We start from the raw sequence: 120494 nt of genomic DNA on the forward strand, positions 1-120494 counted from the left end.
ATGTGAAATTCAAAGCTGATAAATTAATCATACCCCATGGATTTTCATATTCAGGAATAAGAGATTTAATATTTTAGAACATTTAACCACTTTTTACCAGTGTCTTTCATTTGAACAAACATGGAAGCCAGTCATCCAACATTGCTACTGACCGAACATATCAGTTTGCCTCCTGTTGTTCTAGTCTAATTCCGCCGCCGGAATGTAACAACATAGACACACTTCCGGGATATTTCCTCAAAAGCGAGACAAAAACAACAACTTAAATTATAAACTATGGCGTCACTTTTTAACTGTGAAGGCAACCTCTTACCTCAGGGGTAATTTCGTAATACCTTAAATCCATCAGATTTTCGGAATTAGACCGATCATCTAGACCCTAGTATAACCGTTTATGATCTGTAACTTGTTGTTTTATATACTGATTAATATGGTCTGTAAGTTATTTTAGCTACATGTAACCAATCATCTTGACCCTAGTATAATTGTACTTGGTATGTTAGTTTTTTGTTTAGCTATTGACCAATCACCTCTACTCCAGTATCGTCGAATAATGTTTTGTGAGTTGGTTTATTGGGCAATATGGTCTGTAAGTTGTTTTAGATGTTGACCAATCACCTCAACCCTAGTATAATCGTCGTGGTCTGCGAGTTGTTTTAGATATTGACCAATCACCTCGACCCTAGTATAATCGTCGTGGTCTGTGAGTTGTTTTAGATATTGTCCAATCACCTCGACCCTAGTATAATCGTACGTGGTCTGTGAGTTGTTTTAGATATTGACCAATCACCTCGACCCTAGTATAATCGTATTTGGTCTGTAAGTTGTTTTAGATATTGACCAATCCTCTCGACCCTAGTATAATCGTCGTGGTCTGCGAGTTGTTTTAGATATTGACCAATCACCTCGACCCTAGTATAATCGTAGTTCTTTTAGCTCGTGAGTAATCATCTCGCTTAGTATTGTCGAATATTCTTTGTAAGATGGTTTATAATTAGCCAATATATATTAATTGTTTTAGCTACTGACCAATCATCTCGACCCTAGTATAATCGTCGTGGTCTGTGAGTTGTTTTAGATATTGACCAATCACCTCGACCCTAGTATAATCGTATTTGGTCTGTAAGTTGTTTTAGCTACTGACCAATCACCTCGACCCTAGTATAATCGTACGTGGTCTGTGAGTTGTTTTAGATATTGACCAATCACCTCGACCCTAGTATAATCGTATTTGGTCTGTAAGTTGTTTTAGATATTGACCAATCCTCTCGACCCTAGTATAATCGTCGTGGTCTGCGAGTTGTTTTAGATATTGACCAATCACCTCGACCCTAGTATAATCGTAGTTCTTTTAGCTCGTGAGCAATCATCTCGCTTAGTATTGTCGAATATTCTTTGTAAGTTGGTTTATAATTAGGCAATATATATTAATTGTTTTAGATATTGACCAATCATCTCGACCCTAGTATAATCGTCGTGGTCTGCGAGTTGTTTTAGATATTGACCAATCACCTCGACCCTAGTATAATCGTAGTTCTTTTAGCTCGTGAGCAATCATCTCGCTTAGTATTGTCGAATATTTTTTGTAAGTTGGTTTATAATTAGGCAATATATATTAATTGTTTTAGATATTGACCAATCATCTCGACCCTAGTATAATCGTACGTGGTCTGTGAGTTGTTTTAGATATTGACCAATCACCTCGACCCTAGTATAATCGTACGTGGTATGTGAGTTGTTTTAGATATTCACGTGCACCTCGACCCTAGTATAATCGTACATGGTCTCGATCTGTAAGTGTTTTTAGCTCGTGAGCAATCATCTCGTTTAGTATTGTCGAATGTGCTTTGTAAGTTGGTTAATTAGGCAATATATATTCTGAATTGTTTTAGCTGTGACCAATCACCTCGACCCTTGAGTAAAGGCGTATACGTTCTTGAGTTGGTTAGCTATTGTAGTAATAGTAATGATGTACTTGAAATATAAGGATATATTAACTGATATCCATAAAATTTAAATTAATTGAACAACTTCCGGTAAATGCATTAACAAATAACTATAATCGCTTTAATTAGATTTCAAAATCCGTTCACCTTTTACCACTGAAAGTCGTTGACAGAATACTCCAGACGTGCTACTTTGTAGATCCCCTGAAGTGTTTTGAAAGCTTTTAAGACTCGATGTTATTCATCTTAATATTTCTGTCATGTAGGCGTTGCCCTTTGACCCCACGTTAATTGTACTTGGTATGCAGCATAATGTTCAGACTCGTAGGTAGCAGAAATTGTTTACATCGTTTAAACATATTTAGCACCAGTGACCTTGATAATGTTCCAGGTATTTTTTTTCCAGTATTTAACCCCAGGGTTTAATGTTTCTAAGAAAAAGCTGAGCACGAGTTGATCATCACATCATATATGCACACCAATTCATTCCATGCCTAGGGCAAATAAACACAAACTGATGCTTGAATTAGTTGTCGATGATTAATCATTCTCTGCTACTGAAGTATGTAGAGTATGACGAGTCCTGAGGGACGAAACAGCTGTATGATTCCCCTAGCGTCATTGACGATTCCTGAGGGACGAAGCAGCTGTATGGTGTCCCTAGCATCACTGACGAGTCCTGAATGACGGAGCAGTTGTATTATTCCCCTAACGTCACTGACGAGTCCTGAATGACAAAATAGCTGTATGATATCCCTAACATCACTGACGAACCTTAAGTAAAACAGCTGAATGATGTCCCTAACATCATCACTGACAAGTCCTGAAGGATGAAACATTTATTGATGTCCTTAGCATCACTGACGAGTCATGAATGATAAAACAGCTGTATGATGTCCCTAACATCACTGACGAATCTTTATGGAAAACAGCTGTATGTTGTTAATAGCACCACTGACAAGTCCTGAATGACGAAATAGCTGAATGATGTCCCTAACATCACTTTTAATTACGAGTCCTAAATCACGAAACAGCTGTATTATGTCCCCAAAAATAATTGACAAGTCTTTGAATGAGGAAACGGCTGTATGGTCTCCCTTACCACAAGGGCTCGGTTTTGGGATTTTGACATATCACTCAAGCATACATTAAATGAAGTCATGGTCAGATGATTTTAACCAGACTTTGGTTCATTTTTAATGAAAAATAATGGCACAGAATTTCATGTTTGAGTATTAACAGAAACAAGAGGCCCATGGGGCCTGTATCGCTCACCTGGTTGGATTTGACCAAATGTCAAAATAATGTTCATGTTCAATTTGTTAATACATATACAAAAATGTACTCTCTGAAAGACCATATGGATTATTTTTACACCATAATGGTGTTTAAAGAAACTAAGTCCCTTAGGGTGGGGAAAACCCTTTGGCCTATTTTTACATAAGAATTGTGTTTATCCCTTAATGCCCAGCGATACTATACATAGTTATGGGATTGAGGGTCACAGTAACCATTTATGCAAAATCTGTTCCCCCATCACCACGGATGTTTCTGACCAAATTGAGTTCAAATCCATTTAAAACTCAAATCTCTATGTCCCCTATTTGGCTCCTCCCTTCAGGACCCTTGGGGGTCAGAGTCAATATTTATATAAACTTTCTTTTCCCCTTCCCCTAAGGATATTCCAGACCAAATTTGGTTCAAATCCATTCATAACTTTATGAAAAATAGCGATTTAAAGGATAAACCCCTATTTCCCTATTTGGCCCCGCCCCTCAGGCCCCTCAGGGTACAGAGTAAAAATTTATCCAAACTCGGTTCCCCTTCTCTCAAGGATGTTTTTGACCAAATTTGGTTAAAATCCATTTAAAACTTTATGGCAAATAGCAATTCAAAGACTAATCTCTATTTTCCCTATTTGGCCCCGCCCCTCAGGCCCCTCAATATTTATACAAACTCTTTCCCCCCTTCCTCTCTGGATGTTCCTGACCAAATTTAGTTAAAATCCATTCGTAACTTAATAATTAATAGCGATTTAAAGGATTAACCCCTATTTTCTCTATCGGACCCCACTCCTCAGTCCCCTGGGGATTCAGAGTAAAAATGTATACCAACTCAGTTCCCTTTCTGCCAAGGATGTTCCTGACCAAATTTGGTTCAAATTCATTCATAACTGTATGACTAGTAGCGATTTAAAGGAGTAACCCTATTCCCCTATTTGGCCCCGCCCCTCAGGCCCCTGGGGGTTCAGAGTACAAATTCATATAAACTCTGTTCCCCCTCCCCTTAAGGATGTTCCTGACCAAATTTAGTTAAAATCCATTCGTAACTTAATAATTAATAGCGATTTAAAGGATTAACCCCTATTTTCTCTATCGGACCCCACTCCTCAGTCCCCTGGGGATTCAGAGTAAAAATGTATACCAACTCAGTTCCCCTTCTCCAATGAATATTCCTGACCATATTTGGTTAAAATCCATTTAAAACTTTATGACTAGTAGCAATTCAAAGACTAATCTCTATTTCCCCTACTTGGCCCCGCCCTTAGGCCCCTAGGGGTACAGAGTACAAATTCATATAAACTCTGTTCCCCCTCCCCTCAAGGATGTTCCTGACCAAATTTGGTGAAAAGCTATTCAATACTTTAGGACTAGTAGCGATTTAAAGGAGTAACCCTATTCCCCCTATTTGGCCCCGCCCCTCAGGCCCCTGGGGGTTGAGAATAAAGATTTAAACAAACTCTGTTCCTCTTCCCCCAAGGATGTTCCTGACCAAATTTGGTTCAAATTCATTAATAACTGTATGACTAGTAGCGATTTAAAGGATTAACCCTATTTCCCCTATTTGGCCCCGCCCCTCAGGCCCCTGGGGGTTCAGGGTAAAAATTTATACAAACTCTGTTCACCTTCTGCCAAGGATGTTACTGACCAAATTTGGTTCAAATTCATTCATAACTTTATGACTAGTAGCGATTTAAAGGAGTAACCCTATTTCCCCTATTTGGCCCCACCCCTCAGGCCCCTGGGGGTTCAGAGTAAAAATTTATACAAACTCTGTTCACCTTCTGCCAAGGATATTCCTGACCAAATTTGGTTCAAATTCATTCATAACTTTATGACAAGTAGCGATTTAAAGGAGTAACCCTATTTCCCCTATTTGGCCCCGTCCCTCAGGCCCCTGGGGGTTCAGAGTAAAAATTTATACAAACTCTGTTCCCTTTCTGCCAAGGATGTTACTGACCAAATTTGGTTCAAATTCATTTATAACTTTATGACTAGTAGTGATTTAAAGGAGTAACCCTATTTCCCCTATTTGGCCCCGCCCCTCAGGCCCCTGGGGGTTCAGAGTAAAAATTTATACAAACTCTGTTTCCTTTCTGCCAAGGATGTTCCTGACCAAATTTGGTTCAAATTCATTCATAACTTTATGACTAGTAGCGATTTAAATGAGTAACCCTATTTCCCCTAATAGGCCCCACCCCTCAGGTCCCTGGGGGTTCAGAGTAAAAATTTATACAAACTCTGTTCCCCTTCTGACAAGGATGTTCCTGACCAAATTTGGTTCAAATTCATTCATAACTTTATGACTAGTAGCGATTTAAAGGAGTAACCCTATTTCCCCTAATAGGCCCCACCCCTCAGGTCCCTGGGGGTTCAGAGTAAAAATTTATACAAACTCTGTTCCCCTTCTGACAAGGATGTTCCTGACCAAATTTGGTTCAAATTCATTCATAACTTTATGACTAGTAGCGATTTAAATGAGTAACCCTATTTCCCCTATTTGGCCCCGCCCCTCAGGTCCCTGGGGGTTCAGAGTAAAAATTTATACAAACTCTGTTCACCTTCTGCCAAGGATGTTACTGACCAAATTTGGTTCAAATTCATTCATAACTTTATGACTAGTAGCGATTTAAAGGAGTAACCCTATTTCCCCTATTTGGCCCCGCCCCTCAGGCCCCTGGGGGTTCAGAGTAAAAATTTATACAAACTCTGTTCACCTTCTGCCAAGGATGTTACTGACCAAATTTGGTTCAAATTCATTCATAACTTTATGACTAGTAGCGATTTAAAGGAGTAACCCTATTTCCCCTATTAGGCCCCGCCCCTCAGGTCCCTGGGGGTTCAGAGTAAAAATTTATACAAACTCTGTTCCCTTTCTGCCAAGGATGTTCCTGACCAAATTTGGTTCAAATTCATTCATAACTGTATGACTAGTAGCGATTTAAAGGAGTAACCCTATTCCCCTATTTGGCCCCGCCCCTCAGGCCCCTGGGGGTTCAGAGTACAAATTCATATAAACTCTGTTCCCCCTCCCCTTAAGGATGTTCCTGACCAAATTTGGTTCAAATTCATTCATAACTTTATGACTAGTAGCGATTTAAAGGATTAACCCTATTTCCCCTATTTGGCCCCGCCCCTCAGGCCCCTGGGGGTTCAGAGTAAAAATGTATACAAACTCTGTTCCCCTTCCCCCAAGGATGTTCCTGACCAAATTTTGTGAAAATCCAGTCAATACTTTAGGACTAGTAGTAATTTAAAGAAAAAGTTGACGGACGCCGGACGCCGGACGCTGCACCATGGCATAAGCTCACCGGCCCTTCGAGCCAGGTGAGCTAAAAAAGCACACAGAAAGTTATGGTTGTTTTTGTACATTTTATTTTGTTTATATATATTTTATTCTCCATTTTGTGCATTTAAAGTTAACATTAAGTACTCCCAACATTCATAACACACAATGCCCCTTCCCATTAGAGTTGTTGTAGACCTCTGATCAGTGTTTAACACAGACTGAACCCATCTCAACAGACTACAGTTTTAAGTGTCGTATCAATTTTCAAAGGGTTAACCTCTAGGAAAAGAATTTCTCTAAAGCCAAATAGCACTGGTCATAAACCTGTACCTGGCGTTTCATTCTGTCAAGATTTACATCAAATACTATCATAAGAATATGTTCTATCTACTTCATCCCAAACTTCTTAACATTTATAATTTACTATACACCTTTCTTATGTTTATCTACATGTATGTTAGATACCGTAAAGTGTGTAATATTCGTGGGAAATCATTTTCACTATTTTCAAGGTAATAGAAAAGAGCTTGAAAATAGATACCCAGCAAATATTTGAATATACAAACAAATGTAAAGTGTTTACTGGAGAAATAAGCAAAATTTTATATCACAAAATAGATACGACTATGACAACCGTGAAATATTTGCCCCATGAAATTTAACAACTATACAGTAGTTTATTGACCTCAAATAAATCATCAAAAGAAAAAGAAAATGTACAGTAAAACATTTTTTTTAAAGAATTTTCTGTAACACTTTTAAGTTTTTAACAGCCATTTCCTAATCAAACTGGTACCTCTTAATCAATGTTGCATATTCTCTAGAGCTTATAATCATTTTTAAAGAAATTTAGTATTTTTTGATAAAAACAAACAATGTGCCTTTAAAATTAAGACCAAATTTCCAAGAATTAAACATACAATCCAATGAAGGTGTATGAACCAGAAAGCATATGTCAAGAGTAATTTGGATTTCACAGAGTGTTAATCCTAAAGTGTATCCACACGTTAAAATTGTTGGACTTCTACAATTCGGACAGTGGAGCTAAATGCAAATTCGAACCAACCTAGGTTACAAAAAGATGAAAGATCAACTGATAAAAAAGGCAAACACTTGATGTTCTACCTAAATGCTAAGGTGACATTTACATAGTAGTATCTTATAGAATTATTACCCCCTCCCAATTAACATTGTCTAATTTTATCTAATTAATTGTACCGCAAATGTACATATTTTAGCGGTGATCTTATTTTAGTGATTTTTCTTGCTGGAAGATTTCCATTAAATTATGATTGCGCTACTTGTAGTTTATCTACCTTAAGCTTATCAGGCTTATGTCTTGTACCACACAGCCATTTTAATCTCAGTCTCAAACATAGCTTATCACAAATTTTCTTCAGGTTCCATTCAACATAGATCGACTGAAATTCCTCAAATTGAAAGTTTGAAAAAAAATTTAAAAAAAAAATCATTTTTAAGCAATATCGTACTTAATTTACTCCATGTTAGCATCTTATGTAAATATAACAACCACAGGTTTGTTGTTGAGATATGTAAAACAATGGCTGTGGTCTATCTTTGTTTGGTGATTAACGTTCCAGTGGGCATCTGTAGGTAAATTGTAGGGAAAACATATATTGGACGGTCATGGGACAAAAAAGTGTATTCATTTCCATAAAGCAGACATTCTTTTAACTGTCCATGACTATATATATTGAGAAAGAGTTTGTGGTTTACTAGTGATGTATTGGTAACACGTCATCAGTATACAGGTGCTTGTACACCTCCTGACAAACGTGCTCTCTGTGTGTATATATCTAACAACACTCCCATACAGAGATAGGCCTCCTTGTATCTACTACTAAAACTAGTCACCTAGGTACTTTTCATAATTTTTTCATTAGTCCCCTAGTTCCTTATTAAATTAAGGTATATATCTCTACAGATATAATAAAATTGGATCATTAAGTCCATCCAAATTTAGGACAATAGAAAGTTCTCATCTGACAGAAGACTAGAGTTTTGAATGCTTGTGGAGTTATATCCCCTGATAAAAGATTGTAATTAATAGTTGTACAAAAGTAACAGCATTACTCTGAAGGTTTTTATAGTCAAAGAAAGACAAATTTTACTCTAATCAAGAGTTATGTCCACTTAAAAAAAACAAGTTCTCCTCTGAGTTTTCCTGTAGAGTTATGTCCCCTGACAGATGACTGAAGTTATCCCTAAGAGTTATGACCCCTGACAGAGAACTGAAGTTATCCCTAAGAGTTATGTCCCCTGACAGAGGAGTGAAGTTATCCCTAAGAGTTATGACCCCTGACAGAGGAGTGAAGTTCTACTCTACTCAAAGTTTCCCTGTAGGTTTATGTCCCCTGATAACAAACTGAAGTTATCCCTAACAGTGACGTCCCCTTACAGAGGACAGCAGTTAATCTCCTCAGGGATTCCTTGAAGAGTTATTTCCCCTTACAGAGGACAGTAGTTCTACTCTCCTCAGGGTTTCCCAGTAGAGTTAGGTCCACTGACAGCAAACTGAAACTATCCCTAATAAGGGTTATGTTCACTTACAGCGGACAGTAGTTTTACTCTCCTCAGGGTTTCAATGTAGAGTTTTGTCCAAGAAAACCCTGAAGAACTATACAACAGCCACTGAGAGAAAACTATTCTTAAACCCCAAAACCTATTATAATAGTGGAATATATTACATCAAATGGCAGCATACCTCTTGCTGTATAAAGAACATCTACACAATTCCTATAGGGCACATTATGTGATAGTTGATTTCATTTTCCAGATGTACACAATCTCATCTGTTATACAGATCTACAATTACATTGACATAAACAGCACACAGGTATAACAGTAAAAAAATAAATAACTTATAGTATCGTACATATCACCAATTCAACACTGTGACAATACCATTATACATATACTACTAGGTAACAATGACATTCCAGACTCAGCAACACATCTGTGTATGCATGTATCTAGTATTATAAAGAAATTAATTAGCTGATGCTTTTGAAACTTTGAAGATGCACCTTAAATGGAGGGTCCAGAGATACAGAAATAAATGCAGATAATAAACCATTTTTTATGATTATGACTATTGTATTTCCATAGATTTATATATCCATACATGCATATCTAAGTCTGTGGTATTTCATTTCCCAATTTAAGTATATCTTAAACCACTGGTTTGGATGTGATCTTTTTTTTCTAGATTCATTATAAATTTGCATGTTATATATTTTTTTTTTTTTTTTTTTTTCAAAATACAGTATGGGAATCATCTTTAATACTGTAATAATAATTTAGCTAGAACAACTAAGTTAAGGAATTATGTTTCATTCCGTAGAAATTGAATTTGTAAAATAACACCTTTTTAGTATAAAGTCTATAAGTTCAGAATTTAAGATAAAATAAACATATTAATATTTCTTTTTTGGTAAGCTTTTACTTCAAATAAACATATTACTTAATTTAATTCTTTATCATAAAACTGTATATGTGCCTCTCCTGCATTATAAAAATACATAACATAAAAATATCTAGAATTGAAATGTGGAAATATATGGGTATGGAGATTTCCCCAACATCACTGACCTACATAGTGTGAGCTGATAGGGAACACAACAATCGCAGAATGATTTTTTTATACAGCAGTGTAATTTTGAGCATTACACATATTAAAAACTAAGTACGAAAACACAAGCAAGTAAGCAAATCCTAAAGGTGTAATGTAAAGGAAGAACAGATCAGGAAGTGTGAACTGTTCTGATTGACTTAACACACGGAGGAGACTGATCATCTTTAAATGAAAAACACAGGCATTAATTCCATGCATGGTTACTTCACCAGCTTAAATATGCAGTATGTTTATACAGACTGAATGGAAAAGCAACACGAAAACAGTCCATCAAAGTTGATTGTTTTGTTAAACGAAGTACCGAGATATCAATCATGGCCCCTCCTAAAGAACACCGTCACAGGTAAACATGGTAAAAATAGGTCAACGAAAAAGAAAACCCCAAAAACAAAGGTGCAAAGAAATGACAATTAACTTAAGATTAATTTTCCTATCTATACAAAGTTATTACACATAATTAACTACAGTGATTCAAAACATATCTCCTTACTTTCCAAGTACATACATGCACTCCTGAAATGTCTTCTAATTGAAGCACAGATCAAACACTCGGTCACCTTTCTTCCTCGTATTAATACTGGTTCTCATAACACACCTGTAAATGTCACTCTTAGCCCTCCCCCAAAATCAACAACAAACAACACACCAATAACATCTCTTCAGAGTACAAATACCAATGAATACATGTATTGTTTCTCAATTGTTTTAAAATAAATCAAGTTTATTATAATTAATGCAATCACCGTTATTACTAACAATATATGCAGAATGCTGCATTTCCAAACTGCTTCTGTGATACTGAATATGATTATGCAAATGATCGGAGATATGATTTCGTAACAGGAAAACATTATGTAGGCCAGAAAAATGGAGAAAGTTTGGATAATAGAAGGCTTGGATAAGCAGCATTCTTACTATTTACTGTTAACATATTGTTTCATAACATACATTGTATCACATTTAATCTTAAAAGGGAAATTTTACTTATTATGAATAAATATTAACACTTTTAACTGAACCAACCAAATGAAAATCAAGGTCATATTTACGGAGGGAATGACAGCAGCTTTACAAAACCTTCAGATCCGGCAGAACAGCCTTATAAGTCGTATCAAGGTGTTATAACCAAAGAAAGATGAGTATGTATGAGTAATTCCAGCATTAGTCAATCAAGCTGGAACCGAACACTAAATAAATTATAATATTAATAATATTCAAATAACACAGATAATACTGGAATAGCCATATTTTTAAAAAACACCTACATTAACAAATAAGGTTAACAGTTAAAAAAAAATAAAAAATTCATGGACGGATATCAAATTTTATATATCTGGACGGAATGTAATGTGGTATTTCAGATAGCTGTTGAACAACTGTTAGCACAAATAAATAAACATATATATTAAGTATTCAGCAGATTTTATATCCTATCACAGTACTTACTAGATATCTATATGTATGTGGTAACGGTCGACCTTTGTGGTAACTGTCAACCTTTGTGGTAACTGTTGACCTTTCTGGTAACCCTCGACCTTTGAGGTAATTACCGACCTTTGTAGTAACCGACCTTTGTAGTAACCAAACTTTGTGGTAACCAACCTTTGTGGTAACCGTTGACCTTTGTATTAACTGTCGACCTTTGTGGTAACCGTCGACCTTTGTGGTAACCGACCCTGGTGGTAACCGACCTTTGTGGTAACCGACCTTTGTGGTAACCGACCTTTGTGGTAACCAACCTTTGTGGTAACTGACCTTTATTATGATATCAAACTTCAAGCATAGCATTGGTATTAGGACCGATCAAGATAGCAGAGAATGCCAAATTTCCTACACATGTATAATGTTGCTTCTACATATAAGCTATGAACTTCAATAAAAACTACTGACTAGCTTTGGGATGTGGATATCGTTCACCACCAATTTACAGGTGCATTAACTAATTACTACCGGGCATTTCAACTTAAATCAATGATCATCGCAGTTACACCACAGTGTAAATATATATATTGTACTACCTACAAATTACATCACACAGATACAAGTAAAAAGTTCTAGTCATATGATCTAATGGCAGTTGATAACATTATACAAGTTTAAATTGTTTAATGATCAGTTGATACACTTGTAGTTGATCATGGATACTCAGAGGACACAATGAAACAGTTTTTTTTGATAATCAGAAAAATGTTATCGCTCCGGTTGTAAAAAAAAATGTCATCAGTGTTCCACTCTCAAGACTACACAATGCTTAATATTACCTACAAAATGTATATGTAAATCGAAAGTACAATGTAATTATTGAAATATGTAGTCCTCTGTTGTTGTGAATATGTAGGAAGTCTCAGACTAAATGAATCTTTGCCCTATAGTTACCCATACCTAGCACTCACTGGTGTCAAAGGCAAGCCCGCCAATCATATCACACATGTACATCTCATTGGCAATCTGTATAATCTATCACAAAATGCTTAAAGGTACTTCAGAATCATACACATATAACGTACAGGTACCCCAGACTCTTACATGTAACTCTTACAGGTACCCCAGACTCTTACATGTACCTCTTACAGGTACCCCAGACTCTTACATGTACCTCTTACAGGTACCCCAGACTCTTACATGAACACCAGACTCTTACAGTTACCTCTTACAGGTACCCCAGACTCTTACATGTAACTCTTACAGGTACCCCAGACTCTTACATGTACCTCTTACAGATACCCCAGACTCTTACATGTACACCTTACAGATACCCCAGACTCTTACATGTACACCTTACAGATACCCCAGACTCTTACATGTACCTCTTACAGGTACCCCAGACTCTTATATGTACCTCTTACAGGTACCCCAGACTCTTATATGTACCTCTTACAGGTACCCCAGACTCTTACATGTACCTCTTACAGGTATCCCAGACTCTTACATGTACACCTTACAGGTACCCCAGACTCTTATATGTACCTCTTACAGGTACCCCAGACTCTTACATGTACCTCTTACAGGTACCCCAGACTCTTACATGTACCTCTTACAGGTACCCCAGACTCTTACATGTACACCTTACAGGTACCCCAGACTCTTACATGTACACCTTACAGGTACCTCAGACTCGTAGAGGTATATTTTACAGGTACATCAGATTCGTACAAGTACACCTTACAGGTACCCCAGACTCTTACAGGTACCTCAGACTCGTACAAGTACACTTTACAGGTACCTCAGATTCTTACAGGTACCTCAGACTCGTACAAGTACACCTTACAGGTACCTCAGATTCTTACAGGTACCTCAGACTCGTACAAGTACACCTTACAGGTACCTCAGATTCTTATAGGTACCTCAGACTCGTACAAGTACACCTTACAGGTACTGTATCTTTGAATCTTACATGTAAACTTTACATGCTACAGTAACTCTTACTTGACAGAAATCACAGGTAAAATAGCCAGTCAGGTGACACTCAGATTGAGTCCTCAGTGAGCCTTTCTGTTGAAACATGTATGACTTACATACAATCGAAGGTGTCTGTGTCTTGCCACAAACTACTTCTAATATATGAGTGGTCCAACGATGTGTATTTTGTTGAAGTTTGGGTATGGTTCAATCTGAGTGTGAAGATTATTTGTGAGTCTGTAAATCAGAAACAGTACAAATCAGACGTTGTCTAGATCTGTACACAGTGTGCACAATAACTACAAATCTGGGTGTCTTCATCAGACCTGCTCCAGGTATCACACAGACTCATACTCTCTCTGCCAGGCATTGTATTTCTCCTTTAGTTTGGAGGCAGAGGGTTTAGTCCGATCAACTGCCTTTAAAACATCAGAGGTTGTTATCGTGTCCAAACGGAAATGGAGCTGGTCACCTGTAATAATAAGATATATGGTACAATTTTCCTCAATTCTTGTTGGCTAAAACATGGTCTGTGGGGTCAGTATTTTGAGATACTATCCTCAGATTAAACAGATATTTCTAATTTTAGTCAATATTGCTTTATGCTGTCATACTCATTATGATGTCACAATATCCCAGTTCAGTCCTTTTGCAAACATGTTTCATGTCTAATATCAATGCCAATTTTAAATGATGAAGCTATTTTTTTTAGCTTGTGCAGGCAATCTGACAGAACGCGTAACACACAGGAAATTATGGTAATCTAGAGATTTATAGAGAAAGTAATTACCCGGTATTATCAATAATAATTTAATTTAATAATAAAGTTCATAATAACACCTTGTAAATGAGATATGGAAAACAACAAGACTATTCAATCAGACGAGGGTAGTCTATATTAAGAGCATAGTAATTACCATCTTTGTCGTTTTTCTCCAGAGCATCAAATATTTTTCGAACTGGTCTCATGGCTGCCTCTTTACACACCAACCTTAAGTCAGAGCCGGAGTAGCTTTCTGTTTTCTGTAATAATAGGAATTCACTGATTGACAGATACACAATCAAAATAACAATCTTCAAATTAAAGATTTTATCTCTCAAATGACCCTTGTTATCAAATTTTTTTCTAGAAATATCTTATATTCAATATGTTTTCCATCTGCATAAAAGATTTTGTAAAATTGACCCTGTAGAATGTTTTGAATTTTTAGAATATGACATAAAATTCAGACTTTTTGTATGTTATAGTTGTACAATTTCATGAAATTTAGACATTTTGTATGTTGTAGTTGCACAATATCATAAAATTTGAACAAATAAGATAGAAAACCAGGTGCCAGATACATAATGGTTGAGATCAAATGTAAAATGTGAAGAAATAGCAGAGAAAATTACAAATAGACCAACATCGGTAAACCAAGGCCCATAACTCTTTGAATAGTCAACACAAGACTAAATTCGGTGTTGAACAAAACTGTCTAAAGATATATTGATATACATATAAGACTAGCGTGCAAAGCATTGGAAATTATCAATTTGGTAAATATTGGTAAAACTGTAAGGAAGTTAACCTCATGATAATCTTTTGTGTCAAAGTAAATTTTAATGAAGACCAATCCAGTTCAAAAGGACCAAAACCGTCATCCCCCATTTCATGTCAGAATAAACAGGTTCCACTCAAGTATGGTATCACATCTATTTTTAATATGTTAAACATTGCTTAAAAAAACTCTATCTCCAGCAAGCTAGGTGACCTGGCAGAGACAGGAGACCAGTGACAAGGAGATTAAATGGACCGATGACCAAGGTATATTGTTAAATATCTAATCACCAACAAGCACTCCAAGCTAAGTTACATACATTTGCCAACAAGTCGTAGTCGAGGTGTGACAGGAGTTCCAGCCCGCCTTCCTTAGGACACACTATATGTGGTAGATAATACCTAAACATGGCTCTCCGCGCCTCATATGTCGGCAGATCAACAATTATTCTCTTCTCCAGTCGCCGCAGCATGGCCTGGTCCAACTCCCTGTACACACAAACCATTATCATTTTATAGGTATATACCAATGATAATAAATTACATAATATAGCATTTTTGTCTAAAATGAATATTCAACTTCAGGTCAATTTCTAAAATCAACTCTGAATTCCTGAATAACTATAGAAAGGTTCAATATGATCTTTGCCTGAGGATATCCTATTGGGCTGATTAGTGAGGGAGAGATTAGATACAGCAATGACTTGAAGAACATATTGATAGGAAATGACACACAAAACATACCTGGACTGATATTGTGGTAAAAGTGCCTACAGGAATTATTTCTAAAATTGACTCGTTTATGAAATTTACATGTGGTGGAAAAAAATCTAAGACTTATGAAATAATTAAAATTAACCGGTTTGTTACTAACGAAGCCAAAGTGGACTTTTGTATATGGGACCTGTTGTCTTGCTACATGTATAACTAAAAAAATTGACTGCTTCTATCAAAATGGCAAATATCGAAATCGCACATATTAAATTACTAAATATACAGTTGAATGACTGATTCCGTACCAAGGTAAGTTGGAGGCAGCCAGTAAGAATACGAGATCGTCTGTCTTAGCTAGACCGTCCATCTGCACCAATAGTTCAGTTTTCATACGTCTGCTTCCTTCATGTTCTCTGGAGAAAAAATTGTCACATTTACTCTGGAGGTACATCACTAGTAACTTATTCAAACTGACATGATGAGAAAATAACCAAACTCACTGTAAATTCACTTGCAATAAAATTTGATGAAATAAAATTGTGGCCGTTCATTACTGAAAACATACAGAATTACCTCCCTTCTCAAATGAAACAAATGAGGTATTAGACTTACCCTCCTCCACCGCTTGAACCTCTTTGGCTCATAATAGCTTCTAATTCATCCAGGAATATTGTGGAGGGCGCATAGTATCTAGCCATTTCAAATAGCACCTGTATAGTAAAGGAAAATATGTTTAATTGAAAAAGTTGAAAGGTCAATAATATAGTCAATGTATAGATATTTAATATGTAGGTCTTTGCTTCCAATTACTTTCATCTACTGAAAGTCACTTTACAAAATTACTAACTTGCAGGTACAGAGTGCAATGTATTACGCTGAGTCACCTCTCCACAAACTGACTGTAGTATCTTACCCTGACTAGCTTCTCTGAGTCACCTCTCTACACACTGTAATATCTTACCCTGACTAGCTTCTCTGAGTCACCTCTCCACACACTGTAGTGTCTTACCCTGACAAGCTTCTCTGAGTCACCTCTCCACACACTGTAATATCTTACCCTGACTAGCTTCTCTGAGTCACCTCTCCACACACTGTAGTATCTTACCCCGACTAGCTTCTCTGAGTCACCCCTCCACACACTGTAGTATCTTACCATGACTTGCTTATCTGAGTCACCTCTCCACACACTGTAATATCTTACCCTGACTAGCTTCTCTGAGTCACCTCTCCACACACTATAGTACCTTACCCTGACTAGCTTCTCTGAGTCACCTCTCCTCACACTGTTATATCTTATCCTGACTAGCTTCTCTGAGTCACCTCTCCTCACACTGTAGTATCTCACCCTGACTAACTTCTCTGAGTCACCTCTCTACACACTGTAGTATCTTACCCTGACTAGCTTCTCTGAGTCACCTCTCTACACACTGTAGTATCTTACCCTGACTAGCTTCTCTGAGTCACCTCTCCACACACTGTAGTATCTTACCCTGACTAGCTTCTCTGAGTCACCTCTCCTCACACGATAATATCTTATCCTGACTAGCTTCTCTGAGTCACCTCTCCACACACTGTAGTATCTTACCATGACTAGCTTCTCTGAGTCACCTCTCTACACTGTAGTATCTTACCCTGACTAGCTTCTCTGAGTCACCTCTCTACACTGTAGTATCTTACCCTGACTAGCTTCTCTGAGTCACCTCTCCTCACACTGTAGTATCTTACCCTGACTAGCTTCTCTGAGTCACCTCTCTACACTGTAGTATCTTACCCTGACTAACTTCTCTGAGTCACCTCTCTACACACTGTAGTATCTTACCCTGACTAGCTTCTTTGAGTCACCTCTCCTCACACTGTAGTATCTTACCCTGACTAACTTCTCTGAGTCACCTCTCCACACACTGTAGTATCTTACCCTGACTAGCTTCTCTGAGTCACCTCTCCACACACTGTAGTATCTTACCCTGACTAGCTTCTCTGAGTCACCTCTCCACACACTGTAATATCTTACCCTGACTAACTTCTCTGAGTCACCTCTCCACACACTGTAATATCTTACCCTGACTAGCTTCTCTGAGTCACCTCTCCACACACTGTAATATCTTACCCTGACTAGCTTCTGAGTCACCTCTCCACACACTGTAATATCTTATCCTGACTAACTTCTCTGAGTCACCTCTCCACACACTGTAGAATCTTACCCTGACTAACTTCTCTGAGTCACCTCTCCACACACTGTAATATCTTACCCTGACTAGCTTCTCTGAGTCACCTCTCCACACACTGTAGTATCTTACCATGACTAGCTTCTCTGAGTCACCTCTCCACACACTGTAGTATCTTACCCTGACTAGCTTCTCTGAGTCACCTCTCCACACACTGTAGTATCTTACCCTGACTAGCTTCTCTGAGTCACCTCTCCACACACTATATTATCTTACCCTGACTAACTTCTCTGAGTCACCTCTCTACACACTGTAATATCTTACCCTGACTAACTTCTCTGAGTCACCTCTCCACACAGTGTAATATCTTACCCTGACTAGCTTCTCTGAGTCACCTCTCCACACACTGTAGTATCTTACCCTGACTAGCTTCTCTGAGTCACCTCTCCACACACTGTAGTATCTTACCCTGACTAACTTCTCTGAGTCACCTCTCCACACACTGTAATATCTTACCCTGACTAGCTTCTCTGAGTCACCTCTCCACACACTGTAGTATCTTACCCTGACTAACTTCTCTGAGTCACCTCTCCACACACTGTAATATCTTACCCTGACTAACTTCTCTGAGTCACCTCTCCACACACTGACTATAGTATCTTACCCTGACTAGCTTCTCTGAGTCACCTCTCCACACACTATATTATCTTACCCTGACTAGCTTCTCTGAGTCACCTCTCCACACACTGTAATATCTTACCCTGACTAGCTTCTCTGAGTCTCCTCTCCACACACTGTAGTATCTTACCCTGACTAGCTTCTCTGAGTCACCTCTCCACACACTGTAGTATCTTACCCTGACTAGCTTCTCTGACTCACCTCTCCACACACTGTAGTATCTTACCCTGACTAGCTTCTCTGAGTCACCTCTCAACACTGTAGTATCTCACCCTGACTAACTTCTCTGAGTCACCTCTCCACACACTGTAGTATCTTACCCTGACTAACTTCTCTGAGTCACCCCTCCACACACTGTAATATCTTACCCTGACTAGCTTCTCTGAGTCACCTCTCCATACACTGTAGTATCTTACCCTGACTAGCTTCTCTGAGTCACCTCTCCTCACACGATAATATCTTACCCTGACTAGCTTCTCTGAGTCACCTCTCCACACACTGTAGTATCTTACCCTGACTAGCTTCTCTGAGTCACCTCTCTACACACTGTAGTATCTTACCCTGACTAGCTTCTCTGAGTCACCTCTCCACACACTGTAATATCTTACCCTGACTAGCTTCTCTGAGTCACCTCTCCACACACTGTAATATCTTACCCTGACTAGCTTCTCTGAGTCACCTCTCCACACACTGTAGTATCTTACCCTGACAACTTCTCTGATTCACCTCTCTACACACTGTAGTATCTTACCCTGACTAGCTTCTCTGAGTCACCTCTCTACACACTGTAGTATCTTATCCTGACTAGCTTCTCTGAGTCACCTCTCTACACACTCTAGTATCTTACCCTGACTAACTTCTCTGAGTCACCTCTCTACACACTGTAATATCTTACCCTGACTAGCTTCTCTGAGTCACCTCTCCACACACTGTAGTATCTTACCCTGACTAGCTTCTCTGAGTCACCTCTCCACACACTGTAGTATCTTACCCTGACTAACTTCTCTGAGTCACCTCTCTACACACTGTAGTATCTTACCCTGACTAGCTTCTCTGAGTCACCTCTCTACACACTGTAGTATCTTACCCTGACTAGCTTCTCTGAGTCACCTCTCCACACACTGTAGTATCTTACCCTGACTAACTTCTCTGAGTCACCTCTCTACACACTGTAGTATCTTACCCTGACTAGCTTCTCTGAGTCACCTCTCTACACACTGTAGTATCTTACCCTGACTAGCTTCTCTGAGTCACCTCTCCTCACACTGTAGTATCTTACCCTGACTAGCTTCTCTGAGTCACCTCTCTACACTGTAGTATCTTACCCTGACTAACTTCTCTGAGTCACCTCTCTACACACTGTAGTATCTTACCCTGACTAGCTTCTTTGAGTCACCTCTCCTCACACTGTAGTATCTTACCCTGACTAACTTCTCTGAGTCACCTCTCCACACACTGTAGTATCTTACCCTGACTAGCTTCTCTGAGTCACCTCTCCACACACTGTAGTATCTTACCCTGACTAGCTTCTCTGAGTCACCTCTCCACACACTGTAATATCTTACCCTGACTAACTTCTCCGAGTCACCTCTCCACACACTGTAATATCTTACCCTGACTAGCTTCTCTGAGTCACCTCTCCACACACTGTAATATCTTACCCTGACTAGCTTCTGAGTCACCTCTCCACACACTGTAATATCTTATCCTGACTAACTTCTCTGAGTCACCTCTCCACACACTGTAGAATCTTACCCTGACTAACTTCTCTGAGTCACCTCTCCACACACTGTAATATCTTACCCTGACTAGCTTCTCTGAGTCACCTCTCCACACACTGTAGTATCTTACCCTGACTAGCTTCTCTGAGTCACCTCTCCACACACTGTAGTATCTTACCCTGACTAGCTTCTCTGAGTCACCTCTCCACACACTGTAGTATCTTACCCTGACTAGCTTCTCTGAGTCACCTCTCCACACACTATATTATCTTACCCTGACTAACTTCTCTGAGTCACCTCTCTACACACTGTAATATCTTACCCTGACTAACTTCTCTGAGTCACCTCTCCACACAGTGTAATATCTTACCCTGACTAGCTTCTCTGAGTCACCTCTCCACACACTGTAGTATCTTACCCTGACTAGCTTCTCTGAGTCACCTCTCCACACACTGTAGTATCTTACCCTGACTAACTTCTCTGAGTCACCTCTCCACACACTGTAATATCTTACCCTGACTAGCTTCTCTGAGTCACCTCTCCACACACTGTAGTATCTTACCCTGACTAACTTCTCTGAGTCACCTCTCCACACACTGTAATATCTTACCCTGACTAACTTCTCTGAGTCACCTCTCCACACACTGACTATAGTATCTTACCCTGACTAGCTTCTCTGAGTCACCTCTCCACACACTATATTATCTTACCCTGACTAGCTTCTCTGAGTCACCTCTCCACACACTGTAATATCTTACCCTGACTAGCTTCTCTGAGTCTCCTCTCCACACACTGTAGTATCTTACCCTGACTAGCTTCTCTGAGTCACCTCTCCACACACTGTAGTATCTTACCCTGACTAGCTTCTCTGACTCACCTCTCCACACACTGTAGTATCTTACCCTGACTAGCTTCTCTGAGTCACCTCTCAACACTGTAGTATCTCACCCTGACTAACTTCTCTGAGTCACCTCTCCACACACTGTAGTATCTTACCCTGACTAACTTCTCTGAGTCACCCCTCCACACACTGTAATATCTTACCCTGACTAGCTTCTCTGAGTCACCTCTCCATACACTGTAGTATCTTACCCTGACTAGCTTCTCTGAGTCACCTCTCCTCACACGATAATATCTTACCCTGACTAGCTTCTCTGAGTCACCTCTCCACACACTGTAGTATCTTACCCTGACTAGCTTCTCTGAGTCACCTCTCTACACACTGTAGTATCTTACCCTGACTAGCTTCTCTGAGTCACCTCTCCACACACTGTAATATCTTACCCTGACTAGCTTCTCTGAGTCACCTCTCCACACACTGTAATATCTTACCCTGACTAGCTTCTCTGAGTCACCTCTCCACACACTGTAGTATCTTACCCTGACAACTTCTCTGATTCACCTCTCTACACACTGTAGTATCTTACCCTGACTAGCTTCTCTGAGTCACCTCTCTACACACTGTAGTATCTTATCCTGACTAGCTTCTCTGAGTCACCTCTCTACACACTCTAGTATCTTACCCTGACTAACTTCTCTGAGTCACCTCTCTACACACTGTAATATCTTACCCTGACTAGCTTCTCTGAGTCACCTCTCCACACACTGTAGTATCTTACCCTGACTAGCTTCTCTGAGTCACCTCTCCACACACTGTAGTATCTTACCCTGACTAACTTCTCTGAGTCACCTCTCTACACACTGTAGTATCTTACCCTGACTAGCTTCTCTGAGTCACCTCTCTACACACTGTAGTATCTTACCCTGACTAGCTTCTCTGAGTCACCTCTCCACACACTGTAGTATCTTACCCTGACTAACTTCTCTGAGTCACCTCTCTACACACTGTAGTATCTTACCCTGACTAGCTTCTCTGAGTCACCTCTCTACACACTGTAGTATCTTATCCTGACTAGCTTCTCTGAGTCACCTCTCTACACACTGTAGTATCTTACCCTGACTAGCTTCTCCGAGTCACCTCTCCACACACTATAATATCTTACCCTGACTAGCTTCTCTGAGTCACCTCTCTTCACACTGTAGTATCTTACCCTGACTAACTTCTCTGAGTCACCTCTCTACACACTGTAATATCTTACCCTGACTAGCTTCTCTGAGTCACCTCTCCACACACTATAGTATCTTACCCTGACTAGCTTCTCTGAGTCACCTCTCCACACACTGTAGTATCTTACCCTGACTAGCTTCTCTGAGTCACCTCTCCTCACACTGTAGTATCTTACCCTGACTAGCTTCTCTGAGTCACCTCTCAACACTGTAATATCTTACCCTGACTAACTTCTCTGAGTCACCTCTCTACACTGTAATATCTTATCCTGACTAGCTTCTCTGAGTCACCTCTCAACACTGTAGTATCTTACCCTGACTAACTTCTCTGAGTCACCTCTCCACACACTGTAGTATCTTACCCTGACTAGCTTCTCTGAGTCACCTCTCCTCACACTGTAGTATCTTACCCTGACTAGCTTCTCTGAGTCACCTCTCCACACACTGTAGTAATTACCCTGACTAACTTCTCTGAGTCACCTCTCCACACACTATAGTATCTTACCCTGACTAGCTTCTCTGAGTCACCTCTCCACACACTGTAGTATCTTACCCTGACTAGCTTCTCTGAGTCACCTCTCCACACACTATAGTATCTTACCCTGACTAACTTCTCTGAGTCACCTCTCCACACACTATAGTATCTTACCCTGACTTAAGCTTCTCTGAGTCACCTCTCCACATACTGTAGTATCTTACCCTGACTAACTTCTCTGAGTCACCTCTCCACACACTGTAATATCTTACCCTGACTAGCTTCTCTGAGTCACCTCTCCACACACTGTAGTATCTTACCCTGACTAACTTCTCTGAGTCACCTCTCCACACACTGTAGTATCTTACCCTGACTAGCTTCTCTGAGTCACCTCTCCACACACTATAGTATCTTACCCTGACTAGCTTCTCTGAGTCACCTCTCCACACACTGTAATATCTTACCATGACTAACTTCTCTGAGTCACCTCTCCACACACTGTAGTATCTTACCCTGACTAGCTTCTCTGAGTCACCTCTCCACACACTGTAGTATCTTACCCTGACTAGCTTCTCTGAGTCACCTCTCCACACACTGTAATATCTTACCCTGACTAGCTTCTCTGAGTCACTTCTCCACACACTGTAGTATCTTACCCTGACTAGCTTCTCTGAGTCACCTCTCCACACACTGTAATATCTTACCATGACTAACTTCTCTGAGTCACCTCTCCACACACTGTAGTATCTTACCCTGACTAGCTTCTCTGAGTCACCTCTCCACACACTGTAGTATCTTACCCTGACTAGCTTCTCTGAGTCACCTCTCCACACACTGTAGTATCTTACCCTGACAAGCTTCTCTGAGTCACCTCTCCACACACTGTAGTATCTTACCCTGACAAGCTTCTCTGAGTCACCTCTCCACACACTGTAATATCTTACCTTGACTAGCTTCTCTGAGTCACCTCTCTACACACTGTAATATCTTACCCTGACTAACTTCTCTGAGTCACCTCTCCACACACTGTAATATTTTACCCTGACTAGCTTCTCTGAGTCACCCCTCCATACACTGTAGTATCTTACCCTGACTAGCTTCTCTGAGTCACCTCTCCACACACTGTAATATCTTACCCTGACTAACTTCTCTGAGTCACCTCTCCACACACTGTAGTATCTTACCCTGACTAGCTTCTCTGAGTCACCTCTCTACACACTGTAATATCTTACCCTGACTAGCTTCTCTGAGTCAACTTTCCACACACTGTAGTATCTTACCCTGACTAGCTTCTCTGAGTCACCTCTCTACACACTGTAGTATCTTACCCTGACTAACTTCTCTGAGTCACCTCTCTACACACTGTAATATCTTACCCTGACTAGCTTCTCTGAGTCAACTTTCCACACACTGTAGTATCTTACCCTGACAAGCTTCTCTGAGTCACCTCTCCATACACTGTAATATCTTACCCTGACTAGCTTCTCTGAGTCACCTCTCCATACACTGTAGTATCTTACCCTGACTAGCTTCTCTGAGTCACCTCTCCTCACACGATAATATCTTACCCTGACTAGCTTCTCTGAGTCACCTCTCCACACACTGTAGTATCTTACCCTGACTAGCTTCTCTGAGTCACCTCTCTACACACTGTAGTATCTTACCCTGACTAGCTTCTCTGAGTCACCTCTCCACACACTGTAGTATCTTACCCTGATTAGCATCTCTGAGTCACCTCTCCACACACTGTAATATCTTACCCTGACTAGCTTCTCTGAGTCACCTCTCTACACACTGTAGTATCTTACCCTGACTAGCTTCTCTGAGTCACCTCTCCACACACTGTAGTATCTTACCCTGATTAGCATCTCTGAGTCACCTCTCCACACACTGTAATATCTTACCCTGACAAGCTTCTCTGAGTCACCTCTCCACACACTGTAGTATCTTACCCTGACTAGCTTCTCTGAGTCACCTCTCTACACACTGTAGTATCTTACCCTGACTAGCTTCTCTGAGTCACCTCTCCACACACTGTAGTATCTTACCCTGATTAGCATCTCTGAGTCACCTCTCCACACACTGTAATATCTTACCCTGACTAGCTTCTCTGAGTCACCTCTCTACACACTGTAGTATCTTACCCTGACTAGCTTCTCTGAGTCACCTCTCCTCACACTGTAGTATCTTACCCTGACTAACTTCTCTGAGTCACCTCTCCATACACTGTAGTATCTTACCCTGACTAGCTTCTCTGAGTCACCTCTCCACACACTGTAGTATCTTACCGTGACTAGCTTCTCTGAGTCACCTCTCCACATACTGTAGTATCTTACGCTGACTAACTTCTCTGAGTCACCTCTCCACACACTGTAATATCTTTCTCTGACTATCTTCTCTGAGTCACCTCTCCACACACTGTAATATCTTACCCTGACTAGCTTCTCTGAGTCACCTCTCCACACACTGTAATATCTTACCCTGACTAGCTTCTCTGAGTCACCTCTCCACACACTGTGGTATCTTACCCTGACTAGCTTCTCTGAGTCACCTCTCTACACACTGTAATATCTTACCCTGACTAGCTTCTCTGAGTCACCTCTCTACACACTGTAGTATCTTACCATGACTAGCTTCTCTGAGTCTCCCCTCCACACACTATAGTATCGTACCCTGACTAGCTTCTCTGAGTCACCTCTCCACACACTGTAGTATCTTACCCTGACTAGCTTCTCTGAGTCACCTCTCTACACACTGTAATATCTTACCCTGACTAGCTTCTCTGAGTCACCTCTCTACACACTGTAGTATCTTACCATGACTAGCTTCTCTGAGTCACCCCTCTACACACTGTAGTATCTTACCATGACTAACTTCTCTGAGTCACCTCTCTACACACTGTAGTATCTTACCCTGACAAGCTTCTCTGAGTCACCTCTCCACACACTGTAATATCTTACCCTGACTAGCTTCTCTGAGTCACCTCTCCACACACTGTAGTATCTTACCCTGACAAGCTTCTCTGAGTCACCTCTCCACACACTGTAGTATCTTACCCTGACTAGCTTCTCTGAGTCACCTCTCCACACACTGTGGTATCTTACCCTGACTAGCTTCTCTGAGTCACCTTTCCACACACTGTAATATCTTACCCTGACTAGCTTCTCTGAGTCACCTCTCCACACACTATAGTATCTTACCCTGACTAGCTTCTCTGAGTCACCTCTCCACACACTGTAGTATCTTACCCTGACTAACTTCTCTGAGTCACCTCTCCTCACACTGTAGTATCTTACCCTGACTAGCTTCTCTGAGTCACCTCTCCACACACTGTAGTATCTTACCCTGACAAGCTTCTCTGAGTCACCTCTCCACACACTGTAGTATCTTACCCTGACTAGCTTCTCTGAGTCACCTCTCTACACACTGTAGTATCTTACCCTGACTAGCTACTCTGAGCCACCTCTCCACACACTGTAGTATCTTACCCTAACTAGCTTCTCTGAGTCACCTCTCCACACACTGTAATATCTTACTATGACTAGCTTCTCTGAGTCACCCCTCCACACACTGTAGCATCTTACCCTGACTAGCTTCTCTGAGTCACCTCTCTACACACTGTAGTATCTTACCCTGACTTAAGCTTCTCTGAGTCACCTCTCCACACTGTAATATCTTACCCTGACTAGCTTCTCTGAGTCACCTCTCCACACACTGTGGTATCTTACCCTGACTAGCTTCTCTGAGTCACCTCTCCACACACTATAGTATCTTACCCTGACTAGCTTCTCTGAGTCACCTCTCTACACACTGTAGTATCTTACCATGACTAGCTTCTCTGAGTCTCCCCTCCACACACTGTAGTATCTTACCCTGACTAACTTCTCTGAGTCACCTCTCCACACACTATAGTATCTTACCCTGACTAGCTTCTCTGAGTCACCTCTCCTCACACTGTAATATCTTACCCTGACTAGCTTCTCTAAGTCTCCCCTCCATACACTGTAGTATCTTACCCTGACTAGCTTCTCTGAGTCACCTCTCCACACACTGTAGTATCTTACCCTGACTAGCTTCTCTGAGTCTCCCCTCCATACACTGTAGTATCTTACCCTGACTAGCTTCTCTGAGTCTCCCCTCCATACACTGTAGTATCTTACCCTGACTAGCTTCTCTGAGTCACCTCTCCTCACACTGTAATATCTGACCCTGACTGGCTTCTCTGAGTTACCTCTCCACACACTGTAATATTTTACCCTGACTAGCTTCTCTGTGTCATCCCCTCCACACACTGTAGTATCTTTCCCTGACAAGCTTCTCTGAGTCACCCCTCCATACACTGTAGTATCTTACCCTGACTAGCTTCTCTGAGTCACCTCTCCACACACTGTAATATCTTATCCTGACTAGCTTCTCTGAGTCACCTCTCCTCACACTGTAGTATCTTACCCTGACTAGCTTCTCTTAGTCACCTCTCCACACACTATAATATCTTACCCTGACTAGCTTCTCTGAGTCTCCCCTCCACACACTATAGTATCTTACCCTGACTAACCTCTCTGAGTCACCTCTCCACACACTATAATATCTTACCCTGACTAGCTTCTCTGAGTCACCCCTCCACACACTATAATATCTTACCCTGACTAGCTTCTCTGAGTCTCCCCTCCACACACTATAGTATCTTACCCTGACTAACTTCTCTGAGTCACCTCTCCACACACTGTAGTATCTTACCCTGACTAGCTTCTCTGAGTCACCTCTCCTCACACTGTAGTATCTTACCCTGACTAGCTTCTCTGAGTCACCTCTCCATACACTGTAATATCTTACCCTGACTAGCTTCTCTGAGTCACCTCTCCACACACTGTAGTATCTTACCCTGACTAGCCTCTCTGAGTCACCTCTCCACACACTGTAGTATCTTACCCTGACTAGCTTCTCTGAGTCACCTCTCCATACACTGTAGTATCTTACCCTGACTAGCTTCTCTGAGTCACCTCTCCACACACTGTAGTATCTTACCCTGACTAGCTTCTCTGAGTCACCTCTCCACACATTGTAGTATCTTACCCTGACTAGCTTCTCTGAGTCACCTCTCCACACATTGTAGTATCTTACCCTGACTAGCTTCTCTGAGTCACCTCTCCACACACTGTAATATCTTACCCTGTCTAGCTTCTCTGAGTCACCTCTCCACACATTGTAATATCTTACCCTGACTAGCTTCTCTGAGTCACCTCTCTACACACTGTAGTATCTTACCCTGACTAGCTTCTCTGAGTCTCCCCTCCACACACTATATTATCTTACCCTGACTAGCTTCTCTGAGTCACCTCTCTACACACTGTAGTATCTTACCCTGACTAGCTTCTCTGAGTCACCTCTCTACACACTATATTATCTTACCCTGACTAGCTTCTCTGAGTCACCTCTCTACACACTGTAGTATCTTACCCTGACTAACTTCTCTGAGTCTCCCCTCCACACACTGTAATATCTTACCCTGACTAGCTTCTCTGAGTCACCCCTCCACACATTGTAATATCTTACCCTGTCTAGCTTCTCTGAGTCACCTCTCCACACACTGTAATATCTTACCCTGACTAACTTCTCTGAGTCACCTCTCCACACACTGTGGTATCTTACCCTGACTAGCTTCTCTGAGTCACCTCTCCACACACTGTGGTATCTTACCCTGACTAGCTTCTCTGAGTCACCTCTCTACACACTGTAATATCTTACCCTGACTAGCTTCTCTGAGTCACCTCTCCACACACTGTAGTATCTTACCCTGACAAGCTTCTCTGAGTCTCCCCTCCACACACTATATTATCTTACCCTGACTAGCTTCTCTGAGTCACCTCTCCACACACTGTAGTATCTTACCCTGACTAGCTTCTCTGAGTCACCTCTCCACACACTGTAATATCTTACCCTGACTAGCTTCTCTGAGTCACCTCTCTACACACTGTAGTATCTTATCCTGACAAACTTCTCTGAGTCACCTCTCCACACACTATATTATCTTACCCTGACTAGCTTCTCTGAGTCACCTCTCTACACACTGTAGTATCTTACCCTGACTAGCTTCTCTGAGTCACCTCTCCACACACTGTAATATCTTACCCTGACTAACTTCCCTGAGTCACCTCTACACACTGTAGTATCTTACCCTGACTAGCTTCTCTGAGTCTCCCCTCCACACACTGTAGTATCTTACCCTGACTAACTTCTCTGAGTCACTTCTCCTAAAACTGTAATATCTTACCCTGACTAGCTTCTCTGAGTCACCTCTCCACACACTGTAGTATCTTACCCTGACTAGCTTCTCTGAGTCTCCCCTCTACACACTGTAGTATCTTACCCTGACTAACTTCTCTGAGTCACCTCTCTACACACTGTGGTATCTTACCCTGACTAGCTTCTCTGAGTCTCCCCTCTACACACTGTAGTATCTTACCCTGACTAGCTTCTCTGAGTCACCTCTCCACACACTGTGGTATCTTACCCTGACTAGCTTCTCTGAGTCTCCCCTCCACTTGCTGACTATAGTAGATGCAGATATGTTGAAGAATGTTGTCTTACACTCTGTGGCGATTGCCTTTGCTAATAATGTCTTTCCTGTCCCTGAAAGTAACACACATGTTATTAACACTGATTTAAGGAGACATATTGTAGAGTTTATACATACATGTAGGTATATCACGGGAGTGGAGGACAATATTTACATCATGTATTACCTACCTGGGGGTCCATATAGTAGGAGTCCCTTCCATGGAGACAGTATCCCTTTGAATAATTGTGGATACTGAAAAGAAAAGTCATAATTAAATTATCATTGGATATTATTACATTTTTACCAATGAAATATAAAAAAATATTCATTCTACAAAAGTGATATTTTTCACTAGCGAAAAATATCACTTTTTCTGATTTGACCAATCAAAGCACTGCTTACAAATGACAATGGGAGAACTTTAAATCTGCCCTGGTAAATTTTGCTAATATAAAATTCTATAAACAATATACAACAGTATCTTCAGTAATACCAAATATATTTCACTCATGTGGCTAACATTTTAATAACAAAATATTAGCCTCATTGTGAAATATTTTTGGTATTACATACACTGAAAATACTTTTAGATATCCTCTATATTTGCCATATTTTTCTACAGACCCAAAATGCGTTTGTGCAACAAAATTGACATGATTGAAATGTACAACAAAAATCATTTTTCTCAGTAACAAAACAATAGAATGGCAATGTATTTTGTACTAATTAACAATTAACCTACCTTAATTGGATACACTACGGCTTCCTTTGATAACCGCTTAGCTTCATCTAGACCTATAATATCGTCCCACTTTACGTTGGGGTCTTGTGAGTAAATGTCCTGTACAAAAATAAAATTACTTATGCATTATATATACATTCTGAATTGTATGCATATATATATATATGTGTATAACAACTTGCAGTTTAAAGTTTAAAACAGCAATGTCAAAGAGGTGAAAGGTCATGACAAAGTCACTCAAAGAAGCACAAGGTCACAGTGGCATCACACAAAGAAGCGCAAGGTCACAGTAAGGTCATACAAAGAAGCACAAGGTCACAGTAAGGTCACACAAAGAAGCACAAGGTCACAGTATGGTTACAAAACAAAGCACAAGGTCACAGTAAGGTCATACAAAGAAGCACAAGGTTACAAAAAGAAGCACAAGGTCACAGTCATGTCTCACAAAGAAGCACAAGGTCAGAGTATGATCACAAATCAAAGCACAAGGTTATGGACCTACAGTGTGTACAATCTTTTTGAAAACTTATCTCAGAAACGTTGAACTTTTCATAAGAAAACCACTGCAATCTGAAATACTTACCCTACTAATAACCTGGGCGAGTTCCCTCCATTCAGAATTGTACCCTACGTATCCTCCTAGAGGCTTCAATAGTCGGTCCTGTCACAGGCAAAACAAAATCAATCACAAAATCACAAACACAAAAACAGAAACACTAATAAATCATTGAAAACAAGACATTAGAATACAGTATAATGTAGTAGGCAGTCTGCTAGCTGATATTGTAGGTTTTGCCTAAAATACAATTCTGAGCAAAGACATACATAATCTATTATCAATAATGCAGGATTACAAAGCATCAATGGCAGACTAAGATATTTATGATATCTGCTAATTAGATAGCTAATATCTGCTAACATCTGCTAATATCTGCTAAGATAGCTAATATCTGAGTGCTAAGATATGATTTTCAGGCTTAGCATGGAAGGATGTGGATCACACAGCACTATTAACAATACATTGTGCTGAATATATTATATAGTGTACAATGTATGTGGTAATCAGCTTAAATCTACAGTCTGATATAGACATTATAATATACATATTACATGTATATGCTTTTTATGTCACCATCTTATACAGTAATTATAGTTACATAATTGAAAAGTCAATGCACCAACATGAAGGCAGTCATATATCAAATGTGTCATTATAAGTGGTAAACAAATATAAATGAATAAATAAATAAATGAATAAAAAAATCTTAACAAGCCTACAGGGTATTGCTCAAGCAATATATGTCCCCTACTGGCCTCCGCTAAAAATACAACAGTGACCTAATTAACCTTTACCAAAAAACCCCGAAACTCAAACTTGTCCAAGATATTATGGTCCTTTATCAATGTGTGAAATTTGATCAAAATTCCTCAAGGCATTATATGTCCTTTGGCATTATATGTACATTAATATAAGATGGACGAAAAGGTAGAGTCGAAATCTTTCCTACAAATGTCATTTCATAAGATGTGCTGACTGATTAATACTTCACTTTCAAAACTTGCTAGTTCCTTATAACTAAGCTGTCAAACACGTATTTTGTCCAACAAAACTCAATATTCTAATTCCTCTTGTTGATTATAATTATTTATAAGGCTCTAGCTCTGTACTGAACACTCGATCACCAGCCAAATAACTTACCCTACGTGACTGTCAAGTGAGAAAAAAATCACACTTAACTACTTACATCAGAATGTATAAACCAAAGTTCCAAACAGGATTATCAGACAGAAAAAAAAATCTTTTATACTGTAAACGTGGAAATTTACGCTAATAAATTAAAAATTTTTGATCGTGAAAAAATTCCCCCCACGCATATTATTTTTATATCAATTTGCATAATCTTGAACTACAAACAAATGTGGATCGATCGCGAAAATTACCCCATCGCGTATAGTTTACATATACATTGTATATCAAAATCGCGAAATTAACCCCCTGTGAAAATAACCACATATAGCCTTATATATCACCCATTCGGAAAAATAACATTTACATTTGAATTGTTAAATATTCTCATTAGAATAAATTTTGCACTCTGTGTATATATTCAAAATAGTGAGTTCTCTGCCATGATCAACATTGATTTAAGTAACGTTACAAGGGTTTGCCCCGTAAATAGAGACTTAATTATATAAGCCCGGGTGTACTGCCCCGCCCCAGGGGTTTATATTATATAGTCCAGAGGTTATAACTGACCTATTGAAGTCACATGTTCCCTATAACTACATCATACGTATATATACATATAGACCTCATTATTAGTACAAAAATCATCAATTTCTACCAAATGCTAAAATAAATATAATATAAATCATCCTCAAGAGCTAGGAATCAAATCTTCTATTGTAACAGGACAGAAAATTTATAAAAAGAAAGGCCTTCAAGCTAGCTCCAGCCCAAATTTGGAATTTAAAGGATGATACAGTGGACTAGATATACATTTTGTATGATTATAATTAGCTGTTGACTGAAATAATTAAAAGCATTATGTAATATCATTTGGCTATTATATACACCAGGACTGTCTTATAAAATATTTTAGCATATTTCTCTTACTCCTCAATGAGATATTATTTAGATACACACATTTAATGGGGCTTGACCTCACCATTTGGTAGTACATAAAACAGGACTTACATTCTGGTCAGTACCTTCCTCTGCGGACATCCTAGTGGCCTCATTAATCATTGACCTGATGTCTATAATCTGACCTGGCTGTAAAATCAACATTCATCAGTAAACACAGCGATTCTGTAACGGATGATACTAAGGATCACAATTAAAAGTCACGTTTCCACTATTATCAAGTATTGCTATGAATTTCCCCTTGTTGACATCATTTGATCTGCCAAAACCATTATATAAAGACATCATGCAACATATAGCCTCATTATGGGGGAAGAGATATACATCTTCTGGAATCAAAGAAAGTTGAAATAAATCTTCATAATCTAATGACATTCAGCATATACTTTCAATTTGTTTGTTTGCTGGGTTTATTGCCACTTGAACAGCCAGGGTCATTTTAAGGTGAGGTCTCCTTGTAGTAGTTGGTGACTACCTCTCTGAACAATATACCGGAGGCCCGTTGTATGCCCTCCAGAGCAATTAGGGTAAAGTGACTTGAACAAGGACACAACCATGACAGCACAGACCGGCCCGTTTCTCAGCTTCCTAAGAAACACAAACCGATACAGGTAGGAAGCGTCGAACCACCCACCTCGATCGGATCAACACCTGAGGTTATGTGGCTGGTTCTCTAACTGACTGAGCTATCGAGGCTACCATATATACTTTCAGTCAGATAATCATCATAAGTACAGATTGTACCTACAGCGACTAATATAGCTAGAACAGTTTTGTTTTCAATAACTTTATAAGTATTTTGAGAAAATCAACCTTCACTGAATGAAAGCCTGGACTCTGATTTGCATGTTATAATTTGATACATGTATTATATTTATAATTTATAATTTGAATTATCTAGGGATCGACTCACCGCTCTCACTTTTTTGGAAGGTTCTTCTACAATCCTGTTGTCTGGGTTACTGTTTGACCCCTGGACAGTGAGACCCTGTAAAGCTAGACCCATATCTCCGTTAGCCATTCCATTCACCTGTATCAAAAATGGTATATTTATGTGTATTGAATTAATTCATGAACTTATTATTGACATGTAACATAAGCTAAATTTGAATGTTATTTATTTCATTATCTTATATAATAAATGGCCATGGATCACCTTAAAAATCATCTATCAACAGAATACTGATATCATATTCAGTAATATATTTAAAGATTTATTTCTAAGGATAAAATAATAGTATTTTAACAATGATTTAAACTACATCATATAACTTATTAGATACTTCAATTAGACTAAAATGCGTTTCTTTAAAAACAATGAACCATTGGGTTAAATATAACGATATCAACTTTAATGTAGAACAAAATTATATTTATATTATAATATTGAACAATAAATATGACATCAACAGAACAATCAGAGGAATACATGTAAAATTAGACTTTAGTAACAATGAGATTTCTCCAGTGATCAGATGATAATTTTTTATATGTATATGATTTTTTAATGAGAATATATTACATACGGCCTTGTCAGAACGGTCGTGTCCATTAGCACGTGGCCTTGTGGATGACTGTACAGCTCTCTGGCGATTTGCACCGGATTTAGGACGTCCAGATGTTGGAGGACTTGGCGGACGGACATTCTGTGGAATCCTGGGAAGGGATGGTGTTGTGGATGCTGATTTGTTGCTGTATAAGGGAAAGTTAAAACTTATTACACTGACCTAGGATTGCTGTATAAGGGAAAGTTAAAACTTATTACACTGACCTAGGATTGCTGTATAAGGGAAAGTTGAAACTTATTACACCGACCTAGGATTGCTGTATAAGGGAAAGTTGAAACTTATTACACTGACCTAGGATTGCTGTATAAGGGAAAGTTGAAACTTATTACACCGACCTAGGATTGCTGTATAAGGGAAAGTTAAAACTTATTACACCGACCTAGGATTGCTGTATAAGGGAAAGTTGAAACTTATTACACTGACCTAGGATTGCTGTATAAGGGAAAGTTAAAACTTATTACACTGACCTAGGATTGCTGTATAAGGGAAAGTTAAAACTTATTACACTGACCTAGGATTGCTGTATAAGGGAAAGTTAAAACTTATTACACCAACCTAGGATTGCTGTATAAGGGAAAGTTAAAACTTATTACACCGACCTAGGATTGCTGTATAAGGGAAAGTTAAAACTTATTACACTGACCTAGGATTGCTGTATAAGGGAAAGTTAAAACTAATATTACACTGACCTAGGATTGCTGTATAAGGGAAAGTTAAAACTTATTACACTGACCTAGGATTGCTGTATAAGGGAAAGTTAAAACTTATTACACCGACCTAGGATTGCTGATGATGTTAGCCTTACTATGACAAGGATATGTATACCACAGCAAAGTGTAGAGGAATCAACTTATTAATCTCTTACAGCAAACCGTAAAGGGATCAACTTAAAAATGTCTTACAGTAAACTGTAGAAGGATCAACTGAAAGATATTTTACAGCAAACTGAAGAGGGATCAACTTCTAATTATCTCTTACAGCAAACTGTAGAAGGATCAACTGATAAATCTCTTACAGCAAACTGTAGATCAGGGATCAAATTCTATCTCTTACAGCAAAATGTATAGGAATAAACTTATAAGTCTCTTAATTTAAGCTGTGAATAGAAATGTTGCTCCTTATGATGTTGGTACCTTAATTACCCTGAAGTAAAAATAGTATTTATAAACTTAAGAAAATAAAATATTAAACTAAATTATCTTTAATTAAACCACATGGAATACAATAATGTTTTCCTTGATCTATTGCACTCTATGTGAGATAGGTGTAGATCTACAAGGTAATATTAAGTTAATATCTAAAGGCTACCGGCCACCACATTATACATATATATATACATGTAGGGGACTGGTTAATATACATGTACATGTACTTAATATGATTTAATCAATCATAGATGTAGCTAAGAACTATATATAGTGTTGCAAATTATTATATTCACACAGTATTATATACAATGTACTAACACTCAATATATGATATTGTATTCAGATTAATGTTCATTATTAGCTAGCATGAAAATATAAAATTAATAATCAAGATTTGGAAATATTAAAACAGGGAAATAATTTAAGACTAATGAACCACTCAATACATCATACCAGCTGATGATGTTTATCCATGATTTGACACAACAGAATTCTTAAGGTTTGTACACCCTAGTGTACAGTTTTTACTCCGAGCTGGCTGCTAACTACTACATGTATGTGGAATTCAATAGGACATGCACAGTATGTTGTCTATATATAAAGAGAGAGGACACCAATCTAGCGGTTTGTAAGATAATTGTCTTACTTTAATTATACTGATGAAATACAGGTAAATGTTGCGGAGTGCTTGGTGCATTGCAGACAATCTAACCACTCAGTGCAACATGATTGCCTGCCAATAGCAAGCCATGAAGTTGTGTAGTTTAGCATCCTTGTAATATAATGATCCCATTGACAATGTAAGGAAGAATTACTGATATATCTCTTTACAGTCTATAGCACTCTCGTTGATATTTTACCAGGCAGCTCTGATTTTTTATATAAAATGAAGAAGATATATGTCTGAAGAAGTTTCAATGCATGTGACATCTAATGTGTCATCTCGATAAAAAAAAAAAAAAGGCTCCATCAATTTTAAAGTTCATCAGATGTGCTTTTTAAACTATCAAGTTCAAGGTGCAACAAATAAAAACATCAGAAATACTTTCTACTTAAGAGAATGACAGATTTTTTTTTAAAGTTCAAAGTCACCAAATTCACAAATATATGTGACCATATCATAGTATCTCCTGACTCAATTCTCGTAAACTAATTTCCCCATTTTTTCTGTCACAGATAAAATAACTCCATGCAGTACCATCTGATTACAAAGTCATGATAAAATCTTGATTTTTTTTATACTCTTCTCACTTTACCTGGCAAATGAAAAGCTTGAACATGATGATAAAGTTTATCAACAATGACTATACTATGAGCACAAGTTCAGCCAGTATATTGCACAGGGGCATGACACGTTCCTTATATAATGACCCAGAACAAAATTCTAACCCTGTAGGGTCTACTCCCTAAATCCCTAAATTTGACCCTAAGGTCTGATCCCTAGATCTCTAAATTTAACCCTAAGGTCTGTCCCTACATCTCTAAATATAACCATAATGCCCAACCCTTTAGATCACCGAGTGACTTAAGATATAAAAAAACTTGGGTTGAATTTCCATTCTGAGCCATAGGAACATGTCAAGCATCTGTGGTATATTGCAGTTAAGCTTGAACCTCAGTGTCGGTGCTGGTAACTAAGTGTAGATAGGAACACACTGTTGGCAGGTATATATTAGGATGATTGCTACATGTATATATCATACAACTAGTTGAATTATCTAATTAGTACCTTCTATATTTCAGCTTTAAATAAACATCAGTCTTATTTCATTAATTTTAAATTGTGAATAATACATCATTTTTTTCAAACTTTTCGTCCATAATAAAAACCCTTGGCTTGTGTTAACTTGTAATATATGTACTGACATAAAATAACAATTATTTGACTTAATTGACTTGAATAAATTGTTAGTGATACTTTTGGTATTCTATTGTACCATCACCTGAATACTATTTCTCCACAATAATCTAGCCTTATTTGCATTGACATCAAGCTGTAACCAGTAATGTATTTCCATAATTAGTATTTAGGAGATATATATATATCATTGGCAAGTTTTGATATAAGGATCCAGTCATATATATAATAGGCGATATAATTCATTAATGGTTAAGTGTTCTGCATGATTGAAACAAGAAAATCAAGGGATATAGAGAACGAATTAGATAAATATAATTTTAAAATTTAAAGCCCATTATAGGAGTGTAAGCTTATCTTATTTTAGATGTTCAATATGTCTTTACATCCAGCTGTGATGTCTTATACATAGAACTTTATATTGTATTGTTAACCAAAAAATATCTGTTCCATGTTCTGGATGTGTGTTCCTGGTTGTTGATGCATGTTCAAAGTTCTGGATGCATGTTCCAGATTCTGGATGCATGTTCCAGATTCTGGATGCATGTTCTAAGTTCTGGATGCATGTTCTAAGTTCTTGATACATGTTCACAGTTCTGGATGCATGTTCCAAATTCTGGATGCATGGTCCAAGTTATGGATGCATGTTCCATGTTTTAGATGCATGTTCCATGTTTTGGATACAAAATAATCAAAGATTTAGACTGTACACACATTGATATACCTTAACAGTGGTATTTCATTGATCAATATATATATGAGATGATCTTCAATTAACTTATTATATATAAATGTTTGCCTCTTAATATATATGTATACCTTTATAACAGCCAATATTCATAGGTAGGTACCATGCTACATCGGTATTTTAAATATCGATCAGCCTAGAATGGTTTTATCCTTCTCATTGGATAATGCAAATTGTTTTAAACCTGTGATTGTATTTATAAACACAAAACATCATACATGGCCAAAAGACATTTAGGACAGTGATGGACACAACATGGACATCAATAGCACTGCTAGTCTACACCTGGCCAGTCACTGCCCACACAGGATTAATGCTAAGCTGCCAATTCTCCGCCGACACCCTTGTCCCTCCAACACGCCCCAGTACCTACCGACCATGCACCTGAAGGTCCGCTTTAAAACTATGGTGAGAGGACCGAGATGAACTGATGGTACCAAGAAAAAGGATTTAGAAAAATAGATATTTTAATTTTCAAGTATTTAAAATATTTTAATCGATATCAATGTATTATAATTGTACCAGAATAATGTATTTTTTATTTTTTTCTGCTAAATTTTATTGAATGGTATATTCTAATTAAAGAATTTTTGAAAGATTAAATTAAAGAAGTATAGTTGTGTTTAATAAAACTATGTAAATTTTCTTGTTAAATTATACTTATCTTCAAATTTTTATGAAAAAGAAAATTATCTCCCTTTAAAATTCAACAAGCTGGGTTAACCAATCAACAAACAGGACCCATCCCAGACAAGTTAACCAATAGGCAATCAGTGACAACACTGGACATACAAATGAACAGATGATGAACAATGATATTCAACACATATGGTGTCATGAAATTTACTGTATATGTGTATCTTATGTATGATACATCCGGAACTCCACGTAGAATCAACACATTACCAGTGTATTTCAGTGATAATACCCGATGAGTTCAGGATGATGCATGATACTCCAGAATTGTACCGATGTATTATGTATGCCTTGGTATATGGCTATGAATCAATTTATTGTTTTTGCATACATCATATTCTGATACAGCCCACAGATGTACCCTGTGTATCAGTATCTATATTTTTTTCTAAATTCTACAAACCACCAAATTCTCTACAGATAGGACAGTGCACCAGTCCCCTGTGTATTATAGGATGTGTACCAGTCCCCTGTGTAATATAGGATGTGTACCAGTCCCCTGTGTAATATAGGATGTGTATCAGTCCCCTGTGTATTATAGGATGTGTACCAGTCCCCTGTGTATTATAAGATGTGTTCCAGTCCCCTGTGTATTATAGGATGTGTACCAGTCCCCTGTGCAGTTGAGGATATATATACCAGTCCCCTGTGTATTATAAGATGTGTACCAGTCCCCTGTGTATTATAGGATGTGTACCAGTCCCCTGTGTATTATAGGGCGTGTACCAGTCCCCTGTGTATTATAAGATGTGTACCAGTCCCCTGTGTATTATAGGATGTGTACCAGTCCCCTGTGTATTATAGGGTGTGTACCAGTCCCCTGTGTATTATAAGACGGGTCACCAGTCCTCTGCCCTTGTTTTAGACCCCCAAGTATGATTTTTAATGATATTTTGTAGAACTGCAAAACATAATATTGATATTTTTTTCAAAACTTTGTATGATATATAATACATGGAAACAAGAAATGGAATACAACAAACAAAACAGATTTGTAATGCCAGAATAACAATGCAAACAAGTCAGTGCTCTATCTATACATACCCAGAGTGACCCGACTCGGTTCTCCGTCTAATGCTACAAAACGTAACAGTTCATGAAGAGATGTCTAAACCTCTACTCACAGTATTAGCCAGTATTATCTCAAACAACAGACCATGTACCAAGATGGTAGGGTTCATTTGATGTGTATAACTATAATATTAGATACATCTAACTATACTAGGCATTTGCTAAATATAAACAATATGTTATGTATGTAAATGTTGTAGCATCTATTTCCAGCAGTTGATAAGACATTGTTGTGATGTTAGATTGATTTTTGATGATCTAAATCTGAAAAGAATACTGAAAAAACCTGCCAATTCTCAATTAAAATTATTGTACAAGGGAGACAACTCTGCCAGATATACTGTGCGCACCACCACAGTGCGTTTTTTGTTTAGCATTGTCTCATCATCAAATTACTAAAATAATTAACAGAGTTTGGATTAAACTTAAACAAAAATATCTTATAATAGCTTATATCAATTTGCTTTTTAATTACCTATTATATATAATTAATCTGATTGGTAAGTGAGATATACTTAATAATTGGTCTTTAAACTACATTCTGAATGGGAAACTCAGATAATCCAACACAACTAATCAGTTTTAAACACTAATATTATAACAGCACTGCTAAAGTGTTACGGACAGTTGACCAATGTAACTACAGCCATTCATCATTCCACTGCATCAAAAATCTAATATGATTAGTATAGTTCTCTGAAACATGGCACTAATCAGTGACGAAAATAAAAAAAATACATTTCAATTAAATTATAACTGGAGAAATCGAAGAGTCTATATGGCTCACAGCTTGGTTTGATATTAACAATTTAATAAGATGGACCCTAAAAGCAAAAAAAATGTAAAAATTGGTGAACTTAGTCAATCTGAGAAAGCTTTTATGTCGCATAATATTCAGGTATTTAAGATTATGTTAATTAACATATTCATGCATATGTATAAGGACATTGGGTCTCATTATTCACATTCATGCACATCCATGACAAAAAACTTTAAAAATTAAGGCCTGAATTTCTCAATAATTAAACCATAGGCAATAATCATAGCAATAGATTAATCATATTTCACATTGACTAACAACCAAATAAAATAAATTTAATAACCTTTTGTTTACAGTAAAGATCAATCAATATTTGACCTGGACATTGATTCCTCAGATAACAGAACTACATTGTATATATATATATACACATGTATATATAGGATCTTAAATGAGCTAGTACTCAACTATTTTATATGACTAAGAAATTTTACGAAAAGAGTTTTTTGCGAATGAGGATGGCGAAAAAAAACTAAAACTTCAAATCAGAGAGTCCTAAAATCCGGAAATGACACCAAACTTAAGATACACATTTTATTAAATTTTTTCATGATGTACATGTACGTAACATCATTGTACATTGATTATGACATCTGACATCTGACACAACGAATTTCTGACTGGCACAGACGAAGCAAAACGTTCAGTTTATCTTACACCTAGTGACAAATACAAAAATATTATTATATTATTTACATGGGTGAATTAATCACATGACAAGACAACTATTTGATAAGGAATGCCAATACAATATCTAAAAGTAGCACGTACATGTACACTTGTATGTAAAGTTTGGGGAGTGAATTATGTTGTACATACTAGAAAAATGTTAATTATCACAAGAGATTAACCTAATCAATCTACTGTCTGTGTATTTTGTTGGAAGAATGTGCAATAACAAAAGAAGGTTTATAAACAAACTGTAACAAAAGGTGTAATCGTGTAATTATTGTTTATATATATATGTAAACAACCAGGTGAAAGCTGTGATTTTACTACGTGATCATCAAGATATTTTCTTAATGTTAAAATATATTTAATTATAAGACTGTTAAATAATGAAGTAAACCATGTGTAGAAGGCTCTATATACGTCTAATTTGTAAATTTCTCACATCTAGGGTTAGGAACAAAAACAGGTAGCAAACTGGTGAGAGAGAGGCCACTTACGTAAAGTCATAGAGCGGTTAATTAACATTCATCACTTTCCACAGGTAAAACAGACAAAGGACTAGTATACATATTCATGAATCTGCATTTCAGCTTTTATCTTCCACCACATTTTATTTACAGATGAAGAAAGATATTAAATTCTTTATCAAAATATTGATTTTTTTTTTTTTTTTTTTTTGGAAAAAGTACAGAGTTCTACTTTTTATCCTGTACTTAACTTATAGAGCAATTAACTCATCAAGTTTAACTGAAAATAAGGGAGAGTGTGTTTATTGTACAGTTATGTATGATAATTTATTTAGAGTTTTTCATTTCTTTTACAGGATTGTAATACACATCCATGATCCTGTTTCCAGACATGGGCTTATTGTTGGATTCTGTTACAGTATATGTATGCTAAACTATTGGTATATATATAGTACGTAGATGACTGAAATGCATATTCATTACAACGATAGATACTATAGGGTATCTCATTCAGACCGACAGGAAAACAGGACACAGTCGGGGTTATTTACACGGACAGTCAATCAAACAACAAGTTTTTACCTGTCTTTATTGTTTCTATTGTCAAAAAGGTAACACACAAATTATACAAAATGTGCATGAAAAGATTACCACGGTTTTAGTGGGATTACCACATAACAGTTTAAATTTGTACCAAGTCAGAATTACACTCTCGCAGTCTGTTGTTATAATATAGTTTTATGATGTATGTCTGACATTTTAATATCAAATAAATTACAACTGTTACGAATGTTCTTACATAAATATCCTTGTGTCTAGAATCACTCTCATACAACTGTTCCATAGACTTTATTTATGGATTAAAACAATGTTACTAATGTGTTGGATATGTTACTATAATTAAACGTGGAAATGTTAAAATAAATTGACCCACCTGTTGGCTCGTGTCATCTTATGAGGCGCCCTCCCTCGGCCATCACCTGCTGGAGAAAACATGATGTGATATTATATTACAGGTGAAAGGACAAGAACTCCAAAAGATGACAATTCGATGATTTTTTTTCTTAGTAGCCGAATATATAACCTATATTGCAAGTACTGTCCTACAGAAGTAAAATGAAATAATATTGTCAAATTTTTTTTTCAATTTTTTTTTGTTGGAAATATGCATTGTATACATCAGTTAATTCAATTTGTCAATGTTCTTTTTTGCAATAAATAGAGAATAATACATACCTTTTTCCATATCGGACCCAATATTGGCCCCGAGACCCCAATATTGGCCCTCGGGCCAATATTGGGGTCTCGGGGCCAATATTGGGTCCGATATGGAAAAAGGTATGTTTTATTCAATTTATTGTATTCTTAGTAATAAATCACAGAACATTAATCAAAACAACAATTAAAACTTGACAAGAAAAATCAGATTCAAATTTTTAATGTATTGAATTATAAACACTTTATAATATTGAAGTTTTTTAAGTCTTTATGAAGTTCATATCTGTCAAATTTATAATGATTTCTAAATAAGTTCCTTTCCAAAGGTGTTTCTACCATGTCACTGATCAAGGATCAAGAATAAACATTGATTTGAATCAGTCAGAATCACTGTCAATTATCATCCTTGCTCTTTTCCTGCCCCTACATGCCGAAGCGAATTTAAAAGCTTCTCTCCCATGTCCTCATTCCTTCGTCTACTCAACGCCACGTTGTTTGTTTTGGTTTCGCTGACAACAAAGCACCTACGTCAAAACCCGAGAGACCCGAATAGTTTGTTGAGACGCAAAATTTAGAGGTGTTCCGCGAAGAGGGCCAATACAGGGTTTGGGGTGCATTACTGAATCAATAATGCATGGGTAAGGATTACGGATCGGGATATTTGGCGCCATAATCCATATGCAAAAAAACCTGTATTTATTACTAAGTATACAATAAATGGCCATATATTCCCATTCATAATGTTTTTAGACTTAAAACGCTAATAATAGTTGTCATTCACATAAAGGATTATGGAGTTAAGATTGCAATGGGATTGTATACCAGAATTGAATAATATAAGCAAATCCAAAATACATGTATTTATATATTTACTGTATTGTTCTTAGAGCTTTGTGTCTAACAAACTTTTTGAAACTGCACGACAATGGAATATATCAGTACAAATATTTACGAAACAAAGTTACCAGGTAAGTGTGGTTTGATTTTTTCTGAATTATTACACAAACTATACACAGTACCAATCATCCCATATTTGTATGTAATATAAAATACTAAATATAGTATAAAAGTTATATATAAAATATATTGACAACATTTAATATACATTATTATATAAAAGATATGAAACAAGTGTCCTATGTGGCAGTGATAACAATTAGAGAACAGATTGTGGAGACGGTGTTAATTAACTAGAGATTTGTATATAATTTATTATATAAATAACACAAGTATATATTATCAAACCACACACTTTCATATTAATCACACATATATTGTTGGGGATAGTTTTATTCTTCATTCAGTGACCATCACCATTAATGCTGTGAAGAAATAAAATTCCAATACACCTAACCTCTAGAGATAGTAGGATACACGTAATAATTTAATTACCTGTACTGATTGTAAAAAAACAGCTTTATAGATGTATATTGTACCTACCATGACTAAGAATTCAAAGAACTTTTAAATATATATTTTATAAAAAAAAATAATATAAATCATACTTCATGCTCAAATTCATTTAAATAATCAACTACCGTACAATGTACATGATGATTGTATGATATTTTAAACTAAATGTATCATCTTATTAAATAGGAGTAATTTATTCACACAATTATACATAATTTTATCATGCCTATGATGTATTCAAATGAATTATGTTTCTATTGCCACCCACAAATTTATACTGAAGATGATGTCAATGATGTCACTTCACAAACCATTAGTTAATAAACTTCAGATAAACAAATAATGCATCAAAATATATGTTAGGTATTCAAATATCACACAAATTCATGATGTCATACCAGAAATAGTACATATCATGTATGTAAAATTGTTATGTGTTTTCAGGTTGGCTGTCAAGTATGGTTTTTAAAATCTAAAAAACAGAATAAGAAGTTTAAAAAAAAAAAATAAAAAAATAATAAAATTGGACATTATCAATGATATAATTTAAGATGGCACATCCAATGTGTCTTTAACTGTTATATGATTTTTCCTGGGTTTAATATCATATAAATATATGATGGACCATTTAAATATCTTCCTTCTTTTATTGTCAAGTATGACTTAAAAATACTTTTAAGCGAAAAAAATTGCAAGTAACCATATTTCTGGTATGTTTGTGTTAATGTGTTAGTATTAATAAAGGGGGATAACTCAGGCCAAATAGGGTTTCGCATGACGATCTACCTGGATGTCCTGTGGAAAGAATGTAGGTAATATGGTTATATCTCAGACTCGAAGGAATAACATTGTATACACTGGAATAGCTATCATACATTTCTCACAAACACTCAAAAAGATATTGGCATTACAAGCAAGCATAGAACCATGCAGTATAAATCTCTAATCACAGCGAAGTATGACATATAAATGGTGATTAGTTTCTTTTTACTACGAAGCCTGTGTCAAGGTCATTGTCACAATGATGGTGGCATATGAACATGCTACACAATATGGCTGTTATAATTATGAAGATATTTTTAGAAAAAAAAAACTTAAATCGGAACAAACGAATCTAAGTGAGATCTATACTAAATACACAAGCATGCATAAGTTAAGAGTTTTACATACATTCTTAGTATACATAGTACTAGTGACACCCTAGTTCTAACCAATTATCACAAGCATGCTTGATGGTATTAACTTGATAATTTTTTTTGATTTTTTTTTGTGATTTACTTCCAAAACGGAGTGCATAGCATGCACAATTGGTTGAAAATTGGCTCCCATTTGGGTTGAAAGGAAGACCATATATGCACAGAATTGAACAATGGTGCAGCTACCTTTCAATGTGAGATATATTTGTACAGTGCAAGATATTTACGTCTACAATGCAACTATGTTTACAACGCGAGACGCTGTACTTGTCTTATCAACACCAGCACAATGCATGAAGAAACCTCACCAGTTAATTAATATAACCCTTCCATATACACTAGTTCACTAGAATAAGATTTAATCAGTTTTGGTGAAAATATGATTTAGAAAGCTGTTTATCTTAAACAAAAACAGCGACTGAAAACTATCTTTGCGAGTGTCCATTCATAAACATCCGTTTTCCTTTGTCAACCAACAAGTGCTATCCCTGTCCATCAACTTACCACTCTGTGTGAGTTTCTTGGTGATCTTTGGATACTTGGCAAATTTGACATAGTAGTATGACTCATACTCCATGAGGATGGTCTCCAGGTCGATGTTATCACACACTTCATATTTACTTAGGTCTATGTTCGTCTCCTTGGCTAAACTTTGTGCAGAATCCAGGTAGCTGTAAAACCAATAGTGATTATATTATCAACAATTCAACCATATATCAATGTTCAAAAGGACTCTATGAGGATGGTATTCTGTCAATTTAACTGACTTAACTTTTTTAAGAAAAATAAATTTCAATACAATTATTGTTTTTTCCACTTGAACAAGACTTAAGGCAAAAAATGATGAATGAAAACACTGCCTGGGAAGAGTTTCTTTAAGAATTATATTAAATTGTATTTCTAGAGAAAAAAGGAAAATTTACATTTTTAACACAATCTACCATCAAATTATCTAAATTTTTGCTTCTGTATATTCATCTTTGAAATTCAATGTGTTTGCTTTCAGTTGTCAGAAACCTAGCTTTTACCCAATTATGCTTACCTGTGACATTTTTTATAACGTAAAAATAACCATTCACCTTTAGCTTAGATATATAGTTTATTTGTAATCTCAAAAAAAAAAACAGACAATAGTCTAGCAATTTGTCAGATTTTTAAAGTCTGGAACTTATATAAATTAATAATAAATAAATTATCTAGCTGAGATCTAGCTTTCAATTTTGTCATGACATATGTTCCAAAATGCAAAGAGAAGATACCAGATCAAAAACAGATCCAGAATTCTGAGAAAATCAACTATATCCTGTAAATGATTATAATACTATTAACTATTATTATGAAACTGGAAACAGAAGCCTAGCTATCAATATGCCCTTTAAATATATATATATTCCTTTAGTATTAAAGATATGTAGGAATTAATGGTGAAATCAAATACACAAACATGCAGATAACAATACTTACCCTTCTTCATGCATGTAATTCAGGACTAAAATAAGCAGGTTCTTCTTCCTACTTTCAGTCCTAAGCTCATCCTGTAATGAAAATTTAACTACAATATACCAATTGTGTTTCCCAAAATTTGCAGGTTACTTCTAAACAGTTCCTTGCTCAATTCTCCAGCATTCCTCCCCAAAAAAGGCCCCATGACAAACCATTGGAAAACCTCTTGATATCAAAGCAAATGCTATATTTATTCATGATGGACATACAGTAAACTAAGAGCATATAAGCTCATGCCAGTGTATTTTTAAATATACCTCCTTCCTATTACAGATTTTATGTTTTTGACGTACTCTCCAAGTGTAAGCTAGCTATTAAAACAGACTGAGATGCTTCTTGAGCCAAAGAATCTGGGTTGTGGTGGTCTTCTGGGACAAAATCTTTGTCAAGAAGGGAACAGTGTAAAAGTGGAGAGTATCAGATCAATCTAAGATACTAGATCAGGCAAACAGGCATTTCCCTTCTGTTTAGTTGTTTGATTTTCGCTCAGAGATAGAAAGGTTGCTAGCTTGAAACCCAGCATAGGCAGGGTATTTTTTATTACTCCTTTCTATTACAGATTGCAGACATTTCGTGCCCTGCTATACCAGATTGAGAGGCTTCTTTGTGGTGAAAGAACCCCAGGGTTGTGGTTGTTTTCATGGCAAAGACTGTGTATGGTTAATTAGTAGTGTGCCGATCAAATAATAGTCATGGGGCTATACGGACAGAATAAACCTTTGATATAGGACTAAATGGATGTTTTGGGGTAAATAAACAAATCATTTATCCATATTTGTAAGGTAGGTGCTATGTCACGCCCGATTTTATTGTATTTGCACCAAAATCTTAGTATCATAGTTCGCAAGATCGTAGCCTGATCGCTTTTTAACGACCATGTTACGCAAAAATGAGGTTATGTGTGCGAAATACATTTGTATTTGAGTATGTTTTTGTGTATTTGAGTGTATTTGAGTAAAAAGTCAAGCCGAAATCTTAGAGACACCAAGCGTTTTCATATAGTTAGCGCGCTCTGGCCCTACATGTACACCAGACAAGGTGTCAGGGCCAGGGGAAACTCAGGCTATATTTTAGTATCCTGCTTCTCGGTATCAAAATAGTCAGCATACTGACAGTACCTTATAATTACTAGTGTGTAATACAAAAATGCCGGTATGAATTTCAGAAGTTCATTTAGATCTAGTGCAGCTAGCACACAAATTGATGGCTACACCACAATATGAGAATGTGTATTTATTACTTATAGGAGCCAGCACATATCATAAATATTCTCATATTGCAACTGCAGTGTGCCCCCTCACCTGCCCAGTAAGTAGACCTCCGTAAATTTTAATGGGTACTACCTTCAGGACCAGATGCAACTAAAATGATAAAATCACTGACAGCATTGACTCTGATTGAGTCTGTAACAACAGGTGTTCATTACGGTACAGTGTTAACATACACGACATAAATCATATATACAAGCTCATTAATTAAAATACCTACCGCCTCCCGAGCCTGGTTGGCTGTGCGGATAGCTTGATAACTTAGTTCCGTCATCGGAGGATTCATAACATTTTACCCATACATGTTGGTCCAGTCGCTAGAGAAAACAAATATGGCTGACAAGTCTCGTCAGATCTCGCCTAAAAATAAATCGTCCTAAGTCGTTTTAATTTACAAGAAGAAACCATAATTCAATATATGGTATATATCTTATTTTATAGATTTATTTCATTCAATCAAAAACAAATTGTTTAACGACTGAAAATATATTAATATTTACGAATATTGGTGACTGCAAAATGTTTAAATAGCACGGACAAGGACAAAGGACGGAGAAAGCATCGCAGCGACGTTGATTAGCATAAAAAATTGTCTGCAACTAACGATGAATGTAAATTCATACCGAGATATAGATCTACAGGAGATTAACGTATAAAGCACTCCATAATTGGGTAACCATCACGCACTGGCATGCGAGTGTCCGTCAAAAAATAAAATCGAGAAGATTTAGGTAAGTATTCGCGTACAGAGCAAGCATATTCTACTTCCTAATTACCGCGACAGTCTTTCAATCCTGTCATTCATGATCATGATCAGCTGTGAGACAGATATGGCCGCTTTGGCATGTTGGTCAGATAGTTTTAACGGATAGGTTTCTAGTGTGGATAAACATGTGCCCGCTAAAATGTCAAAGATTTGGTGTCGATAGGTGAAAAACAATCAAAGCAACGCTATAAAAATGGGTTAAATGCATGCTTTTGTTGTATTATTTTCCTGTCGAAACATATAGCATTCTTGATCAGCATTTAGATTTGCAGAGTTCAGTTGATTTCCGTCGGTTCCTGATTTAGACATGTGTTCGCTTTAAATGGTATATATATGTTCTTCACTGAAAGTGCAGTGTATGATATTTGAATAATAATTTGGAAATACTGTAATTACATGAAAACAATTCTGTTTATAACTTTAAAATTATAGGATATTAGGAATATATTAATGCAATATAGATTTTGATTAATTAATGTTGCTTTTTGTTGTAGACTTAAAGAATTCTAATGAACTACAGTATGAGGAAACCATCTTAATTTTCAATATTCATTAAGAAATGGAAATGAAACTTCCTTCTGCTTCATATGAATCCAAACGGAAAGCTCAGAAAGAAGAATCGAATGACTCAAACAGTGTTTTTAAGAAAGCACGACATGAATGGCAAATTAAGGGCGATTCCAGCAAAGGTAATAAAGCGTGTCAAAGCCAGACAAGGACAAGCCAAGACCTTGTGACACACAGCAAACTTCAAGAGGATACATCCTCCCAAGCTATTCGCTCCACATCTAGTGACAGGGCATCATATCAAATCAGTCATGTTAGTGGCCCAGGTTTTCCTTCACATGGTCAATCCTCAAATGAAACCGCACAGAGAAGATTTAATGGGCACCCTGCAGGTACTTTTGGGACTCCAAAATCTAAAGAAACTTCAAGCTGTGTTAATCCTGTAGTTAATGACAGGACAAAATCTGATTGCTCCTTAGAGACTTGTGATATAACAGGAACAAATAGCAGTCAACCTGCATCTGAATTCCATTTAACAGATCGATCAGATATTGATACAAATTCAGAAAGTGCAGGTGCATTCTTTGGACTTCCCTCTGTCAGTGTACCTTCAAATAGTAGCAGAAGAGGATACAATCCTCATTCTTCAACAAATTCAACAGATTCAAATGAGTTTAACAGTTTTCTCGCCAAGCGCCAAAACAGTCATATAGCTAAAGCAGTGGTAGACAATGCCATCAATAAGACTTTGGAGGACATGGGGGTTTCTCCAGACACCAATACCGATAATTTTGTGACTGGAAAGTGTAATGTAGAGGATGCTGGGATATCTCAGGCTATACAGAGTCAAGGCCTCATCCCCCAGCACCAGGCTTTACGGAGCCGGGACATCATCTCCCAGCAACAGGCAGTGTGTAATGCTAGGCTAGCACCTATTCTTTCCCATGTTACACACTTATCCGACATGGTTTTCTCCGAACGTCATTTTCAGCCAGGTTGTTTGGCAGAAACTCGAGACATCATTCTTGATCAGAATTTGACTTTTGCCAATAATTCTGCTGCAACATCTGTATCCATGTCCAGTTCAGACCTTCTTGACCAGGCGGTATCAATGGCAATATCATCCCAAGGTTTAGCTCTACAAAGAGATATTTCATAGCCTTTTAGTTTGTCTGCAATAATTTATTTCAGTTGCAATTCAGTAATTCAATGCCTTTTCTTGCTGATATATGTATTGTCTTGAATATATATATACATGTATATGTCATAACATACTGGATTTTAAAGATGATCATGAATTACCAGATTGAAATTGTGATAATTATTTTACAATACCATTGGTTTGCCAGTAGTTTACATGTTTTATATGTATGAATATGCATGAGCAGTTCTAAATAGGTAAATACATATACATATATGCTATAGTCAAAGAACCGTGATAAATCATTGTTTTCCATATTAATGAAGCGGTTTATTTGAAAATGGATAATGATTGGTTTGAAAAAGAAAAAAGAAACATGCAGTCATCTGTTTTTTCACCAATAAAATGATAAATAGAATTAACTCCCTCCCTCATCGCTTTTAGAAAAATTAGCCAGCTGAGAATCAAGTAAATTATATAAATTAATGTTATTTAATTAGCCTTACCTACCGGGGTATTCAGTTTTAAATGAGATTACTAATTATGAAATGACATATAGGCATAAGTGTAAGAATGTTTTGAACGTAATATAATTTACCAATTGACCCATGTCGTATTGTTGCGATTGCAATTAACTTCAATTTAATGTAAACGCTACAGTAATTAATCAAAGTGTGTTATTCTGGACATAGGGTTAATTATTATTACATGACAAAGTAGACTAGTTAAGAATACCTGATTTTGGATATTGTCAGTAAAAAATACCTTGTTCATATTAGATTTTTAAAATCCAATTATTCCATAGAAGAAAGAATTATAAGCTTCACAGGTGTAGTTTTAAGGTACATGTATTATATAATTAGTTTGTCTAAGGAAATTCTATAAAATTAATTCACTTTTCCTTAGTAAATTTTGAAAAATGGCAAGCATATCATGATCATGTACATTAGTTATTTTGATTGCAAAATTATTTTCATGAACATGTATACATATTGGTTTGCAGCTGTTTAACAGCATTTGAAAGATAGCCGGAAATGTATATTTTGACTAGTGAAATATGTTTTATATATAGAGATTAGTTTAAATTCTCCCCTTTGAATTAGTAAGATGCATGTAATTTTGTTTTTGAAGAATTTTTTGGTTATTCTTCGATTCCAAATTATAATTGTTTGCTTGGGATCATGATTGGTATATAATTATTTATTTATGATCTTCTCGTCTAGTTAACGTTGTTGAATGTTTTTCTTCATAATGATTTAGGATATTTTAGCAATTACATACCTAGTTTAATGAATTGTACTTAATTAATCAAAGTTCTATATATCAATGTAGTCATATGTTCGTTGATATTGTAACTTGTGATGTACATGTTTTGCATGTATGTATTAAATATTATACAGGACATTTTGTACATTAACAATAGGTTGCCTTATAATTAACATTAAATTCTAGCAATATACACCTTTCTTTTGATTTTAAATTATATTTATTTTAAATTGGTCAATCTTTGTTTTAGATAAAATTATTATAAAATTTAACATTTCAGATTATATTAATCTTAATTAGTTCTTATTATAGCAAAATGCTAAATCTGTTGCTACCAATTTCCTTTTAGAATGTTGCAAACTGTAATATTACATTTTAAAATATGTATGTTTAATTATCCTTGTGTTTTCGGTAACCTGAGGTGAAGTCTCATATGATCTATATTGTGATGGCCTTTTGTCCTTCATTGTCCATTGTCGTTTGTCATAAACAATTTATATTTTCAATTTCTTCTCAATAACTAATTATAAGAGCTCCAGGCCTAGGGTCATGATATTGGACCAGTATTAGTCATGCTGGGATGAAGGTGTATGAAGTTTATACAAAAGAACGACCTTGACCTACTTTCAGGGTCACAGGACTGATCATGAGATGTGTTTAATAATGGTTTAAAAGCAAAATATCTATCAAAAAACACATCAGAACTCAGTTGACTGTTAAGGCCCCTGGGCCTCTTGTATAGGAGTAATGCATCTACATGTACATGTTTTTCTGAGATGTATTTCATTTATATATGTACACCAATAAACATATGTTATGGCGAACAAATCATCACTAGGCTTTAAAATTAAAGTTAATATACATGTTTTTCTGCTAAGTGCTTAAGCTTGCTTGTATTATATTGCACATTATTTGGTTCTCATGATATGTATACTTAACAAGAAAATGTTTGCCCTTCACATGTTCCTCTAAAAAAATGATGAATCTTTGTGGTTGTCTCATGATCAGCAGCATTACTGTACATGTGAAGCCCCCAGTTTCAGCTCCCTCCTTGCAGGTAGGGCCTTAGAATTGTACCTCCTCAGGAGGCTTCTGCGCATGCCGCCACTTCATAATTGTAAGAGGCAATTAAATTTAGGATCTGATTTTTTCTGGGTTTTTTTTTTTTCATTAATTTTTGTCTCCCAAACATCTGCCTTGACACTGCCACGAGCATTTGCCCGTGTGATGAAGTCTTTGAGTTCGGACGGCTTATACTCCTGCTTTGATTATAAAGCGCTCAGCATTTAGGGAGTGGGACGATTGGTTTACCTGTTCTCATGATCAGTATGATGTGACCGGTTGGGGTGTCCTGCTGGATGTCTTTTGCAGTACAATGTATATGGTTCAGTGAGGTAGCACTAAAAAGTCAACAACATACTTCACACTCCCAAAAGGAGACAAACACAAATATACTGCAACATTTCTAGTTTCTAACTGAACCCCAGATTTATGTAAATTAGGCAACCTCCAGATGGTGCAAAAGTTTGGTCTGAAGATTAAATTTATAACAAGAAAGATGTTTTAAAACTGAACACTTACAGTTTTCCCATTTTTATCCCTTTGGCAATTATGAATTAGCAGTCTGTAGAGGGGATCTCTTTCTATAATAGTAATAGCTCAGGGGCAGGGCCTTGATTTAGCTCTCGGTTAGGGTGTTTTCCTGTTTATATCTGAGGTTTCAAGTTGGCAGGTACCCAAACTCAGAGACATATAGATCTATATATGTCTCTGCCAAACTTAAATGATTTCTTGCAAAAGTTCAGTATTTACCATTAGATTTAGGTAAATCTATAACTTGACTGTCTGATTTTTCCTTTTTTTTTGTCTCCTTTAAAAAGCAGAAGACATATAGGTATCACTACATGTATGTCAGCATTGGTGTTGGCGATGGCCTCTGCACAGAGGTTTCCATGCGATAACTTAAGTTCCCTTGAGCTGATCAAAACCAAACTTTATGCAGATCATTCTTACCACAAGTGCTTTCTTGAGATTGCTTTTCAGGTCAAGATCACTGATACTAAAAATAATCCTTTGGATCCATCAAGCTCAATATTCATGCTGTTTTCCTTATCACAAGTGCTTGCATTGGATTGGGTTTTTTTTTTTGCCGACGATTAAAGGTCAATTTTGTTTGTTTGTTTTTGTTTAACGTCCTATTAACAGCCAGGGTTATTTAAGGACGTGCCAGGTTTTGGAGGTGGAGGAAAGACGGAGTACCCGGAGAAAAACCACCGGCCTACGGTCAGTACCTGGCAACTGCCCCACGTAGGTTTCGAACTCGCAACCCAGTGGTGGAGGGCTAGTGATAAAGTGTCGGTACACCTTAACCACTCGGCCACCGCGGCCCCTTAAAGGTCAATGTCACTGTTACTCTAAATAGAAAATGACGTTACTTAAAAGTTTATTATTTTATGGCTCAAAACCATCCTCTGCAACTTCTTTATCTTATAAACCTTATTTTTAACTACAAGATAATTTATTGGAAATGTATAACATATACACCACCTGTTACGACAATATTGTGTTCTCTTACTATTCTCTGCTGGGTGGTGTACATAAAAGCATTATACTTCATACTATATACATAGGTCCTATTAATAGTAAATCTGTATTGAGATTCCAATCCCAATTTGAAGTCCTTTTTGTGTTATTATATGTTCTATTTAAATTTCATACTGTCATGTATATGTAACTTTAAGTATGTGGAAATGATATATTGAAAAAGTGATTAAAGTTCCTCTCTGTTCAATACGTTTTATTTGTTAATTTCAAATATCTTTCTTAAACAGGAGCCCCACAGAGCTTTAATCGCTCACAATGCTGGCACAAGTACCATGTTTCAAGAATGGTGTACAATACATTGTATTTCTAACAGCACTGATCCGATTCACAGGTGAATCATAATGTAGGGTTTTGCATTTATGCAATGTTAGTGAATTAATATTATTGAAATGCCAAATAATTACTGCTGCTGGTGTTTTGATAGACACATACCGGGTACTACCCATATGAATCCCATTTTCATTGAGCAATAAGTGTGCTGTTGATCCTGTGTAGTGCAAGTTTTTGCACAAGTGCTATATACTTCAAAGAAAGAGTCATCGGAATAATTGATCCCTCGTACCCTTGAACATTGGTGGGAGGAAACTTCATAGCATCCCATAGCAAGTATCTACTGGTCAACGATAAATACCAATCAACATCATCCCCCGGTGTCTGATTTGCTAGATTACCTTAAAAAAAATGTGTCAATCCTTGGAAAGAATTTGGATTTAACTGTTGTTGCAAAAGTTATCACCCTTCTTTATATTTTAGAATTTTAATCGTGTCTAGAATTCTTTAGACTTATAAGTTTTAAAGCGATCTTTATAAAACATATGGTTTCCTTTCTCCGCATTTGGATAATAAGTAATTCATGATAGCCTAGCTAGCCGTTTCCATATTTTTATGCATTTTGCCACAAGAATCTAAAGACATTTTAATTGGCAGAGCGCAAAGATTTGTCTGCTCAGCAGTATTTTTGATGGAAATGATGGACGAATTCCAATATTGGCAAGTATATGAACATATTATATTGCATACTGAACAGTTTTGACGCAATCAAAAATTATTCTGTTAATAATACAGGCCCTTTCGTCCTCTTGGGTTGGTCCTGTCCTGTATTTTGACAAGGCCTGCTGCATTAAAATCTAATTTGGTATTAAGAAAAGACAAAATCACAGACATTCCTTTTTCATATGAATTTAATGGTAAAATGCATAGTAAATTTGGTACATTTTAAAAGTGCATTGTAACAAATATGATTTATCAAATATAAACAAAAACTCTTCAATATAATTCAAAACCAGCACATCAGATCATGAATTGAAATGTTAAATATTCATGTAATAATGAAAGCCACACTGTGAAAGACAAAACCATTCAACCATCAAACTGTTTTTTTAAATTATCAATTTAGAAAATGCTTGATTTTACGCTCATATCATATGCACCTTTGTCAGGAAAATACATAACAAAAACATGATTGATATGGAGTAAAAATGAGTAATAGTGTACAAAGCATTTAGGCCAAAGATAGTTATATCTTAACTTAAGATATTTTAGCGTTCATCATGGAATGTATATGTTACATTGAGTATTCTATCTGAAACATATATATACATATTCAAGGATTTTTCAGGACTGTTAAAATACAGTTTGTCTAACATCGATAAGTCTTCTTGCTATCACTATTTCTCAAGTTGAGGATGGATCTTTCCCTAGTTTCGTTTTTAAGGTCATCTAGTATAATGATCTTAAATTAGTTTGGTATATATATACATGTATCTTTTGAGACTTGTTTGGAATTTTGACATTTGACCCTTTGACCTCTAAAGTTTGTCAATACCAATTTGAAAGCACTTCTTAGTATACAATACTTGAATGTTCCAACTGTATACAAAATACTAACTGTTTCAAAGATATTTAGCCAAAACTGTTCACTTACGTGACATCAAGGGCCATAACTCTGGTAAAAAATGGATGGAGCTTAATCTTAATATGGCATTGTGGGAGACACAAGAACAAGTCATGTATAACATATGAGTAAATTTAATCTTTGCTGAAATTGATACATAATCCTGGGAGAGGTAAACAGTACAAAATTGTGTCTACAGACAGACAGACATGTCGATTTAAATATACAATGTACCCCCACCTGAACTTTGTTGCAGGGAATATTACAAAGAGGGAAAGCAACAAGTGCAATGAATGATTGTGAAGCTCATCAGTGGCAGCCATCACAAAATGCTAATTATACTACAATTTCAGTAGTGTAACTTAATTATCAGGATGTAATTAATTTTTTAAATGCCGAATTAATGCATCTGATACACAAACATAACATATTTTTTTGTGAATTTTATTCAAATTCTAAAAAGTAATCACACAAAACTTTAATTTGATGAACAATCAAATTCAAAATATGTGAAAATTAAAAAAAAAAAAATCTTCCTACATCCAATTGTCGTTTTATAACATCTAGTCTTATAATGATTATATACACATGTACACCAAATGAGAAGGGTATTGGATGTATCATTATGGACTTGTAAGAATTTTAGAGTAATTTTTCTATGCAAAAAAAAACTAAGACAAAAACATGGTAAAATTTGAAAAAATTACAATGTAATTTTGCCAAAACACCACTAATAGATCTCTAATGAATTATAATGTAGATAGCAAATTGGAAGGGTGTGGGGTGTATTCTTATAGAATTATAAGCTTTTCAAAAACTTGCCCCAGGAGCTTAAACGTAATTTGTGGTGAGATGCTAATACAGAGGCCAGGGCAACAGCTTACTCATAATTAACCAATGAGCTAAAAACATATGTGATCAGCTATACTGTAATGATTATTCTGAGGACCATGACACTTTTTAAAATGATTTCTTCATTAATTCTGATGTAGTCTTGGTTTATCCGATTGGTTCCTACTTTCATCAGAGATATACAGGCAGGAGTACTTGTTTTACAACCGTTACAGTAGATACTATACATTATGTAGAACAACCATTTAACATGTTGTATACCCAAATCGTCTAACTTAATATTGTAATGCAAAATCATTCAAAATAATTTTGCATTTTCCAATATATAAAAAAATCAATATATACATTTAAAGAAAGATACAACAGCATTTGATTGTCTTAAGTTTGACATATAATTGTGCATATATACACTATCTATACACAGACAATACATACTGTAAAACATGTGATAACTCAATTTATAATTTTATATCTAGACAAATGCAATGGGAATTGGCACTCAATGCCGTTACCAAAAAGGAAGAAAATGGCATTGGCCATTAGGGTGTATTAAACTTGCTACTTTGTGAGATCATGATAGGAGCTGATCATTAACTATAATTTATCTGGCTGTCTACCACTAGTATATGGATGTAGGAAATTTGCTACACCAAGAACACAGGGGCTTGGTACGATTTTACAAATGATAGTCCATATACATTGTATATACATGTATATGTATTATTATAATAGTGATTATTATAATAATATATATATACATTGTATATGGACTATCATTTGTAAAATCGTGTCAAGCCCCTGTGATTGTAAGGTTATGATAGAAGCTGATCAGTAGTAATCTGGCTGTCCACCATTTTAGTAACAATTGAGACAGGACAATTGAGTCACCATTTGGCTTATGATTCTAGTAATTGAATAAATATATACAAGTCAAATATTGACTAACTCCCACTGGTTGTGATAATGTTTTAAATAAAATGTTGACAACTACAAAATGTAGATGGACGACACCTCGGTACAGCATTAATATCATCACATAATGAAATGTGCAGTATAGCAAAAATTCTAGATAATATACAAATTTAATAAGGCCACATTTCAAAAATAAATTCCAAACAAAAGAGTCCATATTATGTGTTATATGCATCCTGGGGACAAGTCCATTATTTGTTCTGCTTTCTGTTGATCAATGTTCAAGTGAATAGTTATATAATTTATTTTTAAAAGTTACTATATTAAAAGTTTAAATGTAGGAATACAATTATATCAAATTCACAAGAAATATCAAAATGTCTTATTTTTGTACTATTACGTAAAACTTAAGATCTGCCACACCAAATACTGTTATAAAAAAACAGCAAATCAAAATTAAATACATGAATATAATTAAATTTTCTTTGTTTTCATGGTAAATACTCAAATGTGATTGTTCGAAAAATTCTTTTCATTCTTCTACGAAAGAAATTCCGAGAATGGCGCGAAAAATGTGACGTCACAATATGACAATTGACGTTGTGTATTGATTTGAGAAAAAGAATCCCATTTAAAACCAGTAAAATTGTACATAAAACATGTTTTAAATTAGAAAATCATTTTCAAAAATTAATTATAAGCGTTCATGTCAATTTTTTTTAGTTTCATCGGGGTATGAAACAAATTTTGTTTGCAAACTTCTGTAAGAATCCGCTACACAGATTCATAGTTTGCAAACAAAATTTGTTTACGCGGATTCTTACAGAAGTTTGCAAACAAAATTTGTTTCATACCCCGATGAAACTAAAAAAAAATGACATCAATGCTTAAATAAATTTTGTTCTTGTAGATTTTGGAAAAAATATCACAGAAATACACAGCACTTAATAATAGTCACTATAGCCACACATGTTCTGGATAGACAATACAAGAACTGCTCCTTACGCAGGAACTCATTGGATTATTTCCAAAACATTTTCAAATCATTTGCTTAATATTATCTAGGACAGGTGAACCTCTGACAAGAGAGATCTGCTATATGACAGTTGGAGGTCCCAGGTTCAAATCCCGTTCTGGTCATTGCATTTTTCCGCTTCTGTTACACAGAACATGTATAAAGAGAACTGTTCTCGAGACAAAACAATCTCAAACTATCAGGTGGACATAATCATAGCAATCTGACATTGCAATTCATATTGTCAACTGCTCCTAGCTAGCTAAGATAGGGACAGAGGCATTAGGAGCTTATTCCTAAGGTAGACATTTTGTAGATTGTCTTACTGACACTTATATAACTCAGGGTGAAGGTCAAATATACTGATAATTGTTACTATATACATATATCAGGTACATTTAAGGATTAAACTGTCTTTTTTTGGTGTCTATGGTCGATATAGATGCCAGAGCTTTGCAAACAAACATCATATTGTACGTGCGCTACTGTTTAATGCTTATATTTACATTCTCGACATATTTTTTTGTTTTTTGTGAAAATTGAAATTGAGTTAGCATGAAAAATGCCAATATTCAGCGACTTCGTCAATGGGGTTCAACAAATGGAACAGCCGATTTTTTCAAAATTCATTTGTCGGGTGCAGATTGGCAAACACAGTCTGTTCAATTCTTTTTATTATTTGTGTAATAATATTTTATAAAATTTCTTTTTGATACTTTTTAACTAACATAAAAAAAAACGGCGTAGTCCTAGGCTTTTTTCATAGAGCCATGTGATTGTTTACATCCGTTACAAGTAGTTCCGCTGGGTGAATATATTCATGAGCGGCATGGATTGATGTCACGTTTTGGGTGTCAATTATACTCACATAGACTGCAAATCTTTTTACTTAGTTTATATGGTGGCTTTACCACCAAAATGTAAATATAATATCATGAATCGGAATATTAATGGCAAAATATGTTAATCAATGATTAGGTATATTTCATAAAAAAATACATATCTGTGGTCCAGTAGCTTTAATGTAAAGTCTCCTCAGGTCATCCACGTGACCCTTGATTTTTAGCAACATCAGATGTCAAATCATGATTTCTCAGAAATCTGAATGGTCAAAACATAATATTATTATATATATATGTCAAAAAGACCTATCCCTTCAATCCAAAGAGTAAATTAAAAACATACTTTCAATGGTCTACTTGATGCCCTGCTCTTAAAAGCTATTTTTCACTTCACCAAAAACTTTCTTTCTGAGTTCAAGATGAACCGCCTTCAAAAAGTCCAACGACTATATATGTCTAAAATGCTTATTAGATTTCAAACTGGTTTCAAACAACCTGATAGTTTTTTATCTGTTAATTATCAATCATCATTGTTTCCAGTTTTCATGTGCTTGCTTGTCCCAAGAAGATATCACATTTACATAGAAAAATCATGAAAATAAAACTTGAAGATATAAATAATAGTTAGATTCCAATATTGGGTTATGATATTGCGTTCAGTACTGCTTGAGCATGGATGCCTGATAATTAGATTATTTGGCCCACATTTCCTGAAGTTCTCGAAGACTCTCTGCATCAGCCTCTATAACAAAAACAATAAACAAAATTAATGTTAGTATAAAATGAGTACACATAATTACAAAGTTATCATCAATTAAATTACTTTCTTTAAAAAAGTCTACTATTCTGTGTAAAGAATAATATCTTTTATCTTGCATAAAGAATTTATTTTAAAACTGACTAGACAATAGAGAAACTAAAAATTGATATTTAAGAGCATCATGATCACTTACCAATTCTACGAACTTTTCTTATTTTCTTTTTATTGCGATTATTTCTTTGTTCCATGCTTTGGAATACAACTCGTTCACTGAAAACAAATTAAAAAAACATCAGACATTCTATTAATAATCAATTAATAGCCATTATTCAGAAAGATAGCATTTAAATTATCATATATTGTGATATTAGTATCTGTATTATATACAGTGGAGGAGACATTGGTTAGTGTCCAGGACCCTATTTCTTTCATGTTTTAGAGCTTTCAAAATATTTTTGTACAAGCTGTCCTAATTAACCCATATAACAATAATTTAACAATAGTTATATAACAAAAAATCAACATATAACAAATATTTACAACACATCCATAAGTAACCACGGAAACAACTTAAGTTTAAACACGTAACCCTGGTAAATACTAGCCGCAATATATATATCACTTGGCATATGTAAAGAGAATTTTCTCCGAGCTGGATCTATCGAGCATAAGACTGTAGCTATATTAAGCCAAAAGTCCCAATAGTTAGATTCCCTAGCAAATTAGGCAGTGATTTAGATTTAATTAATCAAGCACTCAAGACTGCTGAAAACACAGAAGACATTTCATACTATAAAATTTCTGAAAAATTTAACAGCGAGTTAGAACATTCTTACTAACTTCTCGTGGTATTGTATTATTTGATGTAACAAGGTTTACTGTTACACCCTGCAGTGAACTTTAAATCAAATTAAGCTGAGAGCTAAGATAACAAAAAAAAGTCTCATGAAAATACCTAAATTACATGTTTCATAATTTCTACCACAGAATGTAAATAAATTGTCCCATATATGATCATAATCAGTACAATAAATGACACATTGCCTCATTGTCCAGTGTGCCAGTATCCAGACAGGGTTTTCGAGAACTTTTAAATTTACAATATTTTCTCAGTAAAGCAGCTCCTTGAGCGGTGACTGGACTATCACAGTTTGTCGGGAGATACTTACAACTGTCCATCCATCTCAATGATAACTGTCCCCTTCTCCCGACGTTTTAGGTAGGTCCCTTCCAGTTGTTTCTGTATCTCTGGCGTATAGTTTTTCCAGTCTCCTTGATCACTGACGTACTGCCATACAAAACAGCCTGCAAACATACATACCAATTTCTGAGTTTCAGATCACAGAGTAAAAAAGACTTTTCCACTAAAAATCCAAGAATAAAATATAATTTTGTGAAGTCAAAGATGAAACATAACTTATAAAATGGTTGAAAAGATACAAAAATAACTTTTTTGATTTTTAAATGTATTTATTTGGGCAGCTATAGTAATTATAACAGGTGGTGGGGTCTTTTGTTTATATAATCAGGTCAGGGTTGAAGTGTCCGAGTTTTTAGGGGTTTTATGAGGAATCACTGCACATGCATACTGAGAGCAGGAGTTGGCTGACAGAAATTGGTTGCTATAGAAAACAAATGAGCGACTGCCGTTCCAAAATCACCAGTTGTTAGTCATATTAGAAAGGTGATCGCTATACAGATATATAGAGGACTGTTCTATACAATAAAATCTCACAGGAAATCTGAAAATTGATTGTTATAGAAAGTTTGATTGTAATTATCTGTTAACTCTCTTATTAGAGGAATGTCTTATATAAGCATAAAAAATTGGTAATATTTTTCCATAATTTCAACATTCAGATTGAACACACATGATTTTTGAAGTAATTTCAGTCTGAAAATTGATCCCTGATCCCCTCCGTAGAAATTCCAATACATCAGAAAGTATTCATCATCAAGTTCTTTTTATAATCACAGCTAGATTCAGCTAACTCTAAAAGAATTATCACTGTTGGAATATGAACTTTACTTAAATGTACTCCATGATGAACCATAGACGGTATATTGCGTCACTTATTTACGACAGACGTCGGAAAAAAAATCAATGTTTTAGGTTTTGCATTTAGCTCTTACATATCAGAATGTTTCTGACAAACCATAAAAGCTACAGCAACCACACTTAGGTTATAGGTGTATGTGTATCAGGAATATTTAACTGAATGCATTTATATACTCTCCACTAGCGTTTCTACAATTTCTTTGTTTTTGGGTAAAACCCCCAAATTTCTCGATCAGAAAATCAACATTAAGATTTTGAGTTTAGGTCTGTTTCTGACAAAGCATAAAAGCTAGACCAACCAAACCTAAACCATAGATGTATCAGAGGTAGTAGAGCCTACTGCACTGAAAGCATTTGATGGGCACCCATGTAAAATGCTTATGGTATTGTTAAAGTGGGACATGCGACATATATATAATTACAGTAAAACTCGGATAAGTCGAAGTCGACGGGACCAAGCAAAATATTCGACTTATCCGATGATTCGACTTATCCGTGTTTTTATACGGAGACAAAATACCCGACTATCATCGGTTGTATGCAGAACAAGTGCTTGCATGATAACAAAGTCGAAAATAAGCAATAAATAATAACAAAGAAATTGATTAATTGTACACGATAACAATTATTCCTTTATCTAATAAACAATATTGTGCACAGTTACAGATAAAAACAAACTTCATGCGTAAAATAGTCTTTGACATAGACACGATTTACACACGGGAGTCGTAAATGGCAGCTTAATATTCTATGAAACGTTACATACATTATAAGAATATAAATGTACATGTATATATTGTACTCATATTATTTATCTTAAAATCCGTTTATATTGTTCTCCAATTTAACAATATTAAACAATAAACAGTCCGGGAAAATTGATCGACCGTACGCGTGCTGATTTTGTATCAAAGGTGAAGGCCGCGGTCAGTGTTTATCGGCTACATAATCATGCATTGCCACAATCTTTTGAACAGAGTAAAAACATCCCGCATATCATTGTTACTATTTCATCGTCGTATTCAGAATTTAGGCATATATAAATAAATCAATGACAGACAGGTATTTTTTCTTTGCATTTTTCGATGGAAGATATGTAATTTATCGTTTACTTTTTCCTTATTTTTTTCGGCGGCCGTGTGCATCAAAACAGTAAACAGAACACATATTGGTTTGTAGACTAAAACGTGCACATTTTATTCATAGTTATGTATACCTGAATGTTTTACTTCACCTGAGCACCTGTATAAACAATGGGATGATGCGTAACCGACAGCCGGAAACTAACAATAGGCTCTGGTAACACCGTTACGGCTGATCGGTCACACTCGGTCAATCAGGCGAGGCCAGCAAATTTTACCTGAGACAGCATGACGCCTCGATGTTCGACACAAAAATGGAAATTTTGGTATAGTTTAGAAGGGAGGGACCACAAAATATATTCGACATAACCGCAGTATTCGATTCAACAGTGTTCGAGTCATCCGTGCTTAATTTACTTAGATAAAGAAGGGAAAAAATCGGGACCGAACGAAACGTTCGACTCATCCGATGTATTCGATTCAACCGTGTTCGACACAAGTGAGTTTTACTGTACGCGTAAATCTTAAAATAATTGTATTTATTTACTTTCACTTGATTTTGCAGCACTGGGTGCTGGTGGAGTCTGGCCATTGTCTTTTGGAGCCTTTTCAGCTGTGGTATTAGTTGTGATTGTCGTTGATGCTGTTGATACATTTGGTATGGATGTCACCGTAGGAATGCGGGGTGGAAGTAGGGAGTCCTGTGGCCCCACCTGTGGTAGCCCTGCCTGTGGTGGCCCCGCCTGTGGTAGCCCTGCCTGTGGTAGCCCTGCCTGTAGTAGCCTGGCCTGTAGTAGCCCTACCTGTGATGGCCCTGCCCGCTGACCTGCCTGTTGGCTAAGTACAGTATTCTGAAGGTTGAGGGTGTTCACATCCTTAATAACAGGGTCAGACTTGGGTTTTTCTGTTGTCGGCTCCAAGGCAGATCTAGCTGCTGCTTCAGCCCTTACTTTTTCCCTTCTTGCCCTGGCCCTAAGACATATAAAATACAAGTTATCAGGTACCTAAATTGATTATAAAATTCTAAGCAAATAAATAAATTTTCAAATCAAACACTGTACAAAGCGTATCAAATCAAATCCGTCTTCAATTTCCTTACTTCAATCAAAATAAAATTGTTTTTGATAGATTATAATATCGTTTGTCTCATATTTCAACTCCATAAAATATGATGTCAGTGAGGAAATTAAAATCTTTAAGTTAATTAATTGATAAATGCAAAGTATTTATAAGTAATGCATACAACTTTCACATCTTAATTCACATTAATTTATCAACAAAATATGTAAGGAATAGGGGGAAAAGTATTTTTAAATCAGTAACAAAACTTACAATCTTCGAAGTCTTTCTTTCTGAAAATTAAACAAAGGTGGAACATTTTTATCATAATGAAGCCAGCTAGTTTATACCATGCAGTTTCATAACAAGTGGCATATCTACAGAACAACATATACAAATATATCTGTGTGGTTTGCATTTGTTTCAATGTTTGTACAGTTTACAAATGTCATTTATATCACTGATTCAGTCTATGGATTTATCAAATATTTGATATCTTATTATCATATAATTGTTTATCGGTTTCTGCCTTTTGCTGAGCGTCTACCTTCATTTCATACTGTTGTATCAGAAGTCATATCTGTAGTGTCAAGTTAAACTGTCAGTAGAATTAGATGAAGACAAGAAGTTGCTACTTATTAACATAGACTTGTAGACTTCACATACCACTTGTTTGGGTCCAAACTCATCTGCAATATCCTGTGTTGTTTTGATAATTCTCTCTAAAACACAAAAACATTGGATTAAATACATAACTGTATACATGCCTTTTTAATGCGAAAATATAATGAGATTTAAATTTTAAAAAAATATTATCATTTCATAATTCTAAGAATCTCTCTAAAAATCGCTATTGAATGATTTGTGTATTTAATGTAAAATATGTTCTGAAAAGTTTAAAACTCTTTATACAGCTAAGAGATATATATTTTGCTTTTTTTTCACTTGAATTTCACAGATTACTAATTTCCTTTAAGAGTTTATGGTGGTACATGCATACTGTATCTTAATATCTTGATCAATATCTAATAATAATCATAAATAATGATTTGCAGTTTTATATACCGATATATCAAAGTAATATAACCATCTAGCTCACAAATTATTACCCATGGATATATATTGGGCCTTTACCCATGGTTATTGGGCCTTTACCCATGGTTATTGGGCCTTTAGCAACCAGTAAGATTCATGTCTTTCTGAATTCCCTGCAGAGAGCAAACAGTCGGAGCTGCCATTTCAGCGCCAACAGGTTACACAAAACATTATTTGCACTGTCCTACCACTTTCTCATTTACAGCTGAGTTGACTTGAACGCATCAGAGTAGTTTTAGCATCTTAATTGTTAAAGGATACAACTAAGCGCCATGCCGGGGATGCAAACTAGCAACCCATCTGTCACGTTGCCCTATGTCTTACCACTAGACCATCGTAACTATACATTTTATTTTGAAATTATAATCCCCTAATACTACTGGAGTGTAAAAAACTGAGTCTCCTACTTGTTACAATGTATATTATATCATCTTGCTGCAAGAAAGGAAACTCTTCCACACTACGACAACTATCTATCCTGATCAGTACAAGAATGTCATACAAAACATTTCGTAATACAGACCTCTTCCCTCTGGCCAGCAGACAGCAGACATCCCACCCTCAATCGGTTCCACATCAAACTCATAGTCCAGTCCCCATCGATAATCCTCCTCTAGTCCATCATGTTTATCCCACCTCACACGGATCCATCCTGTAACGAGTTATCCATCTTTAACTACATTTACTATACAGAGTTATCTCCCTCTAAAGATGACAGTCGACACAGATCTTGATGACTTTCACACATTAACCCATGACAGGATACACTTGCAACTGTTTTTGAACTGTGTAAAATTTTTTTTTTTTTGAGTAGGAAGTGGGGTATGGCCTGTAGGGTGTGCGATAAGATCACTTGATAGATGGACAAAATCCATCAATTATGCCATATTACATACATTTCTCTTTATAGAGAACACAAAATACACTGTATAGTTACACACACTCACACATACCTGGTATATATATGTAAAAGGAAGGAGTAATGAAAAATATCCTGTCCACGCTGGTGTCTCAAACTATCGACCTATCACCCTATAGAGGCAAACATCCTACCACTCGGCTAAAGGGAAATTACTGCTAGTCTGAGCTAGTAAGGTGACCTTATACTCTCTACTATTTTTATATATACATTGTATATCATACTGACCTTCATCCTCCTTATCTATACCGATGACAGTGCCTTCCTCAAAGATACCAACACCATTACATCTCCACATCCAGTCAGGCCCTGGTTTAACTCTCAGCCCGATTCTCGGCATGATAGGAAGGTTGTTGATACTCGGAGGACCTCCTCCAAAATCGTCTAATAACTCGTTTACTCTTTCCTCTGTCAGGTCTCCGATGTCATCATCATCATCAGGGTGATGGAGGTCTGGGTGAGTCTCACAAACCTTCTCAAATTTTTCATATAGTAATTTCTGCTTTGCTTTCTCCTCCCTTCTTAATACGGCCTCCTCGTCATCACCTATAATAATACCGTTACTATCCTGCTCAATCTTGGTTCCATTTTTCCTGATCAGCAAAAATTCTTGAAGACATGGAGAATCCCACGGCTTTGGAGCGTCTTTTCCAGCAGCCAGATCTCTTTTCATCTCCTCAATGATTTCCTCTGTAAGTGTCCTTGTCCGTTTCCTAGTTTCCTCTAGCTCTGGAGGAACTTCCATAGTCTGTAATATTCTGGCTTTAATGGCGGTCTCCGTGTCCTCATCGTCATATCTCTTCGCACCTTCCCCGCCTATCAATGCACTCGGCAAACCAGGAGGGAGGGGGCCACTCAGGTCAAAAACTGGGAATTTAGTACCTGCTATCTCAACTGTCTTTGTTGCGGAGGCCTCACTTGTTGGTAAGTGCTGACTAAAAAACTCCATGCCAAGAAAGGAACTGTCCTGTTTGGACTTAATATTGGACTGTGGTTGGTTAGAGGGTAGAGGAGCTGGATTCCCTGCACCAGAAAAGTATATTAGTGTACACTGTGTGACAAATAGATACACCCTTAATCAAATAATGACATAAATTCATTAATTAGTTTATGTTGTGAAGTACGTGGAGAGGCAAATGTTGAGATTTAAATTTTGCTCTTAATATTTATAATTCATATCAACCACTATGTGGATATTAACCTCTAGAGGAAGGATCTCCATTGAATATGCCGGGTGGTAGGCTACCAGGGGGAGCTCCAGATCCCTGGCTAGGTAGCTGTGAGGACATCTGGCCAGGATCTGGTCCCATTCTCTGTCCCAATGTCTGATTCCTACCAAGTCCCTGGCCCTGTGGGTTCCGGTCTTCTAGAATTAGTTTCATGACAGTGTCCTATAACAAACAAAACATGCCTTAACACTTATTTTATGTTTGATTCCAGTGGAACTTCCACACAAAAATATCATTAACTTATCAGCAAATTTTAAAAAACTTTTCATAAATCTCTGTGATATTTATAAAGCATAATTTCAAAATAACCTAGTTTATTTCTGGGCAATTGTGACATCAAAACAAACTACCAAACAACTTGTAAAAAATATTATTGTATACCACATATCATAATTTATGCTTTGCAAGTTGTGGACCCTCCACAAGGCCTTCGGGCATTATAATCAGACTCCAAAAGAGTCAGATACACTTTACATTAGTGTGTTTCGACTTCTTTGGAAAAAACAACCTAGAAAATGAACAAACAATGCACTCAATTAGAAGATTACTTGCACATAGCAAAATCATGCACTTCTTATCAAGAACTGTTGACAACAAATTTTCTTATAGTCAAAATAAAAGATGGTTGCCTGTCAGCCATTTGTTTTTCTGATCACTTTTAATAATCAAAGTACTGGAAGTACTGTAAACGAACATTATTGTTTAACCCCAAATCAGTAATCTTCTAAGTTTAAAGTTGATAAATTTACTGATATTGGTTTAGAAATTAATTGCAAATAATCTGAAATGTTTGCAGCTGTTCTGATATGATTGTACACATGCATGTTTCTGTAAGGTCCTAATTGAAATTGGAAGTTTGTCGATCTATCTTGGATGGATGAAAATAAAATATGTCTTCTTTTTTTCGGGAAGGCATCATCAGTTATAATACAGCCAGGACTCTGTGACCTTATTGATGCCGACTTCTAATATGCACTAAATTTAGGCTAGTTCCATCGTTAGTTTGGCATATTTCAACTTAATATGATGAAACACACATAAAGAATTACTGAAAACCAAAACCAGAGCTGCTAATCAAGGCCCGGATTAGGAATGTATCCTATTGAAACTGTACTAAAGCATGTATGGTACTTCAAAACAAACAAGAGGCCCAGGGGCCTTAACGGTCATCTGACTCTAAATTAAAACCCTTATATTATAGTAGTATGCATTCTCTGTAGCAAGAATATAGTGACACTGTTGGCCATGGTGGCCATCTTGGATTTCTGAATGACCCAATAAATAACAACACTTGGTAAGGACCATCTCAGGATCATTTCTGGTAAGTTAGAGCTGAATCCCGCCGGTGGAATTTGAGAAGAAGTTTGAAATAGATGTTGTTTAGGAAAACCATGATTGCGCAATCATGTTACAAAATGGCCGCCATTGCTGCCATGTCAAAGTTTTTACGAGGCTGAATAAATAACAACACTATGTTGACTCGCCTTCCTTGAGATCCTCATCCATTTCCAGCTCAATGGCACCAATGAAACTTGAGAAGAAGTTTAAAATGTGTTTTTCAAGATGGCGACCACGGCGGCCATCTTGGATTTCGGACCGACCCGAAAAATAACAACACTTGGTCAGGATCATCTCAGGAACATTTCAGGAAAGTTTCAGCCCAACAGCACTGGTTAAACTTGAGAAGAAGTTTAAAATGTGTTTTCAAAATGGCCGCTATGGCGGCCATCTTGGATTTCGGATCAGCCCGAAAAATAACAACACTTGGTCAGGATCTTCTCAGGATCATTTCAGGCAAGTTTCAGCCCAACAGCACTGGTGGAACTTGAGAAGAAGTTTAAAATGTGTTTTTCAAGATGGCGGCTATGGCGGCCCTTTTGGATTTCGGACCGACTCGAAAAATAACAACACTTGGTCGGAATCATATCAGGATCATTTCAGGCAAGTTTCAGCTCAAAAGCACTGGTGGAACTTAAAAGAAATTTTAAAATGTGTTTTTCAAAATGGCGGCTTTGGCGGCCATCTTGGATTTCGGACCGACACGAAAAATAACAACACTTGATCAGAATCATATCAGGATAATTTCAGGCAAGTTTCAGCTCAAAAGCACTGGTTGAACTTGAGAAGAAGTTTAAAATGTGTTTTTCAAGATGGCGGCTATGGCGGCCATCTTGGATTTCGGACTGACCCGAAAAATAACAACACTTGATCGGGATCATATCAGGATCATTTCAGGCAAGTTTCAGCTCAAAAGCACTGGCTGAACTTGAGAAGAAGTTTAAAATGTGTTTTCAAAATGGCGGCTGTGGCAGCCATCTTGGATTTCAGACTGACCAGAAAAATAACAACACTTGGTCAGGATCATCTAAGGAACATTTCAGGCAAGTTTCAGCCCAACAGCACTGGTGGAACTTGAGAAGAAGTTTAAAATGTGTTTTCAAAATGGCGGCTGTCGCGGCCATCTTGGATTTCAGACTGACCCGAAAAATAACAACACTTGGTCAGGACCATCCCAGCATCATTTCAGGCAAGTTTCAGCTCAATCCCACTGGTGGAACTTGAGAAGAAGTTTGAAATGTGAAAAGTCTACGCACGGCGCACGACGACGGACGAAGCATGATGACTATAGGTCATCCTGACCCTTTGGGTCAGATGACCTAAAAACTTGACTCCTTTTGTTCTGGAATCATTTGATGTTAATAAATCTTGATATGAGAAGATATACTTCTGGTATAATTACAGTATTGCAAACAATGTGATAGCAACCAGATAAAGACTATCTTCATCGAATAATTCAGCAAACAGAAAAAGAAAACTTCGAAGCTTCATTTTCAACTTCAAACCTGATCACAAAGATTACAGTCCATTCGATAGGACGACACATTCCCTATTTATTGTCCTTTTCCAATGTTGATCATCCAATCATACTGTACCACACAGTTCAGCAATGTAATTGCACAAATCACACCTTTATGTGGAGAGAACATCTTTGGGGGTGTTATAAGATTCCATAACTGTATGCAAATTTGTGAAGCATTCCATATCTATATCTGTATACATGTATATACCGTATGTGTATATATTTACACATCAAAATTGGAATGACACAGGAGATTTGCACCTTTAAGTTCACCATCAGTCATGGGAGGTTTATGTAAAATGTTATATTTACCGGGGTAATTAGTAATTTTGAGAATATATTTATGAAGCTCTATTCTGTACTTTCTACCAGTGCTTAGAGAATGGGCACAATTATATGTTCTCCAATGTCAAAATTAATCATATGTAAAATATTAGGGGTTTATTTGACCGAGAAGTTTTTAATTTTTTTGTAATCATTCGCCATTTGAGACCTGATTGCTGTCATAGTTGAATTACCAAAATGGACCTGAAATCAATATTTTTAAAAGAGAATGATCAATGATTTGAATATTTCATAAACATAATTTAATACATCGTTTATTCACTTCATTCAGATCTTCAGACACCAAATAATTTGTGAAGTAATATATAGAAATATATGAACCATTTTGTTATTGATTTATAGTTCACACCAGTAAGCACTAGATGTAAGCAGTAAGTATATGTATGGCTATCTACTGGCATGACTTTGAAGTTTGAGTACAGTAGACTACACTGGCTTTGTGGATATTGACAGGCTAGCATATATTTACATACTAATTCAATTTTAGAATTGAAACTGAAATCTTGTAACAGCATGGCACAAATAGTCATCTGAACATTTGTTGTATATTGAAAAAATACTTAAGGTAAATATTAACTCATTTGCTTGACTTCAATTTTCAGTTTATCAATTCATTGATTACTCCGTGTTTGAAGTATGGTGTAGTGAGAATTTCAAGTCTTGATCATGACTTGATGAACATTCTAAATTAACAAATTATTAAAATGAATTTGAAAAATAACACAAGTTCCACAGCAATATTATATAGAGAATCAATCACAATATATCAGAAGTTATAAAACTACAAATAACAATTAACGGCTGAATATCAAATTAAGTGAATATCACAAGTATTTTTGCATTTGTTTTTAGATAATCCGGATTTCCGTTTTCCGTTTTTTACGTAGATGTAGTGCATAGTAAACGTAGCCATGTAACAGCTGATTTTAATCAGATTGGCTTAACATGAACTTAACACCGTCTCAGTAGTTCGTCACAATCGAAAATTTAGTCGTGAATTCGGTATTTTGCAAATGATTTCAAAATACTTCCAGGGAAATGAAAAACAAATTCATATGGTCTTTATACACACACCAAAGATTACTATATTGGGTCCATTCTCTCGTAAAAATATCGATTTTGGGTCTACTATCGGCCATTTCGGCAATTCAACTCTAACGACAATTGGGCCGCGATTCGCAAATGAAAAATTAATTTAAAAATCGGTCCTGTAATATTTTACATATGATACAATCACAGGTACTTGGGGTAAGAAATTACATTTGTATATATATACTATATAGCCTCGTATTACTATATAGTAATACGAGGCTATATAGTATATATATACAAATGTAATTACTCCAAGTACCTGTGGGAAGAATCGACCAATCAAATTGGTATAACTTTTGATTTCCGTAATCTTGCAGTTACCTCCCTTACAACAGTAAAGACGTTCCAAGTATCGCCTACAACAAGCAATCCCGTGCACATAACAAGATATTATCATTTGCATTTGATGTATTGGTCATTTTCGTCAAATGGAAATGGTATATGGAAATCGATGACAACGTTAACGCTATGACCAGTCATCCTGACCACAAATACCACTTTATTGTAAGCCTATACATATGTACAGTTCTTTCTCGCAAACACGTAACAGTAATCTATGATACAACGTATCGTCTCGTATGCCGTTTTTGATATATTTCTTTCTCTAAATTATATAAATACACACCTTGTTGAAAATGATGTAACATTCTAGAATATATATATTACACATTTAAGTAAATCGCGGACATATTTGCAGACCTATGCTATAATGTCAGCCGTTTTGGAATGAACACGGAAGAGCAAAACTTTCAAAACATCCGGAGACGAATGCGCCTGCGCAATAGTTGTTTACATAAATATATTGACCTGGAGTTGTTCGCAAAGTTCAGGTTCATTTAGTCTTCACATTTCGCTAGCGTTATGCATTTCTCAAATCGTATGCATCTTGAAAACATCTACTGAATACATTTCAACATTTTCGGTAAAACTATTATATAAAACGAAGATGTTTTTGCACATAAATTATTTGAAGCGTAAGGCCATGGGGGCAGCCATATTTCATTGAAACAGACAGTAGATGGCGTATAGGTGAATGTGGCTACCAAATATGGTCATATTTCTCAGTCCAGTTCTTGATGGCAATAACCAAACATTAATGTTCGTTTAAAAAAATCAGCTATGGACCAAGAGGAACCTACGTAAGAAATTTGAGCAAGATCCATGTAGTACATCTTAAGGAATAGCGATAACCTAAACATTGCTGAAGGACTGATGACGGACAGACCAAGGACCACAGATCGATGTAGAGCAATTTGAACAAAAAATATCACAGATTTAAACGATTCAATTGATATGAAAGAGTAAAACATTATAAATGATTGACAGGTGCCACAGATAGTTGGGCTTACAATATCCCTGTCTTCTACGCCATGGTACTTCTCTCGCGCTATGGCTGCCACCACGGAACGGTCTGGCACACTGCCTTGTGACTCGGATAAGATAAAACCGGCAATCACCTGAAAACAAAAATTATTTAGGATTACTAAAACAAGTCCTGATGATTTGAAGAAGCCCTCTCCTGAGATTTTCTAAATGCCTCAAATATATGTACTATTATATTTACACGTCCAAACTGTCATGATGACACTTCTAAGTGTATTACAAGTGATATTCTGAAAAACTGATCAATATTGTTTTCTCAAAGAAGTTTTTTCTTAGTTCCAAAGAGAAACAAACCAAAGAAGTGAATATTTTTAAAAAGTTTTAAGAAACTTGGAAGAATACTAGAAAATGTCTGTAAGACAGCAAGCCTCGTGTTTGGCAACTTAAGAATTTTCCCCTGAGTTGAGATTCCCATCTCACCCCCAAGGGGGTGAAAGGTTCTATTATACTTACATGGTGTAGGTATCCCTTACTCAGGAACTTAGCTTCCGAAGCTGGACACATCTCTCCATCTGCTGCCCCGATCACAGACTCCATAATAATCTATAACAAAATTATTAAATGACAGTTTATCATCTAAATGACCTTAACCTTTGACCCAGTGACAATGATCTTTTGTCAGCAAACTTTCTGTAACTTTTATTGCATCATAATATCATATTAAAAAAATGTTCATCTGTAATGAAAAGATACAATGTAGAGCCTTGACATTTGACCCCATGACCTTGACTTTTCACCAGATGTCACCTTGTTCAATTCCAACCAACTTTGCTTCATGTTCTCATAACAAACATTTTTTAAGAGTAAAAAAAAAAGTGATATCTGTGACCTTGACCTTTAATTTGACCTGGTGACATTGATCATTTCATCTTTTTAAGATGACAAGATAGACAAATAACAAATTATGGATGATGAGCAAGATTAGACAATTACACCATGTACATGTAGTTCACTTTAATTAAGCTAATCAAGAAACATAATACAACAGAATTTAGCATATGAAGTTGAACAACAAGTTACAAATTGCAGGCCATATTGACAAAGTCAGGGATTGTTTCTAGCATTGAACTTTTAATATGTATTGCAGTTTATAGCTGATGAAATATACTTACATTATTGACATTGCCCACAGGGATAAAATACAGGCCAAGCCCTGATGCATTGATCACCTGGTGTGCTAGCTGGGACACTTCATTTGCAATCTGGAAGAGTCCATTATCAGTTAGAATATCAAGTTCTCATCTGGAAATAACTGTTTGCTTGTTAGGTTTGATTGCCCTATGAACAGCCAGGGTCATAACATGATGATACAGCTAGGGGTCTGAGCTACCTCACTGAACATCTAGGGGTCTGATCTACCTCACTGAACATCTAGGGCTGTGACCTACCTCACTGAACATCTAGGGGTCTGATCTACCTCACTGAACATCTAGGGCTGTGACCTACCTCACTGAACATCTAGGGGTCTGATCTACCTTACTGAACATCTAGGGCTGTGACCTACCTCACTGAACATCTAGGGGTCTGAGCTACCTCACTGAACATCTAGGGGTCTGATCTACCTCAATGAACATCTAGGGGTCTGATCTACCTCACTGAACATCTAGGGGTCTGATCTACCTCACTGAACATCTAGGGGTCTGATCTACCTCACTGAACATCTAGGGGTCTGAGCTACCTCACTGAACATCTAGGGGTCTGATCTACCTCACTGAACATCTAGGGGTCTGATCTACCTCACTGAACATCTAGGGGTCTGACCTACATGTACCTCACTGAACATCTAGGGGTCAGAGCTACCTCACTAATTATATTATGCAGTATATAGCCTCGTTGAATGCTATCAAGAGCAATTTCGCTTGTGAACATGTCTTCACCAATTTAGGACAAAACAATCTCGTTAACAAATTAGAATCACACATTATGATAAAAAATGCACACATGTATAGAATTTGATTATCTGCTAGGGAGCAATAAAGGTACAGGGAAAATGTCTTCATTTAACAGTGCTGTTTATGTAGAGTAAATCTTTGGAAAAGTAAAATATTATATAATATTTCATAAATTATACAATGTATCATATACGATGGCAGTTCACAATAATAATACTGTATCATTACAGTTATTGATTATAGTGCCCAAGATTTTGAATTGAAAATTATTTCTCATTGCGGTAGGTCACACCTGTATAGCAGAACTCTCCTTTCAAGTTTATTTGGGAAAAGCCAGAGAGAATTGACAGAAGAAGTGGAAAAATAATCATGCTCAAATTAAAACACAATTATATCAGCCTTATTTTACCTGACCGGCATGTCTTGGGTCAATGACATCATTGAACATAGCAGAGGGGTCATTTTGTGTAAACTGTGAATCTGACAGGATGATGATACGCGATTTAGCAACATGGCCTCCCAGGTTGATATGACCACCTGAAATATGTCATCAGCAGATTAAATAAGGCATCACAGACGATAAAATCTCGGCTCGCACCAAGAACAAAGCATTGCAATTAAGTAACAGTAACCTCAATTATAACCCCAGGTGGTTGAAACACAAACAAGAGATGTTGGGTGTGCATAGGTAAGTGTATGGAGTTTCAGGACAATTAGGTAATTAATCATTAATTCAGTAGAGCAAGGATGTTAAAAAATTTTTGATAATAACCATGACCTCAATTTTGACTTATGGTGGATGAAACACAAACATCTACAAGAGATGATGGTTGAGAGTAAGTGTATGAAGTTTCAGGACAATTGAATCGTTAATATAGTCAGCAGAGCAAGGATGTAAAAAATCTATTGATAATATGATGACCTCAATTTTGACCCTAGGTGGCTGAAATGTGAACTTGTACAAGAAACAGTTGGTGTGAGTAATGTATAACCGTATGAAGTTTCTGAGGACAACTAGATCATTATAGATCAAATGCAGTTGGTTGCTAGGTACGAGACCATGTATTTCCTCCTGGACCCATAATGCGGAGATAAAATATTGATCAAGTGAGACATTGATTGATATCGATCAGTATCAACATATTACTTAATGCCATGATGAGCCATAATTAGCAAAACTGGTCGGCAAGTAATGGAATTTTCCCACTTAATAAACTTTAGTCTAGTGAAGCTTGATGATGTTGAGTAAGTTTTCTACCTTTGGTATGACATGATATATACATGTATACATGTACATATTAATGACAAATCAAAAGAAGAATGGACTGAATACATCGGTATAAGATTAAGACCATGTAATTAGTCTCAACAATTTAATTTTAATATACATTTGATTATTAATTATATGTAAATATTAATTAAAATGTACTATTTAAAGTAAAATTTTGTCAGTATATTTTCTGTTAATTAAATAGTAAATTAATGCAATTTCATGTACCTGGTGGGGTGACAACTAAACTTAAATTGTATTTCATTCGATCAGCGTATAAAACCAAATTGTATAACTATACATGTGATGGTTGAATATGTCATGAAAGTTTGAAACAAATTCACCATGGGTGGTCGGGTGGTACATTGATAACACGATTGGACTTGAAAAGCTACTGAGTCAACTCCCAGGCCACGTGGGTTTCCCTGGGTTCTCTGGTTCGCTTTCCAAGTAAAACCCCTCGCTTGCTTCGATCATTTCGGGCCAACAATCATGATTTAATATATTAATGTAAGCCGATATAATTTGTTTTGCAATTGTTTTTATTTGTGAATTACGCTTGTGAGGTGTGGGGCTATAACACTGCGCCACAGGTTGAAAAACTACACTTGATGGTTTTAAAGTCGATTTTGGGCGTTAAAAGATCTGTTAACAATTCTATGGTTTATTTTGAACTAGGACGTTTTCCTTTTTATATAACGAGAAAGATTTTTATTGTTAAATATTGGCTACAGCTATTGAAGACTGAAAACTGTATATTGAGGGCTTGCCATAATGAATTATTTGAACTTAACATTAAAAAGCCTAATAGCAAAGCAAATTGGGTTCATCATTTGAAAAATGACTTATGTTCACTTGGTTTTGGCGATGTATGGTATGCACAGAATGTACCAAATAAAAACATATTTTTGTTATTGTATAAACAACGGTTACAAGATATTTTTATCCAAGAAATGAGAGCTAGTTTAGAAAGCTCTCCTAAGTGCATCATATATAAACACATCGTGGATACGTTTATCATTCAGGACTATCTCAGTAAACCATTAACTTTCAAAATAAAACGAATAATATCCAAATACAGATTAAATGCTCATTCGTTGAATATTGAAACTGGTAGATACAGTGATATCCCTAGACCCCAAATTTAAAGGCTGTGTACTTTGTGTGATAATCATGAAGTTGAGGATGAAGTCCATTTTATTTTGTTATGTCCAAAGTATTTGGATTTAAGGGTGAAGTATTTAAAACCATATTTTTATCGCCGTCCACCTGTTTTCAAAATGACTGAATTGTTCTGTAGTACCAATGTAAAAACTTTAAGAAATTTTGGAAAATATTTAATTCAGGCGACGGCCAAAAGGAAGTCACTGTTACTAAGTTAATAAGTATTAATTTATATATTTGATTAATAGTTAATTAATTAGTAATTGCACAATAGTTTTTTCTTTATCAGAACCTTCTAGAGAAAATATGTCTAGGAATATAATTTCAAGTATGTGATTGTCTTTTTATGTCTTAAAAATTCATGTAGTTTAAAATTGCAATTGTAATATAATTGTAATTGTATGATATACACTTTTTGTGATGGCAAAATATATAAACACAATAAGTCATGCTTTATTGAAATGTATAATAATACTTTGTGTTACATTGGCTGTGTTCTCCGCCGTCTTGCGAAAAAGTAAATTGTTGTCATATGTATGTATATTGTGATCCTACATGCTATTTGCATACGGAATGAAATAATTGAATTGTAAAATAAATAAAGCTTACAATAATTCCACCAGGATAATATTATACTGAAATAAACTTTATATCTTTATTCAAACAAGAATTCCACAGGGTGAGTACAAGATCAAGTTATCACATGGAAACAAAAATTCTATTTGCAGTAATAGTGACCTTGACCTTTGACCTTTGGACCAGGAAAACAATCCCAAGCAAGCACTTTTGGTAAGGAAGATCTGCAAGAAGTTTAAGTTTCATCAGCCCAAGGAAACTTGAGTCATCACCTGGAAAACTCTGTTCGGATGACACCGCATGCATAGTGATCCCTTTATATATATGTCACCTGCTTTTTGCAGGACACACAAAAACTACTTTTTGAACTTATATTTAGTGAAGACTTTGATGTAATCTTTGGGTTTGATGATGCGACTAGTTACCTCTGTCAGTCATCCCTAGAGTCATCACCAGACTGTCTGTGATGGAGGACGGTCCTTCAGGATGGAGGGTCTCTACAAACAAATAACAGGAAACCATTCACCAACCAAAACCTAATCTAACTTACAACTGTGTTATAATACAATACCTGATAGGTAGTTAATTATCTACCAAACTAAGAATAGATAAATCTAATACTAATATTAGTTGTTAGATACAATAATGAGGTTCTGAAAAGTGTAAACCAACAAAGAGGGCACAATATATATGTTTCTCCATTTATATCAAAATCAGTCACATATCCAATAAATCTATCAATGATTTCAAAGAACTGTCTTTCATAGCCAGATTACAATCTCTGAAATTGGTCTACATTGCTGACCTAAGGTCAGTTTGGTATACATTACTGACCTAAGGTCAGTTTGGTCTACATTACTGACCTAAGGTCAGTTTGGTCTACATTACTGACCTCAGGTCTGTTTGGTATACATTACTGACCTCATGTCAGTTTGGTGTACATTACTGACCTCAGGTCTGTTTGATGTACATTACTGACTTCATATCAGTTTGGTATACATTACTGACCTAAGGTCAGTTTAGTGTACATTACTGACCTAAGGTCAGTTTGGTGTACATTACTGACCTAAGGTCAGTTTGGTATACATTACTGACCTAAGGTCAGTTTAGTGTACATTACGGACTTAAGGTCAGTTTAGCGTACATTACTGACCTCAGGTCAGTTTGGTAAACATTACTGTCAGTTTAGTATACATACTGACATAAAGTCAGTTTAGTGTACATTACTGACCTAAGGTCAGTTTGATTGTACATTACTGACCTAAGGTCAGTTTAGTGTACATTACTGACCTAAGGTCAGTTTAGTGTACATTACTGACCTAAGGTCTGTTTGGTGTACATTACTGACCTCAGGTCAGTTTGGTGTACATTACTGACCTAAGGTCAGTTTGGTGTATATTACTGACCTCAGGTCAGTTTGGTGAACATTACTGACCTAAGGTAAGTTTGGTCTACATTGCTGACCTGAGGTCAGTTTGGTATACATTACTGACCTAAGGTCAGTTTCGTCTACATTACTGACCTCAGGTCTGTTTGATATACATTACTGACCTCATGTCAGTTTGGTATACATTACTGACCTCAGGTCAGTTTGGTGTACATTACTGACCTCAGGTCTGTTTGATGTACATTACTGACCTCATATCAGTTTGGTATACATTACTGACCTAAGGTCAGTTTAGTGTACATTACTGACCTAAGGTCAGTTTGGTGTACATTACTGACCTAAGGTAAGTTTGGTATTCATTACTGACCTAAGGTCAGTTTAGTGTACATTACGGACCTAAGGTCAGTTTAGTGTACATTACTGACCTCAGGTCAGTTTGGTATACATTACTGACCTAAGGTCAGTGTAGTGTACATACTGACATAAAGTCAGTTTAGTGTACATTACTGACCTAAGGTCAGTTTGATTGCACATTACTGACCTAAGGTCTGTTTGGTGTACATTACTGACCTAAGGTCAGTTTAGTGTACATTACTGACCTAAGGTCTGTTTAGTGTACATTACTGACCTAAGGTCTGTTTGGTGTACATTACTGACCTAAGGTCAGTTTGGTGTACATTACTGACCTCAGGTCAGTTTGGTGTACATTACTGGCCTAAGGTAAGTTTGGTGTACATTACTGACCTCAGGTCAGTTTGGTGTACATTACTGACCTAAGGTAAGTTTGGTGCACATTATAATATTACTGACCTCAGGTCAGTTTGGTGTACATTACTGACTTCATGTCAATTTGGTGTACATTACTGACCTAAGGTCAGTTTGGTATACATTACTGACCTAAGGTCAGTTTGGTGTACATTACTGACCTCATGTCAGTTTGGTGTACATTACTGACCTAAGGCATCCCTGAATTTCATGTAGTCATTGGTGAGATGCTGCACCACTCTAGTCTCCTTCCCGAATGCAATTAGGGCCAGATTTTCCTCCAAGCCGTTGTCCATCACATTGTCCTCAATACCTATACAAAAAAGATACTTTGATTAGAATTAATTTTTTTTTTAATGTAATTATTTTTTTTTTAATTTTCTATTTTTCCAATTTTACTGACACATAAAGGATGGTCACTCACTCACTCAAAAACGTCATTATTCGTCATCGTCACGGTCGTCGTCGTCATCGTCATCATCATCATCATCATGTCAACTCATCAACAATAAAACTAAAATCAAAAACTAAACCCTATATAGTAAATACACATACCTACTGGTTTCTTCTCTTTACAAACAGGAGTTTTCAGAAGACAACATAGCTCACCCAATGGATTGAAATTCAGAATTAGTTTTATTTAAAGTTGGTCAAGTATGTCAAATATGAGAGTCTATAACACTCTTCTGTAAAGATTAACCCTAGCTGTCTACAGATGATTCTGGCAAGCTCAAATCAAGATTGAAAGTGACCTTTATGTAACCCTGGTAAATACTAGCTGCAATATAGCGCTAGCCCTGACCAATTGTAGACTGACCTCTATGACAGCCCTAACCTAGTATAGACTGACCTCTATGACAGCCCTGACCTATTAAAGACTGACCACTATAATAGCCCTGACCTATTGTAGACTGACCTATATGATAGCACTGACCTATTATAGACTGACCTCTATGATAGCCTTGACCTATTGTAGACTGACCTCTATGACAGCCCTGACCTATTATAGACTGACCTCTATGATAGCCCTGACCTATTATAGACTGACCTCAGCTCTATGATAGCCCTAACCTATTATAGACTGACCTCTATGATAGCCCTAACCTATTATAGACTGACCTCTATGGTAGCAGTGTACAGTAAAAATGCCAAATTCTGAAAAATATGGCACGTTTTAGATATGCAAACACTGCCAGTTAACCTTACATATAACCTCTAATAAAGTATATATATTTGAAATCTGTACAACATTTGCAATTTCAATAGAGCTCTGAAGGATAAGTAAACTGATATTTTCTGTGAGTTTTAGAGCTGTGAATACCATGGTAACAGCTTAAAAAATTCTCAAAAATTGCAAAATATTATGATATTTGACCCAAAATGGCACAATTCTCTACACAATTTTTTTTCTGAAACCTACTTAGTATTTAAAATTAAACATCTCTATCCTAAAGACAGAATTAATCTTGTTTGGACATATGTTGTAAATTAAGTTTTTCCGCTATCTTACCTTTCCTGTGGGCTTCCATTTTTCGCTATAGGCAAAACTAAATTTCCTGTGTAAACACACGTTCGGAAAATCCGGATATTCAAAATCCGGAACCAATTCAATTTATTAATTTTTGTTTTAATAAATGTGAAGCCTGTATGTACTTCTTTATACTGAATATACCAATTATAGCGTACATTTATTTTTTCATTTTTTGTGCATATCATAATACAGGAGTTATTTGCTTAACAAAAAAATTGCCCATGGCCAAGCTGTCTTACTGTGGTGTGCTACCTATGATAGCCCTAACCTATTATAGACTGACCTCTATGATAGCCCTAACCTATTATAGACTGACCTCTATGATAGCCCTGACCTAGTATAGACTGACCTCTATGACTGACCTGACCTATTGTATACTGACCTCTATGACTGACCTGATCTGTTGTATACTGACCTCTATATGACTGACAGGATCTATTATAGACTGGCCTCTACTACATCCCTGGCTTATTGAAGATTTACCTTTATGACAGCCTTGACCTTTTATATAATGACCTCTATGACAGCTGTGACCTTTGGTATACTGACCCTTTGACAGCCCTGACCCCTATGACAGCCATGACCTTCTGTTTACTGACCCCTATGACAACCCTGACCATTGGTATACTGACCGATATATGACAGCCATGACCTTCAGTATACTGACCCTATGACAGACCTGGCCATTGGTATACTGACCCTATGACAGCTGTGACCTTCGGTATACTGACCCTATGACAGCCCTGACCTTTTGTATACTAACCCCTATATGACAGCCCTGACCATTGGTATAATGACCAATATAACAGCCCTGACCTTCCGTATACTGACTCCCTATGACAGCCCTGACCATTGTTATACTGACCCCTATGACAGCCCTGAACTTTCGTATACTGACCCATGGCCTACGATAGCCCTGACCTTTGGTATAGGTATAGCCCTATGAAAGCCCTGACCTTTGGTATACTGACTCCTGTGACAGCTCTGAACTTTTGTATACTGACTCCTGTGACAGCCCTGACCTTTGGTATACTGACCCTATGACAGCCGTGACCTTAGGTATACTGACCCCTATGACAGCCTTGACCTTCGGCCCCTGGTATACTGACCTGTAAGAATGTCCTCTATGGCAATCTTTGCTTGCTGTAAACCCTCACCCTGCATACTCTTTGAGGTATCTAGGATCAGTATGGTGTTCATGCCATGTGCTATTGGGTCTGTACAACTTTCAGCTGTTGAATACAACATCAAATCCATATTTTGAAATAAAAGCCAAATTAATAAGGTCATATAAAATGTACATTTATGTATCAATATGCATATATATCAACTGTATGAAATTACAGCTTATCCCTGGTTAAGACCCTATGCAAGAAGGAAAAAATTGGCAGCCATCTTGGATTATAATAAGTATGAAAGAGGATAGCCTTATCTACAACAATAATCTGTGACTGAAATATTTTTTGAATTAATGCAAAGCACAGTTCATTCCATTCGGATCTTGTCAAGGAATTGCAGATAACAGGTAACAAGAGATCCCAGAGGGATCTTGGCGCCCACCATTGAATGATCTTTATAGGTTCCATGTCAGATTGATCTTTTCCCTACTTTTCCCTTCCTCTAAGTCTTACTTATCTGTGTAAATTCAGAAACAGCCCTCTAGTACTATTCAAACAAGGGGAACCTATATATAGAATTTAAGATTTAGCTATAATGGCTGTCTGTCGGCCATGTTGTTTTCGTATTGGTCCCAGTATGCAAAACTAGGCACTGAGGGGAACCTACATATGAAATTTGAGAAAGATCCCTTCAGTACTTTCACAGAAATAGCGATAACAAACTTCAATTGTCAAAATCCAAGATGGCTGCCTGTCAGCCATGTTGTTTTCTGATTAGTCTCAAAATGTAATATGCATAACTAGGCACTGAGGGGAACCTGCATATGTAATTTCAGAAAGATCCCTTCATTACTTTCTGAGAAATAGCGATAACAAATTTTAATTGTCAAAATCCAAGATGGCTGCCTGTCAGCAATTTTGTTTTCCGATTGGTTTCAAAATGCAATATGCATAAGTAGGCACCAAGGGGAACCTCCATATGAAATTTGAGAAAGATCCCTTCAGTTCTTTCACAGAAAAAGCGATAACAAATTTCAATTGTCAAAATCCAAGATGGCTGCCTGTCGGCCATGTTGTTTTCCGATTGGTCCCAAAAAGCAATATGCATAACTAAAGGCACTGAGGGGAACCTGCATATGAAATTTCAGAAAGATCCCTTCAGTACTTTCACAGAAATAGCGATAACAAACTTTAATTGTCAGAATCCAAGATGGCTGCCTGTCGGCCATGTTGTTTTCTAATTAGTCTCAAAATGCAATATGCATAACCAGGAACAAAGAGGAACCTGCATATGAAATTTGAGAAAAATCCCTTCAGTACTTCCACAGAAATAGCGATAACAAACTTCAATTGTCAAAATCCAAGATGGCTGCCTGTCGGCCATTTTGTTTTCCGATTGGTCCCAAAATGCAATATGCATAACTAGGCACCAAAGGGAACCTATATATGAAATTTGAGAAAGATCCCTTCAGTACTTCCTCAGAAATAGCGATAACAAACTCAAATTGTCAAAATCCAAGATGGCTGCCTGTCGGCCATGTTGTTTTCCGATTGGTCCCAAAATGCAATATGCATAACTAGGCACCAAAGGGAACCTGTATATGAAATTTGAGAAAGATCCCTTCAGTACTTCCTCAGAAATAGCGATAACAAACTCCAATTGTCAAAATCCAAGATGGCTGCCTGTCGGCCATGTTGTTTTCTGATTGGTCCCAAAATGCAATATGCATAACTAGGCACCAAGGGGAAGCTACATATGAAATTTGAGAAAGATCTCTTCAATACTTTCTCAGAAATAGAGATAACAAACTTCAATTGTCAAAATCCAAGATGGCTGCCTGTCGGCCATGTTGTTTTCCAATCGGTCCCAAAATGCAATATGCACAACTAGGCACCAAGGGGAACCTACATATGAAATTTGAGAAAGATCCCATCAGTACTTTCTCAGAAATAGCGATAACAAGAATTGTTTACGGACGGAGGGACGGACGGACGGACGGACCACGGACCACGGACGCAGGGCGATTTGAATAGCCCACCATCTGATGATGGTGGGCTAAAAACAGAAGTTACAAGGCTTGGAAAATATGTTGTGTTCGGTCACTGAATAATTTGTGGAGCCAAATAAAAATATATTACCCGGTGTAGCATGGTATTTTGAATCATGGTGAAATGACCCCGGGGTCAAAATACCATTATGGTGAAATGACCCCGGGGTCAAAATACCATTATGGTAAAATGACCCCCCTCATGGTAGAATGACCCCCCCCCCCCCCCCCCCCCCTTTCCAAAAAAAAAAAAAAATCCTAACTTGTTTTTCATCTATCATTCAACATATTTTTTTAATAAAAGCTATATTGTATCAGATAAGTGATTTTGATGCAAGTCCGAAAAGGGTGGGTGGGGTTGGGGGTCACTTTACCATGGCCATGGTAAAGTGACCCCCCCTCCCCCGCTCATTCCCTTCCACTACTTTTACAATACTTTGATATACCTATTTCACCAAACTTTTATAACAAGTTTACTTCACAAAAAATAAAGTATTTACAATATTAGATTTTGGTAGATCATTGCAAAAGCTGGGGCGGTTTGGGTCACTTTACCATGACCATAACGAAACAAGACATTTTTTTTTTCAAAATCTTTTTTTTTGATCAACCTCAATTCTTTAAGTATTTGCAATATAAGTTTGGGGTAGAACATTGCAGACTGGGGAAGTTGGCGGTCACTTTACCATGACCAAAATGAAATAAAAAAATTTACTTTTTTTTGTGATTGATTTTTTTTCACAAATTTTTTTTTTTTAAATCCTCAATTCCTTAAACTTAACATTATTACAAAACTAAATTGGTGTAAGATAAGTTTTTGATGTGATCATGTAAGGGGGGAGGAAGGTGTGTGTGTGTGTGGTTTGAGGGGGGGGGGGGGGGGGTCACTTCACCATGGCCATGGTAAAGTGACCCCCCCCCCTCCCCCGCTTATCCCCTTCCACTACTTTTTTACAATACTTTGATATACCTATTTCACCAAACTTTTAAAACAAGTTTACTTCACAAAAAATAAAGTATTGACAATATTAGATTTTGGTAGAGCATTGCAAAAGCTGGGGCAGGTTTGGGTCACTTTACCATGACCATAGCGAAACAAGATATTTTGACATTTTTTTTTCAAAATTTTTTTTTTGATCAACCTCAATTCTTTAACCTATACATTATAACAAACAAACCAAAATTGATCTCAGATAAGATTTTGATGTGATCATGTACATGTAAGGAGGAAGGGGGGGGGGGGGGGGTCACTTTACCATGGCCATGGGAAAGTGACCCCCTCCTCCCCCGCTCATTCCCTTCCACTACTTTTACAATACTTTGATATACCTATTTCACCAAACTTTTATAACAAGTTTACTTCACAAAAAATAAAGTATTTACAATATTCGATTTTGGTAGATCATTGCAAAAGCTGGGGCGGTTTGGGTCACTTTACCATGACCATAACGAAACAAGATATTTTGACATTTTTTTTTTCAAAATCTTTTTTTTTGATCAACCTCAATTCTTTAAGTATTTGCAATATAAGTTTGGGGTAGATCATTGCAGACTGGGGAAGTTTGCGGTCACTTTACCATGACCAAAATGAAATAAAAAATTTTACTTTTTTTCGTGATTGATTTTTTTTCACAAATTTTTTTTTTTTAAATCCTCAATTCCTTAAACTTAACATTATTACAAAACTAAATTGGTGTAAGATAAGTTTTTGATGTGATCATGTAAGGGGGGAGGAAGGTGTGTGTGTGTGGTTTGAGGGGGGGGGGGGGGGGGGGGGGGGGGTCACTTCACCATGGCCATGGTAAAGTGACCCCCCCTCCTCCTCCTCACCTTCCCTTCCAATACTTTGATATATCTTTTTCAAAAAAAATTTTGTGGTTGATCTTTTTTCACAAAATATTTTTTTTAAATTCTCAATTCCTTAAACATTACAGTGGAACAAAACTAAGTTTGCTTGAGAAAAGTGATTTTGAAGTGATCATGTAAGGGGGAGGAACAGGGGGGAGGGGGGTCACTTTACCATGGCCATGGTAAAGTGAAACCCCCCCCCCCCCCCCCCCCCCCCCTCCTGTCGTCCTCCTCTCCTTCCCCTCTAATACTTTGATAAATCTTTTTCAATTTTTTTATAACAACTTTACTGAAGAAAAACAAAGTATTTACAATATTAGTTTGGGGTAGATCATTGCAAACTGGGGAAGTTTGATGGCACTTTACTATAACCAAAATGAAATAAAAAAATTACTTTTTTTGTGATTGTTCTGTTTTTCACAAATTTTTTTTTTTAAATCATCAATTGCTTAAACAAAGTGCAGTAAAACAAAACTAAGTTTGCCTGAGAAAAGTGATTTTGAAGTGATCATGTAAGGGAGAGGAACAGGGGGGAGGGGGGTCACTTTACCATGGCCATGGCATGTGTTCTGACATATACATTGAATAATTGATTGAAATAAATTAATAAACTTTTGGTGAATTATGTATAATTATTTACATCAGATCATGAAGTATCAACAGAATTGTATTGGATTGGCTAAGGTAAAGTGATCCCTCCATCAAGAAATAGTTTTTTGCCAAATCTTTCATTAGTTTACTTCAACTAATTACCTAAATTAATTTATAATTTAGAAAATAAAAATCAACACAATATATAGTTTTATCTTCTTTTATTAATCTTTAAACAATGGAGCAAATCTTAAGATATTAATAGATAAACAATAAATAATTAATTTTAAGATGAAAATGCAACCAAAACAACATGAACATTATTGACATGATTACATTAGTCATACACTTAAAAATGAATAAATAAATGAATATAGTAACAATATCACAACTCTACATTCATGCCAGGTCTAATATGTATTTATAACATACTGTATTTGACCTAATGTAATATGTATCTATAACATACTGTATTTGACCTAATGTAATATGTATCTATAACATACTGTATTTGACCTAATAAGTGCAAAAGTCCCACTAATCAGGGAAACAATATGAATGTGCTAATTAAAAACCTTTCTAACCTTTCTAAAAAAGTTTCTTACCTCATTGATCTGCCAATGTAATTTTCAGTTTTTATTCATTCCAAACTGTTCCAGAGAAACTACATCACTTCATTATATGATTGTGTATATAACACTATCACTCACTGGTCCTAATGATATCACCAATAAATCAATATGTTTTTTCATGTCCATGGAATCTTATATTGTAGTTAAAGATAGAAATTATGTCATCCGTGCTGAGATGTATTTTTGGCAGAGATCAATATAACAAACCTGGTGAAGCATTATATTGACCTATAAGTAATGTGATGAGTTACTTTAAAGGAACTTTCTTAGTTTTTTTTATCTCAATCAATATACTTCATTTTATATATTAAATACAAACTCTATTTCCGTGCCTCGATAAATATTGTCCAGTTCAGGTCTGTAAAGCCATTGATAACCAAAGGCTGTATTTGTATACGTAAAATATTTGTAACACATTTATCATGACATATCTAACATCATATTCACCTATGTTAAGCATATCTATCATAATAAATCTATATACACATGTCACTGGATAACATTATGTTTATAGGATATGTGACAAGTTCAAACACACAAAATACAGGTGCTTACATCAGCTCCTTCACACACTCCAAGACATGCCTTGTGACACATTCTGTTGCATTTGGTACACCGAAACATCTGTTTCCCACTTGAATTGCAGAACAGAAGGTCACAATTGTTTCTGATAGGTTTGGCAAACTTGAGCAGTTGGTCAATAATGTGTTTTCTGTAAGCCATCACATGGCATTGCCTCATCACAGTCGGTGGGTTTTGTGATACTACAGCATCAGCATTCTGAAAATGAAGAAAATACATCTTATAACTATTTCACTTTTCTATGATTTTTTTTTGTATATGAAAGCATGAAAAACAAGAGGTCCATGGGCCTGAACAGTCACTTTTTGAAATAGTTAGTTTGACCCTTCTTCGCTGCAGATCAGGCCAGGGGGTCAGTCAAAGTCAATATGTGCATACCATCAAACTCATCCAATTTAGCCAAGTTAGAATGAATTCCAATAGAAATATCAGATCAACAATTAAATGTGATGTGGAACGTTGCCGAAATTTTGTTTTTAACCCATACCCCTACTTAACTCTTGGGTGGATTACATCCATTTGAAACATTACATGGGGAGTCCAATCATATTTTCTATAAATGAGGGTAGTATGATGCATAGAAGAGGAACAACAACTTCCATCCTTATAGCGATTTAAACAATCGAAATAAAATCAGATAGTTTATCCTATATATTTATATCATAACATAAATCAGATTCTAAAATTAATATGTGCATACAAATAAACAGCATAATGTATGACAAAATATTTTGTGAATACGGGAAGCATTTCCCTCATATTATGTAAATGAGCCATACCATTAGTAGGAACACTCCACATGAACTACCATCATCCTGTCTAGATGACTTATTCCTTCCTAATGTCCACCTTGTTGCAGCTTCCTTCAAGACTCGTTCTCTCGTCTCCATGAATTTTCTGTTAATGAATCATGGTTATTATTATTTAAAATGATATGGACTATGCAGATAAAGTAATACTAAGAATGTGCCATCATTGCTATCAAGAGGTTTTATGTTTAAAAGAAAGCATCACACAGAGGAACATTGATCTGTTGAAACAAGTTGTTATAAATTCATGGGAATGAACTGTCATATCTATACCTTTATAATGTTCAACCAAAATTACATTATGTATGAACCATATTTTTGAATAAGCACTATCAGGTAATGGATATCATATTTTTGTACAGAAAGTGTGGGACCAGACCATAAGTATGATACAAAATTTGGCCAATGTAACATACAAGGTAGGAGAAATAGTGAGATATAACTTGTTAAAGTTGCCATATAGACAAATTGTGTCCCATAGGTAAATGGTGCAGAGCTTTCGAAAAAGTATTACCTCCAATGACCCACAAATCTGTCCGCCCTTTGGCTGTTGGGTAGAGGGTCTAAAACTGTAACAATTCCAGTCCTCATTTCAGCAACAAGCAAAAACCAATGGTGCTGGTGGCATATTGGAACAAGCACCTGATAGTAGCGGTGAAGTGGGATCTGAAAATTGTAAATGAAACCTAATTTTAATACAACAGTATTTAAGTTATTCATTTTTGCTCTTTAAAAGACCATATTCACCAGGTGTGTAATTTATCAGTTTTTCAATTTACTATAAAGTAAAATTTTGTGAGCAATTCTTGTTCAACTGCCAATCCTAAACCAAACATCTTGGCACTTATAATTGACCCCATGGTCTTGAGGGGTGCAGCCAAAATGGGTCAAATTGTTTAAAATTTCAAAAATCTTCTTCTCAACTCCAAGTTATGGTAAAATCAAATTCTCTTTATAAATGGAAGGATCTTAAGGTCCTTTACATAAATGGAAGGATCTTAAGGTCCTTTACAAAATTTATGAATTATGACACTTGGATCACATGTTACTCCCTGGGGACAAAGTACCTACAGTTTATATCAGAACTCAGATGTCTTTGGTCTCTTATTATATTGAATTACCTGGGGGTAAATCCAGTTGAAATTTCCAGCCTCCCAGTGAACCGCAATGAAACTTGGAAGGACATAAGTTGTGTTGCTGTTTAACAGACCCAAATAGGCGTGGATGATCTGTCAAAAAAAGTTTATGCCATTTATAGAAATAATTAAATATAATGGTATTAACTGTAAAATTGTAAATGGTGATGAAGAAATATATTCAGTCTCGTTATTATGCAAGCAGTATGTAACCAGCTAGTAAAGCAATTGTTCTTTGTTTTGGCTACAAAAGCTTCAAGAGCAACAAGTGAAAATAAGTATTTGTTCAATGGATGAAAGAAGTATAGTTTTGCTGTTTATAGACTCATTTGGTGGATTGGTTATGTCGCTTACTCTATGATTGATTGTAGGTCAGTTTATAATATATCCATTTATGCTTCAAAACTCACCTGGTCATTTAACCACTTCCCAGGCAGGAGTGTCTGCATATCAGAGGGATTTAAAGTGACGCTCCCAACAGAAAACTGATGTTTTGGAATTTTAAAGGTGGCTGACTTGGAGTCTGTCTGGTACGGTGTATTGTTCAATGTTGCATAGACTGATGACAACTCCATATCATCTTTAAGAACTGCCATCAACACAGCTGACGCCAGCATCACAGCAATTGGTGGATGTTTCAGATGCAATTGAGCTCTGTTTTCCATGTACCATTTCAGGAGTTCATCACTGCACTCTTCTTGCTCTTTTGAATACCTTTCACTATATTTCAGGAAGAATGACAATGTTGCTGATTGCTGGGCAGTAAATGCCATTCTCTGGGGACTTGATGGCAATGGCATCCTGAGTTTATCACAATGAACTAACAATTCATGAATGTTGCCATTAGCTACAAACTGGTCAATGTAACTGCTCGATTTTTCTTTCGCTGAAAGGCTTGGTTGCTTCCTTGGGCCTATTGCAGGGTTTCTTGAAGACCAGTCCGTAGTGGGTGCTTTTCTTACTGCTTGTTTTCTGGTAAAACTCTTCGTTACCTTTGGCTGCTGTAGCCTCCTTGGTGTCTTCAGGGTGGAGGGCTTGCTTGTGGAAGTACTCTTGAGTTTGATCTTGGTCTGGGCTGTTCGATCATGTGAAGGTGTTCTAGCTGCAGATGTGGTAACTCTGGATGATGTTTCTTTAGCTGAACGGCTTGGTTGCTTCCTTGGGCCTATTGCAGGGTTTCTTGAAGACCAGTCCGTAGTGGGTGCTTTTCTTACTGCTTGTTTTCTGGTAAAACTCTTCGTTACCTTTGGCTGCTGTAGCCTCCTTGGTGTCTTCAGGGTGGAGGGCTTGCTTGTGGAAGTACTCTTGAGTTTGATCTTGGTCTGGGCTGTTCGAGCATCTGAAGAAGGTGATGTAGAATCGGTATCTCTGGATAATGTGTCAGCTGTTGATCGTCTAGGGGTGACATACTTTCTTAGGTTTTTTATGTTCTGTAATGCTTTCCTCCCTTCTAGTCTGAACACACCTTTACCTACATGAGCAATGATCTTGTATGGTCCAATATATCTGTTCGTCATTTTGTCACCCTTGCGATTGTGTTTTCTTGGGTTCTTTATGAGTACTTGGTCTTCTGGCTCCAGTGTCATTTGCTGTTGTCTGCTGTCATAGTACTCCTTCTGTTTCTTTTGAGCTGTGGCAATAGAAGTCTGTGCTTTGTGTCTTATTTGAAGTAATTCGATAAATGATGAGGTCCTGTCTTCTCGGAGTGCTTCCCACTCTTCTTCACTTCGTTCTGTTGAGGATCCTGTCACTGTTGTTGGAATGTCCAGCTGAATTGGTAGAAGAGCTTTTCGTCCATACACTAAGTAAAATGGTGTCTCATTTGTAGATTTCTGAACACATGTCCTTGTTGCAAACGCAACCATTTGCAAGTACTCATCCCAGTTGTTTTGCTTATCATTAACATACTTTACTAATCCATCACATAGAGTCTTATTGAATCGCTCTGTAAGTCCATTTGTCTGTGGATGGTAAGCTGATGTTACTTTATGCTGAATGTTCAGGCGGCTACATAGTTCCTCGTTCATCTCATTACAAAACTCTCGACCTTGGTCCGTAAGAATGACCTTGGGAACTCCATGGCGGCAGATTGTGTCCATGACAAACTGTGCAATTTCTGATGCTGTCTTGTTCTTGATTGCCTTAACTTCTGGCCATTTCGTGAAATAGTCTGTCAGTACTGCTATATATCTGTTGCCATCTTCAGTTACATGTAGTGGACCGACCAAATCCATGCCTAACATAGCAAAGGCCTCATCTTTCACTTGTATTGGATGAAGTGGTGCTGAAAATTTCTTAATGTGATTTTGCCGCTGGCATTCATCGCAACCTCGGATATAATCCCGCACATCATTACACAAACCAGGCCAAAAGTATCTTTCTGAAATTTTCTTTTCTGTCCTATTCACTCCTTGGTGACCAGCAACAGCATCAGTATGGCAACCTTTAAGAATTGCAATTCGCTCAATGTCTTTGATAACTCTTAATGGGCCGCATTTTGGATGGTGGTAAAATAATGTGCCTCCCTCTTGAAAGTAAGATCTGGCTTTCCTCCTGTAATTGTTCTTTGCATTTTTCCCCTGAAAAGCAATTAAAGATATTTGAATGTTAGTTATTTGTATCAGAACAAATGGCAATTTCATATGGCATATGAGTCAACTATATATGATACAGCACATTTGACCTTTTATTTTTCATTTTAAATCATAAGTTAAGAATGGCTGGGTGCATTTTGACCACATTAACTAGGTGCTGAGATGAGCCTTGGAGTTAAAGCACTAAATATTGAATAATGGTTTGCACAGTTTCTCTGAAGCAGGAGTTTTACAGAATATAGGCACCAGACATATTTATTACAAACATATCTGTCATAATGAATTGATTAAATTTCATTCATAACACATCTATAACAAAACTATCATTTACAATATGTATATATCATACTTGATTCTGCATATATTATTCTAATGCTCTATCATAACATATGACACCCATAACACATCTATAACACATAAAATGCTTCAGTCATATATATCATACTCGAATCATTATACGTCAACAACCTATCTAATGTTCTATTATATTGTATCACACCTATAACAAATCAATAACATATATATCATACTTGAATCGGTATATATCTATAACCACAACCTATATAATGTTCTATTATACTGTATTACATCTGTAACAAATCTTTAACATGTATCTTTGGACACAAATCTATAACAAATCTAAAACATATATATCGTACTTGAATCAGTATATATCAAAAACATATCTACTGTTCAATTATATCATATTACATTCATAACAAATCTATAGCATATCATATCTTTGAACACCTACATTGTATATCACAAATCTATATCATATATAATAAATCTATAACATATATATCATACTAATTTAATCATTACATAATTTTATCTACAACCTATCTAATGTTCTATTATATCGTATTAAACCTATAACAAATCTATAACATATATCATAATTGAATCAGTATATATCTACAACCTATCTAGTGTTCTATTATATCATTATACATCTGTAACAAATCTATAACATATCATATCTTTGGACACCTATATCACAAATCAATCATAAATCTATAATATAACATATATATCATACTAATTGAATCATTACATAATTTTATCAACAACCTATCTAATGTTCTATTATATCGTAATACACCTATAACAAATCTATAACATATATATCATACTTGAATCAGTAAATATCTACAACCTATCTAGTGTTCTATTATATCAGAATATATCTATAACAAATCTATAACATATAATATCTTTGGACACCTTTATCACAAATCTATAACATATATCATAAATCTATAACATATATATCATACTAATTGAATATTTACATAATTTTATCAACAACCTATCTAATGTTCTATTACATCGTACTAAACCTATAACAAATCTATAACACATATAACAAATTTATAATATATGTATCATACTTGAATCAGTAAATATCTACAACCTATCTAGTGTTCTATTATATCAGAATATATCTATAACAAATCTATAACATATAATATCTTTGGACACCTTTATCACAAATCTATAACATATATCATAAATCTATAACATATATATCATACTAATTGAATATTTACATAATTTTATCAACAACCTATCTAATGTTCTATTACATTGTACTAAACCTATAACAAATCTATAACACATATAACAAATCTATAACATATATTATCAATTTATAACATATATATCATACTAATTGAATAATTACATAATTTTATCAACATCCTATAGTGTTCTATTACATCGTATTTAACCTATAACAAATCTATAACACATATAACAAATCTATAACATATATTATCAATTTATAACATATATATCATACTAATTGAATAATAACATAATCTTACCAACCTCTACCTAATGTTCTATTATATCATAATACATCATTAACAAATCTATAACATATCATTTCTTTGGACACATATATCTCAAATCTATAACATATATATCATACTAATTGAATATTTACATAATTTTATCAACAACCTATCTAATGTTCTATTACATCGTACTAAACCTATAACAAATCTATAACACATATAACAAATCTATAACATATATTATCAATTTATAACATATATATCATACTAATTGAATAATAACATAATCTTACCAACCTCTACCTAATGTTCTATTATATCATAATACATCAATAACAAATCTATAACATATCATTTCTTTGGACACATATATCTCAAATCTATAACATATATATCATACTAATTTAATCATTACATAACTTTATCTACAACCTATCTAATGTTCTATTATATCGTATTAAACCTATAACAAATCTATAACACATATAACAAATCTATAACATATATAACATACTTGAATCAGTAAATATCTACAACCTATCTAGTGTTCTATTATATCATAATACATCTATAACAAATCTATAACATATAACATCTTTGGACACCTTTATCACAAATCTATATTATATATAATAAATCTATAACATATATATCATAATTGAATCAGTATATATCTACAACCTATCTAGTGTTCTATTATATCATTATACATCTGTAACAAATCTATAACATATCATATCTTTGGACACCTATATCACAAATCAATCATAAATCTATAATATAACATATATATCATACTAATTGAATCATTACATAATTTTATCAACAACCTATCTAATGTTCTATTATATCGTAATACACCTATAACAAATCTATAACATATATATCATACTTGAATCAGTAAATATCTACAACCTATCTAGTGTTCTATTATATCAGAATATATCTATAACAAATCTATAACATATAATATCTTTGGACACCTTTATCACAAATCTATAGCATATATCATAAATCTATAACATATATATCATACTAATTGAATATTTACATAATTTTATCAACAACCTATCTAATGTTCTATTACATCGTACTAAACCTATAACAAATCTATAACACATATAACAAATCTATAACATATATTATCAATTTATAACATATATATCATACTAATTGAATAATTACATAATTTTATCAACATCCTATAGTGTTCTATTACATCGTATTTAACCTATAACAAATCTATAACACATATAACAAATCTATAACATATATTATCAATTTATAACATATATATCATACTAATTGAATAATTACATAATTTTATCAACATCCTATAGTGTTCTATTACATCGTATTTAACCTATAACAAATCTATAACACATATCACAAATATATAACATATATAATAAATCTATAACATATATATCAAACTAATTGAATCTTTACATAATTTTATCTACAACCTATCTAATGTTCTATTATATCGTAATACACCTATAACAAATCTATAACATATATAACAAATCTATAACATATATTATCAATTTATAACATATGTATCATACTAATTGAATCATTACATAATTTTATCTACAACCTATCTAATGTTCTATTATATCATAATACACCTATAACAAATCTATAACATATATAACAAATCTATAATATATGTATCATACTTGAATCAGTATATATCTACAACCTATCTAATGTTCTATTATATCACAATACATCTATAACAAATCTATGACATATAATATCTTTGGACACCTTTATCACAAATCTATATTATATATAATAAATCTATAACATATATATCATACTAATTGAATATTTACATAATTTTATCAACAACCTATCTAATGTTCTATTACATCGTACTAAACCTATAACAAATCTATAACACATATAACAAATCTATAACATATATTATCAATTTATAACATATATATCATACTAATTGAATAATAACATAATTTTATCAACATCCTATAGTGTTCTATTACATCGTATTTAACCTATAACAAATCTATAACACATATCACAAATATATAACATATATAATAAATCTATAACATATATATCAAACTAATTGAATCTTTACATAATTTTATCAACAACCTATCTAATGTTTTATTATATCCTATTACACCTATAACAAATCTATAACATATGTATCATACTTGAATCAGTAAAAATCTACAACCTATCTAGTGTTATATTATATCGTATTACATCTATAACAAATATATAACATATATAACACATCTATAACATATATATCATACTTGAATCATTATGTATCTATAACAAATCTAATGTTATATCATATCATAATACATCTATAACAAATCTATAACATATATATCAAGCATGTATATATCATTTATTATCTGTAATATACTTTTAGAGACTTAACATCCATAACATACACACAGATCTATAAATAATATTTTTTGAGTAATATACAATATTCTTACAAACTAAGCTATTTATAACATATCCTTTGTATTATTTCCATGGCATTTTGAATATATATTTGTAACATATCAAACATACTTTCTATGACATGCCTATACCATTTTCTTTTTTCATTTTTCATATATTTTTAATGATTTGACACAAAATTTAAACTACCTATATTTGGGCTATAATATATACAGTCATTTTGTTTTTGTATTTCACTTCGAAATATCAATAATTTTAACTAAATTTCAATGATCTACAAAATGTACTTTTACTTGAATTTAAGCATTTGAAAAAGTTTGTGTATAATGATATATATTTCTTCAAAAACTATGTAATATTGAATATATATTCTACCTAATTAATTTATAACAGCAACAGTGAACACTTAGCTTACAACATAATCAAGCTACCAGGGTAATGTGTATGCATGGTTTATATATACAAACCATATTAAAGAGGTTAACTTGTCATATGCAGGCCAACATTTTTCAATGCTTAGTTTCAAAGATAATTGTTATAAAAATGGATCAATTAATCTTTCTCTGTCGATTAAGTGAATATTTTATATTAATTATTTGTGTATGAAATTGATAATATAAAACCACTAACCAAAAGTATGGGATACATTTTTCTTTTTTTTTTTTTCCCTGGACATTATTTAATTTCTATGACATGTTACATAGAATTTTTTCATAAATGTTGGCCTGTATTATATATGAATGAAAAATTCATTTACCTGCACAGCAGATGGCCAGATTCTGTTATTTGGGTCACTTTGAAGAAATATCAGCAGGTTGTCATATTCTTCTGCATTCATGTTGCCAGAAAACCGTACATCCACATATTCACGGAAACAACACTTTCAGTTTTATCTATAATGAGGGTATTCTTTTTTCACTGAGGAAATGTTTTATATACCTTTAATGGTAACATCAAGTTGTTAATTTATTGGTCAATATACTTACTAAGCCCTGATTGGTCAGTGTCATCAAACTTCTAATCAGTGACTGGTCATTCTTCATTGCATTGTCCATTTTAGACAATCATTGTCTCACAGTAATTGGTTTAATCACCTGTGTGAACCATGGTATTGAATTCGCGTGTCACCTTCATTGCATGGTTTCATCAACAACTGGGAATCGCAGGTTATTGGAATAACATTTTAGTAATTCCAAAACCAATAGAGAGACTGTAGTTATAGAAGGACACAATCAGTGTCATCTTATACACCTGACTTCTGATCATGTAAACAACTAAATTCATATAATGTGTCCAATAAGAATGTCATATTGAAGGAAACATTTGCTGAACAAACTTATATTAATAATCAATAGACATAATGTAATGTTAATATGCTTTGTCATTCAGGTATCAATTAACATCACAGTTTTCATATTATTGAAATGAAATACTGATATAATTACATGCATACATATTTCAAAACATGTAAAAAGTAATGAGTGATGCCTCAGTTGTCTTAAAGACACAGTTATTAATTAATGTAAAAACAATGTTTTCAGATGAATTATTTTTTGTTGATACAAAAGTTTGGCATGGTTGACAAGCAGGATACCTGCATGTTAAATGTCAATGAAACGTCGCACAAATATAGAGGACCATGTGTAGATGTGCATGCCACTTTTTTTTTTTCAAAATTATGGTTGCTATGGCAACTGGTCACTATAAACAGGTTTTTGATAAGAACCATTACTTTAAGTTTGTCCAGACAACTCCTCCTAAACCGAAGGGCCGATTTCAATGAAACTTCACACAAATATAGAGGACCATGTGTAGATGTGCATGCCACTTTCTTTTTTTCAAAATTATGGTTGTTATGGCAACTGGTCACTATATTACTGGGTTATCTTAGTTAGCCTCTAATTAACAGTTCCAATTCACCATTGACTTGTGCAAATTGCGGGGGTATTAGTCAGAACTGGCGACAGTTCTAGTTTTTAAGGCTGAAGAGAGTTATGCAGAAAGTCTTACCTTTATTTTATACCCTTTTTCCACAGACACATTACTTATTGAACTAAACATTCATATGTACATTCTAATATACATGTGTACTTAATTATACCCCCGCAACAAAGTTAGGGGGGTATACTGGAATCAGGTTGTCTGTTCGTCCGTCCGTCCGATCACCCGTCCGTCCCTCCGTCCTTCCATCCATATTAATGATCATGTGTAGATGTGCATGCCACTTTCATTTCTCAAAATTTTTGTTTCTATGGCAACTGGTCACAGGTTTTCCTATAAGAACCATAATTTTTAAGTTTGTCCAGACAGCTCCTCCTAAACCGAAGGGCCAATTTCAATGAAATTGACTCGTGCAGATTGCGGGGGGTATTAGTCAGTCTTCCTGGCGACAGTTCTAGTTATTATTTTTTATTTTACTAAATGTTATCTAAGATTTTTGAACTGCTGTGAATTTATTTGTTTAGGGGTAATTAAGTTTTAATCCTTTTGCTCCCTAAACTGAAAATCCAGGTAAAATGTTGTTTTGGACAAACAAGATTTGTTTACACAGGGGTCTAGTTACTAATTAAACATCGAAGGCTATTGTCTTTCTCATCCATTTATTCCAAAATCATCGCTTCTAAAAACGGCATTAAAGCGTCAGACTCAATATTAAGAGTTTTTGCCCATATACGAAATTCAACTTAACAGTTGTTCTGTTTTGGATTTAAGAGATTTTCTCAGATTTTGTCAGATTTTATCATTGATTTTGTCAGAGATTTCGTCAATAAATATTGAATGTCAAAGCTATTAGCAAGGTATTGATAAATTTGGCATTTTGAAGAATTATCAAATGCACCATGTAATTCATTAATGAAAAAATTCATGCAAGCATTGCGTATACGTTTTCAAATAACTGTTTTCTTTGTACATTTTGTGAAAATGTAAATTTTTTTTTTGTTATCTCATAGACCCAGTTCAAAATATACACTGAATACATTTTTATGATTTTTGTTTTCTTATCATAGACAATGTATTCGTGAATCCAGCTTAAACAAGGGTACCCTATGCTGTTTCTTCATTCAAATCAGAAGCATGTATACCCATCCCTTGCATCAGTCGCTAAGTTTACTCTCCTAACATTGACCCTTTCAAACTTGAACTTGTGAACATTTGACAAATTAACAACTTCTTCATAATCGTGAGTAACATTATCAAACGCCTTTACTACATTTGGTTGTAAAGTATTATTTACTATGACATGCAAATATTGCATCACATAGACCAAAACCAGTCTTAAACCCAAATTGTGACCTCTGTAAGGATCTGTTCAGATCACTCCAGTCTTACAATGTTTGTTCAGAAGACTATAGTTAATAACTTAGCTACATGACTAATGAGGGTATTACTCCTGTAGTTATTTTCATTATGTTATCTTGCTTTTATACAAGGGAATAATTAAACCCTGTGCCCAAGCATGAGGGAATTAAATAGCCAACTTCCATAATGATATTGAAAAAATTTCAATCTTCAATAAAACAGGTGCCAAAAGTCTTTATATTCAATCAAATCCATACCAGCTGACTTCTAGACATTACTTTTAATTGCATCCATTACTTCCTCTAATTCAAAAATCTAATCAAATTTTTACCGCTTTATTTGTGACATCTCTCTTGAATTTGATCATTCGTAATATGGGAGATACATATCAAAAATTAGTCAATAATATTAAAAATATGAATAATTTTTATCAATTTATTACCTTATTAATTTGCATGTTTTTTTTTTTTTAATTCCTTTTATTTATTTATTCATTTATGTTTTTGCTGTCAACTGGTATATTTAGTAATGGACACCTTAATTTATCTGTACAGGTAACATAACTGTTAAAACCAAAAAAAATAATACTCCAACTATATTGTTTACATCACTTTTTGGGACAACCAGGATATATTATTCAGTTTTGGGAGAAACAGGGTGACACTGAAATGTAATGACTTACTGCCCCCCCCCCCCCCCCCCCCCCCCCCCCCCCCCCCCCCCAAGCATACAGAAGCCATACCATTACACTGTCCTTCACATCTTGACATGCAGCCATGTTTCACATTAATTATTGGTTAGTTACCTGCATTGTATACCAGGAAATTGTGTCCATGTCATATTTTATATTGCATTGTTTCTCTGCCACTTGAGATATTGACATTTGATTCCAAAACCAACATATATCACACACACTCACTGTCATCTCTCTATTATCTCCGATCTTTTACCTGCATACCCCAAATCACATACATATTTCAAATTTGTTATACATAAAATGTCAAATTGAATTTCTAAAATAAAAAACAAAAGCAAAAATAAGGAATTAAATTGCAAGAAATATTTAGTAATATCAATCAATCAAAGTATAGATAATTGTTCAATGGAAGAGAACTACTTGAGAATCAGGATTTCTAATTATAATCCAGGCATAATTATTTCATTTCATTGTGGTCATGGTTAAGTAACCCTCACCTGCCCCAGCTTGCACTGATCTACCCCAAACTAATATTGTAAATACTTAATTTTTTTAAAGTAACTTATAAAAGTAAGGTGAAAATGATATATAAGTATTGTAAAGGTAGTGGAAGGCCATTCATCACTTTCTACGTTTCTATCACCTGCCTATCCAAACTTATTTTTTTTCAAATTTTTATGCATAGAGTAATGGCATAATTGAAGTATAAAAGGTTTGGTAAAAAAAAAGAATGAATGCTTATATTCTTGATGGGGATGAGGAGGGGGGGGGGGGGGGGGGGGGGGGGTCACTTTACCATGACCATGGTAAAGTGACCCCCACCCTCTCTTCCCCCTTATTACATGAATCGCATTAAATTAACTGATCACGATTCAATTCAATGGTTTTTAAATGTATAGATTAATGATTTGAGGTAAATTGAAAAAATATTTAGTGAAAAAAAAAAAAAAATCCACAAAAATATATTTTCACTATAATCATGGTAAAGTGATTCCCCTCTCCCCAACCTCTCCACATAGCTTACATAAAAAAATCACCTACCCTAAGACCAATTGTCTTGACTTTATTTATGTATATTTTAATGAATGGAAGTAAACAAATAAAATATTGTTAACTTTGTAGGTGGTTGTGGAGGGGCAGGAGGGGGGGGGGGGGTCACTTTACCATGGCCATGGTAAAGTGACCCCCCCCCCCCCCCCCCCTCTTCCAGGCATAAATGACTCATCAAAATTAGTTACCCCAGACCAATTTTATTGTTGTTGTTAAAATTTATAGAATTATTGATGTATACTGATAAAGGTTTTGTGAAAATAAGTTACCAAAATTACCAAAATTAATGATAAAAAAGCTTTATTTCTTCATTAATGTTCTCCATCAACTATTCACCTATATTTCACTATATAGTCAACCTACCCCTCCAAACTTGTACTGTTTATAATGATACAATATTGTTTTAATGAAAATATATAAAATGATATATGAAAATCATGTTTTAGTGACTTTAGTATGGGGGGGTCACTTTACCATGGGGGGGGTCATTTTACCATAATGGTATTTTGACCCCGGGGTCAATTTACCATGGGGGTCAAAATACCATACTACACCGGTAACCATTTTGTCGTTGTTTTATTTTCACACAAGTAGATCTATATAGGTGCATTAAAGAACTAAGAAATATTTCATAGAATGTGTTCATCTTTACTGGCACATCTGTAACATTTTTTTTTATAATCTTTGAATTTTGAAGATATTTATATTCTATAAAAAATAGATATATAAACATAAACATACATCATCTAGCATGTACATAGAAACAAGAGGCCCATGGGCCTTAACGGTCACCTGAGATTGGAAATATTTTATTTTATTTAATTGACCCTTTTTGTACACAGGTTTATAAGAGGATAGTTAAACTGATTCAGGTCTATGGTGTCCTCAGCCAATTATATATATATATAGATATAGTATACAGTTATTTAAAAAAAAATGTTGAGTATGAATTTCCCCAGTATACTTGCTTCAGGTTATTTTTAAACTCACTACACCAAGTTAGTATAAGATGAATATTTGATGATGAAATTGACATTTTCTCTGTTAATAAGTTGACGGATTGACACTTTCAGTATGTGTGCGAGTGCTCACGTACATGCATACATGTACACATACCTGTGGTTCTGACGTAGCCTATTAGCTGCTGAGCAGGGTCTTGACTGCTAGGTTCTCTACCAGCCCCTCCAGCCCCTCCACTGCCTCCTCCTGTATTATATATAACACACAGAGCTTTGATGCTGATATCAACATATATCTTCAATTTTAAAGCAAATAATGCTAAATTATATATCCGTATTAATTTACTCATTGAAAAGGTTATCATTCAATTTCCAATTGAAAAAGTTTTTTTTATAACAAATTGAATTGATGAAAAACACACCATTGTATCTAAAATTTGTATAGGGACAAAGTTAACTTACCTGCCATTGTTGGAGGTAATTGTGATTCTCCATATTGTAGCCCTGTTCCTCCTTGTCCCATGAAATTCTGTGGTGTTGTGAATGTCTCTGATCTGTTAGCATCACCACCACCATACACATTTCTGCTTTGTCCTGTTCCCCCATTCATATATCCCATACTGGTTCCTCCAAAGTTTGGATTTCCACCCCCTGATGGCCCCATAGTTTTACTACCGTCAGGTCTTCTGACACCACCACCTAACCCTGACATAGGGTTTCCTTGCATGCCGATAATACCCCCTGTACTCGCTGGTCCACCTGTACCCCCATAATTTCTTTCTCCACCCCCAAACATACCTCCTGAGCTTGTAATGTCTCCACCTCCACCCATACCACCAATACCCCCTAAATTTGTCATGCCCCCACCCATGCCTCCCATACCCCCAGGATTTGTCATGCCCCCACCCATACCTCCCATACCCCCTTGGTTTGTCATGCCCCCACCCATGCCTCCCATACCCCCTTGGTTTGTCATGCCCCCACCCATGCCTCCCATACCCCCTTGGTTTGTCATGCCCCCACCCATGCCTCCCATACCCCCAGGATTTGTCATGCCCCCACCCATGCCTCCCATACCCCCAGGATTCGTCATGCCCCCACCCATGCCTCCCATACCCCCAGGATTCGTCATGCCCCCACCCATGCCTCCCATACCCCCTTGGTTTGTCATGCCCCCACTCATGCCTCCGATACCCCCAGGATTCGTCATGCCCCCACCCATGCCTCCCTGATTTCCATACCCTATACCCCCTTGGCCACCTATTCCACCCCTCCCCATCTGCTGTAATTGCTGCACACCCTCGGGACCCATTAAGACTTCTAAAGCAGCATTTCTGTCCTCTTCACTCATGTCAGCCAAGCCAGCATACTCAGGGGGAAGGTTATCTAAACTATGTAGTTGTCCAGATGTTCCGGGCATTCCACCCATACCTCCAGAGATTCCAGACCCTCTACCTCCCCCAGGGCTTTGTCCAAAACCATTGTAACTCATTCTTCAGAAAAAATAGATAAACAAGAGGCCCATGGGGCCTGTATCGCTCACCTGGTTGGATTGGACCAAATGTCAAAATAATGTTCATATTGAATTTGTTTTATTTGTAAATCTTTAACAATGCTATATATCGTTATAGTGTGGGAATCCGAACTGCTTTAAAGATTAATGAAGTCCAGACTCTCTAAAGGTCTGAAAGACCTCAAGAATTGTTTTTAGAACATGCATGCATTCATCACTTTATAACTAGTAGCGATTTAAAGGAATTAAAACTATTTCCCCTATTGAGCCCCACCCTTTTGGCCCCTCGGGGGGTCAGAGTCACCATTTATGCAAAATGTGTTCCCCTTTCCCCAAGGATGTTTCTGACCAAATTGGGTTCAAATCCATTTATAACTTTATGACTAGTAGCGATTTAAAGGAATAACCTCTATTTCCCCTATTGGGCCCCGCCCCTTTGGTCCCTTTGGGGTCAGAGCCACCATTTATGCAAAATCTGTTCCCCTTCTGCCAAGGATGTTTCTGACCAAGTTGGGTTCAAATCCATTCATAACTTTATGAATAGTAGCGATTTAAAGGAATTACCTCTATTTCCCCTATTGGGCCCCGCCCCTTTGGCCCCTTTGGCCCCTTTGGGGTCAGAGCCACCATTTATGCAAAATCTGTTCCCCTTCCCCCAAGGATGTTTCTGACCAAATTGGATTAAAATCCATTCATAACTTTATGACTAGTAGCGATTTAAAGGAATTACCTCTATTTCCCCTATTGGGCCTGCCCCTTTGGCCCCTTTGGGGTCAGAGTCACCATTTATGCAAAATCTGTTTCCCTTCCCCCAAGGATGTTTCTGACCAAATTGGGTTCAAATCCATTCATAACTTTATGACTAGTAGCGATTTAAAGGAATTACCTCTATTTCCCCTATTGGGCCCCGCCCCTTTGGCCCCTCGGGGGTCAGAGTCACCATTTATGCAAAATCTGTTCCCCTTCCCTCAAGGATGTCTCTGACCAAGTTGGGTTCAAATCCATTCATAACTTTATGACTAGTAGCGATTTAAAGGAATTACCTCTATTTCCCCTATTGGGCCCCGCCCCTTTGGCCCCTCGGGGGTCAGAGTCACCATTTATGCAAAATCTGTTCCCCTTCCCCCAAGGATGTCTCTGACCAAATTGGGTTAAAATCCATTCATAACTTTATGACAAGCAGCGATTTAAAGGAATTACCTCTATTTCCCCTATTGGGCCCCGCCCCTTTGGGTTCTCGGGGGTCAGAGCCACCATTTATGCAAAATCTGTTCCCCTTCCCTCAAGGATGTCTCTGACCAAGTTGGGTTCAAATCCATTCATAACTTTATGACTAGTAGCGATTTAAAGGAATTACCTCTATTTCCCCTATTGGGGCCCTGTCCATTTGGCCCCTCAGGGGTCAGAGCCACCATTTATGCAAAATCTGTTCCCTTTCCCCCAAGGATGTTTCTGACCAAGTTGGGTTCAAATCCATTCATAACTTTATCACTAGTAGCGATTTAAAGGAATTACCTCTATTTCCCCTATTGGGCCCCACCCCTTTGGCCCCTCGGGGGTCAGAGTCACCATTTATGCAAAATCTGTTCCCCTTCTGCCAAGGTTGTTTCTGGCCAAATTTGGTCAAAATCCAATAAGAACTTCTTGACTAGTAGCGATTTAAAAGAATTACCTCTATTTCCCCTATTGGGCCCCGCCCCTTTGGCCCCTCTGGGGTCAGAGTCACCATTTATGCAAAATCTGTTCCCCTTCCCCCAAGGATGTCACTGAACAAGTTGGGTTCAAATCCATTCATAACTTTATGACTAGTAGCGATTTAAAAGAATTACCTCTATTTCCCCTATTGGGCCCCGCCCCTTTGGCCCCTCGGGGGTCAGAGTCACCATTTATGCAAAATCTGTTCCCCTTCTGCCAAGGATGTTTCTGGCCAAATTTGGTCAAAATCCAATAAGAACTTCTTGACTAGTAGCGATTTGAAGTAAATGTTGACGGACGACGGACGGACGGACGACGGACGGACGGACGGACGTACGGACGACGGACAGACGACGGACGCTGCGCCATGACATAAGCTCACCGGACCTTCGGTCCAGGTGAGCTAAAAATGAATATATATAAGAAAGGCAAAGGACAGACAATTTTCTGAAAATATCTTATCTGTGGTAATAATACATGAATCAATCTTAAATCAATTATTATATACTACATTGTATATTTACAGATAAAACATGTTATCACATAATTATGAAATTCATCATAGGAGAATTTGCTGAAAATTGATTTAGGATTGCAGGCATGGTAGATATCTATTGTCGTATTGAATTTTAATAACATCGGACATTAAATATTTTTGAATTTCAGTTCATTATAATTTCAGAAGTTACCAACCTATCAGATTACATTAATGTAAAAATGTAAACCTGTCCTGTTCAAATACTGAAAAATAATTCTCAAAATTTAACAACAATATCATTGTCATTTATCACCTGTATAGATAGGTATAATGTGTATCAATTGTTATTAACCACCTGTATAGGTAATGAATATCAATTGTCAATAACCACCGGTATAGGTAATGAATATCAATTGTCAATAACCACCGGTATAGGTAATGAATATCAATTGTCATTAACCACCTGTATAGGTAATGAATATCAATTGTCAATAACCACCGGTATAGGTAATGAATATCAATTGTTATTTACCATCTGTATATAGGTAATGTATATCAATTGTCATTATAATCTGTATAGATAATGAATATCAATTGTCATTAACCACCTGTATATGTAAATTATTAATGAATATCAATCGTCATTAACCACCTGTATAGGTAATGTATATCAATTGTCATTAACCACCTGTATAGGTAATGTATATCAATTGTCATTAACCACCTGTATAGGTAATGAATATCAATTGTTATTAACCACCTGTATAGGTAATGTATATCAATTGTCATTAATCACCTGTACAGGTAATGTATACCAATCGTCATTTACCATATGTAAGTAATGTATATCAATTGTCATTAACCACTTGTAATTTATTAGGTAATGCATCCGTCAATTGTCTGTCATTTAATGTATATGTCTATCAGATATTGTCAAGTATCGATATAATATTAGCGTTCTTTAAACAATTCACCTCACAGTTAAGATTCTCTGTTTGTATAATCATATTAAGCAGGAAGTGATAAATGGCCCTAAATGTAGAATAAGGAAGAAGAACTAGATAATGTATACATAGATAGTGCTATCTACACATCAACAACTATAGCGATTTCCTTATACCCTTGTTATTTAGAGACCTGTACATTTTTCATTAGGAAAATAACAGTGATAATGTTTTGCTAAATGGGGAAATATATCATCAACAGATCTTTTTCATGTCTAAATTAGCTTCTATAAATAGAAACAAGCAGCATAACATAATTACATCTTCTTGAAATACATACCGATACAAATTGATGTACACTTACAAGGACACTTAAACAACTTCTGATAGGGAAAAATACTTATAACATGAAAATGGGATTATATGAAAAAATCTCACTTGGAGAATGGGCCTATCTTTGGCTCCAAATGTACCCCAATAACATCATTGAACTTTTATAAGCTGCTTATATCAACATGTTTCTACTCCTGAATAAATTTTAATTACAACATTTTTTTATTTTGAATGAACAATTCCATATCTAAAAAAAAAAACCAGAACAAGCTAGGCATTGCAAGCGATATAAATCCCTATGGAGTATAGTACATGTATACCAAACAAAATATCCTGTCATAAGTGTAGCTGAGGCCAATTTGCACAAGGTATATATTCTCATACTTCACAGATATATGAAGTTTGATTAAAATGTGATAAATAAACAAATGTGGTTGCAGGAGCAATGATGATGATGATTTCTATAAATAGTAACAGTGACCTTGTCCTTGACCAACACATCAAGTTTGATAATAGAAATCTGTCTAAAAGTCGCTAGAGCTCTGAAAAAAGGTGAAATGTATATGTTACAGGTGAATGTGCTAGCTAGAACCCACACACTAACAGAATGTTACATCTTATTTCCAGACTTAAACGTCAACGCAAGAGGCTAAAAATGCCAAAGTAAGACAGGGAATATTAATTCAATGAATCTGAATTTTCAAAATGCAAAATCTTGCTGCCAAATACTCAAGTTTGTGCCATTGGGTATACATATATATATCTATAACCCCAGAAACACAACAAGTGATGGTCTTTGTTACTCTGACGTGAAAGGGCGAGGAGGAGGGGGAGTCATCTGTCTGGCTTAAGGTGGTTTTCTCCAGGGTCTCTGGTTTCCTCCCACACTGTTACCTGGCTGCTGTGCACTTCCATCCAGGCCAACAAGATTGATCAAGATGAAAACTTGTTTCATAACTATTGTAAAACCGAGGCCAATAAGTTTTCTCTTAAAATGAAATGGGAAACACCAAGATACCTCATTTACATCAATTCGGATCCATGTATACGTGCTGTACTACAGTATAGGGCAAAAATACAATAACGTCAAAGCTATAATAACAAGAGGCCCAGAGGGCCTGTATTGCTCACCTGGTTTCATGAGATATGAAACAAGAATGATGCTTAAGTATATTTGTCAATGGTATTGCTATGTCAATATATATCATAAGCATTTTATATGGGTACATGTACATTGGTTTTATTTTAATACTAAAAATGCCAAAATGTGCATTAATCCATGAAATGAAATTGACTTTTGGCGTGACTCCATAGGGATGCTACCACACAAATGTGAGTGATATCCATTGCTTAGTTTCAGAGAACTTGTTTAGACCAATTGACCCCTTTTGACCCTGCCCTCTGCCCCCAGGGGGGTCGGCCCCGTCATTTGTACAATTCCTACCCCAAGGTGATGCTACCAGTAAAATATGAGAGATATCCATTGTTTGGTTCCAGAGAAGAAGTCAATTATATGAATATAGCCCGATTGACCACATTTGGCCCCGCCCCTAAAGCCCCTGGGGGGTCAGCCCCATCATTTGTACAATTTGAATCCCCACACCATAGTGATGCTACCAGGCAAATATGAGCGACAGCCATTGCTAGGTTTCAGAGAAGAAGTCGTTTATATCAATATAGCCGGATTAACCACATTCGGCCCCACCCCTCAGGTCCCTGGGGGGTCAGCCCAACCATTTGTACTATTTTGAATCCCCATCCCGTAGGGATGCTACCAGGCAAATATGAACGATATCCATTGCTTAGTTTCAGAGCAGAAGTCTTTTATATCAATTATGCAAAACTGACCCCTTTTGGCCCCCGCCCCACAGCCCCCTGGGGGGTCGGCCACGTCATTTGTACAATTTCAAATTCCTACCCCAAGGTGATGCTACCAGTAAAATATGAGAGATATCCATTGTTTGGTTCCAGAGAAGAAGTCAATTATATGAATATAGCCCGATTGACCACATTTGGCCCCGCCCCTTAAGCCCCTGGGGGGTCAGCCCCATCATTTGTACAATTTTGAATCTCCACCCCATAGTGATGCTACCAGGCAAATATGAGCGACAGCCATTGCTAGGTTTCAGAGAAGAAGTCGTTTATATCAATATAGCCCGATTGACCACATTTGGCCTCGCAACTCAGGCCCCTGGGGGGTCAGCCTTATCATTTGTACAATTTGAATCCCCACACCATAGTGATGCTACCAGGCAAATATGAGCGACAGCCATTGCTAGGTTTCAGAGAAGAAGTCGTTTATATCAATATAGCCGGATTAACCACATTCGGCCCCACCCCTCAGGTCCCTGGGGGGTCAGCCCAACCATTTGTACTATTTTGAATCCCCACCCCGTAGGGATGCTACCAGGCAAATATGAACGATATCCATTGCTTAGTTTCAGAGCAGAAGTCTTTTATATCAATTATGCAAAACTGACCCGTTTTGGCCCCGCCCCACAGCCCCCAGGGGGGTCGGCCACGTCATTTGTACAATTTCAAATTCCTACCCCAAGGTGATGCTACCAGTAAAATATGAGAGATATCCATTGTTTGGTTCCAGAGAAGAAGTCAATTATATGAATATAGCCCGATTGACCACATTTGGCCCCGCCCCTTAAGCCCCTGGGGGGTCAGCCCCATCATTTGTACAATTTTGAATCTCCACCCCATAGTGATGCTACCAGGCAAATATGAGCGACAGCCATTGCTAGGTTTCAGAGAAGAAGTCGTTTATATCAATATAGCCCGATTGACCACATTTGGCCTCGCAACTCAGGCCCCTGGGGGGTCAGCCTTATCATTTGTACAATTTGAATCCCCACACCATAGTGATGCTACCAGGCAAATATGAGCGACAGCCATTGCTAGGTTTCAGAGAAGAAGTCGTTTATATCAATATAGCAGGATTGACCACATTCGGCCCCACCCCTCAGGTCCCTGGGGGGTCAGCCCAACCATTTGTACTATTTTGAATCCCCACCCCATAGCGATGCTACCAGGCAAATATGAACGATATCCGTTGCTTAGTTTCAGAGCAGAAGTCGTTTATATCAATTATGCAAAACTGACCCCTTTTGGCCCCGCCCCTCAGCCCCCAGGGGGGTCGGCCCCGTCATTTGTACAATTTCAAATTCCTACCCCAAGGTGATGCTACCAGTAAAATATGAGAGATATCCATTGTTTGGTTCCAGAGAAGAAGTGATGCCCCTGGGGGGTCAGCCCCATCATTTGTACAATTTTGAATCTCCACCCCATAGTGATGCTACCAGGCAAATATGAGCGACAGCCATTGCTAGGTTTCAGAGAAGAAGTCGTTTATATCAATATAGCCGGATTGACCACATTCAGCGCCGCCCCTCAGGCCCCTGGGGGATCAGCCCCATCATTTGTACAATTTTGAATCCCCACACCATAATGATGCTACCAGGCAAATATGAGCGATAGCCATTGCTTGGTTTCAGAGAAGAAGTCGTTGATATCAATATAACCGGATTGACCACATTTGGCCCTGCCCCTAAAGCCCCTGGGGGATCAGCCCCATCATTTGTACAATTTTGAATCCCCACCCCATAGTGATGCTACCAGGCAAATATGAGCGATAGCCATTGCTTGGTTTCAGAGAAGAAGTTGTTTATATCAACAGCATCAAATTGACCCCTTTTGGCCCAGCCCCAGAGGCCCCCAGGGGGTCAGCCCCATCATTTGTACAATTTTGAGTTCCCTACCCATAGGGATGCTTCTGACCAAATTTGTTCAAATTCCAATCAGCGGTTATTAAGAAGAAGTCAAATAAGTCAATTGTTGACGACGGACGGACGCCACGGAATGGCATAAGCTCACCTTGGTCCTTCGGACCAGGTGAGCTAATAAATTGATCACATCAACAATGTCTTACATTGAGGTAACATCACAAACCCCCAGTTTGCCAACATACAGATCTTTCCTATGCGGAATGATATCCAGCTCTTCCCGTGTCTCGCCACCCATTCTCGGCCTCCATTATGCTGTCAAGCTTTTATGATCCCTATATATCACTAAATTGTTGTACTAACAATGAGAAATGACAGGTAGTAACTCTGACAGATCAAAATGCTCGCTAACGTGGATGTGAAAGATTTGTGTGAATACTTTGTAGTAATATTCCATCATGGTGTTCGATTCAGATATATGTCATAGATCTAAACATTGACAGTCGATGTAATGTTGATGTACACATGCAACTGTAAAAGTTGATGTGTCACTTTTTTTAATATACTAGTTTACAGCTGGCTATCAGGAATTTTTCTTTAGCTACATTGTAGCTGGTACACAGTAGCTAGGATGTGATCAGCACAGAAAGTGAGAGGTCACTTCATTTAATTCATACTCCTTTCTTTTACACAACATGTACATATAATTAATTTTCCAATCGTTTGAATGCTGAATGCAACAATTGACATACATTGCATATTGAATCCCATATAAAACCAGTAAAATTGTACATACTAAACATGTTTTAAATTAGAAAATTATTTTCAAAAATTAATTATAAGCGTTGATGTCAATTATATTTTAGTTTTATAGGGGTATGAAAAAATGAAAAAACGAGGATTCATACAGTTTGCAAACAAAATTTTTTTCATACCCCGATGAAACTAAAAACAATTGACATCAATGCTTAAATATAGCAGAACTATACTGGGCTGAACATCAGTGGCTAGGGAACTCACAATCACATGATTAGTCATCTGTCTAGAGTTTTAAGGACCTGGGTTCGAGTCCCAGTCTGGTTGTTGCATTTTTCTCTCGTTACATTAGGTGCCTAACATACATACTATATAATACACAAATGCGATTGTATAGGCTCTTGTGTGTTGTTTAATGAGGGAGGAATGCTCATATTATTCACGGAAATTCACATAAGACAAGTTACTTTCTATTTTTAACTCCGGTCAATTAACATTTTAAACATATTCCTGTATACAAGACAATAGAATGTTAACAATCTACTTAACGTGTAATATGTTATGATAAAGCAGGAGTGTATTTTGGACATACTTATCGTGTAAAATAACGAGGATTCGTCTGTATTTATCTTACCTGATAACAGTAGGTCGAACAGTTCCCGATATCTGTCAGATTCAGAGTTTCATTGTGCGTTACAGAGTGTAACTACTAAGTATCTTACTTCACATTCAATTAACGTAGAGATTGGGGTAACAACAGTCAGTCCGTTAACACCTAAACAGAAACTTTCATGTTTATAACTAAAATGACACACAAAAATTTCCTTCCATTCACAAAAATCCTAACATATGCCGATCTCGAAACCGAAAGTAAAGTAAATACAAATCTCGGAATCAAATACATACGGAGTCAAGTTGTAACATGTAAATTTGGGAATGTATTTAGTAACGAAAAATATCAAGAAGCTTGAAGGTATCTCAAAACCATGATCAAATTTTCTGAAACTTCGACACGATTTACAGAATCGGACAGAATCGAGGTAGAACCTGACCGTTTTAGATGTACTAGTAAGCTTAAATGCATTTATTCTGAATCGTCACATCACACTGTTGATTATGCATTTATTTTTATTTTATTTTTAAACAGGCAAATTTAAAAGATACTTACCAAATTCAGAGACTTGTATGCCAAATTTAATAAAATAAAACAAAATATTGACATTTTTTTTTACATAATATTGTACTGTTCGTTCAGGACCCAAATATGATTTTACATGATTTTACATGATGATCACTGGCAGAATCGGAACTACATGTATTTACTGGCAGGACCGGACTACCGGACCGTTTTAGTTTATGTTTTCAGTTGGAGTATAAATGGTTATATTTAACATACATGTGTATACTGATTTGATTTTAACAAAATGACATGAATTATTGGGGTTTTTTTTTTTCGCGTAGGACCAAAAGACGCTTTACATGTACATGATTGGTTAAACTGGTATAAAAAAATTAACTTTACAAAATGATGTGAACTATTGATTATATATATTCTGTAATTCTGTTTACAGAGTCGCTCGATTGGGACCAAAAGACGATTGACATAATCGGGTATTAATTGGGATATTTTATTGTAAGTTGACTTATTTAAACCATTATATGATCTAAATAAAAAAAATATTGATATATTTTACGTGTCAATGTAGAATCGGGATAGAAAAGAACCTATCGATCAGTGGACATATCTAAAATATGACACGATCTTAACAATAATATATATTGAGAACTACTTAATGAAAGTCAAATATTCTGAAAAATTGTCTGAGACTATCGACATACTGCGACATCTCAGACCACCAAGCGACATCTGTTGAACTGACTACAGGGTCAAATATCATTAGGAATTATAAACGGAACATTTTATGTTATAACGACGCAAATTGTACTTTTTAAAAATAAGCTTCAGGAAACTGACTCGAATGAAATTTTTTCTACGATCCCTACTCCAGACGATATGTGTAACGTATTTGCCATCAAATTTCTAGAAATAGCCAGAGAATGTATTCATCCAGTTCCACTCCTCAAAATTTGAACAAATTTAGAAAGCAACGAAATAGAGTCAATAATCTAATAAAATGGAAGACAGATTTTTTATGCGAACATCAATGGGCTTTTAGATAATTATATTGAAACGAATCCTAGAAACTTTTGGAAACTTGTTCACAGATTAATAAAATCATCTGACACATCAAATTCTATTCCACCACTGAGGAGTGCGACCGGAAATATAGAAATGGACGACCTCATAAAGACAACTATACTAAATGATCTTTCCGAAAAACAATGTTGGGCTAAGAAGTGGTTGGTTAAATTTAATCCTTCAAAAACTGAGGCATTGCTTTTCTCTAATAATGAACTAGATCATGTAATTGATATAAATTTTAATGAAGTAAGTATTGAATTTGTAAACTATCATAAGCATCTAGGCGTATACATCGATTCAAATTGTAAGTGGAGCTATCGTATAGAACACACCAGTAAAACTGTCGCAAAACAATTAGGTGTCCTTCGTAAATTGAAATATATCCTTACTAGAAGAACATTAAATAGAACATATAGATCCTTTATACTCCCGGTTTTAGAATATTGTTGTGCACTTTGGGACGGTTGCTCTATTGCGGACGCAGAAAGAGTAGAAAAATTACAACTTGAGGCTGGCCGCATTGTCACTGGTCTACCTTCTTATACAAGCAGACAATCACTCTATACTGAAACGGGTTGGAAACCTTTAGTCCAGAGGCGATCCCGTCGAAAACTCCAACTGTTCTTAAAGATACATAATCATCTTACTCCTAATTATCTGAACACCCTACTCCCCCTCTTGTTGCTAATAATTCGCAACACAATCTCCGTAATGCTGAAAACTATAACTTGCCAAACAACAGACTAGAGTCCTCTAACCTTTCCTTCTTTCCCTCTACTATAAGACAGTGTAATATATTGCCTTTAAACACCAGGCACAGTGTATCATTTTCTGTTTTTAAGAATGCCATTCACATCACAGATTTACCCCATGTACCAAATTCCTATGGTGAAAGAAAAAATAATATTCTTCATACACGTTTAAGAAACCATGCTAGTACATTAAGGAATCACCTATTTAGAGCCAATCTTGTTGCTTAGAATTACCCTCTATCGAGTGCGTATGGGTCCAACTTAACGTATCAGGTAATGTATTTCTATATGGGACATTCTATAGACCCCCTGACGAACCTGTTTCTACTTGGGGCCATATTGCCCATTCTATCGAACTTGCTTTCAATACTGGAATATCTAACATTATCATAACTGGAGATCTCAACGCAAACTTACTGATTGATAATAATTACTCTCTTCATCTTCGTAACCTACTAACAACTTATAGTCTAACACATAGTGTCACTAACCCTACCTTTTACACTGAATCTTCCTCTTCTCTCCTAGATATAGTCTGTGCTAGTGATCCTTCTCTAATCAATCTGTGTCATGTTGATGAAAGCTTCCTAGATCAGCCTGTTAGATATTATTGTCCCGTTTATGGTAGTATTAATATTTCCAAACCTATTCAATCATGTTTTAAAGGTAACATCTGGTTATATGACCTCGGTAACTACGACGAATACAGAGACAAGCTTTTCAGAATACAGAGACAAGCTTTTCAAAATTGACTGGGACTCCATTTTAGACAATAATGACGTTGACAGAAGTACCGAGATGATTACCAACAATGGTTAAACAATGACGTAAGAAAACATATTCGCAAAAGAAAATATTTTCATCGGAAAGCTAAGCTTTCGGGCAAAGTAGACGACTGGGCTAAATTAAGAAAATACAGAAACGCTTGTACAAATACCGTTCGAAATTCCAAACGTGAATATCAAGATAAACTCTGCGAAAAACTTAACCACAGTAATAACACTAGTACTAAGGAATGGTGGAAAATTGTAATTACTTTTATGCCCAACTCCAAAAGAAAATCCGATATCCCTCCTATTTCTGTCAACAACGACATTCTATACGACGATCTCGATAAAGCCAACTCTTTTAAACACGTTCTTCTCCTCACAATCTGCTTTTAACGACTCTAATATCAACCCCCCTGTAACAATTCATTTGCATAATCATGTACTTACCGACATCGTAATATCTGACGTCCTTGATTCTATACACTCCCTCAACACGAAGAAAGCATCTGGTCCCGACCTCATCAGTCCACGTTTAATAAAGGAAGCTGCTTATATTCTCAGCTACCCATTGCATATCCTATTTAACCTCTCACCCGCTGCATGTACTTATCCGTCGACTTGAAAAACTGCTAATGTTACACCGGTATTCAAAAAAGACGATCCATCTATCTTAAGTAATCATCGTCCCATACCTCTATTGTCCATTGTTGGTAAACTGATGGAACGCTGTGTATATAAATACGTTTACAACTACCTTTACTGACAAATCTTTATTAACACCCTTTCAATCTGGTTTCAGATCCGGTGATTCCACTATCAACCAACATGTATCTATTTCTAATGATAAAATTAAAATCTAATGATCAAATTAAAATCTTACGGCATCACAGGAAATTTGCTTAGCTGGTTTTCTGATTACTTACATAATCGCCGTCAGCGTGTCGTTATAAATGTAAACAATCTGATTTAGTATATATCCCAGCAGGAGCTCCACAAGGATCAATTCTAGGACCACTTTTATTCTTGATATTCACAAATGATATTGTTCATGACACTAATTGCACCATTAAGCTATTTGCCGACGATACATCTCTATCTGTCGAAGTGGATTCACCTGGCTTGACCGCAAACCTGTTAAATAATAATCTTTTGAAAATTCACTAGTGGTCTAATGAATGGCTTGTTAATTAACATAAGTAACGTGTAACAAACACCTCGGTGTGTCTTTTTCATCTAACGGAAGTTGGACTGACCATATTCAATACATTATTGGTAAATCCTATAAAAAAGTCAGTTTGATTAGGAATCTTAAATTCATCATTCATAGGAAGTCTCTCCAAACTATTTATTATACTTTTATAAGACCATTACTTGAATACGGAGACATCATATGGGATAATATAACTTTAGACCAAAGTCAGATGTTAGAAAATATACAGCTTGAAGCAGCCAGAATCGTCACTGGAGCAACCAAGCTCACAAGTCACAATAAATTATATATAGAAACCGGTTGGGACCCCCTTGTCGTCCGAAGTAGAAAACACAAAATTATTCAATTTTATAAGATTGTTCATGGTCTTTGTCCTTCATATCTTACTAACACCCTGCCTGTTTGCCGTTTAAATATACATAAATACAACACAAGAAGAACTAATGATTTCTGTTAAGCTAAGTGCCGAACTAATCTATATAAAGCCTCTTTCCTACCCCCCTCTGTCGACTTATGGAATTCACTCCCCGACGACATAAAATATAGTCCTTCAATTACCCACCTTAAAGCATTCTTAAATACAGACACTCAGTCTGTCAAATTCATCATGCAATGCTTCGAATGAACTGCAGCTCTTTAAACGATCACCTGTTTAGATGAAATTTAGTTGATAGTCCTCTTTGTTCATGTAAATTGTCTCCTGAACGTACTGAACATTTTCTCCTCCATTGTCCTAACTATCAACAGCTTAGAATCCAATGCTATAGTCATCTACCCCCCAACTACAATGTTAACATCTTACTGTATGGCAGTCAAGAAATACCAGATCACATGAACGAAATTATTTTTGATTGTGTGCAAAGTTTCATCTGTCAGTCTAGACGCTTCTAAAAATTCAAAATTACATCATGTTTTTTATGTACTAATAATTAGTTACTTCATGCAATTAGCACAAACCCAATGCCTCCTCTTCATATACGGAATTCGATGAATAAATCTGCGCGTGTCCTACCTTCACCGTAAGCATTATCCCCAGCCCCTTTCAATCCCCTGCACCCTTTCTCTTTATTTTCCATGCACATGTTAAAATGTAATTAAATGTTCAATGATATATATCCAAATAGTATTGTCAGTACTGTTCCATAGCTACGTTATGTCTACAAGGAGACAGCTTTACATAAGTACTTAGTACTTGTTTCTGAATCCTATTTGAAACATATTGTATATATTATATTGCCATGTAATATTGAATAAAATAAAGTTTAAACTAACTGGTGACCCATACCTCTGTAGAGTTTTGTGTGGTCCGCTAACAGTTTGACAATTGAGTAGACTAATTCTGGAAATCGCTAACGTAAATTAAGAACAGTACTTGTACAAGGACACTCTTCAGAGAAACTCCTCTTAACACCGGTTTTCTGAAATACAGACTCCATTCATTATTACTTGTTGTGTCATATATTGCAAAAAAATTTTATCCGTTGAGAACTGGACCATTCATCACAATTTTAAAGTAACGATTATGCTTGAATATTCCCGTGTTGATTTTTTTTTGTAAAAATGTCGTTGGATGTCATGTGATCAACCAGTATATACCTGATAAAAAATGCATATTTTTCTCTGGCAACGACGTAAGACTGATTGATCTGTAGTTGTTTGGTTCAGTCATAGCCCGGCTTTACATATTTGCGTGACCTACGCC

The 120494-nt window shown here is 36.1% G+C and overlaps 4 protein-coding genes and 1 long non-coding RNA gene across 17 annotated transcripts; 1 reads left to right on the forward strand and 4 right to left on the reverse strand.

Moving 5' to 3' along the window:
• Nucleotides 1–6583: 6583 nt before the first annotated feature.
• On the reverse strand, nt 6584–12807 carry LOC117334333. The gene is made up of 2 exons (XR_004534125.1): nt 11910–12807; nt 6584–11877 (listed from the first exon to the last, which is right to left on the reverse strand). It is a non-coding gene; the product is annotated as an uncharacterized LOC117334333 (long non-coding RNA).
• A 28-nt stretch (nt 12808–12835) lies between these two features.
• On the reverse strand, nt 12836–48866 carry LOC117334331 (katanin p60 ATPase-containing subunit A-like 2). 12 transcript variants are annotated; one of them, XM_033893875.1, is made up of 20 exons: nt 48744–48866; nt 47217–47287; nt 46257–46423; nt 45343–45351; nt 42860–42905; nt 42508–42522; nt 39940–39972; nt 34404–34569; nt 33791–33907; nt 32929–33006; nt 30814–30891; nt 30231–30329; nt 29677–29740; nt 29441–29559; nt 16436–16533; nt 16129–16236; nt 15430–15598; nt 14487–14592; nt 13332–14041; nt 12836–13222 (listed from the first exon to the last, which is right to left on the reverse strand). In XM_033893875.1, exons 1-19 carry the CDS (start codon nt 48807–48809, stop codon nt 13908–13910), a joined length of 1743 nt encoding a protein of 580 aa, XP_033749766.1. In that variant the 5' UTR covers nt 48810–48866; the 3' UTR covers nt 12836–13222; nt 13332–13907. The 12 variants fall into 12 exon arrangements, with proteins under 12 accessions (XP_033749766.1, XP_033749765.1, XP_033749769.1 ...); XM_033893874.1 differs by having other exon boundaries at nt 42860–42908; XM_033893878.1 differs by lacking the exon at nt 45343–45351.
• Nucleotides 48867–49103: 237 nt separating this feature from the next.
• LOC117334680 lies at nt 49104–54994 on the forward strand. Its single transcript, XM_033894437.1, has 2 exons — nt 49104–49254; nt 49784–54994. Exon 2 carries the CDS (start codon nt 49849–49851, stop codon nt 50953–50955), a length of 1107 nt encoding a protein of 368 aa, XP_033750328.1. The 5' UTR covers nt 49104–49254; nt 49784–49848; the 3' UTR covers nt 50956–54994.
• Nucleotides 54995–60484: 5490 nt separating this feature from the next.
• LOC117334606 lies at nt 60485–105248 on the reverse strand. Of its 2 annotated transcripts, none has more exons than XM_033894304.1 (18): nt 104870–105248; nt 104565–104651; nt 83900–84022; nt 81450–81572; nt 79533–79604; nt 76507–76634; nt 75318–75407; nt 74659–74748; nt 74172–74279; nt 68498–68687; nt 67525–68319; nt 66901–67029; nt 65949–66004; nt 65556–65575; nt 64771–65195; nt 62252–62387; nt 61276–61352; nt 60485–61064 (listed from the first exon to the last, which is right to left on the reverse strand). In XM_033894304.1, the coding sequence occupies exons 1-18, from the start codon at nt 105237–105239 to the stop codon at nt 61015–61017; spliced, it is 3069 nt and encodes a 1022-aa protein (XP_033750195.1). In that variant the 5' UTR covers nt 105240–105248; the 3' UTR covers nt 60485–61014. The 2 variants fall into 2 exon arrangements, with proteins under 2 accessions (XP_033750195.1, XP_033750194.1); XM_033894303.1 differs by having other exon boundaries at nt 104565–104654.
• On the reverse strand, nt 88602–94318 carry LOC117334607. The gene is made up of 5 exons (XM_033894305.1): nt 91965–94318; nt 91540–91647; nt 90933–91084; nt 90389–90506; nt 88602–89807 (listed from the first exon to the last, which is right to left on the reverse strand). The coding sequence occupies exons 1-5, from the start codon at nt 94194–94196 to the stop codon at nt 89556–89558; spliced, it is 2862 nt and encodes a 953-aa protein (XP_033750196.1). The 5' UTR covers nt 94197–94318; the 3' UTR covers nt 88602–89555.
• Nucleotides 105249–120494: the final 15246 nt, after the last annotated feature.

This window comes from Pecten maximus, chromosome 9, assembly GCF_902652985.1.
Source record: "Pecten maximus chromosome 9, xPecMax1.1, whole genome shotgun sequence".
Lineage (NCBI taxonomy): Eukaryota > Metazoa > Mollusca > Bivalvia > Pectinida > Pectinidae > Pecten > Pecten maximus.

Coding starts and splice junctions, on each gene's coding strand:
- LOC117334331 (XM_033893874.1), bottom strand. CDS start 48,809: ATGAATCCTCCGATGACGGAACTAAGTTATCAAGCTATCCGCACAGCC. Junction 46,424..47,216: donor AATTACATGCATGAAGAAGG/GTAAGTATTGTT, acceptor TTGGTTTTACAG/CTACCTGGATTCTGCACAAA. Junction 15,599..16,128: donor GCTGCCTCCAACTTACCTTG/GTACGGAATCAG, acceptor TTGTGTGTACAG/GGAGTTGGACCAGGCCATGC.
- LOC117334680 (XM_033894437.1), top strand. CDS start 49,849: ATGGAAATGAAACTTCCTTCTGCTTCATATGAATCCAAACGGAAAGCT.
- LOC117334607 (XM_033894305.1), bottom strand. CDS start 94,196: ATGAAATTGCCATTTGTTCTGATACAAATAACTAACATTCAAATATCT. Junction 91,085..91,539: donor TCAACTGGATTTACCCCCAG/GTAATTCAATAT, acceptor TACAATTTTCAG/ATCCCACTTCACCGCTACTA. Junction 90,507..90,932: donor AGATTTGTGGGTCATTGGAG/GTAATACTTTTT, acceptor ATTCATTAACAG/AAAATTCATGGAGACGAGAG.
- LOC117334606 (XM_033894303.1), bottom strand. CDS start 105,239: ATGGGTGGAGGTGGAGACATTACAAGCTCAGGAGGTATGTTTGGGGGT. Junction 81,573..83,899: donor CATAGAGGACATTCTTACAG/GTCAGTATACCA, acceptor TTTTTTGTATAG/GTATTGAGGACAATGTGATG. Junction 74,280..74,658: donor GTAAGGGATACCTACACCAT/GTAAGTATAATA, acceptor TTTTGTTTTCAG/GTGATTGCCGGTTTTATCTT.